The sequence below is a fragment of the Pongo abelii genome, chromosome 1 (assembly GCF_028885655.2).
Source record: "Pongo abelii isolate AG06213 chromosome 1, NHGRI_mPonAbe1-v2.0_pri, whole genome shotgun sequence".
NCBI lineage: Eukaryota > Metazoa > Chordata > Mammalia > Primates > Hominidae > Pongo > Pongo abelii.
The window spans coordinates 46,271,196-46,401,201 of NC_071985.2; the positions used below are offsets into that span (position 1 = coordinate 46,271,196).

At 49.3% G+C, this 130,006-nt stretch overlaps 4 protein-coding genes across 13 annotated transcripts; 3 read left to right on the forward strand and 1 right to left on the reverse strand.

The window, feature by feature from the left end:
• Positions 1–18,237: 18,237 nt before the first annotated feature.
• CHIT1 (chitinase 1) lies at positions 18,238–31,294 on the forward strand. The gene is made up of 11 exons (XM_024234097.3): positions 18,238–18,307; positions 19,357–19,386; positions 22,035–22,236; positions 22,834–22,890; positions 24,268–24,433; positions 24,671–24,795; positions 25,607–25,730; positions 28,109–28,294; positions 28,628–28,741; positions 30,091–30,217; positions 30,823–31,294. Exons 1-11 carry the CDS (start codon positions 18,253–18,255, stop codon positions 31,065–31,067), a joined length of 1,431 nt encoding a protein of 476 aa, XP_024089865.2. The 5' UTR covers positions 18,238–18,252; the 3' UTR covers positions 31,068–31,294.
• Positions 31,295–61,086: 29,792 nt separating this feature from the next.
• CHI3L1 (chitinase 3 like 1) lies at positions 61,087–68,884 on the forward strand. 3 transcript variants are annotated; one of them, XM_009238991.4, is made up of 10 exons: positions 61,089–61,261; positions 61,513–61,542; positions 62,475–62,676; positions 63,228–63,284; positions 64,042–64,192; positions 64,973–65,094; positions 66,542–66,665; positions 67,178–67,360; positions 67,935–68,051; positions 68,227–68,884. In XM_009238991.4, the coding sequence occupies exons 1-10, from the start codon at positions 61,237–61,239 to the stop codon at positions 68,365–68,367; spliced, it is 1,152 nt and encodes a 383-aa protein (XP_009237266.3). In that variant the 5' UTR covers positions 61,089–61,236; the 3' UTR covers positions 68,368–68,884.
• MYBPH (myosin binding protein H) lies at positions 68,418–79,889 on the forward strand. Of its 5 annotated transcripts, XM_002809582.4 has the most exons (12): positions 68,418–68,550; positions 69,181–72,153; positions 72,243–72,377; positions 73,107–73,274; positions 75,650–75,738; positions 76,112–76,307; positions 76,490–76,629; positions 77,240–77,399; positions 78,314–78,450; positions 78,611–78,797; positions 79,029–79,079; positions 79,613–79,889. In XM_002809582.4, exons 2-11 carry the CDS (start codon positions 71,949–71,951, stop codon positions 79,043–79,045), a joined length of 1,434 nt encoding a protein of 477 aa, XP_002809628.2. In that variant the 5' UTR covers positions 68,418–68,550; positions 69,181–71,948; the 3' UTR covers positions 79,046–79,079; positions 79,613–79,889. The 5 variants fall into 5 exon arrangements, with proteins under 5 accessions (XP_002809628.2, XP_054378725.1, XP_054378728.1 ...); XM_054522750.2 differs by lacking the exons at positions 79,029–79,079; positions 79,613–79,889 and having other exon boundaries at positions 69,181–70,652; positions 70,992–72,153; positions 78,611–79,002; XM_054522753.2 differs by lacking the exons at positions 79,029–79,079; positions 79,613–79,889 and having other exon boundaries at positions 69,181–70,652; positions 71,369–72,153; positions 78,611–79,002.
• Positions 79,890–80,298: 409 nt separating this feature from the next.
• On the reverse strand, positions 80,299–120,595 carry ADORA1 (adenosine A1 receptor). 4 transcript variants are annotated; one of them, NM_001131239.1, is given in 3 exon segments: positions 80,299–82,516; positions 119,121–119,518; positions 120,418–120,595. In NM_001131239.1, coding segments are annotated over 2 exon segments (981 nt in total). In that variant the 5' UTR covers positions 119,462–119,518; positions 120,418–120,595; the 3' UTR covers positions 80,299–81,876.
• Positions 120,596–130,006: the final 9,411 nt, after the last annotated feature.

The following is a 130,006-nucleotide window of genomic DNA, read 5'->3' on the forward strand; positions in this document are numbered from 1 at the left end:
CTTCTAAAGTACTAGGATTGCATGTGTGAGTCATTGCGCCCAGCAGATAATACCTACATTTTTGATGAGATGTAATGAGAATGGCACTTCACCTCTGTGGTTTACCTCCCCAAAACATAGAACCCCTGTCTAACCATGAAGAAAACACTAGACAAGCCAAAATTGAAGGACATTCTATAAAATACCTTACTAATACTCATCAAAACTTTCAAAGTATTGGAAAAGGTAAAAAGGGAAGTCTGAGAAACTGTCACAGACAAGAGGGGGCTAAAGGAGGCATGACAACTAAATGTAATGTGGTATCCTAGATGGGACCCTGAATTTAAAAATGACATTAGGGAGAAAACAGTGAAATACAAGTAAAGCATGGCGTTTATTTAATTTAAAAAATGGATTGAACTGCAAGGAAATATAGATGCATCTACAATCATAATGGGAGTTTTTGTTTGTTTGTTTGTTTGTTTGTTTGAGATGGAGTTTTGCTCTTTCGCCCAGGCTGAAGTGGGGCGATCTCAGCTCACTGCAACATCCGCACCCTGGGTTTAGGCGATTCCCCTGCCTCAGCCTCCCAAGTAGCTGGGATTATAGGTGTGCACCACCACGGCTAACTAATTTTTGTAATTTTAGTAGAAAGGGGGTTTCGCCATGTTGACCAGGCTGGTCTTGAACTCCTGACCTCAGGTGATCCACCTGCCTTGGCATCCCAAAGTGCTAGGATTACAGGCATGAGTAGGGCCCATAATGGGAGATTTTTAACACCCTTCTTTCAATAATAGATGGTTTAAGCAAGCATAAAATTAGTAAGGATATAAAATATTAAATAACACTATTAACAAACAACTTGACACATTCTTTCAAGCATCCATGAAACATTTACAAAAATTTACTATACATTCATTGAGCCATGAAGCAAGTATGAACACAAAGGGTTGAAATTATATGGAGAACGTTTTCTGACCACAATGCAGTTAAGCCAGGAATCACAACAAGAAAAGATGATTAGAAGATCCTCAGGTGTTTGGAAATTAAGAAATACACTTCTAAAAACCTTTTGGATCAGAGAAGAAATCATAATGGAAACAAGAAAATATTTTGAAGTGAAATATTAGAAAAATATTGGAAATCAAAACCTGTGGGGTGGAGCTAAACAGGGCTTGGAGAGGTATTGCTAACATATATTAGATAAAAGAAAGATACAAACAATCTAAGTTAGCAGGATAAACAGGCACATCATTATAGATCATAAAGCCACCAAAAAGATAACAGAAGGATATTATATAAATTAATTATATACAAATATATTTGTAAATTTAGATGAAATGGACAAATTCCTTAATAAAATACAACTTACACAGGAAGAAATAAAAATGATGACTAGTCCTATAAGTAAAATTAATTAAAGAATCTGTAATTTCCTCAACAAAAGTCCAAGTGGATTCGTAGGCAAATTCTACCAAACGCCAAACTTTCTCAAATTCTTCTAAAGAATAGAAGAATAAAAATCTCACCTCAGGCTGGGTGCGGTGGCTCACGCTGTAATCCCAGCACTTTGGGAGGCCAAGGCAGGTGGATCACTTGAGGTCAAGAGTTGGAGACCAGCCTGGCTAACATGGTGAAACCTCATCTCTCCTAAAAATACAAAAATTAGCTGGGCGTGGTGGCACGTGTCTGTAATCCCAGCTACTAGGGAGACTAAGGCATGAGAATCACTTGAACCTGGAAGGCAGAGGTTGCAGTGAGCCAAGATCGCACTGCTGCACTCCAACCTGGGTGACAGAGTGATACTCTGTCTAAAAAACAAACAAACAAAAAAAACCACCCCAACTCATTTTATGGGGCTATTGTTAACTTGCTAGCATGATCTGGCAAGGATATTATGAGAAAAGAAATTACATATTAATCTCACTGAAGAATATAGAAGCAAATGTCCTAAAGAAAATATTAGCAAAAGATCCAGCAATATGTATGCAAAGGATACATCATGACCAAGCTGGTGTATTGCTATAATATATCCTTGGCTTAACAATAGAAAATCAATCAGTAGAATTCACCATATTAACAGAGTATAGGATTGGTTGCTTACTTACTATTGAGTAAGGAAAAAAAAATACACATACACACACAAAGAGCATAGGATAAACAAAAGGCATGATAATCTCGTTAGATGAGAAAATACATTTGATAAAATTCATTACCTATCATTTGAAAAAAAATTAACAAACTAGGAAAATAAGGCAACATTTTTAATGTGAAAGAGTATCCCAAAACACCATTGTCAATGGTGAAATTTTGAAAGTTTTAAGATTTAGGATTGTGAACACAGCAAGGATGCCTTGTGTGACTACTTCTGTTCACTGCTGTAATGGAGGTCAAGAGAAAACTACACCAGTAAGAAGATTAGAAAGTAAGGTTTAAAACTGTCGTTATGGAAGACATAATTCTTTTAATTAATAGAATTTACTTCCATTCTATTCTTTTTATTTTTTTCTTTTTGAGACAGAGTCTTGCTCTGTCACACAGACAGGAGTGCAGTGGCTCGAGCTCAGCTCACTGCAACCTCTGCCTCCTGGGTTCAAGTGATCCTCCCTCCTCAGCCCCCCTAGTAGCTGGGACTACAGGCGCCTACCACCACGCCTGGCTTATTTTTGTATTTTTAGTAGAGATGGGGTTTCACCATGTTTACCAGGCTGGTCTCGAAATCCTGACCTCAGATGATCCACCTTCCTCGGCCTCCCAAGGTGCTGGGATTACAGATGTGAGCCACCGTGCCCGGCCGACTTTATTTTAGAACAATTTTAGATGTAAAAATCGAGCCAGTAGTCCAAAAGAGTTTCCAAATCCCCTCTCTCCCTTGTGAACTCCAGTTTTCTCACATCTCCCATTTGTGTGATACATTTGTTATATTCACAAACCAATACTGATACATTACTATTAACTAAAATTCATAGTGTACATTAAGGGCTCACTCTTTGTGACGTACAGTTCCATGGGTTTTACTTAATGTCATGTACCCTTCTTTAGTTTTTACCTCCTAAAAATCCCCTGTGCTGCTTCACCTATTCATCTCTCCCCACTTCTCCCTGCCAACTGCTGATTTTTTTTTTTTTTTAGATAGACTCTCACTCTGTTGCCCAGGCTGGAGTGCAGTGGCATGATCTCAGCTCACTGCAAGCTCCGCTTCCGAGGCTCAAGCGATTCTCTAGCATTAGCCTCCCAGCTAGCTGGGGCTACAGGCCCAGCTAATTTTTATATTTTTTGTAGAGATGGGGTTTTGCCATGTTGCCCAGGCTGGTCTTGAACTCTTCAGCTCAAAGCGATCTGCCTGCCTTGGCCTCCCAAAGTGCTGGGATTACAGGCATGAACCACTGCACCCAGGCCACTGATCTTTTTACTGTCTCTATAGTTTTGTCTTGTTCGGATTGTAATAGAGTTGAGTTCATACAGTATTTAGCCTTTTCAAACTGGTTTCTTTCACTTAGTAATATACACTTAAGCTTCCTTCATGTCTTTTTGTAGCTTGATAGCACATTTCTTTTTTATTGCTGAATAATATTCCATTGTATGAATGTACCACAGTTTGTTTATCCATTCACCTATTAAAGACATATTGATTGCTTCCAGTTTTTGGCAACTGTGAGTAAAGCTGCTATAAACATTACAGTGCAGGTTTCTGTGCATACATGTTTTCAACTCCATTGGGCAAATACCCAGGAGCATGATTACTAGATTGTACGTTAACACTAGCTTTATGAGAAACTGCCCAACTGTCTTCCAAGGTGCCTGTACCATTTTACATTTTCACCAGCAATGAATGAGAATTCTTGTTGCTCCACATCCTTGCCAGCATTTGGTATTGTCCAGTTTGCTTGTTTCTTGAGCCATTCTAATAGGTATGCATTATTGTTTTAATTTGCAATTCCTTAATGACATGGCAATGGCCCTGACAACCCAGAAGTTGCCACATTTTTTCTAGAAATTTCTGCATAACCTCCCCTCAATTTGCATATAATTAAAAGTGGGTATAAATATGAGTGCAGCCCTGCTTCTGAGGTGCTATTCTGGGCACACTGTCTGTGGGATAGCCCCAGTCCACAAGGAGCAGTCCCTCTGCTGCTGCTGTACACTGCCGCTTCAATAAAAGTTGCTGTTTAACACCACCAGCTCGCCCTTGAACTCTTTCCTAGGCAAAGCCAAGAACCCTCCCTAGATAATCCCCAATTTGGGGGCTTACCTGTGCTGAATCAATAGAATGTTGAATATATTTTCGTATACTTATTTGTCATCCATATATCTCCTTTGGTGGGGTGTTTGTTTAAATATTTGCCCATTTTTAATTGGGTTTTTTAAAATTGTGCATTTAAGAGTTTTTTGTATATTTTGAACATAAATCCTTCTTTAGATATGTGTTTTACACATATTTCCTCCCAATCTGTGGCTTGTCTTTTTATTCTCTTAACAGTGTCTTTCACAAAGCAGAAGTTTTTAATTTTAGTAAATTCCAACTTATAATTTTTTTCTTCCATGTATTGTGCTTTTGATGCTGTATCTAAAAACTCATCTCCAAGGTCACCTAGATTTTCTCCTCTCTTATCTTCTATAAAGTTTTATAGTTTTGTGTTTGACATTTAGCTTTATGATTCATATTGAGCTAATTTTTATAAAACATGCTAGGTCTGTGTCTAGATTTATTTTTTCTTGGCATATAGATGCCTGTGCAGCAAAAGGTTAACTAAGTGGGCTGCACATTGCAAAGAAGACGCTGGCTCCTGACCTGCTTCTGACAGTTAACCTCTACACCATTGGAATATCCTACCTGTCTTTGCATACGTGGGGCCTTGGGCCGTGCCAGATAGCTTATGCTAACAATGCGATTTATGTGAAAGTCTTGTGCAATGCTGTATCAATTTGACCTCTGTAGGGGCTGGAGACTGAGTACCTAATGTCAGTCACATGGATATTCCATGCCTATGTGACTGATACCAAGGCTCAGGTGAGCTTCCCTTGTTGGTAATACCTCCAAAGTGTTGTCACATATTATTACTGGGGCAAATAAATACTGCCTGTACAACTCCACTGGGAAAGGACCACTGGAAGCGTATGTAATCTTGGTCTCCTCAGGACTCTGATCTGTGTGTTTTTCTCCTTTGCCCATGTTAATCTGTATCCTTTCTCTGTAATAAATTTGTAGTCATGTAATAACCATGACTATAACATTTTTTCTGAGTTTTTTGAGATCTCCTAGTGAATCATTGAACCTGAGGATAGTTATGGGGATGCCCAACATGATGTCCAATTGTTTTGGCACCATTTGTTGGAAAGCCTATCCTTTCTCCATTGAATTGCCTTTGCTCCTTTGTCAAAGATCAGTTGACTATATTTGCATGGGTTTATTTCTGGGCTCTCTATTCTGATACATTAATCTATTCAACTATTCTTTTATTAATATCACCCTGTCTTGATTACTATATCTTCCAAATAAGGGTCATGTATTGTCAGTCTTCTGATTTTCTTCTTCTTCAATATTGGCCTCTTGTCTTTCCATATAAACTTTGAAATAAGTTTATCAATATCCATGAAATAACTTGCTGGGATTTTGGTTGGGATTGTGTTGAATTGATCGGTCAAACTGATAAGAATTGGCATCTTAACCATATTGATTGTACCTACCCATTAACATAGAATGTCTCTGCATTTGCTTAAACCTGTTTTATTTTTATCCAAATTTTGTAATTTTCCTCACATAGACATAGTACATATTTTAGTAGATTTATATTTAAATATTTCTCTTCCCTCCTTCCTCCCCTTCCTCTTCTCCTTCTACCCCTTCTTCTCCCTATCCCTTTTCTTTCTTCTTCTTCTTCCTTTCCTTCTTCTTCTCTCTCTCTCTCTGATACTAATGTAAAATGGTATTGTGTTTTTGATTTCAAATTCCAGTTGTTCATTTCTGGTATACAGAAAAACAATTGAGTTTTGTATATTAATCTTGTATCCTTCAACTTTGCTATAATTGTTTATTAGTCCCAGGAGCTTGTTGTTGTTGTTGTTATTGTTGTTGATTCTGTGGGATGTTTTCACAGAAAAATCATGTCATCTTTGAACAAATACAGTTTTAGTTATTTCTCTCCAATCTTTGTACCTTTTCTTTTCTTATTGCATTAGCTAGGGCTTCCAGTACAATGCTGAATAGGAATGGTGAGAGAGGACATGCTTGGCTTGTTCCCAATTTGTTCCCCTTTGTTAGGGAGAAAGCATCTAGTTTCTCACAAGTAAATATGTTAACTGTAGATTTTTTGCAGATTTTTAAATGAAGTTGAATAAATGCCTCCTCATTTATACTTTGCTGATAGTTTTTGTCATGAATGGGTATTAGATTTTGTCAAATGCTTTTCCTGCATCTGTCTATATGATCATATGGTTTTTATTCTTTATTTTGCCTATTGATGTGATGGATTACATTAATTTATTTTCAAATGTTGAGCCAGCCTTGCATACCTAGAATAAATCCCACTTGGTTGTGGTTTATAATATTTTGCTAATTTTTTAGGAGATTTTTATGTCTATCTTCATGAGAAATATTGGCCTATAATTTTACTTATTCTAATGTCTTTATCTAGTTTTGCTATTAGGGTGATACAAATCTCATAGAATAAGTTAGGAAGTATTTACCCTGCCTCTATTTTCTGGAAGAGATTATAGAGAGTTAGCATAATTTCATCTTTAAACATTTGTTAGAATTCACCAGTGAATCCATCCAGCCCCAGAGCTTTCTTTTTTGGGACGTTATTATCAATAAGTACTGACTCAATTACTTTAATACACATAGGCCTATTCAGATTATCTATTTTCCCTTGTGTGAGTTTTAGTTTGTATCATTTAAGGAATTGACTTCAATCTAAATTATCAAATTTATGGGCATAGAGTTGTTCATAATATTCCTTCATCATTCTTTTAATTTCCATGGAATCTGTGGTGATTATCTGTTTTTCATTTCTGATATCTGCAATCTAGGTTTTCTTGATTAGCCTGGCTAGAGGTTTATCAATTTTATTGATCTTTTCCAAGAACTAGCTTGGGGTTTCATTGATTTCCTCTTTTCAGCTGTGTTGGTTTCTGCCCTAATTTTTATTTATTTTTTCTGCTTGCTTTAGGATTATATTGTTCTTCTTTCCCTAGTTTCCTGAGCGGTAAGTGCCAGAGGCTCCTGTTTCCTCCAGTTTTCTGGTTTGGTTAATTTTTTTTATCCTCCCCTGTTATCTTTGGGTTTCCCTTATAATTCCTTCTTAAAAGAGGGTCTATGTCTTACTAAAGAGATTCTGCACAGCAAAAGAAATTATCATCAGAGTGAACAACCTACAGAATGGGAGAAAATTTTTGCATTCTATCTATCTGACAAAAGTCTGATAGCCAGAGTCTACAAGGAACTTACACAAATTTACAAGAAAAAAAAACCAACCCCATTAAAAAGTGGGCAAAGGATATGAGCAGACACGTCTCAAAAGAACACATACATGGAGCCAACCAAACATATGAAAAAAAGTTCAACATCACTGATCATTAGAGAAATGCAAATCAAAACCACAATGAGATACTATCTCACACCAGTCAGGATGGCTATTATTAAAAAGTCAACAAACTGATGCTGGCGAGGTTGCAGAGAAAAAGGAGGGTTTTTACACTGTTGGTGGGAGTGTAAATTAGTTCAATCATTGTGGAAGGCAATGTGGCGATTCCTCAAAGACCTAGAAGCAGAAGTACTATTTGACTCAGCAATCTCATTACTGGGTATATACCCAAAATAATATAAATCATTCTATTATAAAGATACATGCACACGCATGTTCATTGCAGCACTATTCGCAATAGCAAACACATGGAATCAACTTAAATGTCTGTCAATTATAGACTGGATAAAGAAAATGTGGTACCTATACACCATGAATACTATGCAGCCATAAAAAGGAATGATATCATGTCCTTTGCAGAGACATGGGTGGAGTTGGAAGCCATTATTCTCAGCAAACTAACACAGGAACAGAAAATGAAACACCACAGGTTCTCACCTATAAGTGGGAGCTGAATGATGAGAACACATGGACACATGGGGTGGGGGACAACATACACTAGGGTCTGCTGGTGGTAAGGGGCTGGGAGAAGGAGGAGCATCAGGAAGAATAGCTGATGGATATTGGGCTTAATACCTAGGTGATGGGATTATCTGTGCAGCAAACCACCATGGCACACGTTTACAGTATGTAACAAACCTGCACATCCTGCACATGTACCCCTGAGCTTAAAGTAAAAGTTGAAGAAGAAAAAAGAGACTGTAAAAAGAAAGGCAGCCTAAAGTGATGTCTGAGGAGAAACAGCCAGGGTGAGAATATGAAGTCATGAAAGACAAGGGAAGACCTTCTGCTGAGACAAGAGTGGCTAACAGTGCAGATGATACAGGGAGGTAAAGGAAGATAAGGCTGAGAAATGACACTTCCAACTTAATTTTCTATAAACTGGTTCTACGTTGTTTAGTATTTCTTTAAAAAATAAGGTCTATGTTTTGCAGCTTTCTGAATTTTTATCCAGTTATTATGCTGGAGCCTTGTTGATGTAGTGGTAAGTTGTTGGAGAGGGCAAGAGTTCTATAATTTTTTTTTTTTTTTTTTGAGACAGAGTCTCGCTCTGTTGCCCAAGCTGGAGGGCAATAGAGTCATCTCTGCCCACTGCAACTTCCGCCTCCCAGGTTCAAGTGATTCTCCTGCCTCAGCCTCCTGAGTAGCTGGGATTACAGGCGTGCACCACCATGCCCAGTTAATTTTTGTATTTTTAGTAGAAACAGGGTTTTCACCATGTTGGCCAGGCTGGTCTTGAACTCCTTACCTCGTGATCCACCCACCTCGGCCTCCCAAAGTGCTGAGATTACAGGCGTGAGCCACCACGCCCGGTCGAGAGTTCTATAATCTTATGATTAAATCTCAGTATTTTACTGGACCTGAGTCCCTAGGCCATGACTTTCAAAATAATTTCTTAACCTTTGTGTTTTCTGTCCTTACATGATACAGAATGGCTACAGGGGGCTAGCGGATTTTTCCCCAGCTAAAATAAGGCTCTGGTAAAGTAATTTCCCTTGGAGGACAAGCCTTTGTTATACAAGATGCTCTGGGAATATTTTAAGATATTACTTTCCCCCTCCCTCTTGCAGGTAACATGAGGATATTTTTTTCCAGTCTTCAACATGAGAACCTGGTGGACTTCTAGGGGTAAAATCCACAAAACTGTGTGTCTGTCTTTCAGACTGGGCACCCAGGAGTTTTTAATTCTCAAGCAGTTCATCACTGTCACCATTTAAGTATTTCTGCCAGTTTATTAAAAGTTATAGAATCCTTTAGTAAATATATTATCTTTTTCCTTTAAAAGATGAAACAGACAAAGCTTTGACAATGCTAATTTTTAAAAGAAGAACCCTCAAATACCTAGATGTTAGAGTAAACAAGTACACAAGTACACAAGGACACAATGTGTAGCGTGTCCCGTCAGGCCCAGCCCCGCCCAGCCCAGTTTAGACCCTGTGATAGTACATCCCCTGATGATCTTGGGGAACCCAAGGGAGAGGAAACAGATTACTTAGAGTCATTCAGTCAGCAGGCAGGGAGTGGGTGGAAGCCCAGAAATAGAACCCTGGGCACAGTCTCTGAGTGGGGGTTGAGAAAACCTAGGGCCAAGATACCCCCACAAGGGTCTTTTCTTAGACCAGTCCTCCCTGCCCGGGTCCCCAGAGGCCAGGTAGAACCCACCTCACAGGGACCAGCAGGCCCTGGCCCAAGGCCCCAAGCTAAAGCCCCCTGCCTTAGCATGTTTAAAACCTTGAGTGATGAGGAGTCTCAGCTTCAAAAAATGTGGGGGAAGATAAGAAAAACTGCAAGGCCCATGGTGGAGACCAAAAATTCTTCCTCCTGGTGAAAAGAGGCTGAGGTGTGAATGACTCAGAGGGTTGCACCACTCAGGGGATTTGCCTTTTGAGAAATCACTCCAGCCAAAAGCAATGCTTAACCCTGCAGGCTGTAAACCCCACTGAGACGGGGACTGTGAATTCATCTCAGGGTCCCCAGTGCCTGGCAAGCACCTGTTACCTAGAAAGTGTGCAATGAATAAGCATATTAAAATTTTTTATTTACTTGTGGTAAACACTTAACATGAGATCTACCCTGTTAAATTTCGAAGTATACAATGCAATATAGCTGACTGTAGGGACAGTGTGGTCCAGCAGATCTCTAGAGCTTATTCATCTTGCTTGACTGAAACTTTATGCCCATTGATTAGCATAAAGTAATTTTTAAGAATAAAAGTAATGCATTGTTAATGGGCAGAATATAGTCGTTTGAGGTTAGAAAGTCAGAATCCCTGGGAGCTGCCCACTCTGATTTCTCTGAGTTCCTTCTTTTTTTATTTTGGTCTTTCCTGTGGAGAATCTTTCCTTGAATGTCTGGTGACGAGGCTTTTTGCTCCATATGAGTCAACAGAAGCCCACTGGAAGCTCTAGAGGCTTGGTGGGCTTCTTATCCAAGGTCCCCACCTTCTGGTGATGGAGAAGAACCTGGCTGTTCTGCTGGGGGGCCCTCAAATGTCATTTGAGTTTGGTAGTCTGAGTTTTGGTAACTTTTCTCTTAGGCTGGCCAGCTTTTCCTTGAGAGGAATTTTTCAATCCTCTTACTGGGGCTCTGGGATCCTAGTGGGGGGAAAGGCTGGAAGTTCTGAGCATCCCATGTACAGACTTTCATTTAATTCCTCAGTCCTTCTTCTCAGTATTTAGTCTAACACCCTCCCCACCCACCACAGCCCCCACACCATCCTCTGCTGGGCCAGGTATTACCGAGTCTTCAGTCCCTCTGGACCATCCCCATATTTAATGGGGATGAAGAAGATCCAGGGGTCCAACAGGTCACCCACACTTACTGTTGTCAGCTTTAGCCCACTTGGCAACTTTCTGCTGACTCCTGCACCTTTTCAGGGTCCTTTGGCCTGAGTTCTCTTTTTTCCTGTGGGCTTCCCTACCTGCAGCCTGATCACCAGACATTTGAGGAAAGAGGCCCCACATGAAAGACCAAGGTTTCGGCTTTTTCAGGTCTGTGAAGCCAGTTTCACCTGTTCATTCTGTTTTCACCTTCCAAACATTTGTTGGCATCTCTTATCTATTTTAGTTTCCTCTTCTATTTGCTTTGTCCTAGTAGATTTATACTACTTTATCCCTTTAACTGTGATTTCAAGGGATTTCAGGAGAGAGTGGAGATAAATACTTGTGCTCAATCTGCCACATGAAATGGGTACACCATGCTTTTTTCCTTTAACAATATATTGAGGACATATTTGTTTCATTTTAATGAAGTATAGAATTTCAGGCTCCAGTTGGTGACATTTAAGGCAGTTTTAGGTTTATGCTATTTTAAGAAATGCTGCAATGGGACATTATTATTGTACAACAATAATTATGTATAGAAATAAAGAAAGGAGAGAAAAAAGAGAGGGACAGAGAGAAAGAGGGTGAGAAAGAGAGAAGGAGTTGGGGAGGAGGGAAGGAGTCCACGCAGAATGTCAGGTATCTGAAAACAGCAGGTCAGGAAGAGGTGTGGGGGTCTGAATGGGTTGTACTTTCAGTCCTGGCCCACGTTCACCACCTAGGCCTTACTCTCCCCTTCTAGTTCTACTGCCCACTACATGCCAACTGCTTCAGGCTCAAACCTGAAAGTGAAAGAAACAACTACCACTTGGATATGCTCCACTGGAAACAGGAAACAGGCTGACATTTAGACACGCAAGGCCAGAACCTGCATGGCCAGAGAGGATTCAAGGTGCTCTCTGTCCCCAGAGAGTGCCCTGACTCCAGGATATGAGTTTCAGCATGACTGAAGCCCACACCAGCCTGCAGCCACTAGCTCCACCTCTGCCTGGGAGCCAGACCTGTCCAAAGATAACCAAATGGAAAGGGAAGAACCTGGAAGTCTCCACTTTAGCTCTGGAAGGCTTGCAAATTCTCTGGCTTCTCTTTCTTACACTGCAATGTGGGGAACATAGCTTCTGCTAATACATTAAGAGGTCTTAAGGGGTGGTTTGCACTTCTCACATCAACCAGCTTCTTACTAAGCACTTGACGTTGAGTTACAAGGGATGTTGAAGAAATAGTATTCAATAATCAACTCATTCAACAGATGTCTATTGAGGTCAGTTCTTTATACAGGCACCTGGTTGTTGGTGCACAGCAGTGGACAGAGACACGGTCCCTGCTCTTGGGGCTTCCAGTCTACAGAGAGCTACAGACATTAAATACATAAGCTCACAAAATAAATATATAATTGCAAATTAGGATAAGGTCTGGGGAGGAAAAAGAAACACCTTTTCAGGAGAGAGTAGCAGGACTGCCCTGCCATGGAGAAATATGCAGATATAGGGAAGCCTCTTGAGGAGGTAACAGCAGAGACCAGCCCTGGAGGATGAGAAGGAGAAGGAGAACACATCCCAGGAAAAGCATGCTGTGCCAAGACCCTGAGATTGGAAAGGGCTTGACACACTCACGTTCATGAAATAGAACCAGGGTTCTCAGGGTGGAGTGACCATCACAAGGCTGAGAGGTAGGCGGGTGGCCTAATGGAAAAACACACAAACTGACTATATTCTCCTACTATTCTCACACTAACTCTCCATACTTCATTTCTGAGACCAGAGATGTAGGGATTTCTCTCCACACCCAAACAACTCTCCAGCAGACACCAACAGGATATCCTATAATTTAATTCCATTCTGACACTATCCATCTGGAGTTAGAGTCAGATCTACAGGCTGAGGGCTCAGTCCCACAAGGCTACCCCCACTTCAGATGCCAATCACAAGTCCCAGGTGGTGACCTGTGCTTTGATCAAGCAGCTAAAAACTGGGGTTCCCATGACGCCCTTCCTCTGCTCTTCCTCTGCTAGAGCAGCTCACAGAACTCACAGAAACACTTACTTACATTGACCATTGATTTAAAGGATATTACAAAGGATACAGAGGAGCAGACAGATGGAAGAGATGTATAGTGCAAAGAAGATGGGAAGTGGCTTGGAGCTGCTCTCCTCTTTCCATGTGTTCAGTAGCCTGGAAGCTCTTTAAACCCCATAGATCATGGATTTTGTTTGTTTGTTTGTCTGTAGAAAGGGGGTCTCACTAGGTTGAGACCTAGTTGTTCAGGAGGTCAAGGTTGTTCAGGCTGGTCTCAAACTCCTGAGCTCAAGCAATCCTCCTGCCTCGGCATCCCAAAGTGCTGGGATTACAGGCATAAGCCACTGCACCAAGCCTAGTTAATGGATTTTTATGTAGGCTTCCCCATATAAGCATGATTAATTATTAACCTGGTCTTCAGCACCACTCCCCTTCCCAGAGGATGGGGGGTGGAGCTGAAGGTTCCAAACTTCTCATCATGGCTTGGTCTTTCTGGTGACCAACCCCCCTCCAGATGCCCACAGAGAGGCACCTCTTTGGAACAAAAGATGCTCCTAGTACTCAGGAAGTTCCAAGGGCTTAGGAGTTCTCTGTCAAAACTAGGGTCAAAGGCTAAACATTAGAACAAGAGATGCACCTAGAACCCCTATTTCTCAAGAAATTTTAAGGGTTTTAGGAGCTCTGTGCCAGAAATTGGGGACAAAGACCAAATATACAATTCTTATATCACAATATCATAGTGGGCCAGATCATGCAGAGAGGTCACATTAATTAATTAATTAATTAATTCAATAGATATGGACTAAGCACCTACTATGTACTGGGAAATATTCTGGGTACTAGACAAAGAGGACTAAACAAGAAAAGTCCCTCCTCTCATGAAGCTTACATTCTAGTGGTAGGAAACAGACACTACATACAAATGAATGAATGAATGAATGAATGAATGAATTCAGCTCATGAAAGTACTTAGGAGAAAATAAATCATCAGGAGAGAACAGAGAGTGACTTGAGGGGAGGGCGCTACTTTCTATGAGTGGTCAGGAAAAGCGTAAATGAGGAGAAGGAGCCAGCCGTGTGAAGATCGCAGAGAAGAACATTGTGGGCAGAAGCAATGGCAGGTGCAAACGTATCGGGGGAACCCCCCCCTGATAATTCAACGTGGGTCCTTTTCTATTTTCCCTAAGTGTCAGCCGGTCCGAGAAATAAAGGGAAATAAAGAGAGAAATTTTAAAGCTGGGTGTCCGGGGGAGACATCACATGTCGGCAGGTTCCGCGATGCCCCCAAAGCCACAAAACCAGCGAGTTTTTATTAGTGATTTTCAAAAGGGGAGGGAGTGTATGAATAGGGTGTGGGTCACAAAGATCACGTGCTTCACGAGGTAATAGAATATCACAAGGCAAATGGAGGCAGGGCGAGATCACAGAACCGGGGCAAAATTAAAATTGCTAATGAAGTTTCGGGCATGCATTGTCATTGATAACGTCTTATCAGGAGACAGGGTTTGAGAGCAGACAACCGGTCTGACCAAAATTTATTAAGCGGGAATTTCCTCGTCCTAATAAGCCTGGGAGCGCTACAGGAGACTGGGGCTTATTTCATTCCTTACCTACAACCGTAAAAGACAGACATCCCCAGAGCAGCCATTTTAGAGACCACCCCCTAGGAACGCATTCTCTTTCTCGGGGATGTTCCTTGCCGAGAAAAAGAATTCAGCGATATTTCTCCTATTTGCTTTTGAAAGAAGAAAAATATGGCTCTGTCCCTCCTGGCTGTCAGGCAGCCAGACCTAATGGTTATCTCCCTTGTTCCCTGAATATCACTGTTTTCCTGTTCTTTTTTCAAGGTGCCCAGATTTCATATTGTTTAAACAATTTGTGCAATTAATGAAATCATCACAGGGTCCTAAGGCAATATACATCCTCAGTTTACAAAGATGATGGGATTAAGAGATTAAGTAAAGACAGGCATAGGAAATCACAAGAATATTGATTAGGGAAGTGATAAATGTCCATGAAATCTTCACAATTTATGTTCAGAGATTGCAGTAAAGACAGGTGTAAGAAATTATACAAGTATTAATTTGGGGAACTAATAAATGTCCATGAAATCTTCACAATCTATGTTCTTCAGCCAGGGCTTCAGCCGATCCCTCTGTTCAGGGTCCCTGACTTCCTACAACATCTCTCCCTTTCTTTTTATATAAATATGCCGTGGCTATGAAGGCTTGTTCATTTTCTCGATTTTGACACAGGATTCTTTGACTGGTCCGGCACACTAAAGACAAGCTGATTAAACAGAGAAACGTAATTCCAAAATTTACTACACTGGGGCCTTCAATACACTTAATCAAAGTCATGGGGTTTAGTCCATAAAGATTTTCTGCCACCTGATCTAACGCCTCAGCTCCAGGCACAATGGATAAATGAGCCTGAGAGGCTTCAAAAATTTGTTTTTTTTAATTTAGTTATGTCCAGTGATAAATTATCTTCCCTGCCAAGAAGGTGTCCTTTGAAAGAACATTGTCCTAATGAAAGAACAGACTTAGAGTGTTCTAGAGGTAGAGTTAAGGAGTTGATATTTTATTCTAAGTGGGAACCATTGCAAGGTCTTAGCAGGAAAGCAACAGGATCTGATTTAAGTTTCTCAAAGTGTACTCTGGCTGCTATGTTGAGAATGGATTGCAGAGGCAAGAGAATTAGGAAGGAAGGCCGGTAGGAGGCTCTTCTGGGGACAGGGTGGGAGTTGATGGTCCTGGGGGCAATTCCATGCTATTTTAATCCCAATGGAATTATAAGTTTTGTATAGTGTGTCACCATCATTACTGGTTTTTTATTTTTAGTTGATAAAAATTGACATTTGCTATGATATTGTTTTTCCATGCAAAAACATGTTCAGATCCTATTGCAAATTTATATCCTGTGGGTAAGTTTTATACATTCTACTATTAAACTTAATATTGTTATTACATTTATTTATAAATATTTTATAGATTTTGACACTTCTGTGAATCAGACATTTCCTTCACTTCTATTTCTAATTGGTTATTGCTAATATAGAGAAAAGCTATTCATTTTTGTATGTTCACCTTAAATCCAGCCATATTACCAAACTCTGTTATTATTTTTTATCTATTTTTCTAGAAAACCTAAGGATGATAGGGGATGGGGCAGTGACTGGAGAAACTCAGAACCTAGGCACTGCAGTGCAGGTCCTCCTGGGGACATGAGGCACAGCCAGAAATGCATGAAGCAGACAGGTCAGTTGTGTATATGGAGGTGGGGGCGAGACAAGGAGGCCCCTAACTCTCCAGAGAAGCCTCTCCTCCCCGAGGCTCAGGGCCTCCCAGTCCTCACTCTCGTATTCCACTCTCACTCCCTCACCACCAAGGAGCTGAGGCACCTCTGCACATCTCAGGTGACGCTGAACAGGCTCCTTTGCAGGATCCCCAAGAGAAAGGGCTGAACACAACGGAAACAGAAGCCATGACTGCAGCAGGGAAAGGGAGGACTCAGGGCTGGTCCATCTGAGTGCTGAGGTCCAACCCTCTCTAGAGCCCTCTGACACCCCTAGACCAGACAGAAGTGGCAGCACTTGGCAGAACCAGGAATAATAGCAGCCACCATGGAATGCGTTCCCAACAGTCCTCTGAGTATTCCCCTTTACAGATGAAGAAACTGGAGTTCAGGGAAATTAAGGAATTCACTTGAGTTTACACAGATAGTAAATGGCAGAGGAGGAATTCACACCCAGGAACCTAACTCCACAGCCTGCCGCACCCAATATTCCTATGTGGCCATCCAGGCCATTCATGTTAAGCCCATGGGCCAAAGACTGGATCCCCTAGAAACTGCAGAGCTTTCTCAGGGACCCTGGAGTTCATGCATGCACCAGACATTGTCTGCAGACATTACAGTAATATGTACCAACTTGGGTCCTGTGGTGAATTGAATGGTGACCCACCCCCACCCCCCGCAAAGGATAACTTCACCTGGAATCTCAGAACATGACTGTATTTGGAATAGGGGTCTTTGCAAATGTAATGAAGGTAAAGATCTCAAGAGGAGATCATCTTGGATTAGAATGTCCTTCTCAGAGACAGAAAGGAGGGGACATACAGAGACACAGCAAGGAAGGGCATGTAAAAATGGAGGCAGGCAGAGACTGGAGTGATGCCGTTGCATGCCCAGGAATGCCAGGGGCCATCAGAAGCTGGAAGCTGCTGGGAAGTATTCGCCCCTGGAGTCTTCAGAGGAAGCATGGCCCTGCCAACACCTTGTTTCCAGGCTTCTGACCTCCAGAACTGTGAAAGAATAAACTTCTGTTGTTTCAAACCACCTGTTTGGTGGCCATTTGTTACAGTAGCTCTGGGAAACCAATACAAATGTCCACCATTCTTCTTTTTTTTTTTTTTTTTGGACAGAGTTTCACTCTTGTTGCCCAGGCAGGAGTGCAGTGGCACGATCTCGGCTCACCACAATCTCCACCTCCTGGGTTCAAGCGATTCTCCTGTCTCAGCCTCCAGAGTAACTGGGATTACAGGCATGTGCCACCATGCCAGGCTGATTTTGTATTTTTAGTAAAGGTGGGGTTTCTCCCACCTTTACTAAAGGAGGTCAGGCTGGTCTTGAACTCCTGATCTCAGGTGATCCACCTGCCTCGGCCTCCCAAAGTGCTGGGATTACAGGTGTAAGCCACCATGCCTGGCCCAAATGTCCACCATTATTATTCTTTATAAGAAACATAGGCATTTCAAGCTATTACCAAACTTATAGTCACTATTTATCATTATCTATTTTTCTCCATCAATGGATATGCAAACATTACTATCATGAAAAATAAACTATGTTTGCAACCCCATTATCGTCTAGATGGAGAAACAGTTTGAGAGAGGGCAGTGGAGAAGCAAGAGAGCTGGTCTGGAACCCAGCTGCCTGACTCGTGAGTCATTTCTCTTCCTCCAAAGCCCTATTAAGTCTGGGGCTGCTTATGGCCCTCACCACCTACACAAAGAAAGTCAGGGTCATGCTCATCCATCAGGAGGTTCAGGGCCACTTCCCGCTTTCCTCTGTTTGGCAACACTAAGAGTCACCCTCTGATTGTTCCAGAAAAGCAAGAATTGCTAAAGGCCATTGTGTCAAGTTTGCCCAATTCATGCTACTTGACATCTTACCCCTCCCCACCCTGCTCCCACCCCCCGTCCCCCTAGTGCCCCTGATTGCAACACTCCTGGCTGGGGTGGGACTGGGTGGCCAGATAAAAGCAGAGCAGGACCTGGAAAGCTGGTTTGTATGGGCTGCAGCCTGCTGCCGAGCTGCATCATGGTGCGGTCTGTGGCCTGGGCAGGTGAGCTGTCGGATAGTGGGCTGGGTCTCGGGAGCTGTGGGGAGGTGGGGATGTGGATGTCCAGGAACCCCTTGCTACCCTTTGCAAGGAAGTAGGAGGACTCAGGAGAACTTCAGAGGGTCATTTTATCCCTCTCCATGCCTCCTGGCTCGCAGTCCCTTGATTACCTTTCCTGTGGGCTCCCCCTTAGGCTCTTTCAGCCCGAGAGACTTCGTGTTGCAAGGGAAGCCTTTTCTCAACAGGCTGAAGATGACCTGACTTTCATCTTTCTGTCCTGAAAGCCCAGAGTCAATGAGGCCACTGCACTGGGTCTTTGTGTCTTTCCCATGTTCTTAGGTCCCTCCTGTTGGCCTTATCCAAGAAGCGCCCACTGCCAAGAGCCTCTTCTCCAACCTCATATTGTCTGTCCTGCAAGAGGGCAGCCTGGGGCCAAGATCCTGGGCATCCTTGCAAATTTTCATGGAGGTTCTATTAGGTTGACAGAGAAGTCCAAGCTCACCAGATGAAAGAGATCTCTTCGAAGGAGTCCTGTCAGGCCCTAGGTCTCCAAGGCTGTGGATGCCTGCCACAGCCAGGTATCGGAAAGGCAACAGGAAGCCATAAACAATGGGAGCAGAGGCACAGGCCCTCCCCAGGAGATGAACTGTCCCCATGCAGCCCTTCCAGATTGATTCTTTCTAGCCCAAAAACAGGCTTGTTTCTTGTTCCGAAAGAGAAGCTATCTCTCTGAATAACTCACAAGTCAGCAGTTTTTCCACAATCTTCCTGCATCCACACTGCCCTTTACTGAGGTATAGAGAGGGGGCAGCCTCAGCCCATGGAACTTTCCATCAGCTTCTAGGACCAACCCAGGCCAGGAAGAGACCCCCATGGTCTGGCCTGCATGAAGGGATGGGCACAGTGCCCTCCTGGGTCCCTTCTGAAAGGAGAAAGCTTGATTTGTATGAAATCAGCCCTCCCTGACCACCTCCTGTGCTTCCGTAAGCTGTGGGGCCTGGGAAGGTGAGAATGGCAGCATAACCCTGGCCTTCTCTCTTGTGTTGCTCCAGGTTTCATGGTCCTGCTGATGATCCCATGGGGTAAGTGACCTCTTTCTTGGAGCTAGCTCTTGACTGCCTCAGCCCCTTCCCTGGGCTCTGCTTAATGTCCCAAAACACCTTCTCTGCCAGACCTCCCCAAGAGCTCCAGATTTCAGTGGGGACTCTCTTCCAAAGCTCAGACCCCTGCAAATGTCCCCATCCGCTACCAGCCCTCCCAGGAAGGCTCTTGCCTCCTTATCCACTAGCTGAGCTCCTGCACATCTGTGGGGCCAGCTTGTGCATCAGCCTCTTTCAGGGCTTTCCTTTCCTGGGGTTGCTGGCTCCCGCCTCTGCACTCTGTGCTCTTGCAGCACCTGTGTGTTTTACAGTACATTTCGCACTGCCTCTCATTATTGGCTTAGATGTCTCTCCAAACCAGACTCCAAGTTGCTGCAGGTAAGAACCCTAAGTCTCATCTGGCTCAGCATCCCCAGCGCCTTAGCTCTGTGACGACAACACACTTGCTTTTGGTCTGCTGAACTGATCAGATGTGGAGCTTGAGAGAGGCAGGAGGGAGCTCCTTGTGTCAAATGGAAAAGAGACCTTGGGGGATCTTCAGCAACTCAGACTCCTGGTCCCCCTCTTGTCCCACCCCATTCCCTGGGCATCAGTGGCCTGGGAATGCTGGCCTCTCAGACCTTGTCCTGTGACTGTGCCTCTCACGCTGGGCTGTGGCATTGGAGGTACATTTCCCTCTCAGCCTCATAGGAGGGAACAGCCGGGGGCACAGAAACAGCAAACATGGGGAAGATGAGAGGTGGGAGATTTCTCAAAAAGCTTTAGTCCAGGCTATTTCTTGGCTTTCTGCAGTATAGTAATAATAGTAGGACTTTGTGTGGACTAAGGGTTAATATATGCGAAGCACCTAGAACAGAACTTCTTCCATGCAGCGTTCCTCCGAGTGTTTTACATGTATTAACTTTAGCTCACACGGGGGTCCTGTGACACACATTGTGGAAGGTCCAGTGGTCTCCCCGTTTCACACAGGAGGAAGCTGAGTCACACAGCGAGTAAGTTGCAAAGTTGGGATTACAACCCAGACACTGACATGCCAGAGTCCCTGCTGTTAACCACTGCACTTTATTTTCTCCATAGTACAGAAATTCATAACAATATTTGATATGTGACAGCATGACATGATAGAAAAAGAGCTTCCTGGCTCCTTCCTACATGGCCTGGGGGATGAGTTATCTGGGTTCATCCCCTCCTTCCTCTCTTTTGCTTTGGGGAGTTCACCAATTCTCCTGTATCGTTGCAGGCTACACCCCAGCCCCATCAGCAAGCTGCGCTCCTGGGTGACCTCTGGTTAGAGACAGTGACCACTCTGGAGCCACATGTATGCCCAGGGTCAGCCCTCCATGCTCTCAGGTTCTAGTTGAGGCCTGCCTGAGCCGTCTCTTCCTGAAACTCTCCTATAGACACTTTGCACCCCTCCTCTTCCTTCCCCCATCCCTGTCCTTGTGGGCATTGGAGGGGGTACAGAGAGACCCTGCTGGGGCAAAGGGAAGTCCCAGGTTCTAGACACCAGCCACAGACACGCTCCAGTCCAAACTCACTGCTCCATCAAGATCTTGGCGTAAAATGTTGGCTTATACAAACTACACCATCATAGATTGAGAGACTGGAAGAGACCCCATAGACCACACAGTCATTAACAGATGGGGCCGGGAGTGAAGATGAGATGGACCCAAAATCTATTTTTGGCAGATGCTGGAATGAAGACTAGCATTCTTGCTTCCTAGTGTCCTGGTCAACCCTGCACAGGGCTGACCTCAATGGGGTCATCACCACCGAGCCCTCACTGCAAAGTCTTTTCACACACTGTAGGGTACTCTAGAGACAAGTACCCTACAGTGTGTGGGGTACTTAGAGACAAGATGTCTTCTCCTAGATAAAATTAGCTCTTTATTACAATCTCAGCAGTGATATTGATAAACATAGATTATCTACAAGGGATAACAAGCAAATGCAAATGGTTTTAATGCAAGACTAAAGAAACATAAACCCAGGCCTGTAACTGGGGCCTCCTCTCTGCTACTTATCTGTTTGCATTTTAATGAAGTATTCTGAGGTATTCCAAACCATTTTTGAAAGTTTGCCTGCCTTCCTTCTGCAGATGAGCATGCCATGTCTAATCCCCTCTAGGCCTCACGCTGGGGCTTCCTGGGGCTACCTTCTGTCAGGTTTCAGGGCCTGGAGGGGAGACCCTAACTGGGGGTAGGGAGACATGCCTGCCAGACCCTGATCCTGGGAGCTCGGACTCTGAGACTAGCAACTTTCAAGGATGTCAAGGAGTCAAGAGACTTGGGTCGCAGCACCACTTCTCTGCCCTCTTAGCAGCCGTGCTGATGAGGAAGGGCCCCAAGCTCATGAGCCTCAACTTGCTTCCCAGGAAAACAAGGCTTGGAAGATGATGGTCCTGCCCACTCAGTGTTCTGAGGATCCCATGTTGGCCTCTGAAAATGCTTTCCCAACTGCCAGGCTCCACCCACACAAAAACAAATGCCATTTCTGCCTGTCGGGTCCCTCCACTGACTCCAGGTGTAGAAGAGGGAGGTCCAAGGACATTGCCTGCCCCAAATGAAGGGTGACCAGTCCCCAGAAGGCCCTGCTGACAGCTATCCCTTTTCTTTACTCCAACGGGCCAGGCTCTGCTGCAAAACTGGTCTGCTACTTCACCAACTGGGCCCAATACAGACAGGGGGAGGCTCGCTTCCTGCCCAAGGACGTGGACCCCAGTCTTTGCACCCACCTCATCTACGCCTTCGCTGGCATGACCAACCACCAGCTGAGCACCATTGAGTGGAATGACGAGACTCTCTACCAGGAGTTCAATGGCCTGAAGAAGATGTGAGCCAAAGCAGAGGAGCAGGGTGGGTGGGATGTGGTGGGGGGACAGATAACCTCCTCCCAGAGCCAGACACCTCTCCAGCACTAAGGTCCTGCCACAGACCCACTGTGTGGCTTTGGGCAAGTTGTATCACCTCTCTAGGCTCTCCTGTGCTTAATGAAAGAGGTAGGGTTTGCTTAGGGGATCCTAAAGGGCCCTTCCAGTTTAGGTCTAAGTGGGATTAGGATTGTGAGACTCTTTCTGTCTCCCATGAAGCCCCTTCCTCATTATGAAATTGATCCACCCTTCAGCTCCAGTGTTCTGGGCGCCTTCACAAAGCCTCTTGAGAATCTGCCCCAATCCTTGCTTCCTGAGCCCACACAGTGGTGTCTCCCCAGTTAGACAGGTGGTTCTGCAAGTCAGGAACGTGACTTCCCTTTTCCAATCTACAGCTGTCCCCAGAATGCTTAATACAGTCTCTGCACATAGACACTTTGACATGTCCCCACCCTTGTTGCTCGTCCCCACCCTTGTTGCTCCTCCCCACTGTAACATCCCTGCCAGGGAGCCCTGGGAGCTGGCAGAGTAAATCCTGCTGTGTCTCCTGTCTTTCTCAGGAATCCCAAGCTGAAGACCCTGTTAGCCATCGGAGGCTGGAATTTCGGCACTCAGAAGTTAGTTGACTGTGGTCACCTGTGTGGTAAAGCTCCTGGATGGGAACCTGCTGCACTGGCCAGAGGGAGTCCTGGTCAGGGAATCAGGCCAGGCTGAGGTGTGGTCAGGGGAAAGGGGAGGGGAGCTGAACTCTGAGGGCTGAATTTCCTTCTGGGTTCTTGGCACCACAGCAGGAGGGCAGCACAGTGAGCTTCGCTCCAGGCTGTTTCAGATCCAGTCTTGCCAGAAGCATAGGTCTAAACACAGCAGAGGGCTCAGACCTCTCCAGGCCTCAGTCTCATCTTCCATGAAATGAGAAGAGGGAGGGTCCCAACTAATCCTGACAACATGCAGTGTCTATGTTTTCTGAGCTCAGAAATGGGATATCTTGTCTCAGAAAGAATGTTTATTCCACTTCTGAGTATAAAAGGTAATCTGTGAGATTGAGCCTGGATGCCAAAGTATTGGCATTTGGGGGACTTTTTTTTAATGATTTATGGAGATAATGGAATGGAGTATTTGAAACTTGGTGTTTTCTAGAAAATCCAGAATATAGGGCTCCCAAAGCTCTAAACAGTCTTTCTAAAACTTTTTTGGATCATGAACCCTTTTGGGAATCTGATGAAAGTGATTACTCATCTTCCAAAATAATGCTTATATACAGATTGTTTATTGAAATGCAGGAGTTTTTAGCCTGGTGTCCTCGGACTAAATTAATAAAAATAAAATAGGATCAATATGTAAAGAACTTGAGACCCCCAAGAAGTTCAGGGACTTCCCACTAAGGAAGGAAGATGTGGAGAGGTGGTTCTTGGGGCAGCTTGGGGATTTTGACGAACTCTGGACTAGTAATAGTAATAAAAACACAAAGCACTCTATGGGTGTGAGTTAGAGGAAAGATGACCAGGTTAATCTGCCAGGAAACTAAAACAGTGGGCTCCCCAGGTCTTTACTAACCTTAGTAAAGGAATTAGAGAAATTCTAATTAGAGAAAAATCCTACTTAAAAACCTGACAAGAGGAATTAGAGAAACTAATTCCTTTTCTTTTTAAACCTCCATTCTGAGGATGTCAACTAGTTCTGATTTGGGGTGGGACAATTCAGGGGCTTGGAGGAAGCCTCTGGAGGGAATTTTGGGAATGGCTCCTAGGGTGTCCATGTGCCCCAGGTGATGTCGATGTTCGGGGGTAGAAAGCGCTCTGGATGGTCCCCTTTCCTCAACCGGGACCATAACTCACCAGCAAATATCCCTGCAGCCTCTGAAGCAGCCCTCCCAGTGCCCCTCCCAGCCCAGACACAGAGATGCACTGTCCTGAGTGTTTTCTCGCCTGCTTCTGAGTAAGAGTGGCTCCTGTCTGGTCCAAGGCCGGCCCTTACTCTCCTTCATCACCTCACAGGTTCACAGATATGGTAGCCACGGCCAAAAACCGTCAGACCTTTGTCAACTCGGCCATCAGGTTTCTGCGCAAATACGGCTTTGATGGCCTTGACCTTGACTGGGAGTACCCTGGAAGCCGGGGGAGCCCTGCCGTAGACAAGGAGCGCTTCACAGCCCTGGTACAGGTATGACTGGGCAGGGCAGGGATCACCAGTCTGTGCAGGAATCCATGTGGGGGCTGTGCAGGAAGCACATGTGGGGGCTGCTCTGCCCCCAGAGCCAGCTGCTTCACGTATCTGTGTGGCACAGATCAGCCCTGTGGCCAGCTCTCAGACTTCTACGAGTGAACATCTACCTGGGGCTCACAGAGGCTGCCTGCCTGGTGCACGCCCCTGTGTTGACTCTGAGCTCCACTCCCACAGGACTTGGCCAATGCCTTCCAGCAGGAAGCCCAGACCTCAGGGAAAGAAGGCCTTCTTCTGAGTGCAGCGGTTCCAGCTGGGCGAACCTATGTGGATGCTGGATACGAGGTGGACAAAATCGCCCAGTGAGTCTCAGGCAGATGGCTTGGAGCTGTGCTCTCTGAGGGAAGAGAGGCCAAGGGCAGACTGAGCTTTCCCATGGGTAGAGCAGGTGTTCACCTACAAGGCATTTGGAAAGTCCCATCCTTACACCCAAACAAAAGCAGACCATTCCCTGCTTTTGTACTCAGGGTAAAACTAAGACACATCCAGAAAGGCTTTGCTCAGTGTCCACTGCTGCCCTGTTCCAGATCCTTCATTTTGGATCTCTGCCCTCTCCTTGGGAACTCATTCTTAAGGTGAAAATGCCTCTGAGTGGGTAGCAAAGCCATTGTCTTCAAGAAAATGGGTTTTCTGGATCCTTGCTCCTCAAAGTACAGCATGCGGACTCATAGCCCTCATTAAAACCAGGTGCTCATTAGAATTATGGACTCTCAGGCCCCATCCCAGGCCTTCTGAAGAAGAACCTTCATTTTAATGAGATTCCCAGGCGATCTCTGTGCACACTGAAGTGGGAGAAACCCTGAGCTAGAGTTCCCTCCAGAATAGCAATGTAGCAGGAGGTTTCTTGAGTGGAATAGGGAGGGTCTGGGGGTGCAGAGGGGACAGTAGGGTGAGGGTCACAAGTTTGAATGAGAATGAGAATGGCCTCCATGAGGGGGCTGGCTGGGACTGCTGTCTGGGTCACCTTCTGCAGAGCCAGGTGAGCCTGCCACCTTTGCCTCTGACCCCAGTGGTTCCTCCCTGGGCCATGCACTGAGGGGGTAGGGTGAGAAAGAAGGGCTACCCCCACCCCCAATCCCTTGTTCCTCACCTCCTCTTCCATGCCTCCTGCAGGAACCTGGATTTTGTCAACCTTATGGCCTACGACTTCCATGGCTCTTGGGAGAAGGTCACGGGACATAACAGCCCCCTCTACAAGAGGCAAGAGGAGAGTGGTGCAGCAGCCAGCCTCAACGTGGTGTGTGTGGCCGGAGGACTGAGGCAGGACTCCCCTGTCCAGCAGGCCCTGTTTGGTGGCTTCTTTTGAGCCCCGAGGCCCTCATGGGAAAAAAGACACAGGGCACTGAGAAACCAGAAGCTTTTTTGTTTCTTTGCTTGCTTGTTTTGTTCTATTTTCCTGGTCCATGCCCCTGCTGAGGGGAAACCTCACTTCTGTGGAGCATCTTGGCTGATGGTAGATGCAGCAAATCAGTTTGATGACAAACAAGTAACCAATGGGGAAGCCCACTTTGAGCTTGAGTCTCCAGCCAGCAGGTGTGCTGCTTCCCTCACACACCCCCACCCCATTTCCTTCAAGACAGTGGGCAGACTTGTGCTCCATGGTCACACTGGTTGACCTTCTGGAAGGTGCTTTCAGGGATAGGAGCTTTCCCAAGTTGATAACATCTCCACAGATGTCACTCAGGGTGGAAGTACCCCCAGCACCTGCAAAGGGCAGGCTTGATTTTTAGACTAGGGTAGGTTGGGGTTTCCTAACTTTTCCTCATTGAGCAATCAAGACACTTTTAATTTTTTTTAATTTTATTTATTTATTCTTAAGAGACAGAATCTTGCTCTGTCACCAAGGGGGGTATGCAGTGGCATGATCATAGCTCACTGCAGCTTCATCCTCCTGGGCTTAAGCGATCCTCCTACCCCAGCCTCCTGAGTAACTGGGATCACTATGATCAACTAATTTTTTTAAGTTTGTAGAGATGGAGTCTTGCTATATTGCCCAGGATGGTCTTGAACTCCTGCCCTCAAGCAATCCTCCTGGCTCAGCCTCCCAAAGTGTTGGAATTATAGGCACGAGCCAACATGCTCAGCCTAGATCCTGTTTATAAACCCTCTCTATATACTAAAATATAGATTTTAAGAGAGGGTTTATAATAACTTTAAGAGAGAGCTTATAATAACTTTAAGAGAGGGCTTATAATAACTATATTATTTTTCTTTCTTAAGCAAAACCAAACAACAAAGATAAAGCCCTAAATTAAAATGCTTTTTACTTTTGGAGAGCTGACATCTCTGTATGTCAGCTGGAGTGGGACATCTTTGATTTTCTGGCTCTTTCATGAATAAAGAGCACCTCTTTAGCCAGTGAGCCAGGCATCCACATTTCACACTGAGCCTGGCCTCTCCATCCCTGTCTGGAAGACTGTGTGAGTTTTGGAGGAAGCTGTATCCCTGCACCAGTGGGGAGACACAGAAAGAAATTTAGCTGAGAGGTGAATGGGGTTGGAGTCCCTCCAGCACCCTGCTTTCCACACCGTGTACCTTGAATCCACCGAGGAATGGAGGCCATCTTATTCCTACAAAGAGGGCTTCTACTCACCACACAGTGTGCCCGGGGATTGCTTCTAGCCAGAGGGGTGACTTTTCCCAACTTGCACAAAAGTGCTATAACAGATCAGGAGAAGCCCCGACTTCTGCCTTCAGAAAGCACCAGTCCGACCAAAGATAAGTTGTATAGATGGACAAAAAGAAATACATTTAAATAAATGTAGTGAAAGCTGTTCTTTACCTAAGTGCTAAGTGGGCTCAGAGTAACTAGACCTGACAAAACTAGAGCAGCTTCTGGGGGAAAGTGAACCATACTCTTGGCTTAAGGAATGAGGCTTCATTTTTCATTAATTTATCATACTTGTATCGGGTACCTTCTCCCGTCACAGGCCTGGGGGTGTTACATCAAGTAATACATAATCGGGAGAAGGCCTTATTCAGAGGTGGGTAAGGAAGCCTTTGTTCTATCTGAGCATCAGGTGTCATTCTAGGCACTGGGGATACAGAGATAAATAAAGCAGACCCGATTCCCTGCTTTGGTACTCAGGGTAAAACTAAGACAACAATCATGATAACGATGATGACCATAGCGACCATTTATTGCGTTGTGCTGAGCTTTTACATGCATTATAACCTTTAATTCTCACAATGCCCTAAGAGATGGATATTTTACTTATTTCCATGTTACAGACAGAACACCAAGGCTCAGTGAGGTTAAATAAGCTGCTGGGTAAGGCAGGGATCTGTGTCTGCCTTGTTCACGGATGTGTCTGAAGCACCATGGACAGCGCCTGGCACACAGTGGGCCATCAGTACATTTGCTCAGTGAACGGTTGTCTGCGTCCGAAACCCATGCTCTCTGGTTATCATGCCATGCAGCTTCTTCACTGGGGTCACGGGTCTAAGGCAGGCTCTAAAGAAGGTGGGGTAGGGCTGGAATCCTAACAAAGGCCCGTGGAACTCCAGCTGAGGAGCCCCTGCCCTCCTAGCTCTGCCTCTGGATCCCCCAGATTTTAGATAATCAGAACCAGGCTGAGGGCTGAGAAAATTAACCCTGACCTCTTCCGCCACCAGGATGCTGCTGTGCAACTGTGGCTGCAGAAGGGGACCCCTGCCAGCAAGCTGATCCTTGGCATGCCTACCTACGGACGCTCCTTCACCCTGGCCTCCTCATCAGACACCAGAGTGGGGGCCCCAGCCACAGGGTCTGGCACTCCCGGCCCCTTCACCAAGGAAGGAGGGATGCTGGCCTACTATGAGGTAGGAAAACCCATAACCACCCTGGGTATTGTGGGGGTCGGGGGTGCCTGAGAGAGCAGAGGTTTCCTTCTCCCACTGTTTCTGAGTAAGGATGCCAGGTGCAGAGAATTCTGGCCAGGTAAATTCCATCCCATCCATGCCGTCTTGAACTTACCCTTAAGCCAAGGTGCTTCAAGCTGAGTCCAGCATTCTAGGTCACTGCAAAGAACCTCCTGATTCTCCAGGCTTCCTCAAACAGGAATTTTCCAATCTCTAGTCTCCTCCTGGTGAGGAAAGGAAGGTGCCTGCAAGAGCCTCCCTCCTCCTCCCCAGTGCTGCCTTCTGCTCCCACAGGTCTGCTCCTGGAAGGGGGCCACCAAACAGAGAATCCAGGACCAGGAGGTGCCCTACATCTTCCGGGACAACCAGTGGGTGGGCTTTGATGATGTGGAGAGCTTCAAAACCAAGGTGAGGCCCAGCTCTGCTGGCAGAGGGGTGGTCCTAGTGAACAAGGCCTGTCAATGACATGGAATGAGGACAGTTCAGGACCTCAAGGGTGAGTCTCCTTTAAATGTCCCAACATTTCATAAATCTCCACGTGATAGTATTTTGTACCTTTACTACCTATTGACTCAGAAAAGACAAAATGACAAAAAATTGCTCTACATTTAGTAGCACTCTGGAAAGTATTTCTATTTTATTAAATACCATACAAATTCTACAGACATATGAAGAGGAGAAATACACATGGTGAGGCATATAGCTTTATTCAGCCCATTGGCAATACCTGGTGCATGTCCAAACTACAGACCTTTTGCTTTACTTATAGGACCCCCTTCTCCTGCCCAATACTGGTGGCCTGAAGAGTTAGTGCATTTACCTGGTTTCATGCCACTTTCCCCTGTGAAACTGTTAGCTCCTGAAGATGGATGCTTCACTAGTTTATCTGTACATCCCACATCAACTATCATGTGTGGCTGACAGCGGCAGCTTCTAGAGGTGGAGAATTGCAGGGGGGCACGATCCTGGCTGGGGAGATGGGAGAAGGGGTCACGGTGGAAGGGTATTTCAGATAAGTCCTAAAGCATAGAAGGTGGCCATTCTTAGGGGTGAGGGAGGGGGCAACTGCACAAGCAAAGACGCAAGTGCAGAGAAAGTAGAGGCTGGACTCAGAACAAAGTGTAGGTCCACATAGCTGGACCCCCAAGCAGGGCAGGTAGAGGAAGGGAGCTAGCTGAAAGGGAGGCTGGGACCAGCAAGGGATCAAGCACCATGGCCCCCTGGCAGGGTTAGAGGACAGAGAATCCCACTCTGAGGAAACACACAGTCATACCCTCACGAAGCCTCAGGAATCTGGTGGAGGGAAGATGGCTCTCAGGGAAGACAAAGACATGAAGACAGAGAAGCAAGCCTTGATTGAGATCTTTTGGAAATCTGAGTTGTTGCCTATGGTAACTGGACTTACCTTGACCAGCATACAATACCCTTAAATAAAGCAGCTCAGCCCACACATGACCAAGCTGTGAGGGGTTCCTACTTAGGGAGGTGCACACATCTGACACTATTCCTCCCGGCTGCACCCACCCCACCCCAGGTCATGCTTATGTTAAGACAAGGAGACTGCAAAATAACTGATGTCCTAGCAGCATGAGGACTCAGCATCCTCCCAGCGCAGGGCTGTCTCCAAAACCTACAGCCACTCACAGGCCTGAGGCTGCTGGAGAAAAAACAACCCTGTCTAGATGAGGTAGCCAGCCTCTGGGGCTGGCTGGGCCGGACTTCCCCGGGCTCCTCCACTGCATCCCCTCCCTGCACAGGTCAGCTATCTGAAGCAGAAGGGACTGGGCGGGGCCATGGTCTGGGCACTGGACTTAGATGACTTTGCCAGCTTCTCCTGCAACCAGGGCCGATACCCCCTCATCCAGACGCTGCGGCGGGAACTGAGTAAGTAAGGGACCCGGGGCCAGTGGTGGAATTTAGAGGTGGGGTACGAACACAGCTCCATGCGTCCAATGAACTGTAGGTCCTGGGTCCTTCTGAGGAAATGACTTTGCCCCAATACTGTAATTTCCCAAGCTTCATGCACCCACAGGAGCTAAGGAAACTGTCAAAACAATTTTCCTTCTTGCGCTCTTTCTCTTCCTGGTTGTAGCAATGCCTGCCCAGGGTTGTTGTAACCGTGGCTTCCCTCCAGAGGGCCCCCAGACTGGGAGCAGCACCTTGTTCCTCTCTTATCTGGGAGAAAGCCTCCCCTTAGCCTGCAGTGTGGCACCCCCACCTACCCTCAGCAGTATATGGTTCTGCTTGCAGATGGGTAAAGCCTTAACTGCCTGTCACATGTGTAGCCAGGTGTTGTCTGTGGCACTGTGCTTCAGCTGTAGGTATGGCTGTTGTCTGGCTGTTCTCTGCTTGGGGTATCTGGCTGTACTCAGCCTGTAGGGCATGTGGTGCTGGGCTGCTGCCAGCCAATGGTTGCTGCCTGTGTGCTCTGCCTGTGGGTTTGGGATCTCTTGTGGGGAGCCTTGGTTGAATCTTCACTGTCTTCCCAGGTCTTCCATACGTGCCTTCAGGCACCCCAGAGCTTGAAGTTCCAACACCAGGTCAGCCCTCTGAACCTGAGCATGGCCCCAGCCCTGGACAAGACACGTTCTGCCAGGGCAAAGCTGATGGGCTCTATCCCAATCCTCGGGAACGGTCCAGCTTCTACAGCTGTGCAGCGGGGCGGCTGTTCCAGCAAAGCTGCCCGACGGGCCTGGTGTTCAGCAGCTCCTGCAAATGCTGCACCTGGAATTGAGTCCCTAAGGCCCCTCCAGTCCCAACTTTGAGGCTGGGCCCGGTATCACTCTGCAGCCTGCCTCCTGGGTTTTCCCTGGGGGCTGCGATCTGGCTCCTGCGGGCCTCTCTGTGGTCTTCCTTTATCCAGGCTTTCTGCTCTCAGCCTTGCCTTCTGTTTTTCTGGGTCTCCTGGGCTGCCCCTTTCACTTGCAAAATAAATCTTTGGTTTGCTCCCCTCTCCCCAAAGATGTGGTGACTTAGGAGGCTCTCTAAGCACACTGTTGACTCCAAAACATCCGCAGGTCAGAGCCAGGTGGGAAGGTGGTCCGTGCAGGATGTGCCAGGCCCTGTGGCAGGTCTTGCCTCGTGAGTCCATATGCCAGTGGGCAGTTTCCAGTACACAGGTGATGGCAGCCAGAGCACGGCCCCAAGTGCAACATGTTCTTTGGTTATTGACGCAGAAGCCTGGAAACAGGAGCTTCTGCGGACCTTCACGCACGTGTTATTCCCAAAATGCCACTAGATGGCAGCAGAGAAGAACTTTTCCCTGATTTAAGCGCTCTGCGAGCAGCCACTCAGCATTACACCAAGAATTCAGACCCCTGGTACTCAGTGGTCTTCAAGATAAATCCTGTTTGGGCCCTTTGCAGGCCCTATCTCACCTACTGCCCCCGTTCACCAGATGAAGAAGGAACAATGATTATTCTCACTTTACAGGCATTTAAACTGAGGACTGATTCTAACCAATTCTGAGTCCAGAACCAAGGCCTGAAACGGGCCAGAAAGCATGCACACGGTGTCCTGGTTAAATAGTCATCCCAACATTCCTGGCTGCTTTGGGCTGCACCTTGGTCATTCTGTTTAAAGAAAATCTGCACAAAGCCTAACAGTCCAGCCTGTTATTCACTCCAAGCTGGTTTCTGGGTGGGACTTGGGAAGGCAGCTGGGGATTGGGACAGGTGAGATGAGGGGGAGGTGGCTTGGCCCCCCACGTGAGTACACCCAACACCAGAGCACAGGAACAGTGTCCCCGTCACTCCGGTAGCCTGCTTGTCCATGGGCATTTTGAAACCTGCTCTCCTCAGTCCAGAGCACAAGCTGCTTGAGCACATGCTCCGCCCCCGAGGTCTCAATTGAGGGATACGCCAACCACATCCCAACGAGCTGTTAGGAGTGGAGTCCAGGTGCAGGGGTGACTTCTGGCCTGCTGCACTCCAGCTGTGTGACTTCAGGCAAAGAAGCAGAGCCTCAGTCCTCACTGTAGGATGGGAGAAATGTGAGGAGTCAGTGAAGTTGTGCACGCCTGCCCTATGATCAGTGCTCATTCCCTCCCTCCCTCTTCCTTTCTCAGCCCTTTCTTCATCTTCTGTGAGCTGGGTATGTCAAGGATTTAGCAAAACCCGTAGTCTCCTTTTAGCAGAATGCGCCCTCCTACAAGCATCCAAATAACCAAAGTCCTCCCTGAGTACGCAGTCTTACGCCTGCACTAGTCTTACCCTCAGGAAAGCATTAGCCACAGCCTCTCTCTTGTCTTCACATCCACTCTGCCCCTCTGCAAACTCATGGCCACTCCCTCAGCTAGAACCACCATCACCTCATACCTGGACTCACCTTCTATCTGGCCTCCCCGCTTGCTGCCCACCCCCTCTTCCAGTCAGCCACCACATCGCAACAAGTTAATCTTTCTAAAATAGAGATCTAAGCCTGTCAGTTCCCTTGCTTAAAAACTAAGCAAGGGAAGTGACAGGCTTCCCCTGCCCAAAGGAGAAAGTCCCCACCCATCAGCACAGGGTTGAGATACTTTATCAGGCCCTCGTGTCTTCTCCGGTCACTTCTCCTGCCGTCCCCACCCCAGTTCAGTTGCTGGGTACCCCTGATGTCAGCATTAACCTCAACCAGCATGCCAGCTCCTCATGTGGGACCCCCACAGCCCTCTGTCACCCGGCTAGCTCAGGCCCACGCCATTTTCTGAATGAATCCTGTCCAGGACAGGAACAATGAGAGTTCTCTAAAAGCCATTTGTGTTCAGATTGTCTCTTTTTGTTTGTTTTTGTTTTGTTTTGTTGTTTGTTTGTTTTGTTTTTGTTTTTTGGATTTTGTTTTTTGTTGTTTTTTTTTTTTGAGACAGAGTTTCGCTCTGTTGCCCAGGTTGGAGTGCAGTGGCATGATCTCGGCTTACTACAACCTCCACCTCCTGGGTTCAAGCGATTCTCCCGCTTCAGCCTCCTGAGGAGCTGGGATTACAGGCACCTGCTGCCACACCAGGCTAATTTCTGTATTTTTAGTAGAGACGGGGTTGCTGTTGTTTGTTTGCTTGAGTCAAGGTCTCTCTCTGTCACCCAGGCTGGAGTGCAGAGGCACAATCACAGCTCACTGCAGCCTTGACCTCCTAAGCTCAGGTGATCCTCCCACCTCAGCCTCCCAGGTAGCTGGGGCTATAAGCACACACCACCATGCTCTGCTAAATTTTGTATTTTGTGTAGAGACAGGGTTTTGTCATGTTTCCCAAGCTGGTCTCCAACTCCTGGGCTCAAGTGATCCTCCTGCCTTGGCCTCCCAAAGTGCTGGGATTACAGGCGTAAGCCACTGTGTCCAGCCAGATTGTCTCTTTTGACTCTACCTTGGCCTTGAAGCCCCATGTGGCTGGAGTCTTCCTGCTGCTGCTGAGTTTCTCAGCACACACCAAGTGTCCACGCAGGCCTGGTGTCCAGCTGGACACAGCAGGGACAAGAGCCAGGGCTTTACTTTCCTGAGGCTAACATTCTGTTGGGGGAGGCAGTGAACAAACATGCACATAAGACCATTCCAGGCAATAATGAGTGCTGAAAAGGAAACAAGATATGGCTAGAGAGTGAAGGATGGGGGTGAGGGGACTGCTGTGCACAGTGTGGTGAGAGAAGACTCAGTGAAGGCCACATTTGAGATGAGATCCCAAGTCTAAGGAAGATTTGCCCATACACTTTTGAGATCCACAGTCCTCAGGGGTAAACCTGGGTGCAATTCTTCGCTGGCTGACTTTGTTAACCCAGCTTATAGGACAGGGTCCTGCCTTAGTCCCCTCTTCTAAATATCCCCAAGAGGCCCTGCCTTGGCCCCATTTCTCCCCTGGCACAGATGCCTTGTATAGGCCCTTAGTCTGATGGCAGTGATCATGGCCCCATGGACAAGTCCTCCAGAACAATGACTGCTCCCTATCCTTTATGTCAACTGTCACCTCGATCCCCACTTGCCTGGTGGCCTTTTAGTTAATACCGACTGAGGTTAGGGCTCCCGGCCACTGCCCTAACCTGTGGACTGTACCTTCAGAGTCAACCTTTGGTGACTGCCCCAGCCTCTGTCATGCCCTTATGCCCAGTGTATGGTCCATCTGCATGGTCCAGTACAACACCCTCCCTCTCCTCTGCCCCAGATTGCTGCCAGGAAAGCACCCTTGATGTCCCATATCCAGGATTGTGACCTGTGTCCCAGGGGACCATTGGGAGTCTCCAAACAAGCCATGGCTTCCTCGAGCACGTCTCCACCTGTGCTTCACATCTGCCTGTGCCATCCCTCCTTTCCCCACCAGGCCACTGCCAGTCACCCTGAGACAGTGAGCTCCTGGGTTACTCCTGCAGGAAACATCTTCGGGTGCCCTGGACATCAGTGACTGCCTCCCTGCCACCCTAGACCACTGGGCCACCACACTGACATATGCTGCCACCGTGATCTGTGTGGATGTTAGACTCCTCCCCTAGGTTCCGAGCTCTTAAGGTCAAGCACAATGTCTTAAGTGGTCGTCTCCAACCATGACACATGTTTGAGGTTCAGTAAATGTTGAACCATACAATTTCTGGCTTTTTTTCTTCTTTTACCCTCAGGTGCAGAAACCACTTAGAGGATTTCCAGACTGAAGTGCTATTTCATGACAAGCACACTACTCTCCCAAGCCCTTCTATTGAATACCACTGACTCTTTTAATATTAGTGTCCAGTCATTAGTCCTGTCCTTCAAAGGGACAGGGGAATTAACATTTGTTGCATAACCAGAGACCATACTAAGCATGTATTAGACATCCAGTAAATAGTTACTGAATGAATAGTAAGTGAATTAACCTGTGTCGTTTAATCCTCATGGTACCCCTGCAAAAGACGTGTCATTTTCTGTTTCCCTTGGGTTACACAAGCAGTATGTGGCAAAGCTGCAATTAATTGGCTGATTAATTAATTTTTAAGACAGAGTCACTCTGTCACCCAGGCTGGAGTGCAGTGGTGCAATCTCAGCTCACTGCAGCCTCCGTCTCCTGGGTTCAAGTGATTCCCGTCCCTCAGCCTCCCAAGTAGCTGGGATTAAAGGCGCATGTCACCAGGCCCAGCTAAATTTTTTGGTATTTTTAGTAGAGATGGGGTTTCACTATGTTGGCCAGGCTGATCTCAAACTCCTGACCTCAAGTGATCTGCCCACCTCAGCTTCCCAAAGTGCTGGGATTACAGGTGTGAGCCACCACGCCTGGCCTAAAACTGCAATTTAGATGCCAGTCTAGATGAGACCCAGAGCCCAAGTTTGCTTTCTAGAACACTGCTATCTTTTCCTCCTCCAAGTTAAAATCATATGCATTTCTTTTATCTCCTCACCCTGCTATTTGGTGTCTAGACCTCAGAGGTCATGAGTATTGGGCACTTCTTCTGTGTCCAGCCATACACTAATGTTCAGGTCCATTTATCTGTGCTGTCAACCCCGTGGGATCACAGGTGCAGAAACCACGGTGTCCAAGTCAAGCCAGCAGTGGAGTCAGGGCCTGACCCAGGCCCACCCATGTCTTTGGTTGCTCTCCCCAGTGCACCCTCCTTCATGCCTCAGCTCTTGTCCTCTATAATATCTGATTTTATGGTTTACCTAAGTATGAAATCTTAATGATGCTTAAAACAATAAGCATTGCCTGAGCACTTGCCATGTGGCAGGAGCTGTGCTAGCGCCTAAGGGAAATGCAGAAATGAACCCTGCCCTCATGGTGTTTCCAGTTGGTGGGACTGTTGGTGGGGGCTCTCCAGGATTAGCTTAGCACCAAGGGTCAAAAGATCAACCCGGCTGGCGCAGTGGCTCACGCCTGTAATCCCAGCACTTTGGGAGACTGAGGCGGGGGGATCACGAGGTCAGGAGTTCAAGATCAGCCTTACCAACATGGTGAAACCTTGTCTCTACTAAAAATACAAAAATTAGCTGGGCATGGTGGCGAGCACCTGTAATCCCAGCTACTCAGGAAGCTGAGGCAGGAGAATCGCTTGAAACCGGGAGGCGGAGGTTGCAGTGAGCCAAGACTGCACCACTGCACACTCCAGCCTGGGTGATAGAGTGAGATTCCATCTCAAAAAAAAAAAAAAAAAAAATCAACCCAGAGAGAAAGTACAGGTACTTCATTACTGATGCTGTTTGGAGCTGCAGGCTCATGGTGATAATAAAAAACAGGCCAAGCCTGGCTTTATTCTTGTTTTTTAAAAATTCTTTGCATACAAGCCATTCTTATTGCCTCCACCTAGGGTGAACTTCTTGCTCTCATTGCCCAAGACAATCTGACATACGAAGTTCGAGCATCTACTGCAAAGCAAATACCACTTTTTATAACAAGACTTTCTCTGTGTTCCCACCAGACTGCCCTGTCAGCCCCACACACTTTAATTATTAACTAGGTCATGTAAGCTTGCATGGCCTTTGAAGACAGGCACAAATGCTGCTTGAACTGTTACAGTGTGTTTGACATTGAGCAATACAGTTTGAAAGGAATTTAGGGCTATTTACTTTTTGGTGGCTTAACCCACTAATGTCTGGCCACCTTCCTTAACAGTGATGACCACTCTTCGCCCATAAAGAAGAGGCCCCTGTATTCTTCTCTCTCACAGCATTCATTGTTACGTCTGATACACCTGCTGGAACCCCAGGCAAATTTGTCTCCGCACTTGGCTGGTCAGATCGGGGACCAAACTGTCCATCACACCCTACCTGGAGCAGTGAGAACTGAAACTCTTTATCATTTTAATTTTGTCTCCATTGTAAAATATATCACAGTATACCAAAGAGTGTTCAAAACATATATATTCAGGAACTCTTACGAATCCATCACCCAGGAAAGGAAACAACATTAGCAGCATCTGATGAACAGTGACTGATGTGCCCCTCCCTAATCCCGTAGCCCTCTAACTAGATTTTGGTTATTCCTTTTCTTGTTTTTCCTGTAGTTTTACCAGCTAGGTGTGCATTTTTAAATAAAATTGTTTCGTTTGCCCTGGTTTTGAAACTTACATAAATGGAATCATATTGTATGGTATCTTCTGCGTCCCAATGCTTCACATGGCCGTAACTCATTTTCACTACTGTATAGTATTTCATCAGATGAGTGTGCCACCACTTAAATATTTCACTCTCAACAGGCATTTGGGTTGTTTCTAGATTGCGGCCAGTGTGGACAGTATTGCTATAAACACTCTTGAGCATGTCTCCTAGTGCATATGTATAGAATTTGCCTAGGAGTAGAATTAATGGGATGTGAATTATGTGCTTGTTCAATTTTACCAGGTGCAGGCAACGTGTTTTCCCAAAGCAGTTGTGTAACTTTTCCCTCCCGTCAGCAGAATTCTCTTGTATCCCATCCTCACCATTACCATATCATACTTTATACCAGTTTGAGAGGTGTAAAATGGTATCCCGTTAGAGTTTCAACTTGCATTGTCCTAATTACTCATTAGTTTCAGCATCTTTTCCTATACCTATAAGCAGTATGTGTTTGTCTTTTGTGAATAGTCCAATGTGTCTCTTGTCATTTTTCTATTGGGTTGTTTTTATCTTTCTTACTGAAATGTAGGCGTTCTTTCCATGCTCCGAACACGAATCCACTCGTGATTGCAGGTTTGGCTAAATCTTCTGGGTTGAGGCTTGGCTTTTCATTCTCCTTAGGTGCCTTTTAATGTAGTCAGATTTACCAATCTTATTCTTTATGGTTTTTACTTTCCGTATCTTGAGAAATTTTTCTCTAGTCTGAAGTCAAGAGCTATTTTCCTATATTATCTTCTAAAAGTTTTGTAGCTTTTTTCCCACTTAAGCCTTTAGTCTTACTGAAATTGCCATTTAAATATGCTGTAAGGTTGTATCTAATTTTATTTTTTTCTATATGGATAATCGGTTATTCAAGCACTATTTATTGAATAATCTATCCCTTTCATACTAACCTACAATACCATCCCTGAAACAAATTATGTTTCTGTGCACACATGGGAATCTTTCTGTTCCATTGGTGTATTTTTCTTTTGCTGCCGCAATAACTCACTATCTTAATTACTAAAGCCTTATAATAAATCCTGATATTTATTAGAGCAAATCTTTATACTGTATTCTTTGTTTCAGAAATGTCTTCGATGTTCTTAGCACTTACTTTTCCATGTACGGGTTAGAATTATATTGCCAAATTCCATTAAAAATTCTGTCCAGGTTTTGATTATAATTGCATTGAATCTATAGATTGGGAAGAATTGGCATCTGTATGATATTAAGTCTCCTTATCTAAAAACATGGTATATCTGTTTAGTTGTCTTCTACTTCTTTTTTTAATCTTTTCTATTTATAATAGAGGCAGGTCTCCCTATGTTTTCCAGGCTGGTCTCAAACTCCTGGCCTCAGGCGATCCTCCCACCTCAGCTTCCCAAAGTGCTGGGATTACAAGTGTGAGCCACTGTGCCTGGACCTAGTTGTCTTCTTAAATATATTTTAATAAAATTTTATAAATTTTTTCTTAAAGGTCTCATACATCTTTTATTATATTTATTCCTTGGTATTTTAAATTTTTGATTACGGTTATAAATTTTATCCATGGTAAAAATTAAATTTTCTAACTAACTGTTGCTGGTGTATGGTAATGCCACTTTTGTATGTTGATGTTGTATCCAGCAACTTTTCCAACTCTCTGATTAAGTTTGATGATTATTATTCTGCAAATTCTGCACAGCATTCTATGTAGATAGTCATGTCATATCATCTGCAGAAATAAGTTTTGTTTCTTCCATTCTAAACCATATACCTTTTGTTTGTCTTGCAAACTGCTCTAAGACATCCAGTACAGTGGTGAGCGTAAGCAGTGATAATGGACATTTTTGTCTTGTTCTTGGCCTGAAAGAGGATGCTTTCAGTATTTCAATGTTAAATATGCCATTTATTGTAGGTTTTGCATAGATGCCTTTAACAAAACTAAAGAAGTCCTTCTACTCCTAATTTGCCAGGAGTTTTTATGAGAATGGATATGAGTTTTGTCATACGGTTTTCCATTTATAAATTTTTGCTTTTATTCTGGTAATAAAATAAATCACATTCATTTTCCCCTGTTAAATTCATCTTACATTTCTAGGATTAAGCCAGCTTGGTCATGCTATATTAATTTTTTTTTGTACTTTGCTGGATGCTGGATTAGTTTTTTTTTTTTTTCACATTTTCACACATATGTTAGTGAGTAAGATGGACCTGCATGTTTTCTTTCTTGCACTCTAGGAAGTCCTCGCCACCTCCAGCTGTTGTCCAGGCCAATAATAAACTGATCTGGGGTATCAAGGTTCTGGGGTATCAAGGTTCTGGGATATCAAGCTGGGAAGGTCCCCTCATTCTATTTTTTGATAGATGTGTTAAAAGGACTTGTCTGCTCCTTGAACATTTGGTAGCAGTCACCAGTAAAGCCATCAGCTCGATGCTTTTTTTAAGGATAATTTTTAACCACTGATTTAGTGTCTTTGTTGGCTACAGTACTATTGCATTTTCTATTTTCCCTCTAGTAGGTAGAAAGCTGAAACTCCCTGTCCCTTCTTAGGCCAAGATCCTCCTCTTTCTCCTCACATGGTACTGAGGGTGGTAGGAAGTGGCATTAGAACTTGTTCTTGTCTTACTCAGAACTCAGCATCTCTGTTTCCTGTGCAAGAGCCCTTATTTGACATAAAATCAAGGTAGTGGCTAGTGCTCTCTCCCTCCCATCTGTCCCTCTTAAGTGTCCCTGGAGAGGGATAGATCAGATGCCATAAACCTGTGGTTTTCCCAGAAGTCGATGAGTGACACCAGATTGCTGAAAGTGCCACGAATAATTAAGAACCTTCTGGGGAGGTTGTTCATCTTGAGGCACTGCCCTCACTTCTCTCACTGAAGGAATCCGCAGATTCCCCCAGGGATCTCCAGAGGATCCAGGCTCAATAAACCTGCTCCCTCCATTCCTCCTTCCTTCCTTCTTCTCCCCTGGCTCCATGTCCCCTCCTACAGGTACAGCCTTTCCCTACATTGTGTTAAAGCAAACTAACTACGGCCTGAGAAGGACTCCATACTTCCATATTTGGGTCCTTGTGGATGAACTGCAACCTAGCTTAATAGTAAGACTAAATTGAAAACCTAACTTAGTAGTGTGCACCTGTAACAATAGCTGAGTGTTGGCCAATCCCAGCAGCCATACTTCAATTACTCATACGCTGCTGAATGTTCAAACTACGTTCAAATAAGGCAAACGCCAAGTTGTAACCAATCTCTCGGTTTCTGTGCTTCCCTTCCAATTCCTGTACTTCACTTTATCTTTTTTGTCTGTAAATTTGTTCTGACCACGAGGCACGCCTGGAGACTGTGAATCTGCTGTAATTCTAGGGGCTGCCCAATTTGTGAATCGTTCATTGCTCAATTAAACTCAATTAAACTCCTTAAACTCCTTCAGCTGTAGTTTGTTTTTTGTTTGTTTGTTTGTTTTGTTTGACACAAAGTCTCACTCTCTTTCCCAGGCCGGAGTGCAGTGGAGTGATCTTAGCGCACTGCAAACTCCGCCTCCCAAGTTCGAGTGATTCTCCTGCCTCAGCCTCCTGAGTAGCTGGGATTACAGGTGCGCGCCACCACACCTGGCTAATTTTTGTCTTTTTGGTAGAGATGGGGTTTCACCATGTTAGCCAGGCCGGTCTTGAACTCCTGACCTCAGGTGATCCGCCTTCCTTGGCCTCTCAAAGTGCTGGGATTACAGGCATGAACCACTGTGCCCAGCTGAAGTTTTTCTTTTATCAATTGTAAATGCCATTGAAGATGCCACTTTTCCTACAATATAAGGCTCTCACATGGGAAATGCATGTCCCTTGACTCTAGGGCCTGCTGTTGCTGAGTTTGGGGGGAACTGAAGGGGATTCTGGCTAAGAGAGCAGCTCCATCTGAGATGCAGAATGGAAAAGGTGACAAAGCAGTAGACAGGGGCGCGTCTGAAAGGTTAGTGGAGCTGGGTGCAGCTGCAGGGTCTCCTGGCAACACCCTCCTCCACACCATGCTTTTCCTAGGCCTCCTCCCCAGATGCAACCACCTGGTCTAAGGTAGATTAACTACTAACAAGCGCTCTTTATGCTCATTCAGTCTCTTCCTGTTAGTAAAGCCCATTTCCCCTTGTTCAGAGCTTGGTGCCAAGAGAAAGTTGCCAGATCCCTCTTAATTAATTCAGGCATTTGGGCAACAAATGTATTTCAAATATACCTCAAGGAAAGAAACAACCCTTCCAAAGGCCCACATTGACATTTGTCTTGGACCTCGCCTCATTTTGCTCAGGGTGGGAGTGAGGAAGGGAGAGCATGCAGACATTCCTGTCATTCCTTAGCCCCCACCACAGGCATGTGGGATCTTGGGGGCTTAGGATGGCCCCAGCCCCACTCACTCCCTCCTCCAGGGTGTCCTTGCCATTCCCAGCTGTCACCCGGGCCAATAATAAACTGATGAGGCCAGGCAAGCAGAAGCCCAGGCTTAGGTGAGGGCACCTCCCAGTCCCTCCACCCACTCAGCAGCTCCACCCTTGGAGATCACACTCCAAGGGGGGACAGTAAAGGGGTCACCTGAGAAGGGGGGCATCTAGAGGAAAGGGACAAGGACCTGGTGTCCACAACTACTGCCATTACCACTGCTTGTCCTTGGTTTTCATCTGAAGCAGAGCAGCAGGGACGGGGGGAGCCAGGCCACCCAAACCAGCCCAGACCCACCTGCTGGTGCCCTTATTTCCCTAAGTTCCTTCCTGGCATCTAGAGTAAGATGGCCAAGCTGTAGCCTTAGTTCGTATGACCTTACTTGGGTCTCCTTAGAGGTGGAAATCTCCACCCTCTCCATGTTTAAAGTTAGCTCTCTGTGTGCCACATGTGGCTTAGCTGTGTCCATGGTTAAGTCCTGGGCTGCCTTCTGCTGCACAACCCAGAGCTACTTCACTCAACCCTGGAGTATGAAGGGACTTGGCTCAATAACATGAGCCAGGGCAGGGCTTCATGCTCGACATCTGGGACCCCTAAAGTCAGAGTACAGAAGGAATGTCACGCCCCCCATCTTCCTACTGCCATCACCTGGACGCAAAGGTGACCTGGTACGGAGGGAAATCAAGAGGTCTTTCCCCCTGGACAAGTCACTTCTCATCCCAAGTCCTCTGTGTCCCATTGTACAGTGGGCAGGTTGGACTAGATGACCTACTGGCCACAGCTAGCCACTGCCAACCACTGGGTACCTCTTCTCAGAAAATAAGGAAAGCAAGGGAGGGTCAGAGTCTCCACTTGGCATCAAGCATCACTTCTTCACCCTGATCCCCAACCAGAAGGCTCCTTGCAATATCATCCTGAGCGAAACGTGGGGGACTTGCTCTATGGCTTCCTCCTCCTGACACATGAGCACGCACACACACACACACCCCACCCTTGTGCAATGCTCGTGCTTGCAGAGGAAACTTGTCCTTTCTTGGCCAAGCACAGGGGCCTGCAACAATGGGAGGGACGGTGTCTTACATTGCACTTCACACCAGAGCCTGTCCTTACAGATTCCTCAGGGTCTCAGTCTGCACTAGCTGACCCCACAGGCCTTCCCTGCCCTTCCACCTTTCGGGTTCCACATCTGCAGCAGCCACTAAGTTGCAGCCAGCCAGCGGTGGAGCCAGATGCCCAGGCTGTGCTCCAGAGCATCCCTGCAGTGACTCAGAGGCCACTGACTTTTGAACACGTCCAGACCTCCCTTCCCTGCCAGTGGAGAGATCTCCCGGCACACCAGACCCTAAATGCCTTGAGACAATCTCCTTCTAATCCCTTAATCCAGTGGTGGGAGCCATTTTCTATTAAGGGACAGTGACCTCAGTGGAAAATCATAATCATACAAGGGCCACATCACTGTATAAAATTACTGAAGTTTGATGTGGCTGCTGCTGTTTCTTTTTAATTAGGAAAGATGTATAAAACATTCACAACACCTGATTTTTAAAGGAAGACAAAACCATGCAAAATAAACATGACCAGTATGTTAAAATATGTTTTCCAAATTTAAGGCAGTTGAGATGATGTGACTTAAAATAATGTAAAGGAAAGAAAGAGTGAGAAATTTTGGTAGGAAAAGGAGAAAGACTAAAAAAAAAATAAGGAAAACGTGAAGAGCAGAGAAAGGGCAGGCCAGTGGAAAGGAGAGGGAAAGAGGGTGATGAGGTTAGGAGCAGCAAGGAGGGCTCGTTAGGCCCAGCTGCTGGGTCGTTACTTTCTGCTCCATGCTTCTGGTCAACTCTGATCTTGTAAGGTTGGTTTTCAGATTATTACCTGGATTGTAGGCTACCATTTACACAAAGTCATTTGGTAGATGCTCATTTCTATTATATCATTTCATCTTTGCAAGAACTCTAAAAAGTAGGCTTGAGAAAAGTAAGACCTAGAAAAGTTGCCCAAGCTCACACACCATAACAATTGGCCAGGACTCCAATTCATCCACAGATCAAAGCTTCTGCTGTTGACACTATACCATTTGTATTGTCTACCTTGCCATTATCTTCCTATTGAACTGTTGATTATCTTTGTTCATTGCCCCCTTGATCGCTATGAGGCAATGAACAAATGATCCAGCTACTCTTTCCTTCCTTCTGTTTTCTGAACCCATTAAACTCGTCCCATCTCTATTCCCCACCTGCCCTGACCTCAAAACTTGGTCTGATCTATTCTCGCTTCCTGGGCTTCCATGCCAAGATCTTTCCATAGCGGCCCAGCTTACCCTTCAGGTCTCCCCTTAAGCATCACTTCTTCAGAGAGTCCTTTCAACCACCTCCCTGTCACTCTCTCACATCACTCCAAATTGTTTATTATCACGGCACTTACTGCTGCGTGGTGTTTTTTGTTTTGTTTTGTTTTTTGTTTGTTTGTTTGTTTGCTGCTGACTATCCATCTTTCTGGGCTAGAAGAGAAGCTCCATGTGACCAGGACTTTATCAGCCTTGTTTGTTACTGTATCTCCAGAATCTAATACTACTTCTGGCAAATAGTAGATGCTTAATATGTGTTTGTTGAACGAACGAGTGAATAAGTGAACTGCTCTCTATCCCCTTTATAGACTCTGCTCTTAGCTGTTAGTGGTGCATTTTTGTACAGAACCAACAAATCAATCCCTAGGTTGCATTTCCCATATCAATCAGCTTAAGTTCTCCTCTTACAACTCTAATCAAAACTCATCCATTCCACAAGCATGTCCAAGCTCTTGGCTGAGACTGTGGATGAAGATAAATGAGATTTGACTCCAGATTCAAGGCCTGAGCTTCTGGAGTTTATAGAGTCTAGAAGAGAGGGGATAAGGCATGCCCACAAAGTATTATAATTCAAGATTAAATGAGTCATAAACAATTAAAAAAGAACAAATTAAATATGTTCAGAGGAAATTTCCTCCGGTTGGATGATCCGTGGGGACCCTAACATAAAGAAACAACAGAACTGAGATCGAGCTTTGAATGAGGGTTCAGACGTCATTGCAGTCTCAGGCAGTCAGCCATGAGACTCAGAGCCATGACCTCAGATTGAGGGCCAGGGTGTGTCCAGACTGGACCAGGCACGCGAAGACTGGGGAGGCAGGAGGGGATAAGGATGGAGAGAGGCTGAGGCCAAACTGTCCAGGTTTGTGGACTGCACATAGCCATGGGAGAGAGCAAACTGCGTGGGCACCATGACCCAGGCAGCAAAGTAAACCAGCAGCCCAGCCGCTGCACTTGCAGCTGACAGGAGGGAAGGGGGTTCTTGCAGGACCCTCACCCACAGACCCGGGGGTTAACCAAGTTTCTGTCTGAGAAGTTCGGCGGGGCAGATTTCTCGCCTTTCTTAGTAATGTGAAATGTAAGCTGGTCAACAGGCATGATTTCTCAACAGCAGGAAATGAAGCAACTGTTTTTGAGACAGCATCCCTCGCTGATGGAGGGCAAGGCTTCAGGCTGTGGTCATTTTCCTGTCAAGTTAATCCTGGTTGTAGAAAACACATCTCCTGAGAAGTCTGGCCTGTCAGGGAAGGGGTGGAGCCTGGAGGCCTGGGGTAGGAATGGGAATGAGGAATGAGCCGGGCTCCATGTTGTTACTCATGAGCGGTAGGGGCTCTGCTGGAAGAAGATCGGGCAGTGTGGAGAAACTGGAGGCAGACTAGGAGGTGGGGTGGGAGGCTGGCGGCGAGCGGAAGGGAAGGAGGTGCAACAAGCTTCAAGGGGACTTGGAGGTCTCAGGGAAGGATGCCAGACCTGGAATAGTTCCCAGCCTCTGCCTCTTTTCTTTCTTATTTTTCGACGGAATCTCGCTCTGTCGCCCAGGCTGCAGTGCAGTGGCACGATCTCGGCTCACTGCAGCCTCTGCCTCCCGGGTTCAAGCGATTCTCCCACCTCAGCCTCCTGAGTAGCTGGGATTACAGGCGCCCACCACCATGCCCAACTAATTTTTGTATTTTTAATAGAGACGGGGTTTCACCATGTTGGCCAGGATGGTCTTGATCTCTTGACCTTGTGATCTACCTGCCTTGGCCTCCCAAAGTGCCAGGACTACAGGCATGAGCCACCATGCCTGGCCCTCCGCATCTTTTCTCTCTGTCTTTCTGAGGCCCATGGCCCCTCCCAGACTCAGTCATAGCCCTAGCTTTTGGGACCCAGGACCACAGTCATTTCTTCTAGTTCCTTCTCCTGGGCCCATCTTTACCATATTATATTGTAAGTGTTGGCTCAAACAACTGCCTCCTACATAGACTCTGGGCCCCTTGAGGGCAAGAGCCCTGTCCCCCTCCTCTGCTGGCCCTAGCACCTGGCAGAGTGGGGCTGAACCTGCAGGGCCTGTGGATGTTGGGCTGAATGATGTAGTTGCTGTTGTACCTTCTGGGTCTCTTCCACCACCTGATCTCTAAATGTCAGGATGCCTCAGGGCTCAGGCATGGGCTTCTGCCCTTCTTGCTCTACGTGAACTCATCCGTTCCCATGGCTTTAAATAGCATCTTGACACCAATGACTCTATCCGCAGCCTAGACCTCTCCTCCGAGCTCCAGATGCATGTATCCACCAGCCTGCTTGCTCTCTCTACCCAGATAAGGCATAAACAGTTCTTTAATATGGCTGAGACAGACCCCCTACTCTAAAACTTGTCCCCATCCCACAAATTCCTCACATTAAACAATTAGCACAACCTTGTCCACCTTGCTAAAGGTAGGACCCCCTGGGTGGTTCCCAGTCCCTCTATTCCCTCATCCTTTTACATCCAACTCATCAGTAGGTGTGCGGATGTTCCCTCCAAGGAATGTCCATAGTCCACCCTTCTTTCCACCTCCACGTCCCCAGCCCAGGGCAGGCCACCGCATCTCTTGCCTGGACCTCTTTAACAGCTGCTTATGTTCATGCCTCTTCCACTCTTGCCACACCCCAAATCTATTCCCTACAGAGCCACTAGAGTGACTTTCCAAAACATAAACTCTATCCTGGACTGCCTGCTTAAACATCCAGTGGCGTCCCATTGCACAGAGGACAAAACCCCTCTGTGGTTTCCACGGGCCGCAGGACACCGACCTGCCTCTCTCCCCTGGGCCTCTTGTCTCTCCCCACATCCCCAGTCTACTCTAGGCAGCTGGTCAGCTTGCTTCTTGTGCTTTTCTCTTTTTTTTTTTTTTTTTTTTTTTTTCCAACACACTAGGCTCTTTCTCACCTCCGGGACTTTGCATATGGTGTTCTCTGCCTGGATCATTTTCTCTCTTCTTGAGGTAGCTGACTCCCTCTCATCCCTCAGATTTCTGCTTAAGATCACCTCCTTGGAGAAGCCTCCCTGACTGTCCTAACTAGAGGAGGTTCCACTCCTCACTCTCCCCACCCTAGCCCAGGACCTGGCACCTAATAGCGGCTCAGTAACTCTTTCCCGAAAGAATGAACAGATGCTGCCCTTAGTTTCAGGCAGACTCCTGTGAGCTCTTTAGTTTCTCCTTCTAAGCCACCAAGGATTCACTCTCCTTTCCCCTTATTTTTAAGTTTTCTCAAAACTTTCCTCATAAACACCATATTGTTGAGTTTCTTTCTCTTCCTAAAATAGCTGCAGAACTGGACAAAGACTGGCTATCTGCTTCCTAGCTGTCCCTTTCAGTTTCAGGGTTTACGTGCTAGTCATTGCAGAGGATCACTGGGGAGAATGGAAAATTACCAAGAGGGAGAAGTGGCAGAATCCAGGGACTCACCGTGTTCTTACACCCATGGTCCTCAGTCTATAGTTAGCTTCTGACTTCCTTTCTTGGCAAGATCTATACCAGCTATCTAGGACAGTCCCAATTTCAACTGTTCTGTCCTATTGTCCCACTGTGTATCATGAATTTTCTTACAATATTGGCTCTCTCTCTTTTTCCTCCCACTCTCCTTTTATCCCATGAGGGCAGCCTTACTTAAACAACCCCCACACTCAATGTTGAAAGAGCTGAATTCAGTTCAAGTCTTGCTCAACCACATAAAATCTGCACGACTTTGGGCAAAGCACTGATCCTCTCTCAGCTTCCGTTTGCTCACCTACTGAGAGGGATAAGGTCAACAGCTCCATTCCAGGATTTGGCAGGGGGGGTTGTGACTGGAATAGCATGTGTTGAGCACTTGGCACCCATAGCAAGTCTCCCTTGCCCCTCAGGATGAATAATGGAGTGAAGTAGTCTTTCAGCCAAAGGACTGTGGGCTCCAGCGAGTAATGTAATGCTTTACCCAAACAGTGGAAGTGTGGAAGTGATGTGGATATTGGGGGACTGTTATATTCTCTCGGTTCAGCTGTGGCCTCAGTGATGAGTCAGGTCATGTCTGTAGATAGACAGCTCTGTCTGCATAAAGAGGAGGTGCCCAGCTCCAATCCCTGGGGAAAGGTTGTATCTTTATTGGAAACCAGAGCTCAGAAAACTAGCCTTAGGGAGATGGAAGAGGGCCCCGACTTGGGAGCAGGGATGCATCTTTCAACAGGGGTCCCTGAACAGATGGTGCCCTCCGTATGGAATCAGGAGTCAAGCATAGCTTGAACGTCTGACTGTCCAGGACCCACCTCGAAGCGTGCACTTCCCCTGCCTCACCCTGAAGCCTCCCCTGAGTCTTATCTGAATGCCTTGGCTCAGGCTCTGCTTTTCAGAGGGAGGACTGTGCCACCTCCTGGGCCAGAGTGTTAAGGGGTGACCAGTGCCCCTGAGACCACCTTGGCTACAATCTCTCAAGGGAAAGGTGCATCTTGGTGAATCCAAGGGACAGGGTAGGGATCATGCAATCCAGCTGCTTCTTTCTCCCCACCAGGGAGGTCTTCATCCAGTGCCAACCTGGTTAGGTCTACCTCGAGCATGTTTTTATCGAAGGAGCTGGCACTTTCTTTCAAATGTCAGGGGCATTGCAGACCACGCAGGTTTCACCTCCTCCAGGCCCTTGCCTAGCAGGAGAAAGGTCACTTTCAGGCATGTCCTCACACTCCCTGCACTCGGGTTTGCCTTGGGCCATGCCGGGTCAAAGGAAGCCTAGAGACTGGGCTCCAGGACAGGCTCTGTATTTAGCAGCCAAGTGACTTGGAAAGGTCACCTGCTGTCTGCTTCCTCATTGTCAATGGAGAAAACAATCTCTGTATTAGTTTTCTGTGGCCGCTATAACTAATTACCACAAATTATAATGACTTATATTTTATTTAATATATTTAATATTTAATATCTTACAGTTTTTTGAGGTTACAAGCCTAAAGTAAGTTTGATGAGGCTAAAATCAAGATGTCCACAGGGCTGTGTTCCTTCTGGAGTCTCCAGAGCAGAATCCATTTCCCTGACTTTCTAACCTTCTAGAAGCTGCCTGCATCCTTTGGCTTGTGGTTCCTTCCTCCATCTTCAGAGCACATCACTCCTACCTCTGCTGCCCTTGTCACATCCCCTTTTCTGTGTCTGACCCTCCATCGTCTGCTCATAAGGACCTTTGTGATTACATCGGGCCCACCCAGATAATCCAAAATAACCTCCTCAACTAAGACTCTTAACTTAGATACATCTTCAAAGTCTCTTTTGCCATGTGCGGTTACATGTTCCCAGGCTCTGGGGTCTAAGACATGGACATCTGTGGGGAGTCATTATTCTCTCTACCACAGCCTCCTTACCACATAAGCTGTTCTCAAACCGCATCCATCTCCAGGCTTCAGGAAGGACCTTCTCATCTCATCGCAGGCCAAAGGGCCTGGTCCCCTAAGGATGAGGCCTGGTCCCCTAAGTACTCCTAAGGATGGAGAGTCTGAAGATACCTTTATTTGCCTGTTTTCTTTGAAACAGGTCTTGCTCTCTCACCCAGGCTGGAGTGCAATGGCAAGATCTCAGCTCACTGCAACCTCTGCCTCCTGGGTTCAAGGGATTCTTCTGCCTCAGTCTCCCAAATAGCTGGGATTACAGGTGCATGCCACCACACCTGAGCCTTTTTAGTAGAGACGGGGTTTCACCATGTTGGCTAGGCTGGTCTCAAACTCCTGACTTCAGCTGATCTGCCTGCCTTGGCCTCCCAAAGTGCTGGGATTATAGGCATGAGCCACCATGCCCAGGCTGGTTGCCTGTTTTAATGTTGAAGGCTCTTAAAGGGAGTTATAACTGCTATCTGACACATCTTCATTCTGGCAAAAGGGATCCATGTAGCTCTGCTGTATGCATTTTCCAAATTCAGTGTTTAGTGGGGGAGCCACAGAATCATCTCAACTGCAGAGGGTGGAAATCTCATGGGAGAGCCAGAAATGAAGGTGGGGTTGGAGAAAGGGAACCGGCCTCCTCAGAGCATCTGCTCCATGCCAGACCCTCACATGCATACCTCATTGAATTCTTACCACAATCCTGTGAGGAGCTGAGGCTCAAGGGGGCTGAGTCATGCTAAAAAGGTCAGCAAGTGGCAGAGCTGAATGGGGGTTGGGGAGTTTTTCTGATTCTACCACAGCACCACGTGGGGTTGGGGTCACCTAGGCTCTGGCTTTGTACATTGCCAGTGTTTCTTTTCTCCTGGCATCAAAAACAACTCCAAGGAGAGGACGGTTGTTTATGGTGAACAGGGCTATTTAGAGAGGTTAGAGGTGTACATTTGTAGATGAGATTTAGAATGTATGGAGAAGGAGTGTGTGTGTGTGTGTGTGTGTGTGTTTCATTAACCTCCACTTACTTCTGGATACTGAATGGAGAGGAGAAGGAGGATCATCCAGTGAATTGGAGTTTAAGATTGTCAACAAGACATCACTAGGAACACCTTTTGCATGCCCTATGGATAAGTGCAAAGCATCCCTCGAAACAGTGGTTTGAAATCACAATCACCATCTAGAGAGATGTGTTAGAGACCTGGGTCCTTGGGTGGAAGAGATCTGTTGAGAGAGTCAGGCCCTTACCCAAGCATGGCTATGGGGAAGTCCAGCAGAAAAAGACACAACCCCTGCCCTCAGGAGGCAACAGGTCTGAAAAGAAAAGGAGGCAAGAGCCCCTACCTTCAGGGAGATCCTAAAGTGTGTGGCAGATGGAAAAGAGACAGTCCTGCCTTCGGGGAGCTTCCAGTCTGAGAGGTAAGATGAGACACATGGGCACTAAAACACCACCATAGACAGAGGTGTTCCCCAAACTCACAGACCCAATGGTTGTAAGAACACAGTCAGAGGATAGAGCAATTAGATGTGAGCCTGTGAAAGAGGGAAGGTTCCAGAAGATGAGTCTGGAATAGAAAGAGGAATCACTGAAGTGAGGAGTGGGCACCAGAATGGGGGGTACTCTGTGAAGGCGGGAGCAAGCCAGTCAATCCCTGGGATGGGGGACACCCAGATCGGCTTGAGTGGCCATCACTTCTTTAACAAGATGGGCCAAAACCAGGGTCTAGAAGATAAATACACACATGGCTGCTCCGTGCCTTCAGAAGGGTGAAGACCGCTGGCCCCGACTTCTAGAGTGGTTCCTTACCCTGCTTTCACTCCCGGTCCCCTGCCCATGGGTGCTGTATGCCAGAAAGCACAGACCCTGGGAGCCACTGCTCCCTTACAGGAGAGGCCGCCTGAACACAACTGTCCCACATCCAGGCAGAAATGGTGCACAGTGCCACGTTCCACTCTGTCTGCTAACCAGGAAACTGATTTCAGGCTGGATAAGGGGACCCTTGTACAATCACTTTTCTATTATCTTCATGTGGCTTCTCCAGAGAGACCAGGTTTTCATGGGCCTATGAGGGACTATCAACTTCAGTTCAGTTTAGTTTAACAAATGTGTGTTGAGCATTGCTGACACTCTGCCCTGTTTCCAACATGACTAAGCATTTCACATACCATGGTAGGAAAAAAACAAACCAAGAGGGTCGCCCTGACTGGTTCTGGTCCCCAAAATAAGCCTTGACTATTTCCCAGAAACTTGGCCTCTCTAAGAAAAACCATTTGATCCCTGACTTTTGCTCTGCTGAAGTCTGAGGATACGTTGTGACTCTGATGACCATGTGAGAAAGTTGCCGTTTTCCACCGTGAAGAAATGGTACCAATGTAAACACAGTCATCTAGGCCATTTGGGACTTTTTCCGTTAAACATTTGTGTTTTGTATTTGGTGAGCCAGTTTTGTTTGAAAGCTGACTCCCTTCCACTCTTTGTGAGTGAAAGTTTGTTTACTTCTCTCTCTGTCTTTTTTTTTTTTTTTTGTAGCTAACAATAATTTATTGTATATTTCAAAATAGCTAGAATTTCAAAATAGCTAGAAGAGTTGATTTGACGTGTTCATTGTTTTCTTCTCTTTTCTAAATGTATTAGTCTCTGGTCCTCCTTTGACAGCTTATTCCTGGAGTTTCTACAAAGCTATTGGCTGCCTGGCTCCTACCAAGGGAGCAGGCAGGCAGGTAGAGCTCACAGTGTACCTTACCCCTTGGATCTCATCTGCAGCCCACCCTCCTCTGGCTCCTCTGAAATGTCTCCTGTGCAACGATAAAGCTAAATTGATTCTTGCCAAGTCTGTTTCTGGTTCTGGTTCTGATGGTGCATGGCCAATTGTGCCCACATTGGTAGCAGCAGGAGTAGAATCTGGGTTTGATGCTATGGCCTGACCATGACATGATTTCTGTCAGGTGCAGCAGACAGGGTTTCTGGAATCTGACTCCTCTGGTAGTATTTTCTGGTGAATGTGTTTGTCCAAGGATTCTGAGATTTCTTGGAGTTTGAGAATACAAGGTTGAAGAAGTTGTTTGGAGTCTCTGTGACTGTTGGAATTCTCTGTGGTATGCGTTTCATGTTGGTGTCAGTAGGTTCTTTTCATTCCAAGTTCAGAGCTTCCTTCCTTATCCCTAAGTTCTGGCTTTTAAAGTTATTATGGTCCAAATAGCTATTGATAGCTACAAAGGTAAATTCCTATAGCTAAGATAAAAGGAAAATCAGCTTTCATTAATTTCTCTAAATAATTAAATGATGCTGGGTGCAGTGGCTCATGCCTGTAATCCCAGCACTTTAGGAGGCTGAGGCAGGAGGATTGCTGGAGCTCAGGAGTTCAAGACTAGTCTGGGTAACATAGTGAGATCCCCTCTCTACAAAAAAAGTTTTAAAAATTATCCAGGCAGGGGGGTGTGCATCTGTAATCCCAGCCAGTCAGGAGGCTGAGTTGGGAGGATCGCTTGAGCCTGGGAGGTTGAGGGTGCTGTGAACGGTGATCGTGTCACTGCACTCTGGCCAGGCATCAGAATGAGACACTGTCTCAAAAATTAATTAGGCCAGGCGTGGTGGCTCACTCTTGTAAGCCCAGCACTTTGGGAGGCTGACGTGGGTTGAGCACTTGAGGCCAGAAGGAGTTCAAGACTAGCCTGGCCAACATGGCAAAACCCTGTCTCTAATAAAAATACAAAAAAAAAAAAAATAGCCAGGTGTAGTGGTGCACACCTATAATCCTGGCTATTCAAGAAGCTGAGGCACAAGAATTGCTTAAGCCTGGGAGGTGGAGGCTGCAGTGAAGCGAGATCACACCACTGAATTCCAGCCTGTGTGACAGAGCAAGACTGTCTCAAAATAATAATAATAATAATAATTAATCAATTAAATGATTTAAAAATAATGTCTCCAGAAATTTTTATATGAGGTTAACAAGGGAGCATTATTGCAAGGATGTGGACATAAAAAGAGAGAGATTGCGCTGCTAAATTCAGGAGATCTCCAAATTACTCAGATTTTCAACAATGATGCTTCTTCCTAAAAGACCTAATGGGGCTTAATTATGTGTCTTATCATATGTCATTTATTTCAAATGTTGTCTCTAGGTTTAAATATCCTTGTCAATTGGTGACATTCTTAACCATAAAGATAAAATTAAGGCCCTGGAGATTTGTTAATGTCCCACTCTCTCATACAAATCGATTGCACATTATACCTTAATAGAAGACTCCATTCTCCTCCATTCTAGCTGATTAACCAGAACCATTTAATTTTATTATACATGGGTGATATTTCCGTTTTCCTTCCATATACTAAAGGTTCCTGCTACAAGCTAAAGATCAGGACTATTGATATCACAGGACATAAACACCCATGGATACGGGCTTCCCTCTATAAGCTGACATTGGACCTGTTAGACTGAACCAAGGGACTGACTCAGATTCTGTAGAGTAGTTTTGGTCTAGACTCTAGAATAGGGGTCAGAAAACTGGCTGTCAGGTTTTGTTTTGTTTTTTTTAATAAAGTTTTTTTGTTTGTTTGTTTGTTTTTGTTTTTGAGATGGAGTCTTGCTCTGTCGCCCAGGCTGGAGCGCAGTGGCGCGATCTCGGCTCACTGCAAGCTCCGCCCCCCAGGTTCACGCCATTCTCCCGCCTCAGCCTCGCGAGTAGCTGGGACTACAGGCGCCCGCCACCACGCCCGGCTAATTTTTTGTATTTTTAGTAGAGATGGGGTTTCACCGTGTTAGCCAAGATGGTCTCGATCTCCTGACCTCGTGATCCGCCCGTCTCGGCCTCCCAAAGTGCTGGAATTACAGGCTTCAGCCACCGCGCCCAGCCTTAAATAAAGTTTTATTGGAACACAGTCATGCTCTTGGGTCAGTATTCTCACGGCTGCTTTCCTGCTACAAGGGCCATGTTGAGTAGTTGCATACAGAATGAGAGCAGCTGATCAGAAAGCGTACAATTTTATAGAAGAAAGTTTGGTCTACCTAACCCAAGACCAACAAAACAAAAATGAATTACCTAGGACTAAGTGGAATAAGAATTGGTTTCACTATGATCGATATTATATTTTAATTAATATCAGAAAAAAATCTGCTTACTCTATCTCTCATTCTCAATTTAACATATTATACCTACACAAACTGGAGTAAGGCACTCTTTTTAAAAAGATTTTAATAATATATTTTATTTGACCCAATATACCCACAATATTAACGTTTCAACATGTAGTCAATCTACAAATTATTAGTGAGATAGCTAACCTTTTTTTTTCCAACCTATGTCTTCAAATCCAGTGTTGGTTTTTATATGTACAGCACATGGGAGCACTCTTTAAATGTCACTTCGTCCCAATTGAACTTTCAAATTTCAAAAGGAAAAAAAATCCCATGGGAAATCTTAATATAGATTATAAACTAACATATCATTAGGACAATTTTAAAAGAAGAAAAAAACCCTACATTTCCTGGCAGGCTAGGAATATTAACAAATACGGCAATCTTAAAGAAAATAGCACTGATAAAATACTTCATACATAAAAGCAATTTCTTCCTAGCCCTAAGGGCTTTACAAAGCCTCCGGACAGAAGTTCACTGTACAGCCTGATCAGATTATAATGACCTGTATTGATTGGACTTGTCTACAGAACAGTACTGATAACTCCCGCAGCCCTTGTTACAATCTTGTGTTTAATGTTGGGGTGTCTTAGGCCTCAGAAGCAGGCCTTAGACAATAAAAATATACTCTAAGCTTTCCCCTTCTCTGGTCATAAAGAAATCCCCTGACCTACCTTGTCAGATTGTAGGTCCTAAGACCCCTGTTTTAAAAGAGAGTCTGCCCAGCTCCCTGGAGGAAGGAATGTTGTGTACAGGCCAATAAGAATCTGAACAGACAGCCCTTGCTGGGTTTCCCTATTGCGTCTATTAGTATTAGACCACACCCGTCTTGTCCAATCACATTTTTACATGGTTGTCAATCATGACTACCCAATGAAGTCTCCATAAAGGCCCATGATGACTGAGTACAGGGCACTTCCAGGTAGCTGAGCATGTGGAGGTTCCTGGAGAGTGGCACCCCCAGGGAGGGCATGGACGCTCCAAGCCCCTTCCCCATACCTTGCCCTGTGTATCTCAGCATCTGTGTACTTTGTAATATCTTTTATAATGCACCGGTAAATGTGTTTCCCTGAGTTCTGTGAACCTCTCTAACAAATTAAACCTAAAGAGGTGAATGTGGGAACCCCAACTTGAAGCTGGTCGGTCAAAAGTTCCAGAGGCCCAGACTTGTGGTTGGTGCCTGAAGGGGCGGCAGTCTTGTAGGACTGAGCCCTCAACCTGTGAGATCTGATGCTCTCTGCAGGCTGAGAGCATCAGAATTGAACTGGAGGACACTCAGCTGGTGTCCATTGCAAATGCTTGCTTGGTGATGGGGAGAGACCCACACATTTGGTGGCAGAAGTCTCCTGTGTTGATGGTGGTCATTGTGTTGAGTGAGAGAACAGAACAAGCACAGTTTATGTTTTTTCCTCTTATCAGTGCTTTCACAAGTTCCTTTACTTTTTATGATCAAATATCCTATGTTATAAATTTGAGGGGAAAATTGGAACCAAACAAATTAATATAGCTTATTCACTTCTAGAAAGAATGAATGTTTATGATCATGTTATTTATATAGATCCAATGAGAATCTGTCCTTTTTCTTACCAGAAAATAATTGGATACTGACCATGCCAAAATTCCATTTAATTAGGTATGTGTTAAAGAAAAAAATTATCCAATGCCACTTGTTGAAGTGTGTAAGGATGTCTTTATCCAAGATCATTATGACAGGTACAGGAACCAGGGCAATGGGATCTTGCAGTTGCGGGGAGAGATTGGGCTCAACTCTAAATACAGCATGGGCAGGTGGAAACCAGTAGCTAAGGACCAGGGGGTCAGTGGACAGAAGTTACTAAGAGGAAACAGGAGTAAGGGGGATCCTGGCTAAACAGACCTAACAGGATTCTTGCTGCAGACAGGCCAGGGTGATCAGATATCCCCTGGGGCATGATGAAGGACAAGGAACCTGGTCAGATGTCAAGGGTGTCAGATGTTGAGGATAGGGTGTTCTTGCTAAATTGACTTAGCAGGGCTCTTTGCTAAAACTGGATTTTACAAGGAAGTGCACAGATGGGCCTAGGAGAAGATTCAGAAGCCTGACTGAAATTTGACCAAGCAAAGAATTTTTGCTATATGATAAGCCATTATTAAGGAATAAAGACTACATTTCACATGTGGAAATGACACCTATGAAGTCCTCTAGAAAACTCTGGTATGGCTTTAGAAATGATGAAATTCCAGCCTTAGAGGTAGTAAAATAAATAAATAAATAAAACCTACATTTCCTGGCAGTCTAGGAATATTAACACATATGGGAATCTTAGAGAAAATGGTGCTGATATAAAACTTCACACATAAAAGTAATTTCTTCCCAGCCCTAGGAGCTTTACAAAGCCTCCAGACAGAAGTTCACTGTAAAGCATTAATATCATGTGGCTCTGGTTTCGCTAGCCATACAAAAAGAAAGTATTTATTTCATCAACACCTCCTGTTATGTCAATAGAAATAAATTTTGGTCAAATAAAACAAAATATCAATTTGATGATGCTGCATCAGGAAGTTATTAAGCAACATATACGGTTAAACCCATGCCTCAGTGGCAAGGACTTGCCCACAAGGAAGGAAAATCCGTAGACGCAAAGCCCAACTCTTTACTCTGCTGGCTTCATTCATGACCAAGTACCACTGCGGGGTGGGGATGGGGATAATTTGCATCTGGAGATAAGCCAAAAATAATAGGTTATCCTGACTGGTTTAAGACTTCAAAATAATAAGCCTTGGCTATTTCCCATAAATTTGGATTCCCAGCTGGGTGTGGTTGCACACACCATTGATCCCAGCACTTTGGGAGGCTGAGGCAGGAGGATGGCTTGAGCCCAGAAGGTCGAGGCTGCAGTGAGCCCAGATCACGCCACTGCACTCCAGCCTGGGTGACAGAGTGAGACTCTGTCTCAAAAAGAAAAAAAATTCCCTGACAAAAACAATTTCATCCCTGATTTTTGCTATGCTGATAAGTGAAGATGTGTTGTAAAAATGATGCTGATCTCCACCAAACATGATAAACTTGGGTCATTTTTTTTTCCCCTTCAAATACTTGTTGCGTTTTGCATTTGACGAGCCAGTCATTCTGAAATCTGACTCGCTTCTGCTTTTCACAAGCAACTGTTTTCTTCTCTAAGTGTTTCTGCCTCTGAGTCTTCAACAGCTTCTACTGTGTGCCAGTACCATCACCAAGCTGAGGATTTGGAGATGATTTGAATTCCTGCCTGGCAGAAGTCCACCCTCTGGAGGAAGAGACTACTTGTAAAAGAGAGAATTCTCCTCAAGTATTTGGTGGGGCATCAACACCACCTCTGTTTGCTCTGACAAGCCATGCAAAATGAAGGAATCCTCAAAACCACTGTGCCCAAGGGGCCAGCCCAGGCTCCCAGGAACTTGTTTTCTGAATGGTGGTAATGTCCACCCTCTGGCTCCTGATCCAGCCTCATCTTGTGCCTCCCTCGAGCTCCCTCCCGCTAATTCCATGCCTCAACCACTCTTGAATTCTTCTGGTTCCTGGAACATAACAGCCTCTTCCTGCCCCAGGTTTTTGCACAATTTTTTTTGTGTGTAGGGATGGTAGGCATGGGGCAGACTAACACCTGCCCTTCCTTTGTAATACATTACTTGTTTTTCTTTGTTTAATGTCCATCTTCTTTGCCAGACTGTATGCTTCATGAGGACAGGGACTGCCTCTCTGTTCCCATTCACCTTTCTGTCTACCGTCTACCTCAGTGCAAAGCAACTAGTCTAGTACACTTGCTTAATAAGCATTGGTTGAACACTATCAGTGTACTGTGGGGCCTAGAAATGTTTGATTAGGGAAATTAAGTCAGGAAGCTTGTTTTGTGGTTTTATGGCACCTCCTGGGTCAGTTCTTCACAGGGTAACAAAAACTATTGAATGAGATGAAATTTTGAGAACATCAGGGTTTAAACTCAAAATATAAGAGTGTGAAGTTATGCACCATTTTGAGATAATTTGTTCATTTATTCAACGAGTACTTTACTGAGCATCCACACACAACATATAAAATTATAACTGAGTCAGGTGTTAAGGAGAGAGGTACAAAGTGCCCTGACAGCCCTATAGCGGGTTTTCTGTCACCTGGAGACTGCCTTTTCCGCAGACAAGGTGCCTGCTGAGCTGCAATCTGAAGGATGAGGAAGAATAAAGCAGTCAAAGAAGAGCAGTGTTAGGCCGCAGTTCTCCATCCGCAGTTCTCCATCTGCAATTCTCCATGGGTAGCCTGCATTTCCTGCACAGCTTATGGGCAGAGGCACTGGCTTCTTTGTTCTAGGCAATCTTTTTAGTGATATTTTTACAGCAAACAGCCTTGGAAGATAGAAATAGTGTCCCCCTCCAGACCAAAAGGCAGATTTGTTTACTGTCCAGTAATAAAGATAATGTCTCCCTTATCTTGGGCTGGCCAAGGTGAGGAAGGCTTACTGCTCATCATGAAAGATTTGGGTTCCTTCAACTAGGGATTCCTCTGCTGTGATGTAACTCATTGCATTCAAGGCATCTACCTGGGCTCCTCCAGCACTGCCCTTGTGAGACTTGGGGGCTAAGGGGAACTGACCCAAACATGAAGTTCATGCTGCTTGCTGTGCCATGGATAATAAAGTCCTTTGTCTCTGACCTAGGAGTCTCATGTCTTCTGCCAACATCCACGAAACTGTAGCTATCTCATTAATTTGCAAGTAGCATAAAATCTCAGATCTTTCATCGTTATTTACAGGCAAGTGGATGTCACATATAAAGGCCCTGTGGCGGGAGTCAGTAGAGCAAATATAAGGATTTAAAAGAAGACATATAAGCATGAGTGGAATATAGGGAGTGTGGGGGTCACAGCCTGTAATAAGGCTGGGAGGTGGTGAGACTATGAGACCCTTGGCCAATCCTGCTAACACAGGCCCGGGGGTATCTTGGCCATTTGTTGTTACAAAGCTGCCTTCAGGCAGAGCATGTGGAATTAATAAACTGAGCTTGAGGGAGCATAGGACAAGGCTTGGGCCAATCTAAGCCTATGAAACAATTTTTAACAAAGGGAGATAGTGAAAATAGGAGGTGTTTTCTTAACATCCTGTGCTCTGTGATGAAAAATTTTGCATCTGCATGTCACTTCATAATATCACTATTAGAAATTAGAAGTCCTCCTCTCAGTGCCCCAAATGAACAAGAAGAAGCTATCATTGACTGTCATTGCTGTCAATCATCTTGGGTACAAAAGGAGGCAGTCATCTTAAAAAGGAAAAGTGATGCCCCTTTAGTATTCACCAAGCGTGATTCTGGACAAGCCACTTTTTGTCTACCTCTCTTACAACGAAGGGAAGGCACTGGCTGAGTTTTAAAGGAAGAGAAAGGGAGAGAGGGAGAGAAGAGGGAGAGAGGAGAGAGATCTCACCAAGAGAGAGCTGCAAAATCAGCCTGGAAAAATTCGAGTATTACCTAACATTAGTGAAAAATAAAGGTACTTTCTTGAGAAGCCCTCAGACCCATTCTGGCTCTTGGAGTTCTGAACTTTTCACTCACTGCCTATTAATTAATGTTAAGCCTGCAAAGAATGGAGTTGTCCTGGATATTTGGCCAAAAAAAAAAAAGTATCCACAAACAGGGACGTAATCAGGCAGAGAGCCTCATTAAGAAGTTTTGTTCTTGTCCTAGGAGTGATGAGAGATCACTGAAGGATTTAGAGAGGGGCCGTATCATCAGGCTTGTGTTCCAAAGCCTCACTGAGAGAGCTGGGGAGCTGACTGATGTGAGATGCTCAGTGCAGTTGCCCCATAGGGCCTGTATTTCCTCCATGGTGCCTCACTGCAGCACCGAGCTTGCAAAAGATCTTCTCTCTTTATGGGAATTTCAAAACAGAAGCAAAATAGCACCAGGGCTTAAAGCATTCTTGGGAATTTCCCCGTCTTTCCCTCTAAATAATCAGCATGTAAATTGCAAAAAAAAAAAAAAAAAAAAAAAGCAGACATGGGCCCAAAAGGGAGTGCTCAGTTTCAGGCTCTTTGCTTTCCTTCCTCCCAAGACTCTCTGGCCCTTACCCAGCCTGAAGACAGAAAGTGTGAGGGGGAGGGTAGGAGGGTAGGTCAAGCAGGGCAATGCTGAGCCTGGGAAGAAAACAACAGCCTTGTTTAGGGCACTGTGGCTTACGTAACTAAATTGTGCCCAGCTTCCACCTGGCCAGGGGCCTGGAGTGAATGCTGAAGATGCAAAGGTAGAGGCTGCCAGAAAAGCCAGGAAATTGCTGGCAAGAAAGGCCAGTGGTGGGGTGCAGGAGTGGGAGGGAGGCTGGGAAATGCGGCTGAGTCACATCTCCGGAAGCCCCCCATCATCACCCTAGTGGCTCTTCTGCTGGCAGGTGCCTCATGAAGACCTGACCCAAGTTTTCAAAACTCTGCAGTTTCTCAACCCTCCTCTGGTAATCCATAGTACTCCCCCGCCTCCACTTGCCAGCCTCGTGATTCCTTCATTGACACATAGCTCAGTTCCCATAAAAGGGCTGGTTTGCCACGTGGGGCAGTGGAGGGGGACAGGTATATAAAGGAAGTACAGGGCCTGGGGAAGAGGCCCTGTCTAGGTAGCTGGCACCAGGAGCCGTGGGCAAGGGAAGAGGCCACACCCTGCCCTGCTCTGCTGCAGCCAGAATGGGTGTGAAGGCGGCTCAAACAGGTATCTGGGCTAGCCAAGGTCAATCCATCAGAGTTGTGGGTTTTCAGGCCCAGACAGCCCGCAGAGCCATCTGCCTGCTGGGTGAGGGACTAAGGGAGTGGGGAGAGGGGGAGGGGAAGCAGAGCCAGGAGAGGGACTGAGGCTGCAACCAGGAGGCAGGGAGGGAGGGGGGGTCTCAGTTGCTTGGGGGAGGGAGCAGGGTGGAAGGGCAGGATGCACTTGCAGGGGTCTGATCCTGGATTTCTCTTCAGGCTTTGTGGTCCTGGTGCTGCTCCAGTGCTGTGAGTAATCCCTCCACCTCCACTTTAAGTCCAGAGGTGTGGCGAGGGCACAGGGCAGATGTGGAGGAGGTCTTAGCTCCAGGGGAACACCTTGCCAGTTTCTTCTGTGCTTCCAATGGCTTCGAAATATTCACGTTTGCTAAACCGGAGTGAGGAGTATATGGATGTTTATTTTACTATACTCTTCAGTATATGTGAAAATTCTCAAAATAAGAAACTTTAAAAGGTCCTGGTTCAGTGAAGGCTTTGACTAACAGCCCCTGGGAGCCACTAGTACAGTTGCCCAGTAGCTGCTTGGATGAGTGATGCCCACATTGTTTGCAGCAGGAGAAACAGAATTAGAGGTGAGGAAGGACTTCCTGGTCCATTGTGATATTGTGCCCCAGCTTGGGGGACATGCCGAGGGAGCACAGGACTGCCATTCCGGGTGGGTTACAAGTTAGAGGCACTCTCACCAGGAGGCAGAGAAAGGTGGGCCAGAGTCCCTCATGGATGAAGGACCTCACTGCAGGTCACTAAAGGTGCCAGCCTGAAAGCCAGGGCCGTCTGTGACACAGTCTATCTTGGGCCTTCCCCTCCCACAAAGCCACTGCTTCCAGGAAGCCTGCTGTGCTGGCACCAAGTCCCATTTCACCCTTATTCACCAGCTCCTACCCTTCCCCCACACAGTGCCTGTAGCACTGTATTCATCCCCTGCATTTGATCTTTTCTAAGTATTTTCAGAATAGGCCTTATTTTCACCAGTCAGAGAACTCCCCAGAGGCAGGGGGACCTGAACCAGCTCCTTTCATTTAAGAATTCTGACTTTGCTCACAATCTGCACCCCACTCCTCCCTACCCACCCCCACACCCCATTGGTGCTCAGCTCTGGGCTCAGCCTGAGGTCTCTTGCCGAATCTCGGCCCAGGCCCCACCCCAGACTTCTCCTTCAGGCTCTGCATACAAACTGGTCTGCTACTACACGAGCTGGTCCCAGTACCGGGAAGGCGATGGGAGCTGCTTCCCAGATGCCATTGACCGCTTCTTGTGTACCCACATCATCTACAGCTTTGCCAATATAAGCAACGATCACATCGACACCTGGGAGTGGAATGATGTGACGCTCTACGGCATGCTCAACACACTCAAGAACAGGTTGGGCCAGGGCTGGCCAGGAGAGGAGGGACCAGCTGGGCTGGTCCCAGGGCAGGGCAACCCCACTCAGGAGGATGGGCGAGGCCCCACCCTACTCACCTATGGTTGGAGAATTAGAGGGGCTTGGCTTAAATGGATGGAGGGGATGACCGTAGGTGCTGGGCAATATTTGAGGTGACGAGAGACTGTAGACGGAAGCGCAGCTGAGCCCCTCTGGGAGAGGGGAACCCTCTCCTGCCCCTAACGTGCTCTCCGGGGAGCATGGAAAATGAGCAAGACTCTACATTGCCATACTCTTTCTTCTCCACTGCGGAAAACAAAAATGGGCAGCAGACCTCAGAGTAACTCCCATGAAGCCTGTGACCCCTCAGAGCTCCACCACTGTGAATCTCTGTGGGATTCCCATGATGTCCTATGGGAGGACATCAGCAGCCTAACCCAGCCTCTCACCCAAAGCAGGAAACCTACTATGGCCTCTCAGACATGGGGCCACCCGGTGTCATGACAACCTCATTCCACCCCTGCCCTCCCCACCTCCCTGTGCCCCACAGGAACCCCAACCTGAAGACTCTCCTGTCTGTGGGAGGATGGAACTTTGGGTCTCAAAGGTAGGAGCCTCTCCCCAGGGGCAGGACGGCAGAGGATGATGGTATAGGAGTGAGGAGCTTGGGTCTCCCCCACCCACTGTATGGATGTTCCAGGGGCTCCAGACTGGTTAGGTACACGGCCTACCTGGTTGTCAGGGGCCTGCCTGATGTGTAGCAAAGAAAGCAGAGCCCAGAGAGGGAGTGGGACTTGCCAAGAGTCACACAGCAAGTTAACAATGGATCTCCCGATTCCCTGCCGATGCTCTATTTACTACCTCACAGGCCCGAAAATATGGGACTTCTGGGGCTACCGCCATTAGCGCTGGAAAGAGAGAGATGGAAACCAATGGGGAAATTAAGGAGTGGGGAGACCCTGGGAGGAGTCTTCGGATTAGGTGGGGTTGGAGCAGGGCTTGAAATGGGGGTGGGTATGGCCATCGTTGGCACCCATGTGCTGGGTGCTCTCTCTGTGTCCAGCACCCTGTCTCCCCATGATCCCATGTTGTCCCCACAACAGCACGGTGAGCTGTTATAATTGTCCCCATTTTACAACCTTTCACAGTGGCTGGCTAGTAAGTGATAGAGCCAGACTTGGAAACCTGGAATGCCTGGCTCTAAGGCACATGCATGCCTGGAGGCGACCCCTGTCCCAATCATGCCCTCCCAGAGCTGTGTGGCCTCAGGATCCCAGCTCTGCAGGTCCTGGAAACCCCACCAGAGGCCCAAGGCACCTAGCATATCAGTGCTGAGCACGCTACGGGGCTGATTTTGGTCCTAGATTTTCCAAGATAGCCTCCAACACCCAGAGTCGTCGGACTTTCATCAAGTCAGTACCGCCATTTCTGCGCACCCATGGCTTTGATGGGCTGGACCTTGCCTGGCTCTACCCTGGACAGAGAGATAAGCAGCATTTTACCGCCCTAATCAAGGTGCTGGTCAGGTCAGGGACAGGCAGGGAGGTGGGCAGGCATGAGGGAATGGGGTGGGCTAGAAGGCGGCGTCAACTGCTGTCCTCCTGAGGACAGGTAAAAAGGGACTTCAGCCTCGGGGCAGTGTCCTGGGACCCTGTGCCCTGAAGATCTCACATAGCAAGGAAGGCTTCTTGTGACCATGGTGGGAGGTGGGAGTGGGGTTCTAAGAGGTGGAAGGTTGTGACTGAGCGGAGCACCCACTTAGCACTACCCACTTAGTGCAATGCCCATTGTCCACCCTTCGATCCCATACTGATGCCACCCATACCCAGCATGCACTGTGTCCAGCAGCTCTCAGCTCTGCCTGGGGGCAGCCCAAGCATCTCCAGTTACCAGGGGCAGAAGGAGAGTCTAAACAAATTGTTCACAATACCAACAGAAATCACCTTAACTTTGGGATTTCATATACCAGCTAGAACAAAGCACAGACTGAAAGGCAAATGTCTCCCAAAGTTGTCTGCGGGCCAATAGGGGTCCCGATGCTCCCTCCAGGACAGGGAGTAATTGAGTGCTGATGGGTATGCACGGGTTTGGGGACAAGATTAGTCAGTTTTTTAGGAAAAGGATGGGTGGCCTGAGGATGGGACCACTGATGAGCCACTTTATCACTTCCACTAGGCCCCAGGCAGGTTAGGGAGTATAGCAAATGGGATGCACAAGAGACCTAGGCCCCCCTCGATGAGTCTACCTCTCATGCCACTTGAGACCCTTTCTCTCACCTGCCTGTCTCCCATCTAGGAAATGAAGGCCGAATTTATAAAGGAAGCCCAGCCAGGGAAAAAGCAGCTCCTGCTCAGCGCCGCAGTGTCTGCGGGGAAGGTCACCATTGACAGCAGCTATGACATTGCCGAGATATCCCAGTGAGTCCCCTGCCCCAGGCAGCCTCCCCAGAACCTCTGCCAACACTCCTGTTTCCCTGCCACCCCCAGCCCTAGCACTCCATGTAGACTGAGGACACTGGGCTTCCAGTCCCAGTTCTTCCAAAGCCTTGATGTGTGACCTTGAGCAAGTCACTTCCCTGCCCTGTGCCTCAGTTTCCCCATTTGTCAAATGAGGCATAACAATCCTTTCCTTTCCTTTTTCACTTGGGCTGTTGCTGAGCAGTTGAGAGAGCTGCTATGAAAGTATTTTGGAAAGGGAAGTGGAGAAAGCTATTCAATCTCTCCAGCTATTGCAGAGTATTTTCTCCACACCAGGCTGAGCAGAGTGCTGGGCCCTGGAGAGGCCGCACAGCAGCCTCTTTCTAGAGCGCTGGGGAGTCCTCAAGGCTCTCTCACACACACAGGCCTCCCCCTTTCCTGTTGGCCCCACGCCTCATCCTCACCCCACCCCTCATGCCTGTGAGGAACAAGGAACAGCCAAGCAGCCTCATCTCTCCTGAGAGCAGAGCCATGGGTCTTGGAAAACCCAGGAGTAAGGAACAAAGACTCTTCAAAATGACTTCAGAGCTTTCTTTAGGATCCCAGGGAGGTGTAAACTCAGTGCTTAATTAAATGGATTCTTTAGAGGGTGAGAAACAGGTGGCTGTCAACCATTTGCCCCACATATCCGTATTCTTGCAATCCATCCCCAGTGGGCTCACCGGTGCAGGTGTGCAAAACCTCCTCCCACCCCAGTCATATTAGGTTCAGGTCATCCTTTGGTCCTGCTCTTTCCCCACCAGGCTGTCTGTTGATGCTACTTTTAATCTGCTTTCACTAAGATAAGCCTGGCAGAAGTGGTGGGGGTAAGGTGGGATGGAGGCCAGCTCCCAAATGTGTGCTGGGCATAACAGAAGACCCATTCTTGACTGAAGTGCCCTTGTGGGACCCTGAGCCCGTGCCCTGGAGTGGCACAGGAAGGTGTGCCAGCAATTGGGACCAAGGTCACTGGGGACTGCTGGGGTTCAGGCTAGTGGCCTGTCTGGCTGCTGTCTGCTTCCCTCGTTCACATCCTGCTGGAGCCTTAAATGGGAGCCCAAAAACTTTTCTTTCTTTTTTTTTTTTTTTGAGACAAAATCTCACTCTGTTGCCCAGGCTGGAGTGCAGTGGCACAACCTCTGCCGCCCGGGTTCAAGCAATTCTCCTGCCTCAGCCTCCCGAGTAGCTGGGATTACAGGTGCCTGCCACCACGCCTGGCTAATTTTTGTAGTTTGAGTAACGATGGGGTTTCACCATCTTGGCCAGGCTGGTCTTGAACTCCTGACCTCATGATCCACCCGCCTCAGCCTCCCGAAGTGCTGGGATTCCAGGTGTGAGCCACCACGCCCGGCCTAAAGCTTTTCTATTAATAATTTCCTGCCTCACCCTCCATCCCCTTCCTCCTCAGACACCTGGATTTCATTAGCATCATGACCTACGATTTTCATGGAGCCTGGCGAGGGACCACAGGCCATCACAGTCCCCTGTTCCGAGGCCAGGAGGATGCAAGTCCTGACAGATTCAGCAACACTGTGAGTTCCCAGAAGGAGGGAGGGAGGGCCAGGAGTGGGCTGCAAGACCTGCCATCTGCCAGTGCTCACACACCAACCCTCTAGTCCTCAGTACAGTCCTGCAAGAGGGGGGTTATGAGGCCCATTCCACAGATAAGGAAACTGAGGCCCAAAGTCTGGGCGTGCTCCGTTGCTCTGGGAAGGTGATCTGCAGGGTAAATGGAGTGAGGGCAGGGGGCTGAATGGGGAGAGGCTGGGAGCCGAGGAGGTAGGAGTCATTGTGCCCCCAGAGCCAACCACCTGATTTCTGCATCTGTCAAATAGTAATAGTCCCTTCCTATGCCTCAAAGGATTTTTTTCAAGAATAAAACTGTAAAATTCACTTTAAAGTGACATGATCAGTTCCCAGAGGGACTGGGGAATCCCCAGTGTACCATATACCAATAACCCCTGCTAAGGCAGCAGTATTGATTGCTCAACCTTCCGCACCTGCGCACTAACTGCTCACGTTGTTCCCACCCTACCCCACCCAGGACTATGCTGTGGGGTACATGTTGAGGCTGGAGGCTCCTGCCAGTAAGCTGGTGATGGGCATCCCCACCTTCGGGAGGAGCTTCACTCTGGCTTCTTCTGAGACTGGTGTTGGAGCCCCAATCTCAGGACCAGGAATTCCAGGCCGGTTCACCAAGGAGGCAGGGACCCTTGCCTACTATGAGGTAATGAAGTTAGGGGAGAAGGTAGGATTCCCCCACACCACCAGCAGCCCTGGGGAAGATGATTCCCCACCGCATTCTTGCTTTTTCTCCTTTGGGAATAAAGAAAATGTCCGGTTGCCCCAGCATGCCTGAGGAAGTGGAAGGGAGAGGTTAGGACATTTGTTGCTGAAAGTCTCCAGCAGGTACAGGCACATGGGCCTGTACCACTAGGCCCCTGGGATATCCCTCTGGCTATGGGGCTGAGGTCTTCCTTCCAGCCCAGGAAAGAGCAGAGGTCAAGAGGCAGATTTTTTGTTTCACTCTAGCCTCTGCTACTCTGTGTGGCCTTGGGCCTGTCCTCAGTGTCAACCAGCAGGCCTCACATCTCTGTTTAAATGGAAGAAGCTAAAGAGAGCCAAGGCAGCCACCATCTCTGGGACATTTGCATCTGTTTTATGCGGCCTGCAGACCCTGGAGAGAGTGAGGCTGCAGGATGGAGCAGGAGCCAAAAGAGATTTGAGGAGTGGTGTCTCCTGGTGACCTGCAAGGTCTCGGCACGACTCCCCACATTACCTTTCCCCTGTTATCTGCTCAGATCTGTGACTTCCTCCGCGGAGCCACAGTCCATAGAATCCTCGGCCAGCAGGTCCCCTATGCAACCAAGGGCAACCAGTGGGTAGGATACGACGACCAGGAAAGCGTCAAAAGCAAGGTAGGCTTCCCCAAGGCCACGCCTCAGGACAAAGAGAAAGAAGGAGGCCCCGCTCCCAGCAGCCAGATTCCTGTCCCTTGCACTGAGGGCTGGGCTGGGCTCACAGAGCACATGTGCCCTGTACACACACTGGGTCAGGGAACCCAGCCCTGCTCCTCTGGGCCTCCCCTGCCAGGTGCAGTACCTGAAGGAAAGGCAGCTGGCAGGCGCCATGGTATGGGCCCTGGACCTGGATGACTTCCAGGGTTCCTTCTGCGGCCAGGATCTGCGATTCCCTCTCACCAATGCCATCAAGGATGCACTCGCTGCAACTTAGCCCTCTGTTCTTCTGCACACAGCACGAGGGCCAAGGATGCCCTGTCCCCCTCTGGCTCCAGCTGGCCAGGAGCCTGATCACCTGCCCTGCTGAGTCCCAGGCTGAGCCTCAGTCTCCATCCCTTGGAGCCTATGCAGAGGGCCACAACACACAGATTTGAGCTCAGCCCTGGTGGACAGGGAGGTAGGGATGGGGCTGTGGGGATAGTGAGGCATCGCAATGTAAGACTCGGGATTAGTACACACTTGTTGATTAATGGAAGTGTTTACAGACCCCCAAGCCTGGCAAGGGAATTTCTTCAACTCCCTGCCCCCCAGCCCTCCTTATCAAAGGACACCATTTTGGCAAGCTCTATCACCAAGTAGCCAAACATCCTACAAGACACAGTGACCATACTAATGATACCCTCTGCAAAGCCCAGCTTGAAACCTTCACTTACGAATGTAATCATGTCCCCTATCCTACTTCCCCTTCCTAATTCCACAGCTGCTCAATAAAGTACAAGAGCTTAACAGTGTATTGGTGCTTTGCTTTGGTCTATCTTTGAGCACCCACTAGACCCATTGGACTCACCTCCCCCATCTCTTCTGGATTCCTTCCTCTGAGGCTTGGGACCCCTGAGCTTACAGAGATGAGGCCACCATGTCCTCTGCCTAGCCGCAAAGAGCCCCAGTGGGAGGCCAGCGTCCTCAGATTCACCTGCCTTGGATTTAACCCAAGCATGGCTGATGGCCTTCCAAATATTAAAGTCATTGCCATCCAGATTTCTAAATTAAATTCCCTGTTGAAAGAAACGTTTTCTGTTTCCTGAAGGCTAGCAGGCCCTGGGAAAGACGGCTTTTCATCCCAACACTCCATCTCTTCTGATCCACGGGAAGGTGGTGGGAGCAAATCACAGGACCAGGTTAGAAAGCCCTGAACCCTGGACCCTCAGGGCCAGCAGGAAATGCAGGTGTCATCTCATGCACCCTCCTGCCTCTTGGGACTGGAGTCCCTGCAGAGTGCTTGAGAGATGGCCCTCCAGCCTCCCAGTGAGGGGCAGCTGATTACCTTGGAAGCAACCCATTCCATGGCTGGGCTGAAATCTGTCAACAGTCCTAGTGCTGGGCTTAGCCCTTTGTTCTGCTCACCCCTCCCCTAACACTCATCCCTCCACCCATTCAGAGATCAAAGTACCTCTGCTCAAGCTGGCCTGAGATAGGAGGTCGGGAGGATGTGATGGGGTGACTCAGAAGAATAGACAGATTTTCAGCCTTTATGAGGTGGAGATGCTTTCATCAGGCTTCTGTTGAATTCCCAGGGCCCCAGGAATACCTCTATCCAAAAAGACTCCAGATACTCACCCCAAAACTAAAGAGAATTGATTTGTGGTTTCTCTGATGTTTGGATTATCTGTGACAGGATAATCACAAATTGGCCTGATGGTTTGTGACTCCAGTTTGAAGTGGAGGGAAGGAGAAAATATCTGAAATCTGAACCAGCTGGAGCTGGGCAGATACTACTGACCCCAAGGTCGCAGCCCTGCTGAAGGCGAAGAAAACAAGGACTCAGCAAGGCGTGGGGTGGGGTGTGGGGAGGGGGTACCTGGCATTTCACCTCTGGCTGGTGGGGCCAAGTATTCCTTAATCTCTGCCACTGCCCACCCCACCACACAGGGATCTTTGAAACCCCAGGGCTGCAAGCCCTTGTGGGCAGCCAACCGCCCTCCCCTGGGGCCACCCTTCCCCCAGCCTGGGACAGGCTCTCCGGGGCTGACTCAGTGTCCTGTGGGGTTAGTCACATTCGCTTATAGCTGCAGAGTCAGAGGCCAAGGATGGAGATCGGGTCTCCAGGACCCGCTCCCTGACTGGCAAGACGTGGAGTCGCCTAGCAGAGGGCGAGGGCATCCAGGGAGGGCCAGATCCAGAGGCTCCCAGGCCCTGCACTGCCACTCCCCAGCAGAGACAGCAGGGTTGAGAGGCAGCCACACCCTGGTGTCCCCAGTCCCCAGGAAAGGGAAGAGCATGCATGCTGCTGAGGGCCCTGAATAAATCACGTTTACTTATTTTTAAATTGTGAGCACATCTTACATGCTAAAGAGTGCATAAATGTATCTGTTTAATTTGAAGAATAACTATGTAGTAAGAACCTGTGTAACCACCACCCAGGTCAGGAAAGGAAACCTCATCCACGGATGCACCTTGAAGAAGAGAGCCTGGTGTTGACTGCATTTGGATTTAATGTAGATGAGACAGATCAGACGCACCATTTTTGTGTGCCTTGCTCTTCTGCTCATCACTGGGTCTGTGAGTAGCTGAAGTTGCTCATTTGACCCCATATTTTGCTTTACAGTTGCATAAACACTCCACAGTTATTTATCCATCCTACTGTTGAGGGACAGCTGTTTTCCCCCACATTTCAACAATTACAAATAACATTACCATGAATCTTCTTCTCCATGTCTCCTGGGGCATGTGTGGGTGTTACATGAGCGGCACAGCTGGGTCACGGAGTAGGCACCTCATCCATTTTACTAGGCACTAGTAAAACTCTCACATTTTCCAGAGTGACTGCTCCAATACCAGCAATAAAAGTTCTTAATGTTCTCCCTCCTTCCTGACACATGGCATTTTCTGGCTTTCCAGTGATTCCCAGTCGTAACATTTCATTGAACAAATGAATCAACGACTAGAAATCTGGCCATATCTGCCTCCTTTGGCACACTGAGAAAGCCCATGCCTACAGCCTGCTTGGAAGAGTCTAGAAGCTTCAGAGTGCTCTCCTCCACTAGGGCATCTTCCAGATCTGCCTACGACTGCACCCCACTCCGAAGGGCGAGGGGTTCTCTGTAATAGGTGGAAAACTGAAGCCCACAGCAGGCATCAGGGGAGACTAGCTCCTTACCAGCCACCCAACTGAAACAGGAGCCAGGAGACTTAGTGCCCCTTCCTGGGGTTCCAATGCTGGAGGACCATCCTCTGAGCAGCTCCACCCTCAGCATCTCAATTCCCTCCCTCTCTAGGGCCCTCAGCCTCACACAGCACGGGCGAGAGTCCCTGGGAACTGTGGGAGCCCAGGGAATGTGGACTGCAGAGACAAAGCTGGGAGTGCTCACAAGGAAGCCTGTCCCAAACTGTCAGGGCCCCAGCACCCAGTCTGAGAAGCTCTGGGCACAAGTGGCCCCGTAGACGCCAGACACACAGAGCCTGAGCTGGGCTCATTCTCCAGATAGAAGTTCTTCCTCCCATTGCCCTGACACCTGGCACGCGGCCTGCTCGATGTCCCATCTAACCCATCTGCGCCCTCCCCCAGCTGGGCATCAGCACCCTGGCTGTTGAAGGCCAGTCGGGGTGATGGATGAGGGAGTGACTCCTCAAGGGGCCCTTGTGGTTCCTCCCCCAGAGCTATTCCTGGCCTGGGCGCCTCTCCACCCTCCAGTCCTCCTGCTTGACCTGACCCCACAGCTGGGAATCGTTTGCTGGGGGTGGGGCAGCCCCTGACTATATAAGCCTGGACCTAGGTGTCCCAGGCACCCTAGAGGCCCAGGCCCCCCAACGGCTGACCCCTGCACACTCCAGCCTGGCCCCCCAGCCAGTCCAGCAATGATGGAAAAAAACACCTCCGAGGGCCCTGCCTGCAGTCCAGAGGAGACCACATCTGAATCTGCCAAGGTGCCCACCGCAGAGCCTCCCGGAGAAGTGGCAGTATCAGAGTCCACCGGGGAAGAGCAGGTGCCCAAGCCGCAGGCCCCTGCCCCACAGGCCCCCGCAGCCTCCACAGCCACTAAGTCTGCACCCCCAAGTGAAGGTGATTGAAGGTGGGGCAGGGGGAGGAGGGAGGCAGGCATGTCAGGGGTGGAGGGGAGCTCTTGGCCATGAACCTCTTCGTCTCTCCAGATGTCCCCAGTGCCCCACTGCTGCTGACCCTGGAGGATGTGAGCAACAGCTCCGTGACTGTGAGCTGGGAGCCCCCAGAGAGGCTGGGGAGGCTGGGCCTCCAGGGCTATGTCCTGGAGCTCTGCAGAGAGGGAGGTGAGTGCTGAGCTAAGTCTTGCATACACCCAGGGGAGGGTGTCATGGAGGGCTGCAGGGACAAGTGTGCAGGCCCTGTGGTTGGTCAGTCTGGGAGAGATACAGAAGGAGGGGATGCGAGCAGTGGGCTCCTCAACCCACCCACCTGCCCTTTCTTGTTCCACCAGCAGGAGAGCAAGAAAGGGTAGGTGGGTGGGTTGAGGGGCTCCTTTGTCCTCAGCTCCAAGGAGCCTCTGAGTAAGGGAAGGGTAAGGGGACACTGGGTTCTCCTTTGGCAAGAAGGGAAGGAAGTGCTAAGTCTCAGAGGACCCCGAAGTGTAGGAAGTGGAGAGGGAGGAGCTGGAGGGGGGAATGCTAGCATAAGAGAAAGTGAGGAGAAAGCAGGAATGGGGTGGGGGTGTGGTGGCCACATCCCTGCTGCCACTGTCCCCCTCCATGGCCCAAGTCCAGGCTGGCCTCTGCCTCTGCCCCTACCTTGCTGTGTGACTTTGCAAATGTGTCCAACCCTCTCTGGGCTTCAACAACCTCATCTCTGGCCACAATTTCAGGGCTCTAACATCAGATGTCTTTGATGCCATTTGACAAGGAGTCAGGGAAGGCAAACAAGGGGAAAATGAGGCCCAGAGAGGGAGGCTGATTTCCCCAGATCACCAGCAGGAAAAGAAGCCCCATGGAGAGGGGTGCCTGTGGCCACATTGCAAAGCCCTCACACTCTCTCCATCCCTTTAGCCTCGGAGTGGGTGCCTGTGAGTGCCCGACCCATGATGGTGACCCAGCAGACCGTGCGGAACCTGGCTCTGGGAGACAAGTTCCTCCTACGCGTGTCTGCAGTGAGTTCCGCAGGGGCTGGCCCACCGGCCATGCTGGACCAGCCCATCCACATCCGAGAAAACATAGGTAAAGCCCATCCTGGCCTTCAGCTCCCCAGCCCTTCCCAAACATCTAATGGAGAAACTGAGGCCCTCAGGTAGAGGGAACCAGGCAGTCATTTCCCCCGTCCCACGCTCACATGCACAAGCCACACGCTATCACCATCTTGCCTTAAGAAAGTTCCAGGTTCCTTAGCAGCAAGGGGCCTCTGAAGGTCTAAGAAGCCATTTCCCTGAGTGGTCCAGCCCCCATGCCTTGAGAAAGGGGCTCAGAAACAAAAGGTCAAGTTCCCTGGGTCACCTGCTCAATGCTAAGAGTCCATCTGTTCTTTCTCCCATCTAATCTCAATCTCTCCAGTGGCCATAAATGCTCATTTTCTGCCCATTTCTTGTGGCCTGGGTTCCAGATTCTCTCAAAGGTCTTGAAACAGAGAGAAGGCCCTGCTTGCCCCTTGTTCCACCATGGCCCTAGTGGAAAGAAAAAGAGGGTCTGCAAAAGGCCCATGAAGACTTCTCCGTTGCAGAGGGCATACCTCACTGGGGCCCCGCCGGCCAGCTGCCATCCCCATTGCTAATATTTCTATTTGCAAGGTGCATTAGCCTCATTCCTCCCCTCGCTCCCCTCCCAGAGCTGATCGGGTTTCAGTCTGTTAATGACAGTGAGTCATTTGGTCTGATCTGAGGTCTCTGGGGACAGCACAGTCCCCCAGGGTGAGGAGAGACACAGGCAGGCAGGTGGCTTGAGGCCTTCTCCACCTTCCTTCTTGCTCCTCCACTAGGGGATGGATGGTTTCTGGTAGCTCTAGACAAGGCCTCCAGAAGGAGAGGGGATCCACAGAAGGGGTCAAGTCTGCATTCAAAAGGAAATGCTCAGCTCTGAGGCCTGAGAGACATGGGAACCATGGGGTTAGGGAGCTTAGATTCATAGACTATCGAGGCCCACGGAGATCCCAAGGAGCCCAGGGCATCCCTTGAGGTCACCCAGCCTTTTATTGGCCGTCCCAGAGTCTGATGCCTACACAGGACCACTGATGCCCCACTGCACTGCAGAGCATCTTCTCTGGTGGCACCCAAAACCCAAGCCTCCCAACCCTAATTCCCAGCCTTTGGCTCTAGGTAAGATGTGACCCCACCAGGCAGCTGCAGTATGGCCGTGTCTACTCTAGTCCTGGAGGTGCCAGGAAGGCCTCTTGGTTGGGAGGGTGCTGGGCTTTCCCCAGGGAACCAGGGAGCTCTCAGCCCCTGAGGCCCAGCATTGATGGACCCAGCCAGACTCAGCGCCCACTTCTCCATTCAAATTCCTCTGGCAGGAGAGAAGGGGATTTCCTGGAGAGAAGAGGGAGAGGAGGCTGTGAACAAGCGGGGAACAGCCAGGCTTGTCACAGGGCAGAGTGGGGGCCCTGTCCAGGATCCTTGGCTGCTCAGCTGTCTCTCCTTGGCCACCTGGAGCTGCCAAGCATTCTTGACCCCCTGCAGCTGTCCCTAGAGCATTCCATGCCTGAGCTCCCACAGCCAAGTGCCCACTCAGCTAATCCTCAGAGACACCGTGTTCCTTCTCACTGTCTCATCCTCCTCCGCCCTGTGTGCCACCAACCAACTGCTGCCACCTGTTTGCTGCTGAGGAGCCTCAGTCATGGCCCCAGCACCCACCCCGGGGGACAGGGGTGGTGGCCACTGCAGCTTCCCTTAGAATGCCCAGGGGCTTCAGTGGTTGCCCCTGACCAGATGAGGGTCAGAAGGTCATTCCTTAGCATAGCAGGCGGCTGAAATAGGACTTCAGGAAGGACTTCCCGGCTCTGAGACTAACAGATTATGGGAGGGTGACAGAGGAAGAAGGGGGGATACCTGCCCTGGCTTCACTTAGGAAGGGAAAGATCCTAAACCACTCAATAGGGCCTGGAGACAGAGGAATGGACAAACAGGGTTTCACAAGGGCTTCTCTGAAAGTCCTGGGCTTGTGGAGGGCGGGGGATATTGGAGCAGGAAGACAGCAGTGGCCTCCCCTTCCTAGAAGTGCAGCCTGACAGGTGCAGCACCTGCTCCCCAGCAGGGGGAGACAGAGAGTCAGCTGGGGCCCATCTGGTGCTTGGGAATGCCTGGGCTGCAGGGCAAATCCCATCCTGGCAGAGTTGAGGCGCCAAGGGAGTGCCCAGGATGCTTACCAGTTCACACTATGGAGGCGCTGACCTCCTGAAACCTCCTGCTCCCTTAAGGGATTTGGGCCCCTAGGCCTCAGGAGTGAGAGCTTCACCCTTCCTGCAAGGAGGGACCCCACGGCAGCCAGGCACACCCAGGACCCTCCTCCCAGCCAGCATCCCTCACCAGCTGTCCCCTGCCCCACCTCAGAAACCCCAATCAGCCACCCCACTGCACTGCTAAGCCCAGACTCTTGCTTTGATCCAGAGGCCCCCAAGATCCGTGTCCCCCGCCACTTCCGTCAGACCTACATCCGCCAGGTGGGAGAGACGGTCAACCTGCAAATCCCCTTCCAGGTGGGTATTCCCCCCACCAAGGGTAAGAGCCTGGGTTGGAACCAGGGCCCCCATTTAAAGGGAGCCTGGGAGATGGCAGGATCTCCAAGGGTCCGGCCTAGACCCAGCGAGACGGCCTTATCCTCCCGCAATCATGCACATGACTCATCGGTGATTTTCAGCCTGGGGATGGGCAGGTGGGCCCCCGGAGCAGGCTGGACACCTGGAGGATGTAGCTCTGGGCAGCACCTGTGGCTCCAGCCTCTGCTGCCCCTGCTGAGAAGGGCCAATGGGACAGGCTTCCCCGAGAACAGCTCCAGAGACTCCTGGAGTTAAGCAGGTGTGGGGACTCTGGCACCTCCCTACACTCACCCTGGGGGCTCCTCCCTGCCAGGGGAAGCCTAAGCCTCAAGCCAAATGGACCCACAACGGCCATGCCCTGGACAGCCAGCGGGTGAGCGTGCGCACCGGGGACCAGGACTCCATCCTCTTCATTCGCTCAGCCCAGCGCTCTGACTCTGGCCGCTATGAGCTCACCGTGTGCGTGGAAGACCTGGAGGCCAAGGCAGTCATTGACATCCTGGTGATTGGTATGGAGCCAGGGGAACAGTGCTGCCTCATGGGGGACCTGGACTCCCCGACCTCCTATCCCAGAGCTGATGGCTGATGGGAGCAGGCCAAGGGAGTGTGGCAGGAGACAAATTTTGGGTGTGGGGGCTCTGTGGCCAGCCTGGCCCTCACACTCACTTCCCCTCGCACTCTGGACCTACAGAGAAACCTGGACCCCCCAGCGGCATCCGGCTCCTGGACGTCTGGGGCTGCAATGCTGCTCTTCAGTGGACGCCACCCCAGGACACAGGCAACACAGAGCTCCTGGGCTACACGGTGCAGAAGGCAGACAAAAAGACAGGGGTGAGGCTGGCTGAGGCAAAGTGGGGTTGGGGTACGAAGTGGTCAACGTGGTGGGGAAGGCCCATCCCACTGAGTCTAGGGACCGAGTCTAGGGATCGAGTTCTTGTCTGCCCACCGCTAACCTGACTCCCTAGGAGGCCCTTAGCAAGACTCTTCCTCTCTGGACCTCAGATGCCTCCTGAAGACTGTGAAGAGGGCTGGCCCGGGCTGTCTGAAGCCTTTCAAGTTCTGGAGCCACGCTTCTCAAATCTTAATGTCCACATGAGTCACCTGGGGAGCTTGCTAAGAGGCAGAGTCTGACTCAGTAGGTCCAGGGTGGGGGCTGAGGGCCTGCATTTCTAAGACGTTTCCAGGTGATGCTGAAGTGGCACATTCATGGGCCACACTTGGCGCACGAAGGCTCTGGGATTCTCTGAGGACCCTACAGAGGTCACCTGAGGGACCCAGGGGCCCCTTCTTCCAATTCAATGTCCCTGAGGCCCAAAGCTGGATGGTTCAGCATCCCAGGGTTGGGGGCATGGAATGAGTTCCTGTGAGGAGAGGGCTCCAGGGTAAGCAGGGAGGGTGAGGACAGGGGTGAGAAATGAGGGTGACACCCGGGGCCCTGCAGCAATGGTTCACAGTGCTGGAGCGCTACCACCCAACCACCTGCACCATCTCTGACCTCATCATCGGCAACTCGTACTCCTTCCGGGTCTTCTCAGAAAACCTGTGTGGACTCAGCGCCTCGGCCACCATCACCAAGGAGCTCGCCCACATCCAGAAGGCAGGTGGGTTTGGGCCTGGAGCTGGCTGTGCTAACTCTCTCCCTGTCCCTGCCTCTTCCTTGCCATCTCTGCACCCCTCTCTCTGGGTTTCTTCTGGGCCCCTGCCCCTGGAACACTTGCTGTCCCCTCACTCCACAGCTATGCGTACACACACACGGAGTGGCTGTGAAGTAGTGAAAGTGGTTGGCTGATTTTAACACATCAGAGCAAATCCACACAAATGAAAGATGCCCCTTTGGAGGCTGTGTACTTATTCCAAAGAGGTGTGTGGCTGCCAGCATCACAGCAGCCGCCGAGTCTCAGGCAGTGAGTGTCCGAAGGGAATCTAAAGGGTGACTTGTGCATGGTTGGGTAGTGTGCTAAAAAGGGTGAGTTTGCTAAAACAAGCCTCCCAACCCTAATACATACCACATAGATGGACAAGAGAGATAGGAGTATTTACTGTCTCCACACAGGCACCTGACCCTTTTGCGTCAAATGTTAAACCCCGGGCCCTTTTCCCTGTCCCTTGTGTGCCCCAAGGCCCTCTCCGACCCACAGTCTGTGTGGGTTCCAGAAGGCAAACTTTTTTAACACTAGCCTGAACTGCACAGAATTAGGAAGAAATTTTTGTTTAAAAAAGGAAAGCCAGTCAAGTATCCAACGACAAACACAAAGGAAACCCAGCATCTCTGAGTTGCTAGCATCCACCTTCTGCCAAGATGCTCTCATCTCTGGTTTTTCCACCTTCTCGTCTCTACTCATCACCCTGACCCACCCAGCTACAGTCTCAGCTTTCTCTGCCTCTTTGAGATTGTCCAAGTTCCCGCAAATAAGCCGTGACTTGCTATCCATAGATCTTGGATCATAGTCAGTCCTAACAGGTCTCCTTCACTCCTGTAAGCTCAGATTCACCCGACTTTCTCCCCTGAACCCAGATATTGCTGCCAAACCTAAAGGGTTTATTGAGCGAGACTTCTCAGAAGCCCCCTCATTCACCCAGCCACTGGCTGACCACACCTCCACCCCTGGCTACAGCACCCAGCTGTTCTGCAGTGTCCGAGCTTCACCCAAGGTGAGGGTCCAGGCCCTGTTGTGCCCTGGGCTGGTGGGGGCAGGTGGGAACAGCAGGGCTGAGGAATCCTCCAGGCGTCCACACCTAAGCCTGGGGATAGCCATTGGGGGCCCCGCCCCAGTCCACACCTCCCCAGCTGTCTTCTGACCATGCCTCCCAGCCCAAGATCATCTGGATGAAAAACAAGATGGAGATCCAGGGCAACCCCAAATACCGCGCCCTTTCTGAGCAAGGCGTCTGCACCCTGGAGATCCGGAAACCCAGCCCGTTTGATTCTGGGGTCTACACCTGCAAGGCCATCAATGTGCTAGGGGAGGCATCTGTGGACTGCCGGCTGGAGGTCAAAGGTGAGAGTTTGAGGATGGGAGAACAGGAGTAAGCACCTCTCTGGAGCTGGACTAGAGGCAGCAGAGAGCTTAAAATCAAGGCAGAAGAGAAGGGGTACTAAGATTGGGGTCAGGTTGTGCCGATTACTTTCCAAGCAGGAGGATGGACAGGTGTAGAAGAGGGTGTGTAACCGTGAAACTTGCTAGTTCCCCGCCACTTCCCCCAAGCTCTAACTGCAGCATCTCTTCCAGCCTCAGCCACGCACTGAAGAGCCACGGGAGGAGGCTGTGATGAGGAACCAGGTAAATGGCTTGACCCACCCCCTCTGTTACCTCTGCGGGCAGCACAGAAGCGGAGAGGAGGCCGGGAGCAGGGGGTTGGGGTGAGAAGGGAAGGTGGTGGTCAGCTCTGGGTACAAACTTGTGGACACAGGCAACTAGCACGCATGTCCAGAGACTCACAGTGACGTTGCAGGGCCAGGCGATGCCAGTGTCGCCTAGAAGGGGTGTGATTCCGTGGACCGCCACACGACCAGAGTCTACTTCCAGCTCTGAGTGACCTTCAGCAAGGGTGTTCTCTTTGGACACATTCTCTCATCCGAAAACTGGGGATAACAACCTTTCCTTGCCTTCCTTCCCCTGGGGGCTCTGAGGCTCTTCATATGTACGGAAGTATCTAGAACTGCAGTGGGCAGAGCTCAGACTTGGGCATTGCGCCTGAGGGAGGAAGGCCTGGTGAGGAAGAGGGTGCTGCTCCCCCTCCCCGCTCTGCACCTCTCTGACCTGCAGCCGAGCTCTGCTCACACCAGGGGCTCAGGAAGCATGTCCTCCTCCAGGTGCTGCAGGCCTGAGGGGCCAGGTCCGCCAGGCCCACAGTCAAACTCCAGAGATGCCCAAGACCCCCGCTTCCATAGCGACGGCTGATGGAACCGCCCCTGGTACCTGCTGGCCTCCCTCCCCCAGAGGCTGGTGTCCAGAACTCAGGAATGGGCCTGGTAGGCCCCAGGCCAGACTAACTGGGCTCAAGGGGTGCTGGAAGGCACAGAGATTGGAGTGCCCTGCGGAGTTGCACACTAGGTGGGAAGCATTCAAATAAAGATGCGTGGTGTTACAGTGCGGGGCCTCTGTGCCAGTGAGCGACATCATGTAGGGGGAGGCGCTGTGTCACAAGGAGGGGGGGTGTCTGAATGTTTCACCATGAGGGGGTCTCCAGATATGTCACCAAGAGGAAGATGCCAGTGGGAGAGGTCTCAGGATGTCATGGCTGGGGCGGGGAGGTGGAGGGATGGGGGGTGTTCTGGACCTGTGAGTTTTCAGGATCTCCCTTCCTGATCAGGATTTGCTACCTCCAGTGCGTAACTATGGAAACAGACACACCCTCTCTGGAACCTTCCTTGCTTGAATGCCTCCACATGCCCCCTCTCGCAGCTCCTCCCGGCCCCCATCATTGCTTCCTCTCTGCTGAAGCTGTCTTGTTGCCCTCAACAGTGGTGGGGATGGGCGCCCAGCAATATGCTCTCCACAGGGTTCACAGTTTTTTATTAGTCACATAGGCCTCCCTTGGGAGCCAGGGCACACCCAATTTCCAACAGAGGGAAGGGCTTGGAAGCAAGTCCTGGAGTTGACACTCATGTTCAGAAGGTCAACTCGATGGCCACCTCCCCTCCCTCGCCCCCCGACACAGGGGCTCCAGGATCCCCCGCCTCACCGCACCCCCACAGGGGCTCCAGGCTCCCCCGCCTCACCCTCCCCCACAGGGGCTCCAGGATCCCCCGCCTCACCGCACCCCCACAGGGGCTCCAGGCTCCCCCGCCTCACCCTCCCACACAGGGGCTCCAGGCTCCCCCACCTTGCCCCCTAACACAGGGGCTCCAGGCTTGGCAGGGCATGGGTTGGTCCTTCCCCGGATCCCTAAAGTCCTAGACCCCCGGACACCTGCAACAGAGCTTCCGAAGCCCCTGAAAACCCAACCAAATACTAGGGGTATTGAGGGATTCACATGACAGCAAGGCCTTCCCGTACACGCTCTCAGGGGGGTACTCTCCTCTGCCTGCTGCAGCCTGCTAAACTCACCCCGGGGGGGCCCACAGTCAACACTGAGTCCTTACAGACACTTTCCCTCGTCCACCCTGTTCCCAGGCAGGCAGAATGCTCCCGAGTTGGCATGTCTAGGGTTCTCCTCTCCATCAGGCCCAGAAGCAGCAGAGATGGGGTCACCTAGGACAGTCCAGGCCAGGCATTGGGCAGGCCAGTGGAGCTGGTGGCCCAGATGACAGTTAATTACACTCCAGGCTCTCCCCGGAAAGCTCAGGGCAAGAAGGAGGGCTCAGAGCTGCCACCTCGTGGCTGTTTGAGGCCAGCACCTACCGCACCAAGCTCACTCCCCAGGGCGTGAAGCCAGCACTCCAGCAAATATCAGAAATGATTTCTGAACCTACCCTTTCTGCCTCTCCCACGTACAATCCTGGGCTGGCCCAGGGCAAGGAGAGCAGGCACCCTAGCACCTGGTATGGCCTGGGGCCCAGAGTCCTCAGAGGTGGGAACGGAGGCTCCTTGATTCCTGCCCCTTAGCTGCCTCTGGCCAGTCTCTCCTACAGAACAGGCCAGTGCATCCTCAACCTCTCTCCTTCCATCCGTCTCAGAGGGGATACTCTCCTCTCCTTAAGCTTGGTCCTGGGGCTGCACCACCAACATCTAAGACAAGCAGACTCCCCTGCCTCACTGCAGAAGCCCAAGCACCTTCTCCCAGCCCAGGTGGCTCCTCTGCAGTCTCGGCCTCCCCAGGACCTGCCCAGCCCTGAAGCGCTGGACTGCTCGTGGGATGGTCAGGCAGGTGGGGGCTCAGGACACTCTTGCCTCTAGACACCTGGTCCCTCCGTAGGATCCTTGCCCTCCCAAGCCTCCTGCAAGGCCCAGAGGTGTAGGATAGTTAACTCCTAGTGGAGGGACCACACTCTGTGGGTATCTCTTCAGAGCCTCCCCCATGCCCCCGGCCCACAGCCCAGCTGGGGCAGGCTCAGGGAGACCCCTGGGACAGTGGCAGGTGAGGACTGGACTGAGACCCCACTGGATGTGGGCTGGTGGGAGCAGAAGGCGGGGTCTAGTCATCAGGCCTCTCTTCTGGGAGATCCTCGTCAATGGGAGGTGCGGGCTGGCAGCGGAAATTGTCGTTCCAAATCTTAAGGAAGGTGACACGGAACTTCTGGATGCGGAAGGCGTAGACAATGGGGTTCATGGCCGAGTTGCCGTGCGTGAGGAAGATGGCAATGTAGGTAAGGATGCTGGGCTTGTGGCAGGACGGGCAGAAGAGGGTGATGCAGTTGAGGATGTGCAAAGGCAGCCAGCTGAGGGCAAAGAGGAAGAGGATGAGGGCCAGCGACTTGGCGATCTTCAGCTCCTTCCCATAGTACTTCTGCGGGTCGCCGGAGGAGGCCGACACCTTCTTGTTGAGCTGCTTGCGGATTAGGTAGAAGACCTCCAGGTAGATGAGGACCATGAGGAGAAGCGGGGGCAGCACCCACACGAAGAAGTTGAAGTAGACCATGTACTCCATGCTGATGACCTTCTCGAACTCGCACTTGATCACGGGCTCCCCCATGCTGCCGTTGGCTGCCCAGGCCCGCTCCACCGCACTCAGATTGTTCCAGCCAAACATAGGGGTCAGTCCCACCACGAAGGAGAGGATCCAGCAGCCGGCAATGGCCACCGCCGCCCTCCGGGGGGTCACCACCATCTTGTACCTGGGGGAGAGGAGGGCAGAGTGTGAGGATCTGCCTCCCAGCTGCCTCGAAAGGCCCCTCTGAGGCATGCCAGGGGCCTCTAGGAGGAGCACCCTCCCCATCCAGGGCCCGGTGAGCGGGGAGGCGCATGTCTTTTGCCGAGGGCCGAGTCTTCGGGATCTAAGATTTAGTGCTTGCCATGCATTGGCTTATTCTCCTGCAGAGAGAGGAAATCCTGATTAATGGCAAAAATAATAATAGAAAATCACAGAGGAGCTCCTTTAGGAATTTCAAGGAAATGACCACAGTAAAAATTGCTCCCATGTGCTCAGCATGCCCCCACTGGTTATCTCATCATTGCTTCATGACAGCCTTTGTCGCGTAGCAAGTCACCAGCAGAATGAGGACTGCCCAATTGGCAGATCAGGAAACTGAGGCTCAAAGTAATCACAGGATCTGCCCAAGGCCACATGGAAGGTGGCAGCGCTGTCCCGTGCTTCCTAAAACACGTCCACACTGACCGAAACACCCAGGTGATTAACAAAACATCCCTTCTCTTGGGCCAGCAGACACAACTGTCATTTTAAAAAATCTCTCACACAACCCTCCTTCCCTTGGCCTTGTCCCGTACTCCCCTGCCATGCCCCATCTCCCACCTCCATATTAACCTCCCATTTCCCCTTCCAATCACTGTGCAGCACTTACCTCCTAAGGGCTTGATCTCAAGAACCAGCTCTGCATTCCCAAGCTAACTGGGAATGATGCTCAGGAAAGAAAACTGAAATCACTGAGCATCTACTACATTCTAGATACCTTCAGTCATTCATTCATGCATTTACGCATGCATACATGGATGCATTCATTCAGCAAGCATTTGTCGAGTGCTTTCCGTGCTAGGCATTGCTCTCTGTGCTGAGAATAAGATAAAAGATCCCTGCTTCTACATATCTCACATTTTGGGTGAAGAGACAGATAACACAAAAGCAAGAAAATAAACAGACAACTATAGATCATGATATGTCTTTAAAGGAAATAGGTTGAGTCAAGGGCTAGAGCTTTCTAACTTTTTTCGTGTCATGACCCACAAAGAAGATAGAAACATCTGGATGATGAGGCTGCTCATGAGCCACAAGGGTTGGGCGTTTTCATATCTCAGGGGTTCCTACTTCCCTTTAAACCACTCTAGCCAGCAGCCATCATGGCTTCTGCCCACACACTGGCCTTGGAGACAGTGCCAAGGGCTGGGTCTCTCCCAGCTCTGTGCTGAGGAGCCAGCTGAGCAGCAGCAGCTTGCCCAGTTGTTATTTTCCAATGCAGCTTCTGAAATGGATGGAGCGCCCTCCTGAGCATGTAAACAGCTCCTGAGACCCAGGAGTGTGAAGGGAGAGGCTGCCGACTGTTTCCTTCTGCCCCAGGGATGCAGAATCTGCGGCTTTCTCCTGCATGGTGATGATGCTTAAAGTCTGTCTCGCCCCAGACAATGCTTCTCCTAGATCCTTTACCATCCATCAAAGCCCACCTGCTCTGTGAAGACTATAGGGGTAGAAGGGAGACAATTTGCAGAGTGAGAGGAACCAAATGCTCCTCTCCACCCCATTTAGAAGACAAGGACTAGAAGAGACCTTTGGAATCTCATTTTCTATCCCTTCATTGTCCCAGTGAAGAAATTGAGGACTAGATGACTCCAACACCTTTGGAGCAGTTCCCCTCTCCTACCCTGTGATCATAGGATTCTTGTGCCCCAGACCACCACCACCAAGGGGCCTGAGAGGTAACCAGTTCACTTGTGCCTCTGAAGTTTTCTTAGATACAATCCTCACTCTCTTGCTGTAATTGAAGCCCATTCCCTCCTCTGTACCCTCAGCAGAATGGCCAGACCTTGTGCAGACACTGGGAGTCAGAAGACCCAAACTTGGGCCACCAGTCTGCAACTTGCTAGATCAATGTCTCCTCTGTAAAAAGACCTACTTCAGAGGGGGAGGATCAAATGAGATACTATGTGTGCAAGTACTCTGTAAACACCCGACCAGTATTCCTTTGCCTGAGCTCTTCTTACCCCTCCAAGCTCCAAGACAAATGGCCACCTGGAAAACTCCAGTATCTCCGGATGCTCAGCAAACACAGCCTAAGGGCTATTTAAACATCTTGCTCACATCTTGTTCCTGACCATCTCAAAGTGTTCCCCACAGATATGGTGTCCTCTCAGATATGGTGGAAAAAGTTCTGGGCATGAGTCTACGGGGAAGACCAAAGGAATGTCGGTCATTCTGAAGGCTGAGGAATGCTGTCTCAGCAGCCACACAGCGGAGAGTGGGGCCAGATCCCCAGGTGAACCTCAGCAGGGAAAGAGAGCTGCTGCTGCAGAGAGGACGGGGCCAGGTGTCCTGCCTACCCCCACCACCCATCACATCTGCCATTTATACCATATTTATCATTTACAAATCCCTTTCTCAGTCCTGTCTCAGGTAATCCTCATAACTGCTGCTGTGGTGAGCACAGCAGATAAGGGAATCCCCATTTCACCGATTAGAAGCTCCACTGGCCTGGGTCTCCTGACTCCAAGCCCAGCTCTCCTTCAGCGTGCCAGGCTGACTGTGGGTTGTTGAGATGCAGATGATTGGCAGGTTGAAAATATCCCTTGCCTAAGAGATTTAAAAGGAGAACTTCAAGACCCTGCCCAAGGAAGGTACCACCCAGAGTCAGTGGGGTGGGCTAGGTGACCTCTGGTGCTGCCGTCCAGCCTATGGATTGGGGGATCTAGCCTGGGACTGACATCAGGGCAGTGATGACCTATGGAGAGAGGAGAGGTAGACAGTGATAGCCCTAGACAGGAGAGAGTGAGGAGACTTCTAGCTACAGAGGTGGGTCCCTCCCCTCTTCTCTCCTCACCCCTCACCCTTCTGACCGCCCGGAGCCCCCAGGGTTAAAGCTTTCCTGGGGCTCCTCCAGGACCCAGTCCCAGCAGACCCTGCAGCTTAGGGTATCAGCTCTCATCTGTTTTTCTTGCTATTTTCTCCCTGGTGGGAAAGGGCTGGACCCAAGACCTTGGCTGAGGTGGGGCAGGCTGTCACAGGAAGGGCTGCCTCCCAGGGCCAGGGGAGAAGCTCACCTCTCCTTACACGTGGGAAAGGAGGCAGAGGCTGCAAGTCCTGGGGCACGCATGGGGTGGGGGTGTGTGGAAGGTGCCTCTGACTGTTGGAAATACCCCTCCCAAGTCCACGGCATCCCCGAGGGCTGTGCTGGGAGCTAAGCAGGGAGATGCTGCTCTCAGGAGTGTGCAGCTCAGGCAGGCACGAATGGGAGAGCAACAGAACAGAGACAGGAAAACACCAAGTGGGGCCCTTTCCACAGGCCAGCAGGGCAGACAGTACCTTAAAGATAGCCCTGAGGTTGCCAGGCAAGGTGGCTCACACCTGTAATCCCAGCACTTTGGCAGGCCGAGGCAGGTGGATCACCTGAGGTTGGGAGTTCAAGACCAGCCTGGCCAACATGGTGAAACCCCGTCTCTACTAGAAAATAAAATAAAATACAAAATTAGTCAGGCATGGTGGCGCATGCTTGTAATCCCAGCTACTTGGGAGGCTGAGGTAGGAGAATCGCTTGAACCCAGGAGGCGGAGGTTGCAGTGAGCCAAGATCGCGCCATTGCACTCCAGCCTGGGCAACAAGAGCGAAAATCTGTCTCAAAAAAAAAAAAAAATAGCCCTGAGGGAACCAGGGAGAGTCCCACCTCCAGAATCTCCTTCAAAGTGCATAAAATCCCACAAGGAATGAGACGTTCCTTTGGGTTAAGAGTTGCCTTCTCTGTGTGCTATTTATTTATTTAGTTTATTGAGACAGGGGTCCCCCTATGTTGCCCAGGCTGGTCTCGAGCACCTGCGCTCAAGCAATTCTCCCACCTCCACCTCCTGAAGTTCTGGAATTACAGGTATGAGCCACCACGCCCACCTGCATGTTATTTTTAAAAGCTGAAATAACATGAACTCCATAGTATGAATTAGTTTATTAGTTGGAACTTCTCATTGATGATGATAACATGACAAGACTAAGTCCCCGGAGCAATAGGCTACAGAGACCCTGAGAGGGAAAGGGATCACTTGAGGAGAGAAATGGAAGAGGGTTCCCATTGAGCCTCTCAGTGTTAGCAAGAGCTGGTGGCTGAACAGAAAAGGATTTCATATCATAGCTGCTGCAAGAGTGTCAGTATGGTTTAGAGGTGGAAATGAGGGAATGAAGTCTACAAATCCTGTGTCCAAATAGGGCAGGGCAGAGAAAGCCATTGGTTCTTCCCCGGACACCCTGGCAGGGCTGCCGTAGGAGGGGTGGGAGATTCTGGAGGCTAAGTGAGGAAGGAGCTCGAAAATAATAGTTATCTGATCAACAATAACAACAATAAAAATGCTGGTAAGCGCTAACATTTATTTCTATGTGCTGGGCACTGACTGTTTATTTATTTATTTAAGAGATAGGCTCTCACTCTGTCTCCTAGGCTGGAGTGCAGTGGCGCAATCACAGTTAACTGTAACCTCAAACTCCTGGGTTCAAGAGATCCTTCCACCTCAGCCTCCTGAGTAGCTGGGACAAGTGTATGCCACCATGCCCAGCTATTTTTAAGTGTTTTTGTAGAGAAGGGGGTCTCACTATGTTGACCAGGCTGATCTCAAACTCCAGGGCTCAAGTGATCCTCCTGCTTTGGCCTCCCAAAGTGCTGGGATTACAGGCGTGCGCCACTGCGCCCAGCCCTGGGCACTGACTTTATAGACATGGTTTTATTGATACTTCAGTGCAACCCTATCACTTAGATACTACAGGTTGAGCATCCCTAATGTGAAAATCCAAAAGCCCAAATGCTCCAAAATTCAACACTACTTGAATGCCAACAAGACGCTCAAAGAAAATGTTCATTTGAGCATTTCAGATTTCCAGATTAGGGAGGCTCAGCCAGCGAGTATAATGCAAATATTTCAAAATCTGAAAAAATCCAAAATTGGAAACACGTCTGGTCCCACACATTTTGGATAAGGGATACTCAACCTGTGTCATTATTCTCAATTCCTAATTGCAGTAACTGAGACTTGGAGAGATTAGAAAACATGTCCAAGGCCACTCTGCCAGGAAAAAGCAGGAAAAGAATTTCTAAGACTCCAGTATGTCCAAGTGCAAAGCCCATATTGGACCCAGCTCTGCCACTCTGGGAGATGGAGGACACATGAGGATTGGGGGGTGGAAGCCTGGAACAAAGGAAAGGAGCCATGGCTAGGGCCCAGAAGGCAAGCCTCTCCTGCTCCAGGCAAATCTCCCTGGACTAAGTAGTTGTGAGGATGCCATTGTGCCTTGCCTGGGAGCCTCACTCCTCCCGCAGAGTCTGACTCTTTCTGAGCCATCAGAATGATCTGTTCACATGCATGTGCTGCCTAGTTATTTAGTTGCTGTCTTATTCCTGCTGGGGGCAATCAGGCGGTTGAGACTCACCCTTTCACTTATTAAAGGGGTATTCATTGAGCACCTATCAGGTGCCAGGTTCTAGGTGTTAGGGTTCAGGAATATAGAAGAGAACAGACTCATGAAAGTATCGTTCTGCAGACAGAGAAACAGGCAATAGATATGCAAACAAATAAACCAGATCATTTTAGAGAGTGAAAAGACCTACCAAGCGAAATAAGCAGGATACCCCAGGAGTGAGTGAGTGGGCAGGGCAGCCTCTCTGAGGATGAGACAATGAGCCGAGAGCCAAAGGACCACCAACAAGCCAGCTAGGGAAAGATCTGGGACAGAGCCTTCTAGGCAGAAGGCACCATCGGGGAGAGGTGCTGAGGCCAGAGTGGCAAGAGAGGGCTAGTGTGAAGGAGCCTCGGGGTGAAGGCCCGAGAGAGGCCAGCTCAGTCAGAGAAGAGACCTAGGGCTGAGAAGGCTGCAGCAAGTGTTCTGAGGTTTATCCTAAGTACAAGGGGAAGTCATTTTAAGCAAAGGAATAATATAATCGAACTGCTGTTTTTAAAAGATAACTCAGGCTGTGTGTGGAGAATGTGTTGCAGCAGGGAATGATGGAAGGCAAGAAAACCAGCAGGAGGCTATTTTAGCCATCCAGGCAGATGAGGGTGGGATGCTGTAGCTGGCGGCATGGGAATTGAGGAGAAGCATATGGCTTTGAGATGTATTTAGGAACAGGGCCAACAGGACCTGCTGCTGAGTTTGGATGTTGCTATGGTTTGAATGTGTCCCCCAAAGCTCATGTGTTGGAAACGTAATCCCCAATGCAACAATGTTGAAAGGTGGGGCCTTTAAGAGGTAATTAGATCCTGAGAGCTCTGCCCTCTTGAATGGATTAATGCCATTATTATAGAAGTGGCTTCATTATCACAAGAGTGGAGTCTTTATAAAAGATGAGTTTGGTCACCTTCGTTTCTCTCTCTTGAGAGTGTGCTCTTTGTCCTTCCACCCTTCAGCCATAGGATGAGCCAGAAAAAAGGCCCTTGTCAGATGCAGACCCTCAGTCTTGGACTTCTCAGCTTCCAGAAATGTGAGCTGAGTAAACTTCTTTCTTTATAAATTACCCAGTTTCAGGCATTCTGTTATAGCAGCACAAAATTGACTAAGACAGAAGATTGGTACCAGAAGTGGGGTTGTTGCTATAACAAATACCTGAAAATGTGGAAGCAGCTTTAGAACTGGGTAACAGGTATAGGCTGGAAGAGTTTGGAGGAGCAGGCTAAAAAATGCCTAGACTTCCATAAATGGAGTATTAAGGATAATTCTGGTGAAAGCTCAGAAGACAAGAGCTGTAGGGAGCAACTGAATCTTTTAAGGGATAATTCGAATGGTCGTGATCAGAATGCTAGCAGAAAATTTGGACAGTAAAGAATTTTGGATGAGGTCTCAGATGGAAACAAGAAACAAGATATTGAAAACTGGAGTAAAGGTCATCCTTGTTATGTAGTTGGAACTTGGTGGAATTGTGTCTGTGTCCCAGGACTTTGTGGAAGGCAGAACTTTAGAGCAACTAACTGGGATATCTAGCAGAAGAAATATCCAAGCAACAAAACATTCAAGGTGCTACATGGTTTCTTTTTGCCATTTATAGCAAAGTGAAGGAAGATAGAGATGATTTAAAGATGAAACTTATCATTGAAAGGGAAGCAGAATGGAAAGATTTGGAAAACTCTCAGCCTGGCCATGTAAAGAATTAAAAAATGTGTTCAGGAGAGAATACTAAGGATGTGGCCAAAACACCATTTGCTAAAGAGAATACTATGGAGAGAAGGAAGCCAGGTTCTATTCATCAAGATGATGGGAGCATGACCACACAGGCATTTCAGAGATCTTCAAGGCAGGTGAGGACCTTTAGAGCAAGGTTTCCAGAGACACCAGGCAGGACCTCGGCGTTTGCTGCTCAGGACCACCTCAGGCCTCTGCTGCCCAGGGCCACCTCAGGACTCTGCTCCCCAACAGTGCTCCTTGGCAGCCCCAGCCATGGCTCAAGCAGGCCCAGATGTAGCTCGTGCTGCTGCTCCAGAGAGCACAAGTGGTAGGTAGGTCTTGGCAGTGTCCACATGGTGCTGATTCTGCAGGTGCACAGAGTGTGGAAGCCGTGGGGTCACACCAGCCTCCAATTAGATTTCAAAGGATATCATGGACAGCCTGGAAGCCCAGGCAGAAACTTGTCACAGGGACAGAGCCACCACAGAGGTCCCTCACCAGGGCAATGCCTCCTGGAGCCCTGGGAGTGAGGCCACTGCCCAGACCCCAGCACTGTAGGACAACCAGCATGCAACTCCAGTATGGGAGAGCTGCAGGCATGAGACTCCAATCCACGAGAGCTGCTTCATGGGCTGAGCCCAGTAGAGCCAATATGTCAGGAGGTCATACATGGAATAAAAGGCTATTCTAGACTCTTAAGATTTAATGTTGTCTGGCTTGTTGGGGTTTGGACTTACTTGGATCCTGTTACTGCTTTCTTCTTGCCTATTTCTCCCCTTTGGAATGCGGATACCTATCCTATTCCTGTCTCACCATTGTATTTTGGAAGCATGTAACTTGTTTTGATTTCATAGGCTCATAACTGGAAGGAAATTTGCCTTAGGATGAATCTTGCCTTGAGCCTCACCCATATCTGATTTAGATGAGACTCTGGACTTAGGACTTTTGAGTTGATGCTGGAACTAGTTAAGACTTTGGGGGCTACTGGGATGGAATAAATGTATTTTGCATGTGAGAATGACATGAATTTTGAAGGCCAGGGCAGAATGCCATGGTTTGAGTGTGTCCCTCAAAGCTCATATATTGGAAACAATCCCCATTGCAACAGTGTAGAGAGGTGGGACCTTTAAGAGGTAATTAGGTCATGAGGCTCTGCCCATATGAATAGATTAATGCCAATACTGCAGGATTAGGTTCATTATCACAGAAGTGGGGTCCTTCTGAAGGATGAGTTCAGCTCCTGCCTGTGTGATGCCTTCCACATGTTATGAGGCAGCAACAAGGTCCTTATCAGACATGGCCCTCTAATCTTAGACTTCCCAGTCTCCAGAACTGTGAGCCAAATAAATTTCTGTTCATTATGAATTACCTAGTCTGTGCTATTCTATTATAGCAGCAGAAAATGAAGTAAGACAGATGTCCAGGTGAGAGAAAGAGTCAACAAGATGACTCTGGTTTTTATTCTGACCGCTGAGCAGAGGGCGCTGTCATTCCCCCAGTCTCCCTGACCCTTCTCTCCCTGAAGGGCCCATCCCCTTACCTTAACTCCACTTCACTCTCCCTAAACTCCACTCTACTCTCACCATGCTAGTGGACACTCCTTTGTTTACATACCTGGGGCACTCTCCCACCTCAGGGCCTTTGCACTTCCTGTTCATCTCCTGAAATGTCTGGGAAGGCTCATTCTCCGTTCATTCAGGTCTCCACTCAGATGTCAGGTCCTAAGGGAAGATTCCTGACTCTCCTGAAAAATAGTCTCTATCACTGTCTCCTCTTGCCATATTTAATTTTCCTGATAGCACTTCCTGACCCTCTCCCTCCTCCCTCTCTCTCACACCCTCTCTTCCCATCCATCCATCTATCTATCTATCTATCTATCTATCTATCTATCTCTTTATCTATGCATTTATTATTAGTTTCTCTCCAGTACTCCAGTAGAATGTAAGCCCCAGTAGGACAGAACCTTTGGCATGTTTACCACTGCATCCCCAGTACCTATATCAGTGCTCCATAACTATTTGTTGAATGAATGAATACATGTAAAAATGGATTAATGAAACCATACATCCACTTATTCAGAAATGATTGCTTGAGGACCTGCCATGTGAGTACATCTCAGGGAACAAGAGATAAGGATTAAATGGTAGGTGCTCAATTAGAGACAGTCAGATTAGAAAGGCATGACCCTAGCCCTGAAGGCAATTACAATGCCCTGGATGAGGAAAACCATTCCCTGGTTCATTCCCTGCTGTGCTGGGAGCTGTAAGAGATCCACTGCTGAATCAGACAACTCCTGGTCCTCTACCTAGGTCAGGCCACTATGACAAAGGCCTCTTATGAAATGTATGAGAAACTGCCACCAGGCCACCAGCCAGCCACCAACATGTCCATAGTGACTTGGAGTCCCAGCCTTGCCCTGCACACTGTGAGACCAGCAGAGGCTTCCCTGGCCAGAACTCACCTCCCCAGAGTCTCTTAGCCTGCATCGCAGAAAAGCAAGTCTTCATCTCATGCTAATTCCCAGCAGTCGTCATGAGAATGCCCAAGCTCCTCATTGGTCCTTTGCCTCATGAATCGTCCTTTTCAGGGATGAGATCACTTCTAGTTGGAGGCCTGACTGTGCACAGAGGGGTGGCCTCTCCTTTTCTACACCCTCAGAGGGCACTCCTTCTGGATGCCATTGGGGACTGATTGTTAGGCTAACTCAGAGAATACAAACGATAAGCCACTTTAGAATAGGAAGAGCTGTCTGGGCACGGTGGCTCATGTCTGTAATCCCAGCACTTTGGGAGACCAAGGCAGGTGGATCACTTGAGGTCAGGAGTTCGAGACAACCCTGGCCAATACGGTGAAACCCCATCTCTACTAAAAATACAAAAACTGGCTGGGTATGATGGCGGGTACCTATAGTCCCAGCTACTCAGGAGGCTGAGGCAGGAGAATCACTTGAACCTGGGAGGCAGGGTTGCAGTGAGCCGTGCCACTGCACTCCAGCCTGGGTGACAGAGTGAGACTCCATCTCAAAATAATAATAATAATAATAAAAGAATAGGAAAAGCTCAGATGCCATCAGATGGTGAACACACCATGGGACCAATCAGCGAAGACATATCTGACAGAGAAAAAAGAAGGAAGAGGGGGTGGGCATAGAGGTCCTACAGAATTCTCTTTGAATGCAGAACAGCCAAACTGAGAAAGGTGCAAAGAAGCCAGCCACCACTGCAGGGATGAGACTGGATTGCGCTGGTTCTGAAGCTGTCTGTCCTTGGCTTTGTCTCCTGGCCCTGCCCTGCTTTGTATCACCATGTGGCTGACCCGGGCAGGCTGCATTTCCCAAGCCCTGGGGCTATCCGGGTCCATGGGAAATACTGCAGTGCTGGAGCAATGGGGATGGGGCGGTGGCGGGGAGCTGTCTACCTCCCTGTCCCAGCCGTGCACTAGGCAGAGGTTATGACTCCTCCATGGCTCCAACACACACCAGACAAGCCCACCACGGGTGCAGCTGCTACCAGCCAACTGCAGCCCCTGGGCTCCGGGATCACCGCCTCCTCACTTTGTCCTTCTGCCTTGGGGTAGCTTCCTGTTGTTACTCATCTCTGGGTTACTTCACTCTCCTTGTTTGTGTCTCGGGTGCTTCATCACCAATTCCTGGTATAAGGCCCTCAGCTGTAAACACCTAAAATGATTTCTGTGTTCCTGGTTAGACTCAGATGGTTCAAGAGTAAAGCTGCATCAGGAAGAACTGAGCACAGTCATCCCTAAGAACCCCCTGCCAGAGGTATAGGTATGAGTGAGCCACCCAACTCTTATAAACACCTTCACTCTGAGGCAAGAGAACCCACATGTGGGTTTGGAAAATGCTAAGCATGGCTTGCCTGAGGGCAGGATGACACAGTGTCCTGTCAACTGCTGAGACCGGAGCAGGGTCCTCAGGCCTGGCCGTCCCTGTTTCTCATCACCTGCTCCTCATGGAAGCACTGGACACGGGCGCAGGGAGGTGGAGGGCTGGGGGGTGGCAGAGGTCCATGTCTTTCCGCCGTCCTGCGGTTTGGATAGTCAGGGACTGAATCCTCCCTCTTCCCTTCCCTTGCTCGTGGCTAGGAGGGAGTGACAGTTCATAGCTCTGGTCCCCTCCTTCCCGCCTCCTCTCTTATCAAGGATCTCAGCCACTTGTAACTGGAAACTTGGATCTCAAGAGCAGGAAAGTAAGGCTTTCAGACTATTAAACTACTTCCTGCAGAGAAATTCTTCCTCCCCAAGGAGAACAGGAAACCAGATAATAATCAAAGGTGCTGGGCACACTCCAGGGGCCAAATATTTAACAGTAACATTGCCCAAGGGAGTCTGCTTCAGGGGCCCTGGGGAGGGGGCAGGATGTTGGGCCTAAGAATCCTGCCTTGAATCCTGCTGTGAGAGGCTCTGTGGCATCACTCACCATCTAGAACATCAGTGCCCACCAATCCGCAAAAGGAGACTTGGGCTGACACCCCAGGGCCAGTCTGCAGGGCTACAGGGAGGAAGGCAGACACTCTGTGTCTTGAAAGAAGAGCTGGATAAATTGATTAGGTCATTAGTGTAATGGGCCTTGGAAATCACTCCTGGTCACTTGCTGAGGACAAATAACTCCACAGCCTGGTGGGGAAAATAATGAGGTTCCTGTGTGTGACTCAGTAACACCCTCTATTCTGAGCAACCTCCCCCACCGTCTGTCCTTCGGATTCAAGGCCCCTTTCTGAGCACTGGACATGAGCAGAATAAACATAGCTCCTACCATGAAGGAACTCTCAGTCCACAGGAGAGGCCCAGCACCTGAGCAAAGGGATCCCCAGTCTGATGAGAGCGGCGTGTGCTGCAAAGCACAGGGCAGAGTTCCCTGCCAGCGCCCCCACTCAAAGGTTTCGTGGATGACTGACAGCACAAGCTCCCCCCAGACCTGTGTGCCTGCGGAGAGCTCTTTTCTCTCTGTCTCTGGGTGGGCATTCTCATCCCAACAAACAGAAGTTTGGATTTGCTCAGTGGTTCTGATCCAGAGGGGGCTTCAGAGGGTGGGGTGCAAAGTGGGGAGGCTTTAAGATTTGGAGGAGGCATGTTTTCAAAGTATATTTGCCTCTGATCCTCATCCCTTTCTCCCAGTCCAGGGCATATCCTATGGAATGTTTTTCCACAGCCAGGAGGCCAAGGTGTCACACTTTGAGACAATGCCCTGGGCGATTTCACAATGCAGCCACCTCCTCCCCTCCCAAAGTCAAGCGCAGCCCCGACATCCCCGTGAGGTGGTGGTCCTCGAGGAGGAGGGTGTCTGACCTGGACAGTAAACACAGGAAAACTGGACCCAGACCTTGGCATTCTCAGCTCCTTCTGCACTGAGATTTGATTCTCTCCATCTCTCCAAGGAAGACCGGGATGGCAAAAGGACCAAGGCCAACTGGCCCCACCTGCTATGGGTGACTGTTTCTGACTCATCATGTGGGACAGGAAAAAACCATCCCATCTGCATTCAGACTTAACGACCTGCGAGTAGCTGCTGCAGGGAGGCCTCACTGGGATGGCCAGGGTGCTAAAAGGGACAAAATTCCTTTTCCAGTGAAGTGGAAAGGTCCGCCGTGCTGGGAAGGGAGCTGATGGCTTTATGCGGCTTCCCATAGGCCTCTCTGGTTTTTGCAGACTGTGGCCTCTTAGGAGAGCAGCAGAGAATCCGCCAGCCCAGCTGGCACATGGGGAGGGCCCAGGCAGGAGGGACCCAGGAAGCAGCAGAATTCTGCAGGCTCAGGAGAGCAGAGGGGGCCCATGCTGGACCCCCAAAGAAGGGCAGTCCTCCCTTGGATTACCTCATTGTAGTGGGAATTGGGAGACCCCCGTTCTGGTCCAGGCTGTGACAGGAGTGAGCTGGCCTTCGGGGAGACCCTTTCCCTTTTGGGGCCTCTGTGTCCTTGTCTGGATGATGAGGGATTGAATGAGATCTTTTCTGGGCTCTAGCAGGTCACGGTTCCCTTCTTCTGGAATGTGTCAAATCATCTTCTATAGACAGCTGAGCTCAGCACTAGCAGAAGGGAGGGAGGGGCACTGAACACCGAACTCCTTGTGGGGAGGAGGAGCCCAGGGGCAGTGGTGAGGACACCCATACATCCCCGGAAGGGAGTCCCTCCTGAAAGGATTCCATGCTCTAGCTCTGTGCCCAGTGGAGAGGAAGATGGGTGGCAAGATGGAATGTAAAGAGAAATAAATATTTATTGAGAAGAATGAATGAATGAATGAATGAATGAATGAAGTGTGCTATGGGGTAAGATCCGAGTTCAAACTGTGACTCCACCATTAACAGCTTGTGGCCTTGAGCAAGTAACAATGCCTTGAGCCTTGGTTTTGTCCTGGGCACAATGGGAGGAGAAGGCTGGCTTGGCAGGCCCCCTGTGAGGATGAGGCTGGCGCAGTAACTTATCTGGGCACTCAATGAAGAGTAGCACCAGGTGCCCATTGCTATCTCCACCAGGAGCACACCCCTGATTCTACTGGAATACACGATCGGCCCTTGAAGGGATACAAAACAGGTTGCAAGGACATAGATAAACAAAAATTACTTCTGTTTCACTTTGGAAGGCCAGTCACATGGTTTCCATATCTATTTCACAGCCAGCTCTCCTACCTAACTCAACCTTCATGCAGAACGGGTCTGTGTTCCCTGATCTATCTGACGAAAGTGTCTGAGTCTGGGGTGGGGGTTTGGGAACCTGCTCAGCCCAGCACTAAACCCTGCACAGGGTCCTGGAGAAGTCATGCTCCCTGGAGAACCCCATAAAAGCTCCACTGGGGAAGCGGCCAGGGAGGATACTGGAGATACGGGAGGCGGACTCAGGGGGAGCCCACGCCTTTCCTCCCACCTCCCTTCAGAGTATCTCTTGGCTTGCCTGGAACCCTGAACCCTTGCAGGGTACAGGGCATCTGCCTGAAGGCCTGTTTCCACCAAGGGACTGTAAATCCAACCCCCACTGGAGAGATCCCGTGCAGACTCAAGATCAGCCCAAAGGCACCAGCTGGGGTTGGGACCTAGAAAGCAGGTTGGATGCCTGCTGACAGCCTGGAGTGACAAGATGAGATGCCTCTTGAGCTGGGGAGATTGGGATGCTGTGCTCTGAGGAGGCAGCTGCTCTCACTGAGCTTGGGCTGTCAGGGCTCCCTAAAGCTCACAGCACCTAGCCCCCTGCTCTGGAAAAGATTCGACAGACAGCAGGTAGGGGGAGGACAGAGAGGACAGGAAGAGCTCACCACCTTGGAAATCTTTCCAAAGAAAGAGTCCACCCCCACACTCAGCTCCGCATTCCATAGCTTGTGCTTCCACATTAGAAAGTCCTTCCCAGAGTCTAACTTCAGTTCTTCCTGCTGCATCAGAACTCAAGGAGACACCACTCTTGGGACCTGGAAGAAGTACAGTCATATTCTCCCCGATCCTGGCCTTTCTCCCCACCTTGCAACCAGGCCAAGGGGTGCAGAGCCCAAATAACAGCAGGAAGGACCCCAGGACCCAGCAGTTTTCCACTGACCCTCCTTGGTATCTCCTGATGCTCTCTTTGCCCTGTGCCCCTCCACATAAGTATTCACCAAGCCCACAGTGTACAGAGTCCCTACAGAAGCCATAGGCCAGGCCCAATCCAGGAACCAGTCCTCCCCAGCCAGCAGCCACCCAGGCCAGGGCAGAGCACACGGAAGAGTTTAGCATCAGCTGCAGCCCTCCCGCTCCACTGCATGTGCTCAGGGGCTTCTGCCCCAGCTCCAGGGATGGCTTTGTGGAGGAGGGGCCCAGACACACAGATGCAGCGGGAGGTGGGGGGCACCCAGGCTCACCCAGTGGGTGCACGTGAGCCAGAGATCCCCCTCCCCAGAACAACATGCAGCAGGAAATGGGAATGTGAGGTCTCCTAGATCATCTGGGGTGGCTCCCTTCCCTTCCCCATGTGGGACAATCAGAAAAATTCTTTATTTTTCTCCCAGAGCACATAACTGCAAGTACCTGAAGGGCAGAGACCAAGTCTGGTTCAAAATCATCTTCCTAGCACTTACCACAGTACCTGGCACACAGTAAGCACTCAATAATATTTGGGGAAGGAAATGAAATCATATAAAATGCTCGATTAAAACCAGAGAGGCAGAAAAAGAGAAGCAAAAAAAAAAGAAAACAAATATAATGACTAGAAAACAGTTACAAACATGGCAGAGATTAAGCCAACTATTGCAATAATCACCTTAAATGTGAAGAAAGTAGGAGAAATTGGTAAGAGGAAGCCATTCTGAGCCTCCTTGCTCATCTCAACAACAACATCCCTCCTGGCAGGCAGCAGAGCTCTGCTCCCCACGGTCACAGCTGAGGGGCCTTCTACAGAATGCTCAGGGTCTCCACTCGAAGGTCCCGCCTTAACCACTCAGCCCCGATATCTCAAGCCACTTAATTAGGTGGTTCTCGCAGGAGTCTAACACACTTCCTCCCACTGCAAGACCAGCCCCTCTCCTCAATTCCCAGCCTAGGTGGAGGTGGGGAACAGCCTGTCCTCCTCCTCCTCTGGATGCTGGTCTGTGCCCCTGTCATTTGCACGGGTAAAACGGAGCAGCATGTTAGCTGCTGGCAGTATCCCAGGCCAGGAGCCTGCCAGGCAGCTTCTCTGAGGGTTGATCAATAAACTCAATTTCCGTCATTTCTTCCACTTCTGCAAAGTCCTATAAATCACTCCGATCTGCCACAACCCTGGATGGGGGAAACTCATGATGTGTGTGGAGGAGGAAGAAGCTTATCAAATCAAAGCCTTTTTTTTCCATCCACCATTCATGGAAACTTCCAGGTGCTGTGCTCAGAGCTGGAAAAAGAAAATGCAGGCCGGGTGCAGTAGCTCATGCCTGTAATCTCAGCACTTTGGGAGGCTGAGGAGGGTGGATCACCTGAGGTCAAGAGTTCGCGACCAGCGTGGGTAACATGGTGAAACCCTGTCTCTACTAAAAATACAAATATTAGCCAGGCTTGGTGGCATGCACCTGTAGTCACACTGGTGAATCTGTGACAGACCCTGCAGGGATTTGCGTTCCTATTTCCTTCATGATCCAAAACAATGCCTTTCTTTTTCTGGGCTTCCTCAATTACCCTCTTCCCCAAACAAGGTTGGAGAGAGCTCCTTTTGTGCCCGATATTGGGCTGAGTGCCACTGGGCCTTGCTACTCAAAGCGTGGTCAGGGACCAGCAGCCTTGGCATCTCCTGGGAGCTTGTTAGAAATGCAGAGTCTCAGTCCCCAGCCCAGATTGTCTGACTCATCATCTGCATTTTAAAAGGACCCCAGACGATTCATATGCACATTACAGCTACTCAGGAGGCTGAGGCAGGAGAATTGCTTGAACCCAGGCAGCGGAGGTTGCAGTGAGCCGAAATCGTACCATTGCACTCCAGCTGGGGCAACGGAGCAAAAACTCCATCTAAAAAAAAAAAAATGCAGAGAGCCAGTAGTAATGGGCCTGGGGAAACTCCACCAGGCAAGAATCGGGTAGGACATGCACTGCAGCCAGGAGAGGGGCGGACACATGAGCAGTGGCACAGAGGGCACGTGGGGGAACAGGCATAGAGTGGCTTCCTTCACCCAGTTCATAGAAACACTGACAGTCTGGGACATTTGGAAGGTCCAACCCCAGGGCCTCCAACTTCTAATTCCACAAACGCCTGACCAACCACACTGCTCTCTCCCCTCCCAACCTCCTCAGCTGGTGCCCACTGTCTCCAACAGAGCACACTGGCTGGCTAGTGGGGCCAAGGCTTAGGGTGACAAAACACTGTGACAGGCAAAACACTGTGACAGCATTAGAGGACCTGGATTGGAATCAGACTCAGACCTGCTGTTAGCGAATCACATCACCTCTCAGAACCTTAGGCTCCTCATCCATAAGATGGAGCCGATATCTGCTCTGCCCGTGATGTTGGAGCTACCATTTAGCATTGAGCTTTCACATACAGCCCTCCTCTGCTCTTCATCCTAGGAGGAAGGGATCCATCTCCACAGGTGAGACTGGGCGACTTGCCCAAGGTCATACAGCTAGTGGCCAGAATCGTCATTGCAACCTAGGCCAGCTGCCTCCAAAGCATGTATTTGTGTTGCTTGTTTTTTGAGACAGGGTCTCATTGTTGCCCAGGCTTGAGTGCAGTGGTGCGGGATCTTGGCTCACAGCAACCTCTGCCACCCCAGTTCAAGTGATTCTCCTGCCTCAGCCTCCCGAGTAGCTGGGACTACAGGCGCCTGCCACCACGCCTGGCTAATTTTTGTATTTTTAGTAGAGACGGGGTTTCATCATGTTGGCCAGGCTGGTCTCAGACTCCTGAACTCAAATGATCCGCCTCCCTCGGCCTCCCAAAGTGCTGGGATTATAGGCATGAGCTTCCATGCCTTTTGTTTGCTTATTTCATGGAATTTTATTTCTTTTTACTGAAAAACATTAATGGTATATATTTATGGGGTACAACGTAATGTTTCAAAACATTTATACGTTGTGGAGTGAGCAAATCTAGCTTTCAAAATTACTATAAGAGTAGATTCTAAAATCAATGTTTTGTATTTCATGCACTGCCATTCCCATGAGGCTGTGAAGAAATTGAGGACAGGGACTGTGGTTTTATATTCCCCAGTATCCTTCATTGTCTGAGCTTCTCAAACTGTAATGTGCATATGAATCGTCTAGGGTCCTTTTAAAATGCAGATGATGAGTCAGACAATCTGGGCTGGGGACTGAGACTCTGCATTTCTAACAAGCTCCCAGGAGATGCCAAGGCTGCTGGTCCCTGACCACGCTTTGAGTAGCAAGGCCCAGTGGCACTCAGCCCAATATCGGGCACAAAAAGAGCTCTCTCCAACCTTGTTTGGGGAAGAGGGTGATTGAGGAAGCCCAGAAAAAGAAAGGCATTGTTTTGGATCATGAAGGAAATAGGAACGCAAATCCCTGCAGGGTCCATCACAGATTCACCAGTGTGACCAGTTTCTCTTAATGGATAGCCACCTCCCCCGATACGAGGAAAGAAAAGGCCAGGAACCAGGATGGGAGAAGAGAGGGGAAAGAGGCTCCCTGCCTCAGCAAAATGATAGCGGTCCAACACAACACCCCTGGCAGAGCACTTCCAAACCAACGATCCTACCCGATGCACACCCCAGCTTGTGAGCAAAGAAGAGCAGGTTCTGTGGTTGCCACTTTACAGGTGGGAAAATTGAGGCCCAGGAAGGTTCAGTGCCTGCCTACAGCTACAACTTGGATGGTTAGTGTTTAAGCTGAGACTGAACCCAGTCTCCTCTGCCTCTGGGCCCGATGCTCTTTGCGTGAAGCACTCTGCCTATGGAATGGTGGCAGAGAGGGTCTCCCTGGGCCCTTCATCATGCCTCATCCCTGGGGCCTGCTGGGCTGCTTCTCCAGCCCATCTCCACCATCCTCACCTCTGTGGACCATGTGGGATTACTTCTGCTGCCATGATGCTAGCAACACCTCCTGAGGTAGCTCCCCTGCACATGTGATTGAGGCAGCAGACTCAGGCTGAGAGAAAGCCGGCAGGACCGACAGAAACCCAGGCAGCAGGCCAGACCGGGCCTGGCTCGTGCCCACAGCACTCTCCATCTCAGAAATCTCAGCCCTCTTAGCTTGGCCAGTGCTGATTTCTCTGTTATCTGCAAGATCTTGTATTCTCTCTCTCTTTTTTTTTTTTTTTTTTTTTTTTTTTTTTTTTTTTTTTTTTTTTTTTTGAGACAGGCTCTCACTCTGTCACCCAGCCTGGAATGCAGTGGCGCTCACGGCCCACCGTAGCCTCAACCTCTCAGGCTCAGGCGATCCTCCTGCCTCACTTTCTCAAGTAGCTGGGACCACAGGATAACACCACCACATCTGGCTAATTTTTTAAATTATTTTTAGAGACAGGGACTCCCTATGTCGCCCAGGTGGTCTCAAACTCCTGGGTTCAGGTGATCCTCCCACCTTGGCCTCCGAAAGTATTGGGATTACAGGCATGAGCCACCATGCCTGGCCAAGATCTTGTATTCTGTCTTGCCCTCAGCCTAGAAACTCCCTGAAGACAGTGGCGAAGGGAAGTAAAGTGATGTTGATACCAGCCTTGCAAGACTAAATAAAATTAAATCTGCTACCAAAGAAGTCACGCAGTGCCACCCCTGACGTTGAGGAGATGCCCAACATGTAGGCACCCCTCCCCCACCAGACTGCAAGTCTTCCTTCCTTGAGAGCTTCTAGTGCCAGGCAGCCCCTGGGCTCCCAGAGGAGCTGGAAGGAGGAAGGGAGGTGCCCATCTGACATTTCAGAGGCAGATGCCCTGGGCACCATACCCAGAGCTGTGGCAGAACACACTCTGACCTGAGTGCAGGGCTTTATACGCCTCCCAGCCCTGCCACAGCCACTTCCCCAAGGCAGGGCTTGCCAACTTCAGGCCTTGGCAGGCTTGTAAAGGAACTCCTCAGGCCACACTGTCTACCCCAACCGCAACAGAGACAGACAGACACACCCGCCACTATCTATCCATCCTCCTCCCTCCCACCAAACAGCAGGAAAAGAGGAATGAGCCCCTGAAACTGGAGAGAGATGGTGGTTATACATTGGTTCTCTCCACAATCCTGTGAGGCATATAATATTAGTTCCACTTCACCGATGTAGAAGCCCAGGCTCAGAGAGGATAGCCACGGGCACATAGCAAGCAGGTGGCAGAGCCGGGACTGGGAGACTGGCTCAGCCAGCCAGACTCCAAAGCCCAAGCTGTGTTGTGTCCCTCCAGGCTGCATTCAGGATTCTGTGTCTCTCAGCGCCCCTTCCCTTCTGTCAGCCCCTGCACACACCACTCACCGGATCATTACAGGCAGCCGGACCTGCCTCAGCAACCCTGAGAAGTCAGGCTGGGCTGCCATTCCCACTTACTAATGAGGGTGCAGGTCAGAGGGGAAGGTGGCCTCCAAGTGGGTACCATGGCAGCCCAGGCCCAGAGTTCAGGCATCCTGTTTCCCAGCCCCAAGTCTCCCCTGTGCTGGACAGATTGAGGGATCATTTCACTCCACCTGGACTCAACACTCACTTTTCTCGTCCCCTGGCCAGTCTCTTCTTAACCTCTCTAGGCCTTGGAGTTGTGGAGAATGATAAAAGAAAGGGATTTGACATCAAAGCCACCTCTTATACACATTGGTTTTTAAGTCTGGTGGGGGGTGAAGGGCTCTCCTCCCCTTGATTCTCCTCCTTTGAACATTTTTTCTTCAAGCCTTGGCTGTGGACATAATTCAAACTCCTGGGCACATGAGGTAGGGAGCCATGCCTTGGGGATGGCAGGGAGGGAACCCACAGCAGTTGAATTGCACGCTGGCACTGGGCTTGAACCCCTTGAGGATGAGGTGGCTCTGGGGCCTCTGCACAGGAGGTGAGTGTGAGTTGGTGTCTCTCCCACAGCTGAAGTCTGCACAGACAGGGAGGGGACGTTCTCTAGGCCCTATTCTTCCTGTCAGGGCACCCCCTCCACAGGCACACTCAGAGCCAACTCACTCCCTAACAATGAAGCCATTCTCCCTCCTGTTCCAAGAGCACTGCCTCACAGACAACTTCGCAGTGGGGATTGGAATGGCGCCCATCCTATAAACTGAGACCCGCAGACGTAAGTGATTTCCTCAAGGTCACCCAGCAGCAAGCACTGGAGTCAAGGCTCAAGTACAGATCTTTTCATTCATGCATTCAATTATTCATTCAACAATTCTGGCTATACTTAGCTGTGTGGCTGTTACCCAGTAGTTTAATTTCTCTGAGCCTCAGCTCTCTCATGTGGAAAATGGGGATATATTATTTAATTTATTAGTATAAAATACTATTAGGACCTCTCCATAAAATTGCGCAAGGATTTCAGCAAGATAATCCACATAAAGTATTTAGCACGGGGCCTAGCAATCCTAAGCACACAAGTGTCACTACTATTACCATTCATTCAGTGATTCATTAACACTGAAACAGCAGAAACTATCCACCACTGTGGATATAGAGATGAATAGGCTTGGACCCCACTTTCAAATTGCTCACAGGCCAGTACAATTTGATAAGGGTTATGTTAAAGGAGAAAACAGGGAGCTGTGGGAACATACAGGCAAAACAAGGAAGGCTTCCTGGGGGAGGTGTCATCTGAACTGAGTGTTACAGACTAAGTAGAAATTAGACAAGAGAAGGGAACAGCTGTGTGTATGTGTGTGTGTGTGTGTGTGTGTGTAAGAGGTTGTCTTGATGTCAAATCCCTTTCTTTTATCATTCTCCATAACTCTTAGACAGGTTAAGAAGAGACTGACCAGGAGACAAGGAAAGTGAGTGTTGAGTACAGGTGAAAGGAGGTATGGCGCTGCACCTCCAAGCCGGGGAGGTGGCCTCGTGCTGTGTGCCTGGGTGTGGGCCAGGCCTGCTCAGGCCTCCTGCCACCGTGGCCATTTGAAACTTGTCTGTCTCCACACTGACTGTGGATCTATGCCCTTGAGGACAGACTTATGCCGTCAGAAAACACTTGTTGACTTGACATGTGAACTTCCTTCTACATCAAGAAGGATTAATGGGTGGGGCACAAACAGGAAACAGATTAGTTTGGCTCAGACTTTTGTCTGGACCATGGAGAATGAGGGACTGGGGGCAGGGGCTGCACGGAAGTGAGCAAGCAGAATTGAAGGAAAGGTCTGGAAGCCAAGAATATTATTTTTTGACATACAAATAAAGATTAAAAAGCTATAACCCCCTACACACACACACACACAGACACACAGGTTTGCATATGTGAATACACATACCCCACTAAGAACCTGAAGCCACTGTGGTGGTGGTGGAGGGGGCGGGCTTCATGCCTTCACACCTGACTGTATCACCCAAATTTCATGTGCTGAAAACTTAATCCCCAAATTCTTATGCTGATGGCATTTGGAGGTGGGGTCTTTGGGAGGTAATTAGGATTAGATAAGGTCATCAAGGTAGGGGTCCCCCCAATGGAACTGGTGGCTTTATAAGAAGAGGACAAGAGACCTGAGCTGGCATGCTCTTGCCCTCTCACCATGTGATGCCCTCCACTGTGACGCAGCAAGGAGGCCCTCACCAGATGCCAGCACCATGCTCTTGGACTTCCCAGCCTCCAGAACCATGAGCCAAATAAACTTCATTTCTTTGTAAATTACTCAGTCTGTAGTATTCTGTTACAGCAACAGAACATGGACTAAGACAACACCCCTCATTCTAAGTTGTTTTTAGCCCCTGGGACCTGACACAGCCACTCTGCATGTTGTTTGCATCATTGTCATCCAGGCCACTCCATCAGCTCTCCCAGTTATGGCCCCAGGGGACCATAACGGTGGGTGGGGGTGTTGTGTTTACAGAGAACAGGGCATTGCGGCAGGCGTGTGTGCTGGGCATAGCCTGCCGAGTCCCCAAACACACTGAACGGTTTTCTCCCTGGAGTCAATTTACAGAGCTTCCAGGCCCCAGGGGAGCCCTCACTTCAGCTCCCTCAGAGCCAGCTCCCCACCAGGAGCTGCACAGGACAAGGCCTCCAGGAGAAGGGGGGATCAGGAGGAACTATTCACACCCTGGAAGCAGAGTCATGTCAACACTCTTCCCCGCATACAAACAGGCAGCATGGGGACAGCAGGGAGCCAAGGTGAGAGTCAGGAGACCAGGATACTCACACCCTAACTTGCTGTACAAGCTCCAGTGACCCCATTCACCCCTCTGTGCACCCCACCCTCTGAACTCTTAGGGATGTTTTAAATAACCTTTCCTTCTCCATTATCTTCCTTTGTCTTCTGTAGGTGAATATAAAATATCCAAATGACTTCTTCCCAACCTGGCTACTCAGTCTTCCCCACTAAGTTGTCCTTCCACCATTGGAGCATTCCCTCATTTCTTCACTCCACAGACATTGATTAAGCCACCTACTAAGTGCCAGTCAGACACGTGTTAGGTGCTGGTTACGATGGGCAGGAGAATTGGATGGTACCACACCCTGCCCTCATAGTGCATGCAAATCATTTTGCCACTGACCTGAACCCACAGGGATCACAGTGGTCACATAACATCAAGTGGTAAATAAAAAACAAACTTTGGGTTATTTAACAACTGTAACAGCCCCACTTACGGAGTGCCTACCACGTGCCAGCCCTTGAACGTACACTATCTCCCAGCCTCACAGCAACCCTAGGAAGGAGGTATTATGAATCCTGCTTTATAGAAGAGGAAATGGAAGAAGCTGAGAAGGGTTAAGCAACTTATCCAAGACAACACAGCTCTAAGTGCCTGAACTAGGATTTTTACTCTAGTCTGACTGCCTGGGGAGACTGCTCTTACCCTTCAGTCATTAGAGTGTCTCTGTGAAGCAGCAGGAGGAAGATGTCTCTTGGAAAGGGGGATCATTAAAAACATCCAGGTTAGGCCGGGTGTGGTGGCTCATGCCTGTAATCCCAGCACTTTGGGAGACTGAGGCAGACAGATCGCTTGAGGCCAGGAGTTCAAGACCAATGTGGTCAACATGGTGAAACTCCACCTGTACTAAAAATAGAAAAGAATTAGCTGGGCGTGGTGGCATGAGCCTATGGTCCCAGCTACTCAAGAGGCTGAGGCAGGAGAATCACTTGAACCCGGGAGGCAGAGGTTGCAGTGAGCCGAGATCTTGCCACTGCACTCCAGCCTAGGCAACAAAGCGAGACTCTACATCAAAAAAATTTTTAAAAAAATCCAGGTTAGAGGAGCTTTTTTCAAACAGACCGTCCCCTCTCCTGCCCCCAAGAGAATCACTGGTGAGGTACCATTCCAGCAGTGTGGGTGTGCCTCAGAGCCCTCAGTTCTGTTGGGATAGAGAAAAGGAGCTGAGAACCAGCTCTTGCCATGCTGGAGTCTCAGCCCCTGCTCTCCCAGAGGTTGGGAAGTGAGAACTGGAAACCGGTAGCCTCTGAGAGCAGGGTGCATGGTGAGAGCTGAGAGGTCTGGCTCTCACCGTCCACGCCAACCCCGCCAACTGCAGTGCAAAGTGTTCTCTGCTACATGAGGCAAAAGGAGATGATTTCTGCATGTTGGAGCTGATGGGGCTGCCACGAGCAGGCCAGGATGACAGGGACACAGCATGCCCCCATGCCAGCCCTGGGGCTCCCCCATCCCACCTGCTCTGCCATCAGGGCTGGGCTAGAGCTGACACTTGGCGATGCCTGCTTATTGATTGATCAGGTTCTCTGCTGCATTCACTGAAATGGGGCCACTCGGTGCTCTACAGCAGCTATGAGAGGACTCTGATTGTTGCGGGTCAGAGTGGGAACCACTGTGCAGGAGTTAACACAATCCACAATGCAGACCACTGGCTGCGTTCCGGCAATGATGAGAAATGAGACCCTGAAGGCACGCAGAGGCCAGGATTCTCCTAAGGGTTACTGGGGAGGGGCAGAGGCCTGGGGTAGGGAAAGGAGGCCTTAATGTCCCAGAAGCCACTGTGCCACGTTCTGAAGGAGCCTAGCCAGAGACCCCCCAACTCTGCTGTCTCCTTCTGGAAGCTTCAGGGAGCCTGAAGCCTCATGTTCCTACTGCTGTGGTCCCAGCCTGAGAAAGCAATGGCTTCCTGAGAAGTAAGGTGGAAAGAGAGCAGCTGGAGTGGCTGAAGGCACCTGGGAATGTCTAGATTGGTGGGTGTTTAAGAGACCCTTCCATGAGGCTGTGTGAGGTAAGAGAGAGCCCCTCCTCCTGACCACACCAGGGGAGGAGAGCTGGGGAGTGGTAAGAGAAGACACCAGCAACGCTGCCATCACAGTGCTTCCATTTGGATACCTAATAGGATCTGAATCGTCCTCCAATTTCTTCTTCCTCCCCACCCTTCCCCATCCCCAGAAACAGCATCACCATCCACCCAGTGGCTTAAGCCATAAGCCTGGATCATCACATTGGATTCCTTCTCCCACATCACACCTCAACCCATTTCCAGTTGGTTCCAACTCTAACATGCCTGCAATCTTTCCAGTTCAGTCCATCTCCACAGCCTCCTCCACTCCCTGCCTGCCTCAAGCCCTGCCTGCTGCCCCCCAATCCTAACTAGGCTCCCTACGTCCTCTGTAACCCCACTCCAACCCATCCTCCACAGAGCAGGCAGAGTGACCCTCTTCTGTTAGCATGATGAATTACACTGACTGGTTTTTTTCAAATGTTAAACCACCCTTGCCTAGGTGGAATAAACCCTTTCGGGTGGTGATATATTATCCTTTTTATATCACCGGATTTGATTTGCTAATATCTTCTCAAGGACTTTTGACCTTTTTAAAATGAAATTTGAATTATGTGATTCCCTGCTTAAACCACTCAAAGGCTTCATAGCACACTTAGAAAAAAATCCAAACTCTTGACCGTGAACCACAAGGCCTCCAAGGCCTTACTGAAGCCCTTGTGGGTCTCTCTGGACATCGACGTGGGGTTTTGGAGAAATCAGCAAGGGCCTGCCCCAGAGAATACCAGCACGGCTCCCTTTGAGTTCACAAATTGCAGTCAAAGCCACCTGCTTGCTGGCATGTCCACGGGCTCTCGCTCCCTGCTAGTGTCTAAGTTCTATGAGGGCAGAGACCCAGGCCCCCTTCTTGCCCATGGCAAGGTCCTTAATCTCATCATGAATCTGGCATTCTGAGTTAATGAAGGAATAAACTCTCTGCCTCCTCCATGCCTGTGCCCATGCAGCTGAACATGGCTGGTGAGAAACACACAACCACGCTGCTGAGTTGCACTTCAAATTCATCACTGCAAACTTAAGGGGGGCCCTTCATGCTGCCCCCAATTATACTAGACTTCCTGAGCCTAGTCACTCTCCCACTTCCTAGAGAATTATTTCACGCTTGCTGCTCTCTCCAACACCTCCTACTGCATCCTCACTCTCAGCTGGTGACCTTGCTTCCCAATTCACTATGAAAATGGAAAGAATCAGGAGAAAGCTTCACCTACCAGCATCTGCGCCCACAGATGCCGCATCTTGCCACAGAAGAGCCTCCAGGATCCCGTCTAAAGCCAGTCTCTCCACGTATGTCCCACTAGCCTAAACCAAGACATCACTTTAGAAATTCTCTCCTTTGTTTCATCACTAGCGTTTTATTCTCTGCTGGATCATTTCTGTCAGCACACAAATGCACTAACCTCCCTTCTATCTTAAAAAACAACACAGTAGGCCAGGCACGGTGGCTCACGCCTGTAATCCCAGCAGTTTGGGAGGACGAGGCGGGCAGATCACTTGAGGTCAGGAGTTTGAGACAAGCCTGGCCAACTTGGTGAAACCCTGTCTCTACTAAAAATATAAATATTAGCCAGGCATGGTGGCATGCACCTATGATCCCAGCTATTCGGGAGGCTGAGGCAGGAGAATCTCTTGAACCCGGGAGGCGGAGGCTGCAGTGAGCTGAGATCATGCCACTACACTCCAGCCTGGGTGACAGAGTGAGACTCTGACTCAAAATAAATAAATGAATAAATAAATAAAATCCCAGAGTGAGACAGCTCATTTCCACTTCCCCTGACAGCTACTGCCCATTCCTTTGCTCTCTTTGCAACAAAATTCCTCAAGCGTACTTGATAACAGCTGCCTTCAATCCCAGTCCTCTTTTCTCTTGAGCTTTCTCCATTCAGGCTTTGCCCCCGTCACTCCTGTGACATTGCCCTTGTCAAGGTCACCAATGGCCTTGCAAAATCCAGTGGTAATTCTCAATCCTTATCTCACTTCACCCATTTGTCCACCCTCCTTGTTAGACTGTCTACACTTGGCTTCCAGGTACCACACTGGCTCTGAGTTTTCTTCCTGTGTCTGGAGTTCTCCTTCAGTCTCCTTTGCTGGTGCCTCCTCTTTTCCCACTTTCTCAATGCTCGGTTCTTGGTCTTCCTCTCTTCTGTATCTGCACTGTCTCTCTTGGGGATCTCATCCAGCCTCATGGATTTAAACCCATCTACATGCCATAGCTCTCACATTTACAACCACCCGCCCAGGCCTCTCATTCTTGTATATCCAACCACCTGCTCAACATTCCACTCAGATGTCTGTTAGACACGCCAAAGTCAGCATGTCTAAATCTGAACTCATTTTCTTACTTCCACCACCTGCAGCCTTTCCCACCTTAGATGATGCCAACTCCATCCTCCCAGTTGCTTAGAAGTAAAAGTCTGGTCATATTGATTCTTCTTTCTCACATCCAATCTATAGGAAAATTGCCACATCCAAACCATAAGCAAATTCTTTGGCTCTTTTTTTCAAAATACATCATGAATTTAAACAAATCATGGTACATTCATACAATTGAATTCTAACAGCAATGAGGGGAAAAATCCTACTCAGTAACCTGGATGAATCTTGGCAAGAATTTTGAGCTTCAGAAGCCAGACATAAAAGGGTACAAACTGCTTGACTCCACTTGTAAAAGTTCAAGAACAACCAAAATCAATCTAAGGATAAAGGTCAAAATAGAGGTTGCCTTTTGGAGGGTACTGACTGGGAGGGAGCCTTGTACAATACTGGAAGTGTCCTAAATATTGATCGGGGTAGTGGTATATAGGTATATACATATGCAAAATTGTATAGAACTGAATACTTGAGGTTTATGCACTTTACTGGATAAAATTTTTACTTTGATACAAAGTAAACTAAAAGTTAAAAATTTTAAATGCATATCCAGAATTAACCACTTCTCATCACCTCCTCTGCTATTGTTCAGATTAGAGCCACCTCCGTCTTCCCTCACCTGAATCACTGCAATAGCACCTAACTACTCCCGTTTGCACCCTTGTCCCTAAAGCACATTCTCAACACGGCAACAAGAGTGATCCTTTAAAGCCTAAGTCAGATCATGTCACATCTCTGCTCTAAATCCTGCAATGGCTCACCATTTCCCTCAGAGTAAAAGCCATTGTCTTTCCAGTGGCCTCCATGCTGTACCTGGGCCAGTGACCCATTATCTCTGACCACTCTCCCCCTTTATCTCTCCATCTCAGCCCCACAGGCCTCTTTACTAGTCCCTAAACCCTTCAGGTACATTCCTATGCTAGGGCCTCTGTTCTAGTTCTTTCCCCTGCATGGCATGCCCTCCCTATATCTCTGCATGGTGTGTTCCCTCACCTCCAGGGTTTTGTCAAATGGCGCCTTCTCAGTAAAGCCTCATGGACCACCCTATTTAAAGTTGCAACCCTTTCTCCCAGCCCCATTCTTGGCTGGGGCATTTCCAATCCCATTTACCCTGCCCCCTTTTTCTTTTTTCAATAGCACATTCTACCCTCCAACACTCTACATGATTTAGGTATTGCATTTATTATCTAGCATCTGATTTCCAATTCATTAGAATTCAGTCTCCATGAGGATCTCTGTTTTATTAATGAAAGTATCCCAACAGACCCTGGCTCATATGAGGCACTCAATAAGTATTTGGTGAATAAATGAACAAATGATGGAATTAATCAATGAGTAGGTCTATCTGTACCAGGGCCCTATGTAGGGACAAGTCAGCTGCCCTCCTCTCTCAAAGGGGAAGCAAGAGGCAAGAAGGTAAGTTCAAAGAGCCTTTCCTACACAACCTGAGCTGCATGGAGTGAGTGTGGAGTGGGATCCAGCTGCCCAGCCCAGCTCTGCAAGGGGTCAGCTGCCAGTCTCCTGCCATCCCCACTCCCACCACAGGTGGGGTGAGAGTTTCTCCTTGGCCACCTTGGTCTGTGGGAATCCATCATCTCAGCAGAGACTCCGAGCTGTCAGACAGAGGTAGAGACCAGATCAGCCTGCCCATCTGTGTATCCCCAGGCCTGGCCAAGTGCCTTTCATATAGCAGGTGCTCAAAGCACACTTATAAAATAGATAAATGGATGTTGCCAGCCCCTCAGCTCCACACCTCTCTGCAGTTCTGCTGGGGAATAAACTTTCAGGGTAAGGAGCAAGGCAGGAGAAGGTACCCCCATGTCCTCTCCCTTGGGGTCAGGGAAGCCCCTTGCCAGCTGCCCCCATCTCCCTGCCCACCTTCAAACCAGTATTTCTAAGAGGACGTGTATGCCAAGACCCACCCACCTGCCTCTCCTTCCTCTCCTTATCCCCACGGCCACCTGCCAGGCTTTTCTTTGGATGGTGGCAGCTGATAGTTCCCTCTGGGCTTGAATTAAGAAGGCTGAGGTTAAACGAGTGATTCATGCTGCCCAAGGAGCCGTGTCTCTCCACTTCCTTCCTCTCTGCTCTATGTGTCTGTCCCCACCTGCCGAATGAGGCCAACCAAGATGTGCCTCACCCCATGTCCTCTCCCAGGGACACTGCTTCCTCACCACCAGGATGCCGAGGCCTTCAGGAAAGAGGCCAGGCGATAAGGACTAGACTTGGGGCCCATACAGTCCTGCCCAACCCAGCCCAGAAGGGGCAGTGGGCTAAAGAATGCCAAATGCCCCCTTGGGATTTGCAGTCTGGGTAAAATTGGGGAGGGAGAAGGGAGAGTTGGAGTAAAGGGAGTTGGGAAATATTTAACCTCACAAGGCAGTCTTTCCAGATAGCACCTACACTATTTACTGGGTGACACAGCCCAGGTTCTGACTTGGCTCTGACCCTGTGAACAATGTGAATCATTAAAGTGTTTTTTTGTTTGATTTTATAATTTCAACTTTTTTTTTTTTTTTTTGAGACAAAGTCTGGCTCTGTTGCCCAGGCTGGAGTGCAGTGACATGATCTCAGCTCACTGCAACCTCTGCCTCTTGGATTCATGCAATTCTCCTGCCTCAGCCTCTCAAGTAGCTGGGATTACAGTCGTGCACCACCATGCCCATCTAATTTTTGTATTTTTAGTAGAGACGGGTTTCACCATGCTGGCCAAGATGGTCTTGAACTCCTGACCTCAAATGATCTGCCTGCGTCAGGCTCCCAAAGTGTTGGGATTACAGGCGTGAGCCACCGTGCCCAGCCTCAACTTTTATTTTAATAGATTAAGGGGTACATGTGTAGGTTTGTTACACAGTAAAGCATTTTTTGTAACAATAAATAATCAGAAACAATTGAAGTAGCCAGTGATATAAGAATGAATAAATAAAATATGATATTCAAATACTCATTTATTCAAAAAAGGTTTCCGGCATGCCTGCTCTGTGCCAGGCATGAGGAAATGGGGGTATGTAAGCAGGTGTGGTCCTGGCCTTTGGGAACTTACCAAGCCCAGAAAGAGCGACATTGACTAGAAAGCTACCCAGGTGATGAGTGGTGGACTTGGAAGGAGAAGGAAATCCAACCCGAGTGCCTACCAGAGGAAACTGGTCCAGGTGGGGTGGGGCTCAGGGAAGGCCCCCCTAAGGAGAACCCATTTTAGCTGAGACCCAAAAGATGAGTAATAATACAATCCAATATTATACCACCATAAAAATCCTTACAAAATCATTTTAGTTGACACAGGGAAATGCTTATAATGTTAAGTGAATAAAATGGGATATAAAACCATATATATATAGATGTTCTCAATATGTAAAAATAATATATCTATATATATATGTGTGTGGAAAAATTTTCTGGAACACCGAAATGTTAACGGTAGTTCTCTGTAGGTGGTAGAATTACTGGTGATTTTACCATCTTTATTCTTTCTTCCATTTTTCACAATCAACATGGATAGCTTTTATGCTTGGAAATAAATAGCAAATATCAGGGTGCGGCCCCTACAGCTCCGCCTCTGGGTAAAACGCATCCTGGCCATTCTCCGGCTTCCATGCAGAGCTGACACCTCGGCAGGTTGCTCCTCAAGCACTCAGAAACTTCCGGGAAGCCACCCGATGCCAGCTGGGGGAAGCTTTCACACTTGAAAGGAGTCCAGATGCCTCTTCAATTAAAGGCCATGTTCTCCCTCGGCCCAGCAAGCTGCTTGGCCTAACACACCTGAAGGCTATCCCTAATTCAGAGAAATTATCTTCTCAATCACTAAGCAACTTCCCTCCGCCTCATTCCCCTCTAAGCCTGCCACTGATCTGCTGACTTCACCCACTGAGGCTGCATATTTTCCTTTTCTGTTCCTTGAGGGGCGGGTGACTGCAAAGAGCTCTTCTGCTCAAGCTTTTTACATCAGAGACGGGGGAGCAAGCATCCAGATGGGAGGAGGAAAGAACTCCCAGCCAAGTAATCTTGCGTAAGCTCCTCCTCTCTCCAATCTCAGTTTCCTCCTCAGTCCGCAAGTGTGAGAGTTTGGGCTTCAGGGCTTCCTCCAACTCCTCTTCCCTCTCAGACACTCCAGGCCTATGACTAATCCATCCTTAGACATAGGATCTGAAGACGGCCTACCTCTCTGAAAGCAGAAGGCATGACCTGAGAGCAACTGTTCTGGGACCCAGAAGCCACAGACAGTCACCTGCGGGGGCATGACGGCACACAAGCCATTTCAGGGTTGTCAAGAAAAGCCCAGGCTAGCCAGGGTGGGGACAGTTAAATTGATGCCTAAAAGCAAACATGCTCTAATTTACCAGATTTCTTTCCCCGCTCCGGCTCAGCACGCCGGGCTCCTCCACCACTCCTTGCTGTGGTTTCCCGGGTCAGCAGCCCAGTGGGGCAGGCTTCCAGCTATGGACAGAGGCAGAACTGCCAAGGGCTCAACTGCCCACTGGAGTGAAGGTGGAGGGCGGGGACTGAGCAGAGTGCAGAGGCCATTGGCAAAGATCAGAGGAGAAAAATCACCCTACTGACAACTTCATAGAAACTCCTCCAAAAATCCTACAGCTTCTTGGGCTGACGCAAGATACACATGGGCTTACTGGTTAAAGGCATCTGTTAGGCCTAGAGTCAAATCCTGCTTCTGCCCCTGACAAGCTGTTTGGGCAAGTTACTGAAACTCCCCAAGCCTCAGCCCTCAATTTAGCTAAAGAATTGTCTATAGAGAGGCCAGGAGAGGTGGCTCACGCCTGTAATCCCAGCACTTTAGGAAGCCAAGGTGGGTGGCTCACCTGAGGTCAAAAATTTGAGACCAGCCTGGCCAACATGGTGAAACCCCATCTCTACTAAAAATACAAAACATGAGCTGGGCATGGTGGCATGCACCTGTAATTCTAGCTACTCAGGAGTCTGAGGCAAGAGAATTGCTTGAACCTGGGAGGTGGAGGTTGCAGTGAGCTGAGATCGTGCCACTGCACTCCAGCCTGGGCAACAGAGCGAGACTCCATCTCAAAAAAAAAAAAAAAAAAAAGAATTGTCTATACAATGGGGGTAACAATAAGCTCTACTAGTGAGACTATGAACATTGAATGAGATAAAGTATATTAAAAACATAGCATCGTTCCTAGCATACACTCGCTAGGAGCTAAAACATACAACACAACAAAACCCTCCCGGGATCCCAACACAGCACTGGCAGGAGGCAGGATAAAGAACCACAGAATTAGAGCTGAAAGGAACCTCAGAGACCTCAAATCCAACCCCTTCATTTCTTCCTTTTTATTTATTTATTTATATTGAGACGGAGTCTTGCTCTGTTGCCCAGGCTAGAGTGTAGTGGCGCAATCTCGGCTCACTGCAATATACGCCTCCCAAGTCCAAGTGATTCTCCTGTCTCAGCCTCCCAAATAGCTGGGATTACAGGCATGTGCCACCACGCCCAGCTATTTGTTTTTGGTATTTTTAGTAGTGATGGGGTTTCACTATGTTGTCCAGGCTGATCTCGAGCTCCTGGTCTCAAGGGATACACCCATCTCGGTCTCCCAAAGTGCTGGGATTACAGGCATGAGCCACCATGCCCCACTTCTAACCCCTTCATTTAACAGATGGTGAAGGGGAAAGGCTCAGAGAGGCTGAATAATTTATCAAAGGTTGCATAGCTAATTAGTAACAGAGCAAGGTTCAAATTCAGGTCTGCCTGACTCGCAAACACCCACCACCCCTCACTCCACTCCAACCCAGCCGGCCATGGACAGCCCCCTTGCTAGGGTCTCCTTCCCACAGAGAGGTTTGGTCAGGGAGCCCTCTGTTGGCACCCTTCCCTACAACTAGCCCTCGGGAGTAGGCACCAAATTGCCACAGCGTGCCACCAAGAAAGCTCTGGGTGAGGGGTTAAGGGACAAATGATAGATTCCCTAGAACCAGGAGCTGAGGGGAATAGGGTTTCAATTACCAAGCATGTGGAGGTGCTATGCAAATAGCGTACAAATTATATGCAAATGACCACAGGTTACCGATGAATCAACAATTTGAGCTTAAAAAGAAAAAAGTTTGTAACTGGATCATATTATATGGTGTGAATCTCTTTTCTCTCTTGGTTTTATGCCAAGTAGAAAGAAAGAAAATTTGTGGTTGACTGACCAAACCATGCCCCGCTTGGTGATAGCCAGCAGACACCTGTATCCGGGTGCCCCAGACACGCCTCACCAGTGCTCGGTCAGTATGACCCTCTGTGCCCAGGGCCACATCTACCTTTGACTGACATGTCAGGGCAGCAAGCCTGGTGCCTAGGGACCTCTGGCCAAAAGGAGTTTCATAGACCCAGCAGCCTGCCGACTCCAACCACGTAGAGGGGAGCAAAGCATGCTGTTCCTCCTGGAGGGGACCTGGGCAGTGGCATGCAGGAGCCCAGAATGGGCCAACACCTCAGCCAGGATCCCTGCTTGAGAAGTGAGGCCCCAGCAGCCTTTCCCTAACTCAGGAGAAAGGCTCCTCTCCATGGGGCAGGACACTCCCGGGCACTGCTGGTGTGTGGCTGTCAAGGAGCTACGCTGAGCCAGTGGGGGCATCTGTGGTCATGGCCCTGAATCAGAAGTGGGGACAGGTCTAGCCCACAGCAAGAAAGTGAGAGGTTAGACTTCTGGAAGATAGGCTTGAGGGTCAACTGTGTGTGTTCTGTAAACCTGGCCAATTCAATCAACATTTACTGAGGGTCTGTGATGTGCCAGACACTGAGCTGGGCATTCTGAAGAATTTGCAGAAACAGATAAGATGTGGTTGCTGCCTTGAGGCACCAACACTCCACCAGAGGAGTAGAAACATGTATAGATATAACTTAACAGTACTTACACACCTCCTGGGAGATGTGTTGTGTATGTGTTTGTGTGTGTGTTTCTTCATGTGTATGTGTTGACACCGAAGGACACCTAAGAGCGTGAGTGGCAGGAGTAGGCCTCACCTATCCAGCCACACTTGAGCCATATGTTAATAGTGACAATAAAACTACAAATAAGACCTCCCTATGGCTTGCATATATGAGGCATAATATTAATACAAGTGCTTCGCATATATGAGTTCATTAAATTATTCCAATAACCCTAGGGAGTAGGCACTATTATTAATGTTCCCTTTTATACATAAGGACATTAAAGCTTAAAGTGGTTAAGTAAGTGACTTTTGCACAGCTAGAAATTCCCAGCAAGGGGCTGGGCGCGGTGGCTCACGCCTGTAATCCCAGCACTTTGGGAGGCCGAGGAGGGTGGATCACGAGGTCAGGAGATCGAGATCATCCTGGCTAACACGGTGAAACCCCGTCTCTACGAAAAATACAAAAAATTAGCCGGGCGTTGTGGCGAGCACCTGTAGTCCCAGCTACTCGGGAGACTGAGGCAGGAGAATCGCTTGAACCCAGGAGGCAGAGGTTGCTGTGAGCCAAGATCGTGCCACTGCACTCCAGCCTGGGCGACTGAGCGAGACTCCGTCTCAAAAAAAAAAAAAGAAATTCCCAGCAAGGATTTGAACTCAGGCCCATGGCAGCCTCTGTGCAGGTCCCTGCCTCCACCCTCAAAGGACAGCTCCCCAGGACCCCAGCTCCAAAGCCACAGCAGCTGCCTCCTGAAGGAATAAGTCTGCTGTTCCCACCAGTGCAGCCATCCCAGTCCCACAGGGCAAGTAGGGCGCATTCTGTCACAGCAAGACGGGACCTTTGGCTCACCTTAACACTCACTCAGCAGACAGAATTTCTCCAGCAGCCTTCCTACAGCTGGACATCTGCATGAGTTTCCAAATGCGGCAACACTTTGTTATAATGGCCAGGCTCAGAGGCCCCGCTCTTCTAATGCACTGAGACCAGCTTTATATGTGCAGCTCAGCAGCAATCTGGGACTAATGGCAGCATGTGGGCTCCTCAGTGGACGAGCCTATGGGGCTTCTGGCTGTGTTCCCTTCTTCACCCCACCTTCCCTGGAAAACCTGGACGGTGGAGGGAGGTAGACAGGGCAGAGAGACTGGCATCAAGCCACTGGGCATGGGGAATCAGGAAGGAAGGCAGATAATTAGATCACACTTCTCTCTGAGTGAGCTTCAAGGAGACCCTCTGAGTCTTAGTTTCCCCTTTAAAAGCTCCTGCTCCACCTCCCTTACAGCGGCATGATGATAACAGGAAAAAATCATGCACGTAAGAAAGGCTTTGAAAAGTTAAATGTGCACAAATGTAACACAAAGGGAGAAACATGGGTCCCTAGGCCTTCCCGGGCAAGGGGCCAAGTGAGGTCAGAGGCCCTACATCCCAGAGAAGCTATGCTGGGGGTGGCAGGTGCTGGAGATGGCCAGAGCTCCCCAGAAGAAAAGGAATCTACTGGGGGCAAGAATTCAAAGAGGGGGCAAGCATGCCTCACAAGAGCGTCCCAGCAGGGCCAGTCCCTGGCAGTATGCCCAGGCACTCGCTGGCACTTGGTGGCCCAAGGCACTGCCTGGTGATGAGATTGTGGCCTGGCAGAGAGCTCCAACATGGGCTGGACACCCACACTGAGGACGGCACCAGCAGGCCACCCATCCCAGTGCTGCCTGGGAGCAGCACAAGCACCTCTACTGTGACCAGCAAAGACGTGGTTTTGCAACAGAACAGGAATATGAGGAGTAGGCACCAGCATTTTTCCTTCCTCCTGTCTGTAACACAGATCCCATAAGTGGGAGTGAGGCAAAGGTAATCAGACTGTTGGGTTCAGCTGGAAAGCCCTGGAAGGAACAGCTGGCTAGCACAGAGATACCTGGTGAACAAGAGAGCCAAAGCATGCCTTCAGGAAGCCTGCCGTGGTCTGGCTGGAGGAGCAGCACTCCTGCCCCTGTTGTGCCACCCTCAGTATGTTCCCACCCCACCCTAACTCTCTTCTCTGCCTCTTCCTCTTCCTCTTCCCTGGGACTGGCAGAGCTCAGCTCATTCCTACCCAGCACTCACTGTGACCCCATCTTAGTGGCTCCTCCAAATCTCCCACCTCCACCCCAGGCCTGACAGGCAGCCTCAGGTTCCCTGGCTGCAAGAGCTTCAGCTCTGAGGTCATGGGCACTGGTAAGTTCACAGTCCAGTCCTCCAGCCACCCATCCCCCTCCTGTTTCTCTGGCACTGCAGAGCTGAGCACAGGAAGGCAGAGTGAGGACTGGAGCACAGTGGCCCAAAGAACATCTGGCTTACTTGGGGTCTCATGCTCTACCTTTTTTCCTTTCTAGATGGCCCTCAAGCCAGCCATCATGCGGTGCTGCGAGTACCTTCGGCGGCTGTGGACTCACCGGAGAGGGATCTTGACCCGGAGGTAGCGGTCCACGGCAATTGCCAGCAGGGCCAGGATGGAGCTCTGGGTGAGGATGAGAACCGGACAGGCAACCATGAGGCAGGTGTGGAAGTAGGTCTGTGGCCCAATGTTGATGAGGATGGCGAGGGGGATGACCAGGGCACCCACGGCCACATCAGCCACCGCCAGCGACACGATGAAGCAGAAGGTGGCATCCCGCAGCGCCTGGTTCACCTTCACCGCCCAGATCACCAGCACGTTCCCGGGCACAGAGACCAGGGCGATGAGCACCTCGATGCCGATGTAGGCAGCCTGGAAAGCTGAGATGGAGGGCGGCATGGCGGGCACAGGCTGGGCACATCAGCAGACGGGCACCAAGGGGCACGAGGCAGGCACCTGTGTGGTCAGGGAAGCCTGGGATGGGGAGACCCGTCTGGGAGGGGCAGGGAGCTCAGGCTGCCCTGGAACTCCAGGCACCCCGTGGAGATGTGTCCCACTTGGCACATGCAGCTCCTACCCAGGCTGGAGGGGCACCCGGACCCTTCTCTGCCTAATCTTTGTCCCTTCCCTTTATCATTCCCAGAGGTTCCATTCAGCAACTTAAAATAGCAGCGCTCACTCCTCCACTGGTTTTTTTATCAGGTGTGAGGCAGCTCCCAGCGCGCGCGCGCACACACACACACACACACACACACACACACACACACACACACACACACACACACACAGAGGGGTCTCCCATGACTGGCTCTGCCCACCCCTGTGCACAGAACAGGATGCAGGGAGCTCACCATCCTGCCTGCTGGCCGGCAGGGGTCCCAGAGGCAGTGCCCAAAGTTCCAGGGAACAGAGCTCGGGGCCGCGCGAGGTAGGGCTGGGCTGGGCTCTGGACACCGCGCGGCAGCTCATAGTCCTCCGGCTCCCGCCGCAGGGCTCCCAGCCCGGCCTTTCAAGCAATCACATGGTGCGGCAGAGACTCAGCCCCGGACTCTTTTAAAGAGGTAGCGCCCCTGTTTCGCACCTGGGACTGGGGTGGCAGACGTGGGTCTGGGGACGGAGCCCAGGACAAGGCTGGGGCGTTTCTCCCTATTCCCCAGCGTGCCCGCACCTGCCCTGCGCCCACCCACTTGAGACCCGTCTGGTACCTGGATCTTAGCAGTCCCCTGGTCCCGTTCCAGCTCTGTCGGGGACCCTTGCCCATGGCCTGCCCCAAGGGGGCATTCCGGTCTCTTCTTTCAACCCCCTCCTGCACCCCCATTGGGGAGCCCCAGGGGCGAACCGAGACTCAGACTTACCCAAGGTCACCAAAGCTGGCAGAGCTCCCGGCTGCCTGACTGTTCTGTCCAAGCGCCCCCACACCTCGACGCCTTCAGCAGCCGCTCGCTCCAGGGATTCCTGGGGAAGCCAAGGCCGGCCGGTAAGCTCCAGAGGGATGGTAGCTAGCTGGGACTCGACTCGGGCGCCTGCGGCTCTGTCGCCCCCGGCGCGGGAGCTGAGTGACAATCGGGCTCCGCACACCGGGAGGGGGCGGGGGCGGCGACGGCACCCGCGAGCCCCTCCCTCCTCATCCTCCGTCTCCTCCCCCACCCCCTCCTCTTAACAAAGGAAGTGATACTGGGTGAGAAAAGCTGGAAAAAATGTGAGCTTTTCGAAGGGCCTGGTGTGTGCGCCCAGCCTCAGGACTGGACAGAGGCGCAGCCTTCCTGTGTCCACTCTCTCCCTTCTCAATGCAGGACTCCTGGGAGCCCTGGTCTGGCCTCCAGCGACCCCTCACCCCTCACGGCACAGCATCTCTTCTGCAGGACTTCAGAATGTCCCCTCTGGGATCTCCCAAAGCTGTTGGTAGCCCTGGCACCCTCCCCCAATCCTAAAGCCCTGCTCTCTCCATGAAACCAGTCCCTGCATCTTCTCATCCCATATTGTTTTGCAGGCTCTACCCTGAGTCATTATATTCCTTTCTCATCCATCTTTCAGAATTGCCTTTTAGTCTATTAGCAATTTCCATTTTGCAGATGAGGATGCTGAGGCTCAGGGAAGTAACCTAGCTTCCCAGGATCGCCTGTCAGTGTAACCGGCTCTGCGCTCCTTTTCCTTCCTCCTTCTTCCTCTTCGTAGCACAGCGCTAAGCCATAAGGCATCCAGTCCAATCCCCTCATGTTATAGATAAAGAAACAGGCTCAGGGAAAGAAGGGACTTCCGGAAGGTCACAGGGCAAATCCTAACAGGACCAAAATAAGAATCCCAGGCTCCTGACTCTCTCCACTGTGTCCAGACCCCTCCCCTGGTCACCTTCTGCCAGTTTCGGTTTAGGCAGTCCACTGATATTAACTAATGACCAGACCCTGGAAATGAATGGATGCCTCGCAGAGATCCCAACCTGAGAAATCCTTGTTTGTGGGTATTGGGCAAGGGTCCTAGGAGCGCAAAGAGAGTCAGGCTGGGGACCGCAATGTTAGCTAGCCACAACCCAACCCGGCCTCTGGGGGCACTGCCCCCCTCACTGGTTCTCAGAATGCAAGGAAAAGGGTTCTGCCCAGAGGAGGGTGGGCACGTTGCTTCCTTTGGGGGCTGCACTGAATCACAGTGAGGAATGATGTGGGACCCGGAACCTGGGTAGCTGGGAGGCAGGGAGGAAGGGCAGTTGAGTCTTCTGAGGAGGAGGGGGAAGCCCTCTGTGGGGAAAGATAACTTCCATTTCTGCCTTTAGGGGGAGCAAGGAATCAGTGCCTCAGACAGCAAAATTGCATTCCTTCCCTAGAAGCTAGGTGGAGAAATTAGGAAGTGTAAACTCTCCTTCCTCCTCGTCCCCTTGCACTTCCCCTGCTGACTTTGTCAACACGCCCAACAGCACCTGACATCCTGCCTACTCTCCCTGCCACCCAGACATGCAGGCCTTTGCCACCATCCCCTGTCTCTCCACCCTTTCCTTGGCTTAAGCCATTTTTGGCTCAAGGCTTTCTCTCTCGCTTTACACTCAGCTTCCCAATGGTCACTCATCTAGATGTCAAAAGAGATTGTGAAGACCCAGATGGGCCCAGCTTGGGGACGGGGATGGGTGAGTGGGGTCACCCTGTCTAACTATTGACAGCGTCTTCAGCTCTGGAGGGCACCTGAGCACCCACCACCACCTCCCACACACATACACTCCCACCTCCGATTCGTCTTATGACAGGTTGCTGACATGTAGTGGATGTATTTGCATAATACCTGTAGGTAATTTGTTTCTCAGTTCTGGGCAAAATAAGCCAAAATCTTCTTCCCTTATCTTCTCCATCCTTCCACCCCTGCCTGTTCCCAGGCCTCAGGGATTAGACCAGCCTATTTGACAATAGAACTGGCCAAGACAGGGTCTATTCCAGAAAGCTGCCTTGGGGGAAGCACACGGTCTCCTCAGTCCTCTGGCCTGACACGGAGGTAGGAGGGTCGGTGCTGAGATCTCCTGGGCAGCAGGGTCATTTGGTGTGGTGAAAAGAGCACTTGACTGAGAGTCAGAAGAGCTGGAAGCTGGCTTCTAGGCTCTACTCTGCCACTCACTGGCTGTGTGACCTCAAGCAGGCCACTTTTCCTCTCCTGGCCTCAGTTTACCCATCCTACACCAACAGCTGGTAAGTCCATTCCAAGGTGGGAGAGATGGGCTGAGATAGAGACCACAGAACTGGGTCCTTCCGCCCGGAAGCCTTCTAACTTCCAGCTCCCCCATGAGGGGCAGATAGCAGGGCTGAGAGAAGGAGAAGTTTGCGATGGAGGCGAGTAGAGGAAGAGGCAAGGTCACAGGTCTATAATGAGGAAAGGACAATGAGGGAGGCTGTAGGCAGAACAGGTGGAGCCAAGGTGTCTGGAATGTATCCTGAGTCAAAACTCTCTGGCTTTCACAGTGTGTCCAGGACCCTTAGACAAGGTGACCCTCCCCACACCAGGGTCCCCTCACACACTGCAGCCATGCGACCCTCCAAGCTTCACCTGCCTTCAACAGCTGAGTCTTGGTTTCCCCACCTGTAACAGCAGTGTAGGAATACCCCTCGGTGTAGGATGGTTATGAGAACATAATGAGCTGGCTTTTGAAAAGTGTCTAGCACTGGTATTTTATCAAAAAGGCAAGCAGGCAGCACCAGGCCAGTGAAGCATGGGGGTGGAAAGGGAAAGAGAATACAAAATTATGAAATCTGCCCTGCACAGCCAGGGATGCTAATGTTGGTACCAAATCCCACAAGTACCAAGTTTAGGTGCCCTCCAAGATGCCCAATGCAAAGCTTCTATTTTCCATGTGACTCAGGGGGTGAGATAATGCCACAGTAAATGTAAAGATCCCCTGTGGTCCTTTTACCTCTTGATCCTACTTCTTTTCTTCCTAAGCCCCTGTCCTGGGTTTCTCCACTGGCCCCTTGCACCTGCAGCCTCCCCATTGTGGGCAGAGGTGGGTGGAGAAGAGGGAGGGCTGAAGGGGAAGCACTCCTGGGTGAGGGGAACCTTGCTGAGCAGCCCTTCTCTTTTCTCCCTGGAACTCTCCAAATTGGACTATACTCCCCAGGTCAGAAAGGGCTGCCCAAGGAGGCTGAAGTATCCCAGCACACCCCTCCGGAGCCCAGGAAGGAAGGCAAGGAGTAGTGGCTGTTAAGGCTTGGCTCAGCCCTGTGGGGAGAGCTTGGGGACTGGAGGAGGTTTTAGAATTTTTCTCTGTCCTTTCCAGCAGGCAGAAGGATATTTTGGTCCCTGTCTTGTTTTTTCAGTATTGCTTTGGCCAGTGTGTGCACAAGGAGGAGAACTGTTGGATAAGAGCAGGCAGTTGGGACAAAAAGATTTCTGGGTGTCAGGAAAGCCCTTAGCCCTTCCCCCAAGGGGCCCATAACCATGCCTGTCTGCCCCTGCAGTGACTTCCTGGAAGTTCCCTTCCTCTCCTTTTCTACCACCCTCCTTCTGCTCAGATTTGCACCCTGGATCTCTGCCTCCTTCTCCCTCCCTCCTTCCAGCTCACTTCTCCCCAGTCAGGGCTTCTCTGGGCCAGATACTGGGCCTATGGGAAGAACACAGGCTGCGTGTTTCCCTGTGTGTTTGTGAGGCGGTGGGGAGGCATGGGGGAGGTCAAGGCCGTCTAGTTCCCATTCCTCCAGACAGCATGGAACTGTTCCTACCTCCTAAAGCAAGGTTGTACTTCACATTTCTTTCCTAATCTCATCATCATTCATTCATTTGTTCTGATGGGTAAACGTTTCTTGAACCCCTTTTGTGCATCAGACAGTGAGCTGAGCATTGGGGGTAGAGGCATAAAAAAGCCATAGTCTCTCCTGCAGGCTCCAGAAAGAGTTCACACTCAGGTAGGGAAGGCATGAAGGGCCCCAATACACAGTCCCTCCAGTGAGAATCAGGACATGTTTCCTGGGTCTTGATACACTGAGGACCCCTTAGGGCTCCACAGCGGAGCCTCAGGACCTCTGAGGCTGGGAAGGAGGGTCAGGTCTTGGGGGCTCAGGGAGCCACCCTGTTTTAGATGAAGCAGCTCTCGTTATTTCATATATGGGTTCCTGGTATAAGACTTTCTTTGAACGTAAGATTTTATTAGCTTTGTGGCTCTTAAAAAAAAAAAAAGTGAAAATCTGAGCTTCAATCCAACCTCTCCAGATAAGGAAACTGAGACCCAGAGAAGGAATGAACTTAGCCATACCCATCCAGCAGTGAGGGGCAGGGCTTGGTGCCCAGGAGGGTCCTGGAGGTTAGCCTCATTTTGAGCCCTGGTCCCACATAGCCTTCAGGGAATCCCTTGAGAATCCCTCAAGCATCAGCCCTTTAATCTTAGAACCTGATGAAGTGAGGGTTCTGGGCTTTCACACCCTCCCCATCTTACAGCAGAGGGAGGCAGTGTTAGGTGGACACACCTGTGTATAATTATAAAAGCCCCTCACAGGTGCACAAAAGTTTAGTGTTTATAAAAGAATTCCCTTCAAGCTCATTCTTGCTGGTATAATAAAAATACAGAAATTCTCACAGACAGTATCCCATTGAATGCTCACTATACACCAGGGAGATAGCAAAGCAGGTGTTATTAATTCTTGGTCACAGATAAGAGAGGTCCAAGGGAAGCCATGTGGCAGAGCTAACACTAGAACCTGGACTGTCCGAGGACTGAGCCAGGTTTGATGTGTGGTTTTTTGCTTGTTTGTTTGTTTTGTTTTGTTTTTTTGAGACAGAGTCTCACTCTGTCACCCAAGGTGGAGTGCAGTGACGCGATCTCAGCTCACTGCAACCTCTGCCTCCTGGGTTCAAGTGATTCTCCTGCCTCAGCCTCCCAAGTAGCTGGGATTACAGGTGCCCGCCACCATGCCCGGCTAATTTTTGCATTTTTAGGAGAGAAGCGTTTTCACCATGTTGGTCAGGCTGGTCTCAAACTCCTAACCCCGTGATCTGCCCGCCTCGGCCTCCCAAAGTGCTGGGATTACAGGTGTGAGCCACCGCGCCCGGCCGTGTGATGCGTTTTACCCATGAAGGTGTATGTGACGCTCGGGAGGTGATTGGAACTGCTGGGCCAATTGGTCTGAAGGGGCTTCCTCAAGGAGGAGATCTCAGGCAGCCCCATCCACCATTTGTTTCTTTAGCATTTGTGAAGGACCTGCTATGAAGATGCCCTCCAAGAGCTGCAAGCATGGGGACTGGAGGCCCGGCTGGGTCAATCCCTGCTCAGAATCAGCTGGAGCTCCCGGTGGTGTGTTCCAGGGGTCCCAGACAAGGGAGGAGCATACTGGCTGGCAGGGGCTGGGAAGGATTCTGGAGAAAGCACCACGTAGCCTGGGCCTTGAAGGAGGCACCGGATGCTCTGTGCTTGCAGAGACGGGCTGGTGGCCTGAAGAAGGACTTTGTGGGCAGAAAGTGAATGGGCAGCCTGAGCAAGGGGCGTGGGAAACTGCCCGGTGTGTTCTGGGCAAGACCAGGCGCTTGGCAGGAGCACTGGATCCGGGCTGGGCAGCAGGGTGACAACCAGGGGCCACATTGCTGAGGTCCCCAGGGCAGACTGAGAGGACTGTAGTAGGCGATGCACCCACTGAAAGGCCTCACCCACAGAAGGCCTCAGCCCCAGTCCCAGATCTGCCCTGTAGCACTGGGTGAAGCCCAACCACTCCCCACACCTCCCTGAGCCTCAGTTCTCTTATCCATAAAAGAAGAAGAATAACATTACCTCTTTGACTTTATGTGAAAGTGCTTTTTAGGTTGTAGATCACTACACAAATATACAGTCTACTCTGTTGATAATGGGAAGCTTTTGAGGATTTTTGAGGATTTTCTGAAGGACCTGAAAGATGCTATAGGAAGATCATCCAAGATGCTGTGCAGAGGGGAGGAGGAGAGGGTGAAAGCAGGGGCAGACCTGCCAGGCAGCAATGGTGGTCAAAGATGACGAAAAGTTAAACCTAAGAGGAAGCAGTGGGAATAGAGATGAAGACGGACAGGAAAGATGTCTCGTGGGAGGACTTCTGGGCATAGTGGCTGGGGGATGGAGGAGGCAAAGTTGACCCTATTTCAAGCTGAGTTCCCAGGGAAATGCTGATAAGGATGAGGGAGATCTGACAGACAGGCTGGTTGGGGGGAAGGGGATGGGATACGAAGTCCACTCCTGGACAGGTTGGGCTGGCTGTGCCCATGGGAGGGGTCCAGAAGCCTTCTAGAAATGGCCAAAGGGTGATCGGAGCTGGATCTGGGTCATCGCAATGGAGGTGACAGTCAAGGCCCTGGGAGAGATGAGGCCACCCAGGAGAGGATGCAGAGAAAAGGCTAGGGAGAAGCTGGGCTGTGCCCACAGTAATCAAGAGGGAGGGCAGCCAAAGGGGAGGAGCAGGCTACCAGATGTTTCAGGAAGCAGGGGTGCTGAGTGGTTCCGGGCTGAGGGCTGAAGGGCAGCTATGATAGGTCTGAGGGGGATGTAGTGGATTTCGTGAAAAGAAGGGTGTGGAGACCTCAAAGAAGCTTCAGGGGATAGGGGAGTAGGAGCGCCTCTCAAGGGTTGACGCTGCAGCAGGTAGGCAAGGTGGAGGCCATGGGTACAGACGAGTCTAGTTTGAAAGAACTTGGCAGGGAGGAGAACAAAAGATGGATGGTGAGCTGCAGGAGAGAGGGGTCAAAAAGAGGTTGGTTTTAGATGGGGAGCTCTGAGCATGCTCACAGTCTGAGGGAGGGAAGCAGTGGCAAGGAAGAGATGAATCAGAGGGAAACGAAGCTGAGCACAGACCCCAAGGAGCTAAGCAGTTAATGACAGCTGGCTAGGCACAGAGCTCTGGATGTCCCCAGACCTGGAAGTATCTAGCTCTTCACCAGCTCCAAGACCTCCCCCACTGCCACTGGGTCCTAAGGAGAGGCTCCCAGGTCTTCAACCCAGCCCTTCCCTGAAGCCCCTCCACTCCCCCACCTGACACAAGGCCAGCAGTTGGCCAGCCATGCTGCAGCTCCATTAAAGATTCAGCCTTCTCCCAGCACCAGCTCCTCTTCATCTGACAGCCTGTGGCCCAGCCCCTACCCCTAACCCTAGCCCACAGGGCACCAGTCACGGATTTCTTGGCTTCTCTGCCCCTGTCTGCAGCCAAAGAGGTGCCTCTGGGCAATCCACCTGCCACCCCACCACTGTCTGGGAAATCCACCATGTGACTCATAAGCGCTCATGCTGTCGTGTGCAGCCCACCCCATCCCAGCCAGCATGTGCACCCCGCCTTCCTGGATTCCTCCAACAGCACCTCCAAGGGTTCAAAGGCAAGCAATCCTGTTTCCCCTCCCCTCACTAGGCAGAAGGGGAAATTGAGGCAGGGGAGATGATGTGCTATCTATTGGAGGTGAGGCAGCCTGGTATCTGACTCCCTAATCGCTCCCTTATTCCTCCCCACCCATCAAGAGGTGTCCTTGTCCCTCAAGAAAGACAAATACCCCCACTACCTTCTGTATGTTCCAAAAAGGAGAAGAAGGCTGTCAAGACTAGAGAAAAGAAGGAAGGATGGGCAGAGGTAAAGTTGCCAGACTAAATTCAGGACACCCAATTAAAAATTTTTAACAGCTTTATTGAGATACAATTTACATATTATAAAGTTCACCCATTTAAGGTGCACAATTCAGTGGTTTGAGTTACTTATGGAATTGTACAACCATCACCATCATTTAATTTTAGAACATTTTCATCACCTTTCCTCCAAAAAAACTTTGCACCCATCAGTAGTCACTTCCCAACCCTTCCCTCCACCACCCATCTCTAGCAACCACTAATTTACTTTCTGCCTCCATGGATTTGCCTATTCAGGACATTTCATATAAATGGAATCATACGATACATAGGATACATGCATGGTCCTTTGTGACTGGCTTCTTTCACTTACCATAATGTTTTCAAGGTTCATCTGAACTGTGGCATGTATCCATACTTCATTCCTTTTTAAAGCTGAATAGTATTCCATCCTGTGGATAAGCCACATTTTGTTTATCCATTCTTCAGTTGATGGACATTTAGCTTTTTTCCACTTTTAGGCTATTGTGAATAATGCTGCTATGAACATTCGTGTACAGGTTTTTAAATTTTATTTATTTATTTATTTATTGAAACGAAGTTTCGCTCTTGTTGCCTAGGCTAGAGTGCAATGGTGCGATCTCGGCTCACTGCAACCTCCGCCTCCCAGGTTCAAGCGATTCTCCTGCCTCAGCCTCCTGAGTAGCTGGGATTACAGGTGTGAGCCACCATACCTGGCTAATTTTTTGTATTTTTAGTAGAGACGGGGTTTCACGATGTTGGCCAGTCTGGCCTCAAACTCCTGACCTCAGGTGATCCACCCACCTCAGCCTTCCAAAGTGCTGGGATTACAGGCGTGAGCTACCACGCCTGGCCCATGTACAGGTTTTTGTGTGAGGATGTGTTTTCATTTTTCTAGGGTAGATACGGACAGAAGAAAAGGTAGAACACATGCCTGACCCTTTCTCACATTTATCCCCTGTATCATCACCCCACCTGAGTGGGAAGCCATTATGATCCCCTTTGCCAGATTAAAATACTGAGGCTCAAGGAGAAGCCTGAAACCACTGAGTGCTGGAGCTGAAACGTGAGCTCAGGCCTCCTGATCTCCACTCCAAGATTCTTTCTAGTTCATCACAACAGCCCGCTCAGAGAGTCTGCAGTCCACTGAGGGAATGAAACAGAAGGAACTGAAAAGCAACATCTTCCACGTGAACCATCACCTCATCCTTCTGAAGTCCTAACTAGGTGCTTCATGGACCATGTCCTGGGGTGTGAGGGCTGAAATTTAAGCCAGAGGCTTCATGGAAGGAACGAATTTTTGCTCCGCTCGGTAAAAAGCTAACTGGGATGAAATGGCCCCTGTCCTTACCCAGTATTCCTGGGTCCCCTGAGAGCCTGCAGGAGAGCCCACCATGCACATATTCTCACAGTTATTTCTCTGAGTGAAGCCCCTCCCAGCAGCGATGGAAGCCAGCTGTGGAAACACTAGGCATTCACTCATTATACTCAGGAATCAGAACTGGTCACAGAGGCTTGGCCACTGATTACGGCTTCAGCCCATTCCCTCAGCTCCAGTCTCATCCTGGCCCCAATTCCCTGATGTTAAGCAGAACTCAAAGTGATAGTCTAGAATCATTCCCTTCAGATCTGCCTCACCCCCTCTGCCCTGAACCCTGTCGCCAGCAAGCACTGGGCATGGAAAGGAATTTGCGCTAAGTGCATGTTCCTCAGGTCGGGATAAAGAGGTAGTGGATGGCCTGGGCTCCCTGGTCCTCTGTGGGCTCATCCCAAAGTCCTACCTTCCACACCAGAAAAACAAACAGCAGCTTGCTAGAGGGGTCCACTCTAAAGTTAAAAACCACTCACTCCATCTGGCTCGTCAAGTGGGGTGGGAGACACAGAGGAGCCCTTCA

Excerpts from the sequence above, each read along its gene's own strand:
- CHIT1 (XM_024234097.3), top strand. The coding sequence starts at position 18,253 with ATGGGCTGCAGCCTGCTGCCGAGCTGCATCATGGTGCGGTCTGTGGCC. Across the intron at positions 22,891-24,267 it reads TGGAATTTCGGCACTCAGAA|GTTCACAGATATGGTAGCCA; the intron begins GTTAGTTGACTG and ends ATCACCTCACAG. Across the intron at positions 25,731-28,108 it reads CAGCAGCCAGCCTCAACGTG|GATGCTGCTGTGCAACTGTG; the intron begins GTGTGTGTGGCC and ends TTCCGCCACCAG.
- CHI3L1 (XM_054558659.1), top strand. The coding sequence starts at position 61,237 with ATGGGTGTGAAGGCGGCTCAAACAG. Across the intron at positions 64,193-64,972 it reads ATTTTACCGCCCTAATCAAG|GAAATGAAGGCCGAATTTAT; the intron begins GTGCTGGTCAGG and ends TCTCCCATCTAG. Across the intron at positions 66,666-67,177 it reads CTGACAGATTCAGCAACACT|GACTATGCTGTGGGGTACAT; the intron begins GTGAGTTCCCAG and ends TACCCCACCCAG.
- MYBPH (XM_054522750.2), top strand. The coding sequence starts at position 71,949 with ATGATGGAAAAAAACACCTCCGAGGGCCCTGCCTGCAGTCCAGAGGAG. Across the intron at positions 73,275-75,649 it reads CCACATCCGAGAAAACATAG|AGGCCCCCAAGATCCGTGTC; the intron begins GTAAAGCCCATC and ends GCTTTGATCCAG. Across the intron at positions 75,739-76,111 it reads ACCTGCAAATCCCCTTCCAG|GGGAAGCCTAAGCCTCAAGC; the intron begins GTGGGTATTCCC and ends CCTCCCTGCCAG.
- ADORA1 (XM_054559547.1), bottom strand. The coding sequence starts at position 120,031 with ATGAGCTGCCGCGCGGTGTCCAGAGCCCAGCCCAGCCCTACCTCGCGC. Across the intron at positions 119,443-119,913 it reads GCCGGCCAGCAGGCAGGATG|CTTTCCAGGCTGCCTACATC; the intron begins GTGAGCTCCCTG and ends CCTCCATCTCAG. Across the intron at positions 82,517-119,120 it reads CGGGTCAAGATCCCTCTCCG|GTACAAGATGGTGGTGACCC; the intron begins GTGAGTCCACAG and ends CCTCTCCCCCAG.